The sequence below is a fragment of the Neoarius graeffei genome, chromosome 26 (genome assembly GCF_027579695.1).
Source record: "Neoarius graeffei isolate fNeoGra1 chromosome 26, fNeoGra1.pri, whole genome shotgun sequence".
In the NCBI taxonomy this organism is placed as follows: domain Eukaryota; kingdom Metazoa; phylum Chordata; class Actinopteri; order Siluriformes; family Ariidae; genus Neoarius; species Neoarius graeffei.
In genome coordinates, this window is record NC_083594.1 from 44,831,177 (window position 1) to 44,975,355 (window position 144,179).

Sequence of the window (144,179 nt, forward strand, 5' to 3'; positions counted from 1 at the left end):
GAGGACTAGACCCCCACTGTAACCTTAGCTACGTAATGGGTGAGAGGCCGAGGGCTACGGAGATCGGTGCTGCCCTATGCGCCACATGGGGTGGGAAGGACTTTGATTGATTTAATAGAAATTCTTTAAAATGCAACAGTTTCTACAATTTCTGTTTATCCCCTGACAAATCTGTGAACTTTTTATAGTAAACAAGTTTTTGGATGGTACAGTTTCATGAGCGGCTTCATGAACTTCAACTTTGGTGAACTCCACATCACATTCACTGCTGATTACTGACAAACAGATTTAACAGCACTCTTGTCCAGGATTTCCTCATTCTCACCACAGTATTGCTAGCCACAGCAAAAATGCTATGTCATGGCTAAATTGCTAACTGCATTGAAATTGGGGTCTTTTTTCCGTAACCAATTTTCCGGTCCTGCCTATTTCTCAAGGAGAATTGAATTGCAAATTTCAAGCATGACTACAGCTTTATACTGATTCACACATCTGTGGCTTGTTACTCATCATGAAAATTTGATATTATGCATATTTCATTTAGGCACAGCATTTTAAAACCCAAGCTCTATTCATCATAAAGCTGTTCTATACATTTAACATGTCTGTGTGTTTGAGAAAGACAGCTATAATCACTAACTACAAAGTGACCAATAGTGCAGTGTCTTGAATAAGTATTCACCCCTTTGAACTTTTTCATATATCCTCTTGGTTGCTTCTCTGACTATTCCCTCTCCACCCAGTCACTGATTTTTGGTATGCAATCTTTTATATTAAAGTATTATGTTTTTTGTGTCACTCAGTGACACATAATATAAATTACGTTCATTTCCGTTTCAGGTTGTAGCACTATAAAAAGTTCAAGGGGGTGAATACTTATGCATGGTAACTGTGGACAGAGATATGTTGCTCTACAGATGTATAAGGAAGCAGAAAGCAAGGGGAATGTGTCTATTTCTGCAAAGGATGCATTCCTTTGCTGGGAGAGTGCACAGGGTTCACAGACAGGATGCATCCTAACCATCTGACCCAATCCCTCTGTACATGATCTACATATGTACAAGACATGACCACAAGACTATCCTCAAACTCTGCAGAAGACAATGTTTAACCTATATTCCTTGGTGTTTTCTCTACCAAGATGACCCCTCCTCCATCCACAGGCAAACACAAGGTGAATGGCTTTCATGAGGATAAAAATGATGTATATTATATACCATAGCCGTCAGACGCAGAAGATCTCAATCCAACTGAGCACGTATGGGAAAGATTGGATTGCATTGCATTAGACAGTGCAATCCACCGTCATCATCAAAACACCAACTGAGGGAATATCTGTTAGAAGAACAGCGTTCATCACGCCAGTCAAAGCTCCAGGGACTTTAAGAATCAGTGCCAAGCTGTTCTGGCACCTCATGATGGCCCAACACCTGCCACGTTAGTGTTACCGCTGTAGTGAGAATCATCCACCACACTAACAATATCTGTGGTCCAGTGGTGGTCCACAGAGCCACAGATGGGCTACAGTCAGTAAACATATACCTCCAAAGTGGCCTCCATGTACATAGTTATGCCTATGTAATAAAAAGGTAAGTGTGCTTAATAAACTGCTAACTGGATGTATATAAAACTGAATATAAACATTAACCCATTTCAACCCAGTAAAAATAATGTGTATTCTTATAAACCTGTGTTCACACCAGCATCTTCTAAAACCACCTCGATTCATGAAGCTGGTCCTGACAGCGCAAGGCAGCACTCCTGGAGGTTTCACATGGGTGGAATAGATTACAAACCTCACTTGTAATAGGGTTAAAGCTTTAGGCTAAACACCTGTGCACTGTGTGTGTGTGTGTGTGTGTGCGTGTGCGTTTGTGGGTGGGTGTGGTAGCAAGGGAACAGCACAACCGCACCTGACACAGGTGGGGCCCTGCTGCCTGTCCACAAGCCTGTTTCATAGCTAACGTAGTTTCAGTAAAGGAAGGAAGGATGGCAGTGAGTCAACACCAAACTATTCTGATCTGAAGACTGTGGAATCCTCCGTTGCCAAATTTTTATCGTGTTGATCTTGAAACTTGTGCAATCATGTTGGACAAACATGATATTGATGTTTCACATTCAATACAAAGAAGATAATACAACCCATTACTATTATTATTATTATTATTACAACCCCAATTCCAAAAAAGTTGGGACAAAGTACAAATTGTAAATAAAAATGGAATGCAATAATTTACAAATCTCAAAAACTGATATTGTATTCACAATAGAACATAGAGAACATATCAAATGTCGAAAGTGAGACATTTTGAAATTTCATGCCAAATATTGGCTCATTTGAAATTTCATGACAGCAACACATCTCAAAAAAGTTGGGACGGGGCAATAAGAGGCTGGAAAAGTTAAAGGTACAAAAAAGGAACAGCTGGAGGAACAAATTACAATTCATTAGGTCAATTGGCAATAGGTCATTAACATGACTGGGTATAAAAAGAGCATCTTGGAGTGGCAGCGGCTCTGAGAAGTAAAGATGGGAAGAGGATCACCAATCCCCCTAATTCTGTGCCGACAAATAGTGGAGCAATATCAGAAAGGAGTTCGACAGTGTAAAATTGCAAAGAGTTTGAACATATCATCATCTACAGTGCATAATATCATCAAAAGATTCAGAGAATCTGGAAGAATCTCTGTGCGTAAGGGTCAAGGCCGGAAAACCATACTGGGTGCCTGTGATCTTCGAGCCCATGCTTCTGTATTGGAAATCACAAAATGGGCTCAGGAATATTTCCAGAGAACATTATCTGTGAACACAATTCACCGTGCCATCCACCATTGCCAGCTAAAACTCTATAGTTCAAAGAAGAAGCCGTATCTAAACATGATCCAGAAGTGCAGACGTTTTCTCTGGGCCAAGGTTCATTTAAAATGGACTGTGGCAAAGTGGAAAACTGTTCTGTGGTCAGACGAATCAAAATTTGAAGTTCTTTATGGAAATCAGGAACGCCGTGTCATTCGGACTAAAGAGGAGAAGGACGACCCAAGTTGTTATCAGCGCTCAGTTCAGAAGCCTGCATCTCTGATGGTATGGGGTTGCATTAGTGCGTGTGGCATGGGCAGCTTACACATCTGGAAAGACACCATCAATGCTGAAAGGTATATCCAGGTTCTAGAGGAACATATGCTCCCGTCCAGACGACGTCTCTTTCAGGGAAGACCTTGCATTTTCCAACATGACAATACCAAACCACATACTGTATCAATTACAGCATCATGGCTGCGTAGAAGAAGGGTCCGGGTACTGAACTGGCCAGCCTGCAGTCCAGGTCTTTCACCCATAGAAAACATTTGGCGCATCATAAAACAGAAGATACAACAAAAAAGACCTAAGACAGTTGAGCAACTAGAATCCTACATTAGACAAGAATGGGTTAACGTTCCTATCCTTAAACTTGAGCAACTTGTCTCCTCAGTCCCCAGATGTTTACAGACTGTTGTAAAGAGAAAAGGGGATCTCTCACAGTGGTAAACATGGCCTTGTCCCAACTTTTTTGAGATGTGTTGTTGTCATGAAATTTAAAATCACCTAATTTTTCTCTTTAAATTATACATTTTCTCAGTTTAAACATTTGATATGTCATCTATGTTCTGTTCTGAATAAAATATGGAATTTTGAAACTTCCACATCATTGCATTCCGTTTTTATTTACAATTTGTACTTTGTCCCAACTTTTTTGGAATCGGGGTTGTAATTATCTCAGGTCACCCATCCTTTATCTGTAGCCACTTATCCTGCACAGGGTTGCAGGCAAGCTGGAGCCTATCCCAGCTTACTATGGGTGAGAGGCGGAGTACACCCTGGACAAGTCACCAGGTCATCACAGGGCTGACACATACAGACAAACAACCATTCACGCTCACTTTAGAGCCGCCAATTAATCTAACCTGCATGTCTTTGGACTGTGGGGGAAACCAGAGCACCTGGAGGAAACTCACCCAGATACGGGGAGAACATGCAAACTCCACACAGAAAGGCTCTCGTCGGCCGCTGGGCTCGAACCCAGGACTTTCTTGCTGTGAGGTGACAGCGCTAACCACTACACCACCGTGCCACCTATCTCAGGTCATTTTCTTATTAATTTTTTTGCTTTATTGTCATCCCCATCACCCCACACCACACACACAAACACACACACATTCCACTTTTTGCCACTTAGGTATTAATGTAATATTAGGCTATTAGGCTAATATAATGCAATAATATAACATATTAAACATATTATAATGATTAAATAAAAACAGTGAAAACTAAAAGGGCACTTGGTAGAGTGCATACCTCTGCCAAGGTATGCACTAAATTTGGATTTGCATCAAAATTTAATCAAGTGTTCCTTGGTGCATGGGACACCTTTCCTCAAAATTTGATCAAAATCCATTCACTACTTTCTGAGTTACGTTGGGAACAAACAAATCAACTAACTAACGGAAACATACCATCCTCCAACAAAGTTGGTGGAGGTAATAAACTTTTAAAAAAGTTAACAAAAATGTTTTGATTGTTCCACCAGTGATATCCTGGGATGAAGATAACTTCTGGGTATATATAATAAAACAAACAAACAAACAAACAAACAAACAAACAAACCCAAATGAGTCTTGAGCAATCCAAGCATAACTAAAAACCCTTAAGGCTACCTAACTGTCTGAAGTGAGAATGTCTTAAAATCCAAAATAATCCAGATTATATATGTGCAATAATTGGGACAAAAGCATTGAGAAGGCCTGCGACGTGTCCACTTGTCAATGGCATCTATAGGCTTCTCTCTCTGGCAACCAGCACAATGCGTGCTAGAGAACACAAGGCCTTTCTATCCTGGGAGCCCGCCACTGGGATAAGAACAGATTTGAGGAATTAATCTTAGTGCGGGACCAAGGAGGACGCAGGCATTGTCCTCTTCCAGCACTCCTCACACTGAATAGAGCTCTGTGAAGGGAAAACAGCTGCTATCACTATGCTCATCTTTAGCTTCAGGGCTGTTCAGAGTACAGGCCATGGGTCAGCTATATGTTTTTGCCCTCAGTAAGTGAGAACTGTGTTAACAAGCAGAGAGCTGGAGTTCATGCTGGTTCATGAGAACTAGCACAAATTCCAATACACTATAAACACTAATGCTATGCAGAAAAACTCTGGGAAAAAAACTAGTAGCAAGGCTCATCCTGAAAATCTTACCATTTTAAACCATGGCTGTAGCTAACTATGAAGACAATAAGGTCTGGAAAAGTTTTGAAAGTTTAGAAAAGTTTTGTTGTTCTTACTTTTACCTCCCATGTAGCATTTCCAGTTGTCAAAACAACAACATCCTGATAATGTAGTGTCTTTTGAATGTAGCATACTATGCTTAAAAATTCAAGACTACGTTCTGTTTGCATGATCATATGTGCACAATTTTTTTACTGTGTACTGTCAATTGTAATATTTATAAACCAAAAAAAGATTTTTCAAGACTACCCAATATATCAATGAAGATTGACCCTCTGCAATGATGTGCAGCTTCAACGAGATGCTATGCAACCAGACATTATTATACATACGAGCCACTTTTTCCATGGAATAAAAACATGTATTCTCTTCCCTTCTAGCGGATTTATTGATGGCATGCAATATTGTGATCATATCGCTTATCCTCCATTATTACGTCACTCTCCTCAATGGAGAATGAGCATGCAATATTGTTACAATATTGCACGTTGTCAAGACAACACGATGTCACACAGCTCATGTGGAGATCCAATGACAAAACTTTTCTGCTGCACATGTGCACAATCATTGCTTTGTCGGCTGGGAGAGAAAGAAGACGGGGTTAATTCAGTCCTTGGTTTAAGCACTAAATAAATAAACAAACTGAAAACTGAAAGACACGCAGAACACCTGAAAAGCTACTAAAACTTCATTATATATTCTTTACACATATTTACAAGAGAAAAAACATACCAACAGACATCAAAAAACTGGAAAAGAGACACGTCAGAGACGTAAAACTTCCGCGCTAGCGAGTGACTGTGACAATTTGTACACAAACATGGCCGTGAGGTTTGCTTCATTAAAAGCAGAAGATTTAAAGAGACAGACGTGGTGAACACCCGAAAGGCTACGAAAACTTCGCTGGATATTCTTCACGCATATTTACAAGAGAAAAACATACCAACGGACATCGAAAAACTGGAAAAGAGAGCAATAGTGGAAATATTGCCAAAGTTCTACTTGGAGGTGAGGAAAAGTGACAGAGACTTTTACAAGAAGACTTCACTCGTGGACTTCACTCAGCAAAGCCCTTTTGTTTTAAACAACTGCTATGTAACAATTGACTACGACCAAAAGTAACTGTGAACTTGAACTGTCAACCTGGATGTTGCTTGTATATAAGTTGGGTTGTTGTTCAGGCTTTTTGGACTTGTACCATTTTTATTATTCGGACTTTGACTTTGTACAGTACATTGGATTGACAGAACATTGAATTACATTCGATCAGAATCAGCATTCAATATTGGTAAGTTACCCCCATGTTCTTAACTTTTTGTAAAATCTATAATTGTTCCATTGAATGTCTATGTATTATAATAATAATAATAATAATAATAATAATAATAATATTGGCTGTTTTTTCATGGTCTATCAGATATATTCCATTCAGCTACTCGTCTTCAACTCATTCAATATCATGCTAGCTGAATGGAATATATCTGATATACCACTCAAAGCCAGCCAATATTATTTAAATATCTTATTGAGAGATGCAATGCACATCTGACACAGTATAGAGTTCATGAGGATAATTGTTAGCTGACAGTATGTAAAATGAACTCCTGCTAGCGAAATCAGTTTGCTAGTTGCAGTAATGTTAATTTTGTGGTACACGGTATTTTTAATGAATGCTTTTTCATCATCAGTGAAAAAAAGATTGGACTGGGATTTAAGATATGATTGACTATACTACATGGTAACATCTCTCTGGTTTCCTGTCATCCTGTCATCCTACCTAGCTGGCGAATCAACTGCGAGTAAACTAGCCTCCATTATCACAGGTAAACAGAAGTTGCATTTTAGCATGTGAGTGGATTCGAATTGTTCTTTTACTCAAGAAATTAAGCAATTTCTTTGTCAAACTTGTCAAAATATATCCAACCCACCACAGTTTTCTTCATAACTCGCATTAGTTGCATTTGCTAGCTAGCCAGCTAGCTTAGCATGATAAGTCCTCTGGTTAAAAGCTCATCTCATCTCATCTCATTATCTCTAGCCGCTTTATCCTTCTACAGGGTCGCAGGCAAGCTGGAGCCTATCCCAGCTGACTATGGGCGAAAGGCGGGGTACACCCTGGACAAGTCGCCAGGTCATCACAGGGCTGACACATAGACACAGACAACCATTCACACTCACACCTACGGTCAATTTAGAGTCACCAGTTAACCTAACCTGCATGTCTTTGGACTGTGGGGGAAACCGGAGCACCCGGAGGAAACCCACGCGGACACGGGGAGAACATGCAAACTCCGCACAGAAAGGCCCTCGCCGGCCATGGGGCTCGAACCCAGGACCTTCTTGCTGTGAGGCGACAGCGCTAACCACTACACCACCGTGCCGCCCTGGTTAAAAGCTTACAAATTTAATAATTTGCATATCAGACTGTGGGTCAAAGCCATATTTCATGACCTCAAAAACTGAACTCTTTTGTAATTTGTTTTATGGAAATAATTTAGCACTGGGAAGATGACGTGAGTGCTGTATTAACAAAAAAATAGCTGTAAGGATAAGACTATCTACTGAGTTCAAGGGTTTCTAGTGTGTAATGTTATTCGTTGTCTAACTGCACTTTGTTGTATATACAATAATGTGACACATTAAAGGAAAATACAGTGGTTGTGTGTAGAGGAGAAGGAGGAGGAGAAAGTCATTTTTCTGGCATGGTTTGACTCAATAAAAAGTTCTTATGACTGGTAATTTCGAGGGCTATTTCTGTCATTATATGAGTGGTCTCTTCCAGGATGACTCTTCCCCATCTTCAGCACACAAAGGCTCACTAAATGGTTTGATGAGCATGAAAATTACGTGAATAATATCTTATGGTTGCCAGATCTCAACCCGATTGATCACTTCATTCCTTTCAGTACTACAGTATCCAGCTTGTGGTTACTAAGACCTGATGAGGAACCGGTGTTGTTTTTTCCTTTAACTTTTCTGTAAGTATGTGTTGTGTGTTGAATCCTAGCCTGCACCTGACCTGTGTGAGCCGTGTTTTGTCATCCTGTACACCTGAGTAAACTGGAAACCGAAGCTGCACTCAACTGAACTTGCAGGTGCAACACAAATTCGCCTCCCTCTTAAAGATACAGGTCACCGTGAAACAAGTCGTGTAACAATTTGTCAGCAAGACTGGGGACATTTGCAGTACCACTTAATATCTTATTACATAACACGATAATAAAATCAAATAAGAATAAAATATATATGCTGTTTAGGCTACCTCCCCCAGTCAAGGAACTGGGAAAGCAGAAAGCTGCATGGGGAGTTTAGCCTCTGTATCCTTCCCCACTGGTGGTGACAGCTGCCTGGTAGCAGAGGTCTTTCCCTCCAAAACTTATCCATTATGCCCCAGCTGTGAGCAGCTGGTCCCCCCCCCCCCACACACACACACACACACACAGAGCAAGCCCTGTCCTCTGTTCATTCACTCATACAATGGCAATGTGATGTAAATTAGGGAGAAACAAAGGATTCATGTTATTCACTTTTTTTTATTAAAAAATAAGTAAACAGTTTACGTAAACAAATTAAACGACTTATGCACAAGTGCACAATTATTCCACCATCTGCAATGCTCAATAGATATTCATCCCAGTGCAATAAGTGAGTTTTGAAAAATACGCCGCCTTATTTTTTCCTGACAACATTTCTCACATCTGCTCCTCTTAATATAGATATGAAAACATTTCATTCATTGGCATAACCTCGCGAAAAAAAAAAAAAGCTAATGAGTAATTTTGTCGCTCCTCTCCAACCAGCTGTGAGGGTGTAAACACAGCCCTCTGTGTGATAGTGTTTATGACCTTTGCTCACACACTAATTACACACTCCAAACAGACCGTTCCCAGAGAATGATGCAGTCGCAGATTAACTATTAACTTCAAGAGGAAGAAAACTTGCCAGTGGGCCTGAGAAAGAACTAACGGATGAGTGCAGGGTTGGGTGGGTGGGTGGGTGGGGATGAGAGGGGCAGAAAAGACTCCCACATTATTAGATTTGCAACAAGCTGCAACACTGTCTCTCATTCATGTCCCCCGTCCACCCCACCCTATCTGTCCTCTTCCCTCCAAACGGTTTCTCTCCAGCCGAGTGGAAACTATCTGGCCGCACAATGGCCGCTCTCTGAATGGAGCTCTGGCGTGCCACTGGTGCTCTGTCACCAGCAGATTGGGAGCTAATTAGAAGCCATTAAGACCCTTTGATAGTACGTGGGAGCCGGGCAAGAGGGGCTTGGAGAGTTATCTGTTTGTGTGAGTGTGTGTGTGTGGGAAGCTGGCCTAGGGAAAGGCTACCGCTAGCAAGCTGTTGCTTATGTGAGAGCTCAGAGAAGGGTCAGGTGGTTTGCTTTGGATGTTCCAGTGAAGCTTTATGCACTCAAAGTACAGAGCCTTTGAGTGTCTTCTAGTGTCTGTGTTGTGTGAATGAAATGCTCTGAAAATGTTGGATCCAACCTTTGGATGACAGTGAAAAAAAAGAGGACGCTGGATGTGAGACGAGAATCGCACTGAGCACTTATTGGAAAAATAAATGAGGTTCATATGTAGTCCTAATCATTCCGTTCTATTAAAATGACTGCTTCCAGTAACTATGAAGCGAAAAGATCCAGTTATCCATGTGGATCCATTTTTACTAACATCCATCCATCCATTATCTGTAGCCACTTATCCTGTCCTACAGAGTCGTAGGCAAGCTGGAGCCTATCCTAGCTGACTTGTCCAGGGGTATGCCCTAGACAAGTCGCCAGGTTATCGCAGGGCTGAGACATAGGCCCTGTCCACATGGCAACGGATTCAGGTGAATCCGATACAATTGTTTATCGTTTCGGCCTGGCGTCCACACGGCACCGGCGTTTTGGGTGCCCCAAAACACAATCTTTTGAGAACGGGTTCCAGAGTGGAAAGATCTGGCAACGTTGCCGTTGCGAAGTCGTCTGGATGAGTAGAACAGATTTGTTTACGATGATGTCACAACCACATGACTGTGAGTGCTTCACGCCGGGTAGAAGTGTAACGAACTCGATGCGAGTTGTCAACAAATCCTATAACTTGGTTCATGAAACGCACTTACAATATATTTTCACTGTGAATATTTATTGTGTAATGGTGCAAAGTGAGAGAGAGAGAGAGAGAGAGAGAGAGAGAGAGAAAATAGCCCTTAGGGCAGAGTCAATCCCGCCAGCAAAAATAGGGAAAAAAAGGAGCGATCTCACCTCTTCAGATGTTGGTTTAAGTCCTACAATACATTCCTCAAAAAGGGCGTAGAAGAACAAATTAATCCATCAACATGTAGCATTCAATTTATTCCGGACCATTAAAGACGCCGCCTTCCGCATAGAATCATAAGTCATCCTCGCCGCCATATTGGATGGGTCAAAGCGGAGAATAAAGATGCCTCATTCATGTGCTGCGTTTAACTGTACCAACAGGTTTGCCGTCCAAACGAGATCACATGGGATTACCTTTCACAGGTGAGACTGGAAAAATACTTTTCATTGTATTTGGTCATTATAACGTAATTTTACGAACAGATTTTTCTGACTTTGTGGCTAATATGAAGTCTCGCGCATAATAGTTTATGCGCATGCGTCCTTACTTCTTCTATTGCTCTGGTGTCTCCGAAGGGACCGTCTTACAGCGCTCCTAGAGGTGTGGCATGTGTATTGCATCGTTTTCAGCAAGCGTTGCGTTGCCATATGGACCTGATATTTTACTGATCGTTGCCCATTTGGACGCGATATTTTTTTAAATAACATCTCGTTGCCGTTGTCATGTGGATGTAGCCTTAGAGACAAACAACCTTCATACTCACATTCACACCTACGGTCAATTTAGAGCCACCAATTAACTTAACAGCATGTCTTTGGACTGTGGGGGAAACCGGAGCATTCGGAGGAAACCCACGCAGACACGGGGCAAACATGCAAACTCTACACAGAAAGGTCCTCATCGGCCACTGGGCTCGAACCCAGGACCTTCTTGCTGTGAGGTGACAGTGCTAACCACTACACCACAGCAAGAAGGTTCCGGGTTCGAGCCCAGCGGCCGACGAGGGCCTTTCTGTGTGCAGTTTGCATGTTCTCCCCGTGTCTGTGTGGGTTTCCTCCCACAGTCCAAATATATGCAGGTTAGGTTAATTGGTTGCTCTAAATTGACCGTGAGTGTGAATGGTTGTTTGCGTCTCTATGTGTGTGTCAGCCCTGCGATGACCTGGCGACTTGTCCAGGGTGTACCCTGCCTCTCGCCCATAGTCAGCTGGGATAGGCTCCAGCTTGCCTGCGACCCTGTAGGACAGGATTAGCGGCTACAGATAATGGATGGATGGATGGATGGATGGATGGATGGATGGAGATGACACAGATCTGAACACTGTTACGTCTCACACCCAAGGGAGGAACAGAGATGTCACTTTCCTGAACCAGTCAAAGAAGCACTGTGAGATGTGGATTGCAAGGGCTTGGCAAAACAAATGCTATTTCACACTACTGATGTCTGTCATTCTCAATGTGGTGAAGACGGAAGATGTTTGAAAGGAACGTGACATTATGAATGATGCTTGAAGCCTAATGACTGAATTGTATCTCATTCCCATTGTAGGTTTACTGTTAATATATGATGTAGCTATGTATTTTGGGTCATTGCGCAAGATATAATCAAATATTTCTTCAATCAAAACATAGATGCATGGACGAAATCGTAAACGAGACCATTAAACTATGATGTACTCAAAGGGAAAAATTAAAACTTGCTGGGTTTTGTTTTTCTTTCTGAAAATGTCTCGTGTGATCACTTTTTACAGGGTTCATATGTGCGAGGGGCGTCAGCACTTCCATGCAATATGTTTCACTTTTTCTTTCTCCCCTCCTCTTGCCTTGATGTGGGGTAAACAGGCTCTGCACAGTTCAGGCCAGCTGTGAAGGCTTATTGTTGGCTGTCGGTAGGAAGTGCTGATAGCTTGTGCAGCTGAACAAAAGGCTGACTGAGCGAGTGGAGGAGTGCTCCAGACTTGCCGGCTCCAGCCCAGATTTCTCAAGCTGTGGTTCATCCTGTGTACTTGTGCTCTAACTAGAGTGCTCAGGCTGGAACTGGTCACATCCCAAACCATTAGCATGCCTGTGACAAAAAAAAAAAAGTAATTTGTTGCATACATGTAAGATGGCAAGATACTCATGTAACCATACACACATGGCTGAATTTTTCCTTTCCACAGAATTTCATGACTTAGACTATATAAGGAAGTAACACCCAGTGCTATTTACAATTCCAATGAATGTCTTTTATGTAATGTTTATGTGCATGTTATAGCTTCTTTAATTAGCTACCAACACATCCATTGCATGTAAGAGTTAAGTGAAAGAAAACCAACATGAGTGATTGCCAGATGTGTAATCTGTTGGGTGTTTGCATGCTGATAGGTTAATACACGTTCCCCAGTCCACATGCCATATATAATAATTGTTGTTGTTGTTGTTTCACTTTGGCTTCATAGGGAGTAGGGCATAGGCATGATCACTTCTGAATGGAACACTCTCATTTCTATTGTGGTGCGCCTCCTCCCTGTGACCTAGCCTGCGACTCCTTCTGAGGGCTGCCAAAAAAAAAAAGTTTTTCAAGAATTCATTTGGTGTTCTGCAAAAGCCAAACATTCATGCATACACAATAATTACTTTTAGTTTCGCTTTTTTCCTAATAAACTCATTTCCATCATTTTTTATGAAAAACGATGCATTAAAAAAACAATGCATAACAACATCAACAATGATAATAAAGAAAAAACAAACTTTTAAAAAGCACTGGTTATTTCGATTGCAAATTTATTTCAAAGCGTTTCTTGCTAAAAGTACTGTCGAAAGTACTTAGCGTGCAGGTTTATTTAAAAGTTCATTTAAAAAGCAGAAAAGTTTTATCCTCAGCTTGTACAGTACTTTGTACAACCTTGTGTGATGGACTGGATAGAGATCTACTTAGCAAAGCATCTAAGCAATCACAAAAACAGTTGTAAGTAAGAAAGAAAGAATGAAAATTTCTGAACTGCAATGCTTAGCTTCCAGACTGAATTAAAAGTTATTTTTACAAGCAAATATTTTGCACCGAGCTTGCAGAGAACGCAGCCTTGTGTGATGGAATGCAAAGAGATCTACTTCACAAAGCACCTGAACAATCCATGCATGCTAACTTTAAAATACAAATATAAATATCATGTATAATTTTGCATAAAAGACAACGCATTATACTTGTCCCAGAAATGTTTTCATTAACTTTTAAATCTGCTAAAAGTGGAGATTTGTTTAAAGATTTGAAGATGTATTTAAGTGTTATACATACATCGTACTGTTCAAAAGTCTTAGGCACCCTATTTTATATATATATTTTTTATTATAGATTTCTATTTTATGACTTCTACATTATCGAGTCAGTACAAAAACATTTTACAGTTCCAAAAATTCGTTTTCCAGCATAAAATTAAATGTTACAAAGAAAAAAAACTGTATCTGAGCAGCATATTACACAAGAGAGCACTTTTTAGATGAAAAAAGAAAACATAATGAAGGCTACTGGGCTTTGGGGCAAAATTAAGAAGTGAGTATGACAGTCAAAGTGTCCAGAAGAACTGTGTCTGGTTCTGTAAGATGCTCAGTAAAACCGACAGCTCATTAACTTATAAAACTGCACTCATTGTTATTTCTTTAAGGCAAAGTGTCGTCTCACACCAAATATTGACTTTGTTTAATTTATTATGGCTTACTGCTTACTGTTTATTGAGGTATTTCACCTGACGTCACAGGGTCACGTGACGCCCCGGTGTCCGCCATTTTGAACGTCAAGCTAGCTAATGTCAACAACAGTAGCTGGTATGTTACTGTAGCAATGTTTACATTCAGTCATTTGGATGACTGTTAAAACCTTTCAGTCTCAAGTTTTTCCTTTACTGGATTTACTAGTTTACTGAGCTAGCGGCGGCCGGCTAGCGCGCTCGGGCAAGCCGGCGGCTGGCTAGCGCGCGCTAGCTCCCAGCTTGCCCGAGCGCGCTAGCTCAGTAAACTAGTAAATCCAGTAAAGGAAAAACTTGAGACTGAAAGGTTTTAACAGTCATCCAAATGACTGAACGTAAACATTGCTACAGTAACATACCAGCTACTATGTTGTTGACATTAGCTAGTGCTAACAGCTAGCTGCTAATACACTGCTACAACTACACCGACCCTAATAAAATAGTTCTTGGTCATTGTCTGGTAACAGCAAATTTATAACCCCCCGTCTCAACAGACTAAGAAGTTATTTCAATGACATTTAATAACATTTTGTTTATCCTGAGGACCGAAAGTAAATGAAAATGTGAACAAACCTTAGCTGTAATCAGATGGCGACCACCGGCTCCAGGGACGACCCGCTGATGTAGGCATGTTACCCAGCCTGACACAAAATATTTGTAGGCATCCAAACTCTTATACGCTTTCAGATCAATACCTGTGTATGGCGATGGATTTTTAACGACAGGTATACAGATCATGTGGGCCGAAGTCAGGTAAAGACGAGGGCTTCGTGTACTTCCGTACGTCAGTGAACAATCCTGGTGAAAGCAGGTAAACGTCGTTCTCTAAGCCTGCTAACCTCAATTTTTGCAAATACCTCTCCCTCTGCTCACCCTGTAAATGCCCTACGTCGCTGGATAGTGAAGGTGTTTTCTGCATCTCGCTCCTTTTTCTTTTATGTTTTTCGTTTGTCCCTTCCTCGCATTCAAACGGATTCGAGCCATGCCGTCCAAAATGGCAGCCTAACGATGCATCACATGACTTGGTCACGTGGGTGAAATACCTCAATTGTATTTTTTAATGTTGAAACATAAACAGCATTTCTTTATATGTACCTAAGACTTTTGCACAGTAGGCTACTGTATATAATAACGAGAAGAAGAAGAAACCTTTATGTGTCACATGCACATTTCAAACATAGTGAGATTCATCCTCTGCATTTAACCCGTCTGAAGCAGTGAACACACACACACACACACCCAGAGCAGTGGGCAGCATACTACAGCACCCGGGGAGCAGTCAGGGGTTAAGTACCTTGCATTCTCAAGCCCATGTTAACTTAACAGCATGTCTTTGAACTGTGGAGGAAACCAGAGCACCCGGAGGAAACCCACGCAGAGACAGGGAGAACATGCAAACTCCAAACAGAAAGGACCTTCTTGCTGTGAGGCGACAGTGCTAACCACTACACCACCCTGCATACTTTCATGCATGCATTTTAAAAAGCAAACAACTTTATTTATACTAAGCTCGTGCACAATGCAGCATGGTGTGATGGAATGCAAGTAGTTCTCCATCCATCCAGCCATCAACTGTAGTCGCTTATCCTGTCCTACAGGGTCGCAGGCAAGCTGGAGCCTATCCCAGTGGACTATGGGCAAGAGACGGGGTACACCCTCGACAAGTCGCCAGGTTATTGCAGGGCTAACACACAGAGACAAACAACCATTCACACTCATGGTCAATTTAGAGCCACCTGCATGTCTCTGGAGGAAACCCACGCAGACACAGGGAGAACATGCAAGCTCTGCTCAGAAAGGCCCTCGTCGATTGCTGGGCTCGAACCCAGGACCTTCTTGCTGTGAGGCGACAGTGCTGACCACCACACCACCCTGCATACTTTCATGCATGCATTTTAAAAAGCAAACAGCTTTATTGATACTAAGCTCGTGCACAATGCAGCATGGTGTGATGGAATGCAAGGAGATCTCCAGCCATCCAATATCTGTAGTCGCTTATCCTGTCCTACAGGGACAGGATAGGCAAGCTGGAGCCTATCCCAGCGAACTATGGGCGAGAGACGGGGTACACCCTGGACAAGTCGCCAGGTTATTGCAGCGCTAACACACAGAGACAAACAACCATTCACACTCACGGTCAATTTAGAGCCACTTGCATGTCTCTGGAGGAAACCCATGCAGACACAGGGAGAACATGCAACCTCTGCACAGAAAGGCCCTCGTCGGTCGCTGGGCTCGAACCCAGGACCTTCTTGCTGTGAGGTGACAGTGCTAACCACCACACCACCCTGCAAACTTTCATTTTAAAAAGCAAACAGCTTTATTGTGCACAGTGCAGCATGGTGTGATGGAATGCAAGGAGATCTCATCTCATCTCATCTCATCTCATCTCATTATCTCTAGCCGCTTTATCCTGTTCTACAGGGTCGCAGGCAAGCTGGAGCCTATCCCAGCTGACTACAGGCGAAAGGCGGGGTACACCCTGGACAAGTCGCCAGGTCATCACAGGGCTGACACATAGACACAGACAACCATTCACGCTCACATTCACACCTACGGTCAATTTAGAGTCACCAGTTAACCTAACCTGCATGTCTTTGGACTGTGGGGGAAACCGGAGCACCCGGAGGAAACCCACGCCGACACGGGGAGAACATGCAAACTCTGCACAGAAAGGCCCTCGCCGGCCCCGGGGCTCGAACCCGGACCTTCTTGCTGTGAGGTGACAGTGCTAACCACCACACCACCCTGCAAACTTTCATTTTAAAAAGCAAACAGCTTTATTGTGCACAATGCAGCATGGTGTGATGGAATGCAAGGAGATCTCTTAAAAAAAAAAAAACACCACACACATGAGGGAAAACTTTTGCTGCATTTGTTTCAGAGGTGCACTTCAGTGCTCTTTTTAGTCTCGACACTCTGCCTGTCTTCTTTTTTTCCGCGCTGAAAGAAGCTCTTGAAGCGCTCAGGCCACAATGGCCGTTTTGCAGGTGCGCTGCGCGGTAATCGCATCAGAGGCTTTGGGTGATAAATGCTCCCAGCCGGGCGGTTCTCAGGCTCGGCGCAGTGCAGGTGAATGGAGCGCGGCGGAGGGGGGCGCGCCCCCGGTGTTTAGAGTCACTATGGAGACCGCCCGCGCGGCGCCAGCCTGACAGGCGTCAGCGAGAGAATGAATGGATGACGTCACGGCGCTGGCGCCCGGCAGTCTGCGGTGGCTTGTTTGGACAATCTGAGGAGGGAGAGAGAGAAACACACACACACACACACACACACAGCCGGGCGCTCAAGGCGAAGCACATGCAGGAACAGCTTGTGAAGGAATTTCGAGAGGATTTTGGAACTTTGTGTACAGAGACAAAAAAAACCCCAAACAAACTAGATATTTTTAAAATCCCTGCAGATTTAAATCCATGCAACCATACAGTAACTGTACAAATAAACTTAAGACAGGATGCATTATGTGCATAATAATAATGTAGTGGTTAGCACTGTCGCCTCACAGCAAGAAGGTCCTGGGTTCGAGCCCAGCAACCGACAAGGGCCTTTCTATATGGAGTTCTCCACGTCTGTCCGGGTTTGCTTTGGATTCCCCCAAAGACATGCAGGTTTGGCTTAATTAGTGGCTCTAAATTGCCCGTGAGTGTGAGCGCGAATGGTTGTTTGTCTCTATATGCCAGCCCTGCGATAACCTGGCGACTTGTCCAGGGTGTACCCCTCCTCTTGCCCATAGTCAGCTGGGATAGGCTCCGGCTTGCCTGCGACCCTGTAGAACAGGATAATGGATGGATGATTTTTTTTCATCTTGAAACATGATTTTAATGTATATGATTGCATTGCTATCCATCCATCCATTATGTGTAGCTGCTTATAATGCTCTACAGGCAAGCTGGAGCCTTTCCCAGCTGACTATGGGTGAGAGGCGGGGTACACCCTGGACAAGTCGCCAGGTTATCGCAGGGCTGGCACATAGAGACAAACAACCATTCACACTAATGGGCAATTTAGAGCCACCAATTAGCCTCACCTGCATGTCTTTGGGGGAAACCAGAGCACCTGGAGGAAACCCATGCAGACACAGGGAGAACATGCAAACTCCACACAGAAAGGCCCTCGCCAGCCACTGGGCTCGAACCCAGAATCTTCTTGCTGTGAGGCGACAGTGCTAACCACTACAGCCCATATATATCTCATCTCATCTCATTATCTCTAGCCGCTTTATCCTTCTACAGGGTCGCAGGCAAGCTGGAGCCTATCCCAGCTGACTACGGGCGAAAGGCGGGGTACACCCTGGACAAGTCGCCAGGTCATCACAGGGCTGACACATAGACACAGACAACCATTCACACTCACATTCACACCTACAGTCAATTTAGAGTCACCAGTTAACCTAACCTGCATGTCTTTGGACTGTGGGGGAAACTGGAGCACCCGGAGGAAACCCACGCGGACATGGGGAGAACATGCAAACTCCGCACAGAAAGGCCCTCGCCGGCCACGGGGCTCGAACCCAGGACCTTCTTGCTGTGAGGCGACAGCGCTAACCACTACACCACCGTGCCGCCCGATATATATATATATATATATATATATATATATATATATATATATATATTCAGTGTGTCCTTTTTGCATGTCTGATTACTTACTTGCTGCTGGAACATAATTTCCTTGGGATCAATATCAAATCTATCTATCTATCTATCTATCTATCTATCTATCTATCTATCTATCTATCTATCTATCTATCTATCTATAAAGAAACACCACATCATGCACCTTTCCCAGGTAAAAGATACCAAACAGAATAGGCTCCTAAAAATCTCCAGAAAATGCACCCTTGATGGCACCAGAAGAAAAAGTACAGTTTATTTCTAAGAGCGTATGAGCAATAGGTTTCTCAGACATATCAGAGATCTGGGTTCAAGGATCTGTGCTACCAAGGCCTGTTTCTAGACTGGCAGCTGTTTTTACGTTATTGTATTTACACACGTGTGTAACTGTAAATGCTCCAACTTTAGAATGATTGCACTAAAGCAAAAAAAAAAAGATGGAAAGAAATCAAGAACTCTATCAGCATGCATCATAGCACATCAATGTTATTTGAGATTAGTGCATATCCATAATCTCTCTCTCTCTCTCTCCCTCCACCTGCAGAGTCTTGGGGCCACGGACAGCTGGATTTCCACACATCATCAGTAAAAGACACACATTTGTTTCCATTTGTAAACCCCCCAAATACAGATTGTAAACTCGATAACCATACCTGCTGTGTGATTGGTCAGAGGAGCTGTAACACCGCCTTTCTACTGGCCCACTGCTCAAAACATGCGCGTACTGGCCACACCCCCAACTCGCTGGAACTAGATAAAAAGCAGGCTGTCTGGTGCAAAGCTCCATGTGACGATCTGTCATCTCAGAAGAGACTCTTCCTGACTGAAAGGACTTACACAACAGCGAGGATGAAAGTCGTGGGATCTACATGCGCTCTGAAGAGCAAGGTCGGTGGAGACGATGTGGTCCGCTGCCTGTCGGATCAGAGCCTGAGCATCTCCAAGTGCAAGCTGCCGTTGCTGGATGAGCACATGAGCGTCTTCCTGCAGGACATGAACAGCTGCTACAGCAAGCTCAAGGAGCTGGTGCCCACACTGCCTGCCAACAAGAAGGCAAGCAAGGTGGAGATCCTGCAGCATGTCATTGACTACATCTGGGATCTTCAGGTGGAGCTCAACGAGCCTGGCAAGAAGATCTCCTCCACTCCACGCAGTCCTCTCACTACTCTTAACGCAGAGCTCGGCAGCATCTCTGTCGAGGTAAATAGACTAGATATATAGACTTGCAGTGTGGCTCGTTTTAAGGATCCCAGTGTGTCTAATCTTGAATGTGTTCTCCTTGCAGAATGGCTGCTCTGATGACAGAATTGCGTGCCGTTAAGGAAGAAGATACACCAGGACAACTCCACTGGTCCCATTGGTGCAACTTAAGAGCATCTCTGACCAACCAAGAAAGACCAAGAGTGCTGCTTCCCTCCACACGCCTTGAAGTGTGTGTGTGTGTGTGGTGGGGTCTGGTGATTTCCATCCGGTGTACAGCAGACTGTGGTCAAATCTATGAGGACATTCCTCGGGTCAAATCTCTGAAATATGTGATGATCATCCATCCCTAGATTGGTCATATTTCACATGGGCTGCACAGATGGCTGTCTGCTGTGGAATCCACGGCACCGTTAACAACACACAGCCAGCCAGCCCACTAATCTGTTTTTCTTTTTTTGTATACTTTGCTTTATTCCCAATGCTTTTATATGGTCACATCTTTAGAAAGATTTGATATTGTGTTCTTATATAAAGCCTTGATTTCTCAGATTGCTGAGCAAAACAGAATGTATTGTATATTACAATGGATGTCTTATTGTGTTTTTACAATGTGTACATATCTATGTGGTTTTTTTTATTAAAACAAGACCAAAAAACCCCCCCTTTATTTCTGACTCATGCCTGATTTTGTTGTGTGTATGTGCGCATTTGAAAGTGTGGTGTGGTAGATAATGTGCATGGATGGATTTCTTCCTTCATGCATTATAAATCAGTTCTCACATGCCGTCTGTACATTCACAAAGCAAAAAAGAAAAAAAAGATATAATGAAAAGAAATTACTGTAGTCTACATTCCAATAAACAAGCATTCAGGAATCTTTGGTGAAAACTAGTTTGTAGAGACGTGTGTGTGTGTGTGTGTGTGTGTGTGTGTGTATGGGGCGTTCATTGAAGCATGCATTTACAGTATTATTACTTCAAAGTCAAATTCCCTGTAAGTGTGACCTGACTTGGGCACTTAATCTGATTCATAATGAAAAATGACAGCAATAAAGGGAAAGTCCTTTTCATGCTGATCAAACACCATTTTGGAAACTTCTTTGCCATTCTGGTACATGGATTAAAAGCTATTTTCACACATGATAGTGATCATGTCAGTGTTACATGGTTTAATCCTGTTGCTTACACTTATTGAAGGGTTTTATCCTGTTGCTTTCACTTATCGGAGGAGGTTCTGGAGTCCGGGAGCGCACGGGTTAAATGTGTTTCAGAGCGCAAAAGCCGATCGCTCTAAGATTTATTCGGTCTCCTCGGTGCAGTGTTTTCCCTCATTTCCCTGCGCAGCTGCACGCCTCACCAGTGTGTGTGTGTGTGATTGTGTGATAGCTGTGTGCCAAGCGCAGGAAGGGAGGAGGGGAGCGCGCAGACTGAGCGGCGCCGCGGCGCACCTGGGGAGCTTCAGGTTAAAGCGCGCCGCATTCCAGCGCACACAGCTGATTGAAACATTAACAAACAGTAAAATCCACAAGAGCCCCGCGGCCGCAGATGCGCCAGGAAGACGGCCAAAAGGAGCTCTCAATCCCCTCTGGACACTTTCTCACACACGACTAAAACAGGATCTTTGTATTAAAATATATATATTTTTAAAATCGACTTTAATTTAACAGCAAAACCAAAACAAAGCTGAAATGTCTGCATCTTCCTTATTGCCTGCCTAGAAGTCCTATACATATCCTATAATTGTTTTACTGTATTCATTGCACCAGATGCACAGAGAAGCTAAATGCCACATTTGATCTCATCAAGAAAGCACGTGCCTCCCTTCTTCTCCTCTCATCTCATCTCATCTCATCTCCTGAATGCAAATGTATTCCATGCACATAGAATTCTTTAAAGTTTCTTAGCTCAGAACTAAGTCTGATTGGGAAACACAATGTTTTAGAGACAAACCAAAGTTTCAACTTTTCCTCTGTGTCCACAGACAACCAAAATAAAAATGGGTTCAAGAGTTCTACATAGAACCTTTAATGGTTCCAGCAGAAGAAAGTACCCTTTAAAAAAAAAGAAGACGACACTTGAATTGATTGTTCATGCTTAGTGAAAAATCCTTTAAAATGTTCACTGGAAAATTCTACTTAAACCGGTTTCTGAGTAGGCTTTAAGGGAACGAGAACCTTTAAGGCGTCTGCTATATACAAGGCCCTATCAGAAAGAGTTTGATGTAGAACTTGGAAATTAAAATTGAAAGAATATTTTCTTCCAACACTGAACAAACCATTAAAATGTCTTCTTTTAAAGGGTCTTTAAATGTTTATTGGATAATTCAGGGTTCTATTTAGAACTCTAAGAAACACATTTGTAGGCCCTACGTACGGTAGGACTTGTATGGGTTCCTCTACAGGGACTACTTTGGTCTAAGTTTTCTAAGAGTGCTGGCTTATTTCTTAGGAAACCCTAAAAGGTTCTGGGTAGAAAACTATGACAGACAGTTTCCTATCAAAGAGAGTTCCAAGAAAAGAAAAGAAAAAAAATAAAATCACTTCCAGAAGTTAAGAATGCTTAAACATCCAAATAAATAGTTGTAATCATGTCCAAGACTAAGTTCTAAATTATCCCAGCCCATCATAGCAATTTTACCCACAATAACAAAATAATAATCCTTTTAATACGTACATGTAAACATACATTGCATCCATGTACAGTATAGAAATTATGCTTTTTGTTTGTTTTTGGCGCCACCATGCGGCCAGAAACAAGAATCGACACCCGTACTTCAAACACCGCATTCGACAAATCATGTTTAAATATAAATTTTATTTACAACAATATCAACATCGAAGAAAAGAATAAATTGTATTGCGATTTACATCTGGTAAAACATCAGCTTATTCGCTCCCTTGTCCACATAAATTAATCAGACTCTTGCCCAGGACTCAAACCAAACATCGTGATTTCTCATCTCCAAATATATTCATCATGAGCCAACATATTCGACTTGAAAATAAAAGACAAAAGAAATCAAAGATTTTCTGCTGAAAGATTTTAAGAATGTTTGGAGAGAAAAGAGTGATATGTTACCTGTTTGCTATATCTTGTTAAAAAAAAAAATCTACAAACTGGCCTTGAAATAAAAGAATTACATTGGTTGGGTACAGCATGTAGTACAAAATCATAATGATAAGCTTATATGATATGTACCTTGCACTCTGTTCATTCACACAAAAAGACTACTGGTAAGGTTAAAATTTCAACAAAGCAATGAAATATCTGTATCTTTGGATTGTGCAGTTTTTTTAAAGGTAGATTTATGAAGACCCAGCGCTTAAAAGTGAAGCCATTAACGATAGTAACCGCGAGCTCACAGAGAAAGGCCGAGCAAATAACCATCTTAATCAAATCCACCGCCATAAAATGTACAGACAAAAACCACAAACAAACTAATGTAACTGCTTGATCAGATCGGATTTCTCAGTTTCATTTCCACAGAAAAAAAAGTGCCCTCCAAGAACAAATGGCTGTCATCACTGCAATACTGTAAAGAAAACGAGGCTAGATCAGAAAAGATAAAAATCTTTTAAAAATATTTTCCCTTTGAGAAAGTTAAAATAGAATTAACACCCAAAGCAATATTGACCTAAAATATAATATGCCAGACCTCACATGGGCCAAATCTGTGCAAAAATGTACAGTATATAATAAGGGCACATATGATACATTTGGAGCGTACAGCATGTACAAGTCTGTTCTTATTCACATATAAAACACAAAGCCCATTTAATACTGCAGTACCTTTTGCTTTGTTGTTTTAATGGTGCACCATTTTAACATATATGGCATAGAGAAGAGGATTATTGCTCATAGCTGCATATAGTGTGGAATCGGAGCAGTGTGTCCTGAAAGCAAGGTTTCTGCTAAAACATCTCATCACCAAGGTTTTTTCCGAACATATAGAAAGTCTTTAAATAAGGCTAGATCGAGCAAGAAATATTGCAGATATTCTTTTCCTTATTAGCCTTGTGATAAAGTGCAGTTCCACAGCGAGAGAAAAACACCACCATCTGGTGGTAAAGTATGGCATTACACTCCACACAGCTTCGTATAAGAGCACGAGATTGGATGCAGATCGACGGAGCGCTGTGCTCAAACTCTATTCTGGGGGCACACGCAAACGCTTCAGAGAGTACTAAAACACAGTGAAACAGTGACATGGATGAGTCCTCTTCTCACGTCCAGCAGTAGCTGGGCAGTGCTGTGTGTCTGCTCTCGGGGTTCGCTCAGACTGAGACATGACTCTGCTCCGCTTTGCTCTCTCGCTGAAACGGTGCTCTGCTTCAGTACTTCTACAAAGCAACCAATACAAAATCCAAGTTTGGTTAAGAATATGATTAAATGTTCTACATTTGTATTTTTGCTGAATACTGTATTAGCTTATAGATTCTACGACCATGGGCTATCGAGAAAAATAAACCGGTCAAACTCTCTCAACTAAAAGACTCTGAATGCACACTGTTACTACTGTGTACCTGATCAGGACCCAATGGCATGCGACCCATGCCCATGGGGTTCATTCCCATCTGCCCTTGCATCGGCATCATCTGTCCTGGCCCGTTCACTCCTCCCTGCATAGCTCCATTCATCATCATGCCCCCATACTGCGCTGGTGCGCCCTGCTGGGAGAACTGCTGCTGCTGCTGAGGGTAAGAACTAATTAAAAAAAAAAAAAAAAAAAAAATCAGGCAGGGGATTGATTTTAAGAGCTATATAGCTGTACCATCATATCAAATAATAAATAATACTTAGCAGTAGTAGTAAATAATACAAAGAGAAAATAATTGGAGATAAAAGCTAAGCAAAAGTACCAAAGTTTTGAAAAGAAAAAAAAAACCCCAAAGAATATCAATTATGTAATCGATTAACAATATAACACTAGATAATAACATTAGAAAATAACATAAGCATAAGAGTTAATACATATAGTATACTGTAAAAGAAAACTTTTAACCAATATTAAAATAAAAAGTAACCTAAAATACTATAATATCAGAAAAGATTTGATAATAAAAGATTAAAATGCAATTCTAAGGTTGCTGTTATTACTTTATTATTACTACAACAGTATCAGCATCAACAGAAAAACAGAAAGGGGGGAAAATAAAAGGAGAGAGAACACCACACACCAATATGGCTATTTTGATATACTTTGCTACTCACTTATTTATAGGCATGTTGCCCTGCCCCCATCCCTTCATATCTGCTGACTGGTACATGGGCCCGCTCTGAGGGTGCTGTTGCATCATGGGATTCTGTGGGCCCCCCATACGTCCAGCCATCATATTAGGTGGACTGTTGCCGGTGGTCATGAACGAGGGGTCACCCTGCTGGCCCATAGCTGTAATCACACCACAGAGGCATGACTCATTTTACACCGTATGAAAGCATATTAACATTATATGGTCTTTCCAAAAATTCAGTTTTGCCGCTTTTCCACTACCAACGCGGCTGAGTTGGGCTGAGCCGTGCCGTGCTGAGTTGGGCTGAGTCGAGCTGAGTGGGGCTGTTGGAGTTGCATTTCGACTACAACCGCGCTGAACCGTGCTGGCTGGAAGTGGGTGGACACATTGGGTGGAGTTAGCGAAAGTGGGTGGACGTCACGTGATGTTGTTAGGCGGCGCAAACAGTGACATCAGTGATCTTTTAAGCGGTAGTCTCACGACCCGGATAGTAAACAATAAACATGGAGTCGTTAGTGTTGCTGGTCTTGGTGCTGCGGCTTGTTGTCACCGACAACGCCAACAGATACTGGCAAGAGCGTATAAATGAGGCGAGGCGCATAAGGCTTCAGAAATTCTCGTAATTCGTAATTCTCCTTCTTCTGGGTTTACGGTGTTTACAGATCCCAGCGTGCTCGCGGGGCGTGTGTGGGCATGTGAGGACACTCCTCCTCACCAATCAGTGCACAGGGGAGTGTCTGCTCATGCCCCCAGCCCCACTCAGCTTGGTTTGGCTCGCTTCAGCCCTACTCCAAAACCGTGCGAGTTTTGGGTGCTAAGCAGGGCTGAAGCGAGCCGAGTCGTGCTGCTCTAAGGTAGTCGAAACGCGAGCCGTGTCGGGCTGAAGTGAGCTGAAGCGAGCTGAAAAAGGGTAGTGGAAAAGGGCCATATGTTGTACTGTATAACTATCGCAGACAACATGTTATGAATCCTTTTTTTAAAATTGCTCTAAAGATGCTGGATAGCCACCATAACCCACCATAGTTTCCTCCATAGTTAAATGGCTGTTGGCCAGGCTGGTTCATGGCTGTTCCTCCCATGGGGTTGTCCATGCCAGTGGGAGCAGTGACATTAGGAGGGGGGCTGAAGCCTCCAGCTGCGGCCTGCTGTTGCTGTTGCATCATAATCATCATCCGCTGTCTTCTCATCTGCGTCATCATCTCTCGATTACGCTGAGCCAACATCTGAGCATTCAGAAAACTAGGCTGAGAGAGAGAGAGAGAATCAGTCAAGTCAGTCTGTCAAACTTCAAGTCCATGTAAATGGCCATAAAGGAACTTAACTTTTTTTTTTTTTTGGTATGAAATCTGAATATTTTTGCCTTGATGTGAAATCATTTGGTGTGCGAGCAGTGAGATACCTGTCCTCCCATGCCAGGTTGCATGCCAGGCTGCATCCCAGGCTGCATGCCAGGCTGCATGCCAGGCTGCATGCCAGGCCTCACTCCAGGGTTTGCACCTGGTGCGTTCTCCATTTTCATCGCCATACCCTGTCTGCTCTGGTTCATAAACTGTAAAATGATAATTCAGGCATAACCCAACCTGACTCAGGCCACCAGTTTGGAACAAGTGTTTATAAGTTTGAGCAACCTGTCAGAACTAACTCTGGGATTGTGTTTCAGGTGATTGTCATGGCAGTATACAATGCTGATACCAGCATGGGCTTGGCTGTGTTATAAACATATGTTATGGCTCTAATCATTATTGCTAATAAATAATAATAATAATAATAATAATAATGATAATTACAAGACAGCGGTTTCTTGTTAGAGTCATTCAGAAAGCACTCACAAAAAGCATATGCACGATATCGTGAACTCTCACCTGCTGTCCCTGAAGCCTCTGCTGAATGTGCAGTCTGAGTGGCTGCTTAGCGTTCATCATACGTGGACGCATCATGGCAGCACGAGGGTTCATGCTCACCATCCCACTCATCTGCTGCATCATTGGGTTAAATCCCGGTCCCGGATGGCCCTGCATGGGGCCTGGGCCAGGACCAGGACCAGAATTAGGACCAGGATTAGGACCAGGACCAGGATTAGGACCAGGACCGGGTCCAGGCCCATAGCCCCCCTGCATGCCCATAGGTGGTGGACCAGGATAACCTGCTCCATACATGACCTTAGGATCCATATTCATTGATGAATCAGGAGATGGGCCAGGGAAAGCGTCTGTAGGAGTTGCTGGTTGCTCTGGGCTTTGGCCCTGAAAGAAAATTAAGCTTATATTTAAAATGCATCATAAAAAAAGGTAAACAGAACAGTATCAGAGTTCATCAAATTTAGTTAAATCAAAAGAAATATCTCCTGGTACATTCTCAACACAGTGCAGGAGTGTAAACTAGAGGTGTGTGTTTGGTTTTGTGTCTTAGGCTAACAGGTCATGTGTTACGTGGTGAGACTGCCTATGAACCAATAGGAATGTGTCACTGATTTAAAAAAACAACAACAACCCAATAGTATCCATATAAAATGCATCTCTTATGCTGGAACACAACAGATACACATGGTCATTGCAATATCCCTCATTTCCTGTTAATAAAATCATAAGATCTGCTCAGTAAATGGTATTCTTCTCAGACCTGGCCAACAAGGTCTGGGATCCCAAGTGCTCGGTCAATCTCCTCCAGGCCCAGGTTGTCTGGGTTGCTGAGGAGAGAGTCGAGTTGGTCAAGCAGAGCTCGCTCGTCACTCTGCCCTTCAGTGGTGGATGGAGGAACAAGCAGATCATCCAGTGGGTTGCCGAACGGCAAACTGAACACACACACACACACACACACACAAAAAAAAGAATATAAGCAACATGCACATGTACTAATTTCAGGTATTGTGCTTAGTGGTTTGTCATTTGCAATTTCAGGTCATGCTGAGTGTTGAGGATGACCAGACCAGTGTTCAAGACTAATGCGGTAACTAACCCATAACGCTGGATAACTGATAAAAAGCTTCACCTGCTTGCATTAGGAGCGCCCTCCATGCCCATGCCACATTCTGGCCATGATGGAGACTGAGGAGGATGTGGCGGCCCTCTGAATGCGTTCATCCCGATATCATTTTGACCTGCACACACACGTGTACACATTCGATATACAGGACAACTCTCTCCAAACACGTAGCACACATAAGGTCTTCGGCAAGTAATAAATAAACAGACAATTCACTCAAATGTTACAATAAATCACAGACACATGATGCACACGTACAGTATATAAGCACATCATCATACCCATATCCATTAATTGCTGATGGAGTATGGATCTGGGTGTCGGTACACTGTTTGACCTGTTGATCATAGGTCCTCCTCCCATCATTCCCTTGGGACTTGGATCCATGCCTGGACAACCCATACCGGGGTGCCCGTTAGAGCCTCCTGGACTACCCCCAGAACCTGGCATCCTCCAATCACCTGGTCCCATCATCGGTGGCATCTGATTCATGCCCATTTGCCTGTTAGGACCTCCTGTGGAAAGATCAGATCAGGAGATGATGAGAAAAGGCTTTCATTAAGCAAAATATTCGATACTGTCAACATCAAATCTTCGGAACCCTCTACTGATGTGGAATATTTCTCCTCACCCATGCCTATGTGGCTGTCCAAGCTCTCCTGTTTAATGAGAGAGGACGGGGCACTTCTCCTGCCCGTCCCTCTTGCCCCACTAAATGGTTTACTGTCCACAGACATTGCTCTCTGGAAGGGCACTCGAGGCCCAGGACCCATCCCTACACCCTCACGATCTACACCGGGAAAGAAATTTAGCCAAGTTAGTTGAGCCAAATTGGGTACTGTTGAATAATATAAGCTTATTCAGGTCTTCCAGTTTTATTCACATTTCTTGCATTTATCTGCTGTACGCAGTGCTATTGCAGAACAGAGATCAGATCTTACCATGTGCAGCATTGTTGGAGCCATTCCCTTTCTTATTTTCTCCATCTGTGCTCCCAGAATCAAACATCGCAGAACCAGGTTTCAAGCCTCCTAGAATGCTCTCCAGGCTTTGCAACTGGAAGTACAGAAACATTCGATTTATCTATAAATATCATCAATGAATCAGCAATTGCACTAAATATTAATATTATTAATAATATTAATATTTAATAATTTAATAATTAATAATAATATTTATTAATATTATTAATATTAATAAATATTAATAGAGCAATATTAATTAATTAGAGGCATGTATTGGGACTGGGATCACGTGGAACCCAACAAAAAACAACAACAAAAAAAAAACAACTGGGTAGATATGAAGCTGTACTCCCCCTCCCCCTCATACAGTTATTGATCTTCAGTAACTGCTGTATCCTGGCCAGGGTTGCGGTTTTAAATGACTTATTTCTTCATATTTAAAAAAAATGGAACCACCCAGGTTCATGAGAAACATTGAGCTGTGTGAGAATCGTAATGGGAACAGGGATCAATTCGAATTAAAATACAGAATAGTGCGTCATCTGAAAAACTCAAAGCCATCACTGCATTTTCACATACCTCATCAGGAGGCTCGATCTTGACCTTACTATCCTGGCTGCTGGAGTCCGTGGTTGTGACTCCTACTGCGCCAACCCCATGACTCTCCAGCTCATCCAGTCCTGGTTTGCCCTCAATGCCAGATTCCTTGGTATCATCCTTGTTCAGGAGATAGTGGAGCAGAGCGTTCGGCTTCTTTGGACTATGCTGTTCCTGCTTGACCTCCAACCCTACGCCTTCTGAGCCCTGGTGCTCGGAACCAAGGCTTACCTTCCCCGTGGCCTCGGCTGTGATGCGTGCCACCTCGTCAGGCGTGTTGCCGTTCTGCAGGAGCTTGTGGAGGATCTTGTGTTTCTCCTGCAGCGAATGAGACGAGAGATGGCCACCCATGCAGCCTGTAGATGATGCGCATCCTGAACCATGCTGCACTGTTGCACCTCCTGATGAAGCAGATGATGATGAGGATACACCAGTGGAAGATGGGCTTGTCATGCAACCTGCACCATCTTTTGAGTCAGCACCAATGGGAGTGGAAGCACGTCCAGGAGGGGGCACGCCACTTCCTGAGCCCAGGGCAAGCTCTTCTGTTGGAGATGTAAGCAGCTGGAGTAGCTTCTTATGGCCCTTTCCTTCTGGAACCTTCCGCTGCACATCAGCTCCACTCTGGCCATCTTTGTTACACTGACTGTCTGGCTTATCTGTCAAGGTTTCTGATGCGTTTGCATATTGCTGGTCCGTCCCTGTGCTAGGAGTGCTAGCAGGGCTCTTCGTTTCACCCGTGTTAGGCCCTTTATTGGCTCCAGACTGGATTGCTTGTCCAGGTTGAGTCGAGTTGATACTGGGAGAGCTGTCTGATTTGTGAGAAGGGGAGGTGAGAGTAGAGGGGAGGGAGGAGCCTACTCCCTCACTGATGGCTTGTAGGGCATTGAGGGAGCTGCTTGAGAAAGTGCTGCCACCAGAGGAGCCACCACTGCCAGTTATTCCAACAGGCCCCATAGGAGAGTGCATACCTGCCATAGATACATAATGCAAACGCATAAGAAAATAGAATACTCGGTGTAATTCTCTTATTTAGTGGCAGCTGTAGCTTCATGATAAATACAACAGACAAATGTATACGTAAATATCATACCTCCTGGAGAGAAGGGGCTGGCTCCCATCTTGGGGCTTCCACGTATCCGTGGAGATCCCATGATGCTCTGCTGAGCCGGGTTGATAACTGGGCTTCCATGGGATGGACTTGTCATGCCCAGGCCAAACCCTCCACTATGGAAGTGCTGTGGGTGCTGATTCATTCCAGGATGCCCCATCTGGTTCATCTGACTCATATGGTTAAGCTGATTCATCTGATTCATCTGGTTCATCTGATTCATTGAACCCATTTGATTCATCTGGTTCATTGCATTCATCTGGTTCATTGCATGCATCTGGTTCATTTGATTCATCTGGTGCATTGAGTTCATATGATTCAGTCTGTTCCCAGGGCCATACATGGGGCCTCCTCTGGGTCCCATATGCCCTGAGTCATTCATGCCATAGCCTCTGGCATTGCCCATGCCCATCTGCCCACCAGCAGTCATGTTCATTTGTGAATTATGGTTGGCACCACCCATTCCTTGGGAACGCATTACACCTCCCTGGTTTGGCCTGTAACCATTATGTTCCCTAAAAGAGAAGGGGGGAGAAAAAAAAAAAGAGAGAGTTCTAAAGCAGGGTCTTAGTGTGAGAAGAATTTAACATAACAGCTATAAACCATTCTGAATACATTTGGACACAATCTAATATGTCCAGTGAGTTAAGTGTATATTCAAGACATACCCTACAGAATGGAATCAATGAACAATACGCTAATGGAGTTACTAATAAAATTGCTGGCAAATAAATGGGCACATGAGATATTAACAGCAATCTTGTAAGAGGAAAGTGGATAATAAAAGGCATGAGCTTCCCTAACACGGGAATAAAAGTTAAGTACAGTAACGTCTATACTAAAGGAATACGGGGGGGTGGAGCAATGATGTTCTTGAAGTACTCAAATTGTTTTAAATAATAAAAGAAAGAGGCAACGCCATTGCTCTGACAATTTGTGCACTTGAAATAATTCCTCTAAACTACCGTAAAATACCAAATAATAGCCGAGTTCCAATTAACCGCCGAGTTCCCTTTAACGGCCGGGTGTACGCGTGTGTTGTGACAAATAAAGGCCGGTTCCGAATACTCGCCGGGGTCTAAAAAAAAAAAAAAGCGTCCGAACGTTCTATCTAGAATCTTGAGGCCCAGCACTTTTCTGGTTTTCTGGTGTTTAAACGATTTTGCATTGCATAGTTTTCTACCGAAACAATATGAATGAATGAAATTATTTCTATAATACTGTTTACAACATTTTGTTACGTGATAATAAACATGCCATTTCAATGTTATAATCTTGGTCTACCGTAATATTTCTTGAGGAATGCAACTCCGTAACTTTTGACAGATGTCTTAGCCACCCCTTTGGGTATACCCAACGAAAGCCAGCATGTGTGGTGACATTGAGGACTGCGGGTTTCCAAGGTTGGACTGCTGCTTCTGTTAAACGACCTAAATTGCCGAATGCATGCGTCAAAGCGCACACTGAGTTTTATTAAAGACCTTATACCATTTCACTTGCCCTTACCCATTCGGATCTGGAAGACGCTTTACAAAAAAGGTGAGAGCGTTCTAACATGCATTTCAGTCTGCTCGCGGCCAATCTAATCCAAGGGGCCTTTTCAACAAGTAATCTGTCGTGCAAGTTGGGCAGAAGCACGCGTCAGGCAGGCAACATGTAGGCCTACAAGTCAGTAACCTATTCAACTAACTTTCATCCGAACTTTAAGTTTTCTACGGGGTCGAGCCACCGTACCAACTCACTCGGGGAATAGGCTCATATCGGCCAAATAGGGAGACGTCTTGGAGAGAAACGTGATGCAAGATGACAGTATGTAGCCACTGCAGGTCACTTATTTTTCAGCATAAGAAAAAACCCTTTGGTTTGACACTTCGCACCCTAATTATGTTGCTTCAACGTCGCGCCCTCCATGCAATTTCAGATTGACAGACATCGCGAAGCGCAAAGGGTGGAGGCTGCATGGGTGAGGGTGATAGCAAGTGACCATAACTTTGCAGAGTAATTAAATCACAGTGCTGCGCACAGACAATGGTGTGGTTTCTTGATTATTTTGTAAAGCATGCGCTTAACTAGTCATTAACAGGAAAAGGTGTGTGATTTATCCTTTATCCACCCCGACTGTGCCATGCGAAGATGCATTCTGCGTCTTCAAAATTCCCCGAAGTCGGCACCGTGCTATCTGTAATCTAACTCTAAACAAACTGTAAGTTATACTGGTTAAAAGTAGGCCTATCTGAGAATGATTTTTTTCCCCGTTTTGAGGTAGATTTTGGGGAAGGTGTTTGTGAAGAAGGAATTAATCGCCTGTTCCAAATAGCCGCCTAGTCTCTAATACGCGCCGGGTCTCTTACGTGATTGAGACAAATAATCGCCCGGGCTATTATTTGGTATTTTACGGTAAAACCATTTTATAATTTTAAGGTGAGATCAGTAGACGTGTACAAAAAAAAAAAATCTATACGAAAATTACAATTATAGAGCACATACATTCATATTAAGGAGGACAGGAATAAAGAGTGCAAACCTCTGCAGTAGGTGAGTGGAGAGGTAGCTGTGAGGATCGTTGGTATTTGGGTTTCGGCAGAGCTCGCTGCGTGTCTGCGCAGTCACCGGAGTTCCATCAGAAAGGGAAAAGTGGTACAGTGGAGTCTCTGCTCGACCACGTATGCAAGCTAGAGAGAGAAATTGAGAGAATTATTCATGAGTTCAAACCAGATAGGTTTTATACTTTCTACAAGGAATGCCAAGATGGTTCCTGTGCGATGTATCATAAATATCCAACAATGCTTTACTAACTAACTGAACAAGAGTGCTCCGAGAGCATAATATCCCCCACTGGCAACTATGCCATAACTCTGGTAAAATGTGACTGAATTGAACGACATTACAATATGCGTATTACCAACATATAACAAAGAAGCCTACCGAGTTTCATGAAATTCCTCCAAAAATCGTGAGAGGAGCTGATTTCATAATGTGAGTACCCTTCGTGGGACAGACCATCGCCACGACATAATCCCCCTTCGGGCCTTTCGGCCAGCGGGGGATAAAAACTTTTTGCCAAATTACATGACATTCCTCCAAAAATTGTGAGGGAAGTTGATTTCAGAAAGCAAGCACACTTTGATGAAATTGCCAAAGTACAAGTTAGTTAATAATCAAGGGCATTACACTGGTAAAATTTGCCCAAATTAAACAACATTTCGATATGCGTAGAACTGTCATATAGCAAAGCCTTTTGCCAAGTTTGATGAAATTCCTTCAAAAATTGTGAGAGGCGTTGATTTCAGAAGAATGTACACCCTCATGAAATTGTCAAAATACAACTTATTTAATCAAGGGTCAAAACTCTGGTAAAATTTTCACAAATGAAATTAAATCGCAATATGCGTATTAAGGCCAATTTATGCTGACAACGCAGTCTTCGCAGATGGCGTCGCAGATGGTGTCTGCGTAGCCCCCCCATTCGCAGACGCTCTGCGCACACCTCCCAAAAATTGTGACCACCGCAGACAGCGTCGCAGACAAGAGGGCTCCGATTGGTCCACTCTACATCCGCTGTACACGCACTTCCGCTTCCCTACTTTCCCGGTTTGTTTTGTTTTCACTACTGCCATTTTTAAAAACACGAGCGAAGATGGAACAGCACGAAGAGCGGTTGATCGAGGAAGTACGTACATCTATACGACTCCAGTTCTAGTCATTATAAGTAACCGGAGGATAAACACTCCACTAACCACACCCACCAACTACTCCTAGCGATTTCACGACTTCGCGCCCCCTTGCGTTGTGGCGGTGAATAACATCGCGCACGCCTATTACTCCCCGCTCAACGATAAATTACAACTGTCTGCGAAAAGCTATCTGCGAAAGCCTTGTCGCAAGAGGATGCAGAGGCCCTTACCGTCATATAACAAGGCCTTCTGCCAAGCTTCGAGAAATTCGTCCAAAAATTGTGAGAGGAGTTGATGTCAGAAGGCGAGCACACCTTTATGAAATTGTCAAAGTACAAGGTTGTTAATCAAGGGCTGTAACTCTGGGAAAATGCGATAGAATTGAACACAATAACAATATGTGTACTACCAACATACAACAATGCCTTTTACCAAGTTTCGTGAAATTCCTCCAAAAACTGTGAGAGGAGTTAGTCTGGTTAACACCAGACCATATCACAAGTGAAATATGGTCTGGAATCCGCCTATTGAATTTCTCGTAGGGGAGGTGTGGTTTACGATTGTCAACGGCCGTTTATTGGACGTTGCGAATGTCTATCATTTGGCGTATACGTAGCCCATGGCCAATCATGGCAGTTGTACCCGGTGACGTAGTTAGAGCGACGAAGAAGACGCTGTTCTTTTTTTAAAACAGAAAGAAGAAAGACGCTGTTCTTTTTTTAAAACAAACTTTCGCTCTAAACTATTCAGAACAGTGTCTAAAGCTTGATCGAAAGTTTGGTTCGTATCGCTCGCCGCCATGTTAAATGTGATCCGTAAACAGTCCCAAATAAACTACAAACTTCCGTTTGTCGAGTAGTACGCGTCACTGTCATTCCACCCCTCCCCACTCTCTGATTGGCTCCCTAACTCAGGCGAGCCTTTAGACCATAGTTTCCATGCTGTCTTTTCAGATCGGAACGATTGTGCAAAGCAGCATGGGATTTCCCAGGCTAGAGAGGAGTTGATTTCAGAAGGAAAACACACTCATGAAATTGGCAAATTCTAATTTTGTTAATCAAGGGCGGTAACTCTGGTAAAATTTAACCCAATTTAACGAAATTACAATATGTGCATCACCGACATATAACAAAGAATCCTGCCAAGTTTTGTGCAATTCCTCCAAAAATTGTGAGAGGAGTCTGTCCGGGACTGACGGAAATCGCCACGACATGATCCCCCTTTGGGCCTTTCAGCCAGCGAGAGATAATAATAGTTACATCTTTAACTACACTTGTGCCTTACAAAAACATATGCAAGTTAATTATGTAAAATGTCAACTGAATGTCCTTATACAATTTCCTGCTTCTTAATTTTTGCTTAAATGCAGCTGTTGCACTAGAAAGGACAGAGTTCCTCACAGATTTGCACTTACCCTCCTGGTAGTGTCGTTTGCAGGACCAGGGCTGGCCTTCACTGTGATGCAGGAACATCTGCAAACACCTGCGCACCAGATCCTCCCAGCCAGGACGCATAGTGGTGTGTAAGGAGCTTTGTTGCTCGATTTCGATCAGTTTTCCTGTTATTAAAAATACACACGTTTTACAAGCAAAGCCATAACGTGACCCACATGCCAACAACCACAACGATCTTCAAGAATCCATGAGGATTATGCAGCACCTTAAATTATAAATTAATTGCAGTACAAGACCAGACACGCTCACCTGAGAGCTCGTGCCTGGTGCTGAATCTCTCCGTACGCTCCACTGCGGTGACTCTCCGTGCCACGCAGATCATACAAGACTGCAGATCTGCACACACGACATGAACACTTAAAATCACTTTCCTGGACTGCGAGAAACCGAACACAGTCTCTTAAGTAAACGGTAATGCTACACGACCAGAACAGGCTCTCTGTCCCTTTTCATGAATCTTGGAAACACTGGGAGTGTGAACATTTCCTGGATGAGACATTAGGCCATTACAGCGCCCCATCCACACACACCGTTTCTCTGTATTGTATTAGCAGAAATGATATTCAACATCATATGTGGTCAACTGTAGTGTCGTCGTGATTTTGTGCGAGTCATGAGGTGCGTGTGTGTTGAGAAGAAATGTACCTTCGCCCTCCTCCATCATGGCTTTAGGCTGGGTAAGCGCAAAACATTGCATGGTCTCATAACGCGGCCTTCCTGTGCCATCCTCCACTCCAGGGCCTACGTGGCCAAACTTCACCAGCATCCGACAGTTAAAGGTGTGGCTTTTCTGACGCGAGGAATCTCCAGTCCATGAAACACCATTCGCGCCTACACACACACACACACACGCGAAACAGATCTGAGCATGGACGTTTCAAAGCTAAATGTATATCAGGAGGTAAATAGACAGGCATGTACCACTGGCTTTGGGCAGGTTTTTCTGCAGCTCCTCACGGTCCTCCTGATGCAGGATGTTATAGACACTGGTGTTGATCAGCTCCTCCTGCTTGTACTGCAGATACTGAGTCACGTTATCAGACACAAACACGATGTTTCCCTCTCGGTTCACGACAAACAAGAAGCCATCCAACGCCTGAAAGAGAAAGAAATGGACAGAGAGAGAGAGAGAGATAGAGAGACAGAGACTGAGCCAACAAGGACACAAAAATCCGAAAAGGATCGAACGTGCTTGGGAAATCTTGTAGTGATTTTCCTAACCTGCAACAGCAGAGGGCCCAGATGATCCTTGTCGATGACCCCTTGACCCGTAGAGGACACGTCTGCCTTTTGGACATCGTCATCGCCACATGAACCCTTTCCTTTAAAAGCCAGTACAAATAAAAGGAGCATGTTCAAGCAGCTGGTCACATTAAAACAAGATGAAAAGACAATCGATAATTAAATAAATCTGACATCTTTATCATCAACCCCAATATAATTAGACACACTGAGCTGACTTGTTGGTGCTCGGTTTTTTCAAAGGTTATCAAAATCAATACCATGTTATTTTATTTCTTTTCTCAATATTTGCCCAAGTGTTTAATTTTACATTCTTTAAAAAAAAATAAAAATCTTCTTGCACAATGACTTGTACAGGACAAACGTCAGCTGGATCAGCTTCTTTTTCTGGTTCTGCCAACTTCACAAATGGTTGTAGTGTTTAAAATCAAGTCTTTACAATTACTGTATTTCGTCATACAGTCATCAGGACTGATCTGAATCGAATACGAGTTTTCGTCCATTTTCGACTAACTCGTGCTTGCCATTTTAATGTTAAAATTCATTCATGTTCGAATACTTTAAACACCCCCCCCCCCCCCCAAAAAAAAAAAAGTCGTCGCTGATTTGGTGTCATCATTGTGCCTGCTTTGATCATCTCTCAGCTAAAAATAAAATAATTTTTTTTTAAAAAGTACAAAATAAAAAAAAGACAAAATTGCCATGCATCTGTTGCATCAAATTGGTGCTGTACAACCACCACAAGGTGGCAGCATTTTACAAAAACACCCACTAGCTTTCAGGCTTTTTTTTCCAGGAATTTTCATGAAAAAACAAACAAAATTAATTAGTAACAAAAAGCACGGTGTTCTAAAGCTGCAGCACTGTTGCCCTACCTTGCTCTTTAATCTGTCGTATCTGGCGTACTGTCTCTTTAAGGATGGCGCATTTGTCTGGTTTGACGTTGAAGTTATCGATGTCGCTGAGGTTAGCTGAGATCAGCTCAGCGAGCTCCTCGATGTATTTACACTCCTGCTCTCTCCGACGCTTATCACACCTGGATAAAGACATGCATGTGCATTCGAACACTGATAAGACACAGGTGTGATATTTCAGCGCATCTCCACACACTCCCATTCACACACTTACCCTAATCCTGGTGTGTCACAAGTGGAGAGTTTACGTTTCCGGTCGTAGCCCAATTGCTCCAGAGAGTTCTCCACTGGTCCACTCATCTTCAACGCATATCAGCACCTATACACACGTGCAAACACACACTGAATTGTGCGTATGGAATGTAAACACTCAACAGACTTCGCTCAGAATGAAGGAATCTAAGAGATGATCGGAGTGCATGCCTAGTGTGTGGATGTTTGTGAATCGGGCAGCTTATTTCAAAGTCTTCCCACATTTAGTTGAAAGTAAGGAATGTTCCAGCTGAGGGAGACAGCGAGCGAGCGTGTGTGTATACACTGATGATGACTGAGTGAAGCAGGGCCCCAGGAGAAATGGGTCATCCCTCGTTCAGTGTGTGTGTGTGTGTGTGTGTGTGTGTGTGTGTGTGTTGCTCTGCAGTACTGACTCACAGAGGGTCAATACTCTCCCTCCGGAAGCTGGAGCACACACAGTGTGGATTCTCATAATGAGGTAAAGTCGAAGGGATCGATAGCATTTAAAAGGCAGTTTCATGGAAAAATAATAAATAAAATAAATAAAATATTCAGGAGCAAAAAGGTTCAATTTTTCCACTCTCGGGAACTCATACAGAGTAAAGCTTTTATTGTTTATCAGCTCAAAAAAGGACTGCAAGATCACCGTACCGTCTCATATTACACATACACGCTTGCCCGATTGTTGTTTACTACCATTCTTATCACACACCTCTTTCTCCCTCCCTCCCTCCCTCCCTCTCACTACTGCGCACAATTCTCCCTCTCCCTCTCCTCTCTTTCTCTCACCTGCACATCTTCATTTCCCACTGCAGAATCTTTCTGACAGCAGCTCATTGTCTATCTCCTCTTTGTATTAAGGCCACCAGAACAAATTTTATTACTCGACATAATTATTTTAAAGCACGCCCAAGTTTAAGATTTCACATTCTACATTTAGTCACCTAATATGAGACCATTATTATACAGCGGTTTCCGAAACGTTTTAGCTCGATGACTTAAACTGTTTGCCGTGGAAAATCGACTTCCCCTAACTGTTATGTATAATTAAATCCACTTTCTATTGTTGAAGCTAAAATAGTGCTTTACTTGGCATATACTGTACACTACGCAGGATCTACATACCGTTATGTTACACTCTATGGAGCTGGCACATACAGGAAATGAGAATTCAGTTTGTGTTAGACAGAGATGGCAGATTGTTCCTGGATCCTTGAGGTGCAAAAGAAATATTGGTGAAGGTAAAGAAATAAAATAAATCTGAAGCATTTTTTATTAATCATAAAATTATGATTTTGCGTATGTGACAAATTTCTTGCTTAAGAAAGCAACTTTCACCTTTAGCTACTTTTATTATTATTATTATTATTATTATTATTATGGCCGGGTTCCCTGCCTGAACTGATAACCGTATCATCAGTTTTTCTTTGGCTAATCAGACACAAGAAACACCACCACTCTTGCCAGAGCAGCTGGGGGTTAGGTGCCTTGCTCAAGGGCACTTCAGCCAATCCTGCTGGTCCAGGGAATCGAACCAGCAACCTTTTGGTCCCAAAGCTGTTTCGAAACCATTAGGCCATGGCTTCCCCATGCTTCATTAATATTCAAATACTAAACATTGGAAGTAATTTCTGAAAGAAATCTGACAGCCCAAGTCGATATCCGTCTATTGTTCTTTCGCTATCTAGTTTGTCATTTGTGAGAAGAGAGGACATTTTGGCTGGTCCTCACTTTTTCCAAAGGCTCGTTTGAGGGTTAAGGCTTAGTTTTAGGGTTCAGGATAGAATTAGGTTAGGCATTTAGTGGTGATGGTTAAGGTTAGAGTAAGGGGCTAGGGAATGCATGTCGTCAGTGAGGGTCCCCACAAAGATAAAAAGTACTAGAGTGGTGTGTGTGTTCTCATGCTTTTACATTCTGATGTTGACCAAATGTCTCTACAAGGATAGGGATGTGGGGACAATTTGGCTGGTCTCCACAAGAAAAACTTTTTTTTTTTAAGCAAAAACTTTAGCTATTGTTCAGTAAACTGTTTGCTTATTAAAATAAATAAATAACCAACCAATAAGAGCCAAAAGATTTGGTTACTGACCAAGTATAAGGAAGGGTCCGATCTAGGTATAGCATTAACAAGCTGCATTGATGTCAACAGAAGGTCCTCACAATGATAGTAAGAGAAAAGTGTGTGTGTGTGTGTGTGTGTTAGCGTGTGTGTGTTAGCAAAGCCTTTCTTCATGAATGACCCCTATCAGAGTTCAGCGGAAACCTCTGAGAACAGGCCATCAGGTCACACACTCTTCCCCTTGGCCTCGTACACATACACACAGACGCACACCCACCCTTCCCCTTCCCTTCCACACAAAACACAGCCACGCATTCCTCTATGAACTCATCATTCCAGAGTCGAACTGCGGGACGAAACGGCGACTTTATTCAACTCGCTGCAGTACCTGCCCAGACATGTGCAACACAGCAACACACACTTTATATCACACAGCAAACTCTCAGTCGCCCCCCCATCCCCCTCTCTTTCTCTATCTTTCCCTGCATTCTGCCTCCCGATCCATCCGTTTTCATCCCGTTCCCCGCCCCCTCCTCCTTTTCCCTCACCTTTGCAGCAGTGGAGAATGATGACATCCACTCCGTTCCACCTCACATCCTGCAAAACACACGCCGAGAGTCACTGGATGGGTACAATTTCAGCAAGAAAGCCAGGATAAAGTCTTTTCGACACAATTACAAGTGCAGCTCAGTGCTTCTTTTAGATCCTGTGATCAATAAAGAATTAAGACAGTGTTATATAACCTGTTTCTAGAGAAGCTTTGCTCCGACTGACATCAGCACATTCAAGCACAAAGCCTGATCCCAGATCAGCTTTATCGACATTTCAGGGATGACTGATCTTAGAAGCAGCATCACATTTTCACTTACCTCTGAGTGGCAATGTGGCAGCTCTGATTAAAGACCCAGACACGGAGGGCATCTACGGCTTCAGCAAGGCCACCTCTGCTCCAGCGAGAAAGAGAAACATACAGTATTACACCACTATATCAATGACTACTAAAAGCATTTCTTGCATGGTTTAGAAGTCAGTTTTTTTTTTTTAAACAAAATCAATGGAATTTCACTTTTTCTTAATCCCTTCAATGCCCTTGTCCGAGTCACGTACGTCACGAAATCTTTTACCGCTGTGCCTTATGACGTACGCTACTCGTCATAAACACCTCCATTTATGTACCTTACACGGCACATTACTTTTACTTCACAGTGGCACATATGAATTACAGTCAGGGCTTTGAACCAGAATTTTTTTCCTATTGGTTCGTTCCGAACAGAAACAGAATTTTAAAGTTTCCGGTTTTGGGTTCCACCATTAAATAGACGTTCCCGAACCGGTTAGAACAAAAAAAATTTCGTTCCCGGAACGGTTAATTGCGTTCCCTGTCAGCTGTTTAACAAATGGCTATAAAATTATGTCTCTGTCTCATCCAGCTTAAGCCAAATGTAGGCTAATTCTATTACAACCTTCATTAAATAAGACAAGAAATAATTCAAAACAATTATTATTTCAAATGTTGGCGATTTGGATTCTCAGTATGTCTTCCCATCTACGCAAACAGAAAAAGTGCCAAAAATGAAAGATAATTCGTTTAGTGTGTTACCAAAGGCTAGTCAGGCCCTATGCATTGATAGGCTAACAGAGGTTAACGTTATTTAATGTTCGCGAGCCTCTCATTAACGTGGACAAATATATTGATATCGTGTTTGAAATTGACGTTTTTGAATAACAATAGACTGCAATATTTACCTCTTATTTAAGATGTGGAGACGTGATAGTAGTCCACCCTCCCGCTCTCTACATTCAGTCAGTGAACATCACACAGGAAGTGAACCCCAGCGGGTCATAGAAACTTGCGCAGGAGAAGAATGACTCTTTTTTTTAATTTGTAGGCTACGGAAACTTTGAGGAACGAAATAAAAACCGGTATTAACCGGTTACCATTATTTTTAATAAGCGTTTCTGTTCCGGAGCATAAAAAATAATAAAGTTTCTGGTTTTGTTTCTGTTCCATGTGAAATAGAAAAAGTTCCCAGTTTTCGTTCCTTGAACCGGTTCAAAGCCCTGATTACAGTCAATGCCTAAAACATTCTTCCGTCATAAGGCACAGCGGTAAAAGATTTCATGACGTACGTGACTCGTCCAAGGGCATTGAAATAAATGGAGACTTTCCCCGTGTTTTTACTCTGCTCCAACATAATTATTGAATAATATTTGTATGTACCAGTCAAAAGCGTGAACACACCTCCTAATTCAGTGTTTTTAATTTTTATTCATTAAGAGACACTTCATGTCTTACAGTAACGATGGATGTCGATTCTCTTTACTTAGTTGAGCAGTTCTTGGCATAATATGGATTACTACAGATGTCGAATAGGGCCGTTTACAGTATTTTTATGATTTACTATTTAATGCTCTCAAATGCATCAAAAAGGCAAACTTGTCCAGTAATTAACTTTTAATTAATTAACTGAGCTAAATGGTGGCTATATTGAAGATAAAATATGAAACATTTTGTATATGTTATTTCATAGTTTTGATGTCAAAATACAGAGAAAACCTATGAACAGGTAGGTGTGTCCAAACTTTTTTACTGGTAATGTATATATAAACATAGCATATTTATTTTTGGAAGTTTTGGGTGCCTTTAGAGATACCCAATAATATGCAAATTTTTTTAATAAATTTAAAAAAGTATCCTACATAAAAACACAAGACTGTTTAAAATGTGGTTTGTTTTTCCTCAATAATTTTTATTTCTTTAAAGCCTAAGGATGTGTCTGCATTCATCCCAGCCAGTGCACAAACTAACCCAATGTTAGCTTGGTCTGGCGCATTTGCAAATTTAATAATTCATCTGTATTGCCTAAGCCCTGGCATGCATTTGTCACACGTAGACACAAGCGAGTTTCAGTAGTGGTCTTGGATTTGCAAAAACCATCAAGAGTTTATTAGTTAGTGAGAAAGATGTTTAGTCATTCTTTAATAAAATCAAACTTGTTCGTGTTGGCAAATTGTTGGACTAGGACATGCTGTTATTGGAAAAGAACAAACAGCAGGGTTGTGTGGTAAGGAGAAAAAAAGAAAGAGAATTTTAGAGACAATATTCCATGCCTGTGCGAACTGAGACGCTTCCTGATCCATTGCGTACAACAGCTTGATCAGTCAGTTTGCTTTAAAGGGGAACTGAAGTCATTTTTAAACTTGCTTTATTTCTTAATTAACGTGATATTCAATTACGTTCTCGGTTTGATTAACCTTATATCGTGACTCGTATTGGCATATTATATTACACTTATCGGCCTTTAGCCATGTTGAACGTGGCTCGTTTGGTCCACGGCAGGCGTCGCTTATCCGCACGATCTTCACGAGACTTGTGCGAGACTTCAAACGTGAAGTGTCAGCGCCGCCATTTTGAAAACTGTTTACACAGCGGCCGGCCAGATCGCCATATCATTCCAATTTAGATTAATTTCGAGGTTTGCCAGCTTCATCAATGATGGGGATTATTCCATACGACTTCGAACCAACGTGGAGTAGAGAAGAGCTGGAAAGACGACAGGATAAAGACTAGACCGTTGCGCTGGTATTTACATCATTACTGTCGCACAATTAAAACATGCCAGATCAGGCGGCTGGTGGGTTTTCAAAATAATAAATACATGCATGTATTTTTGTGATAAACACATATTACACTGAGCGCATTTCCCACATAATCCTCACTAAGGTTTCGGATAGCACTACAAAATGGCGTCCACACTATATAGTGCCCCGTGTAGTGAGTAGGGAGCGATTTCGGACACAGGGGAAACTTCTGGCTTGATTACGTCAGCATTCAAAAGAGGGCGCGCACGTCTTTTGATAACGTTGCCAGATGTTGGTCACTTTGATTTCCGCTGTACGTTTTACTTCCGTCCTACGATGTCTCGCACAGGTCTCAGCGAATCTCGTTCACGACCATTGCTTTGACATATGGACTGATGTATTACATAGCATATTTCAAACACTCATAACTTGCTATAGCAGCGACAAAATCTCGTTCTCGTTATCTCTAGCCGCTTTATCCTTCTACAGGGTCGCAGGCAAGCTGGAGCCTATCCCAGCTGACTACGGGCGAAAGGCGGGGTACACCCTGGACAAGTCGCCAGGTCATCACAGGGCTGACACATAGACACAGACAACCATTCACACTCACATTCACACCTACGGTCAATTTAGAGTCACCAGTTAACCTAACCTGCATGTCTTTGGACTGTGGGGGAAACCGGAGCACCCGGAGGAAACCCACGCGGACACGGGGAGAACATGCAATCTCCACATAGAAAGGCCCTCGCCGGCCATGGGGCTCGAACCCAGGACCTTTTTGCTGTGAGGTGACAGCGCTAACCACTACACCACCGTGCCGCCCAGCGACAAAATGGCGATCAAAAATGCATTCCTACATTTTATAAAATGAGAAATAGAATTTTGATTTAAAAAAATAATAATTGCCTTCAGTTCCCCTTTAACTTTCAGTCAACTAATTATGAGTATGATAAGGAGAGAGATAGAATACCTAGTTAAACATGCCTTAAGTTCACTCACCAATTTGCAAGCATGTTGTGAAATTAAATTAGGATTAAGGCAAGGCAAGTTTATTTATATAGCACATTTCATACACAGTGGCAGTTCAATGTGCTTTACAGAAGTAAAAGCAGAACAGTAAACAATAGAAAATAAAATTACATAAAATAATTGGGGAAGAAAAATAAGAATTAAACAATAGTAGAAATAAAATAATAAAATGAAATAAAAGTTCAAAAAAGGAATCAGCCTCGAGATTAATTATTATTATGGGTTTAACTCAAAGCGCGCTCTTCCCGTGGCTCTTCCACGAGGATCACCAAAAATCGTCCCGCAGACAAAATCTACGAGGATCACCAAATAAAATCGTCCCGCAGACAAAATCTACGAGGATCACATAAAGCGCGCTCTTCCCGTGGCTCTTCCACGAGGATCACCAAAAATCATCCCGCATTAAGACTGGGATCTGACAGGGTGTCCAAGGTGTAAAGGGTCTAAAGTGTCACTTTATACACCTTTGTACACTGCAGCAGCTCATGGCTTAATGTTCTGTGTCATTTAGCATGCAAGTTCAAATATTAGCACAGTACACAAATAAGGTTTTGAAACGTAGAGTAATTCTGCCTGAAATACACAACTCTTATACAACGATACTACAGGAAAGCATGTCCAACCTGTCAAGATACACTTAATAATGAAGAATTCATTTATTAGGAGCATTAGCAAAGTTACCTAGCAGCTCCACTAACCTAGCATAAAAGCTCTGGGGCTTAAATTTACATGTTTCCACATCATCCTCTTATCTCTGATGTGTTTAGTTCAAAGCCGTGTAAAGATTACTTTGTGTTGTCACGAACTGAACTGAAACTCCTGCTCACCAAACCTGTTCACAGCAGTACTGAGAAAACCTGTTATAAATGTCATAATATGAATACCTCAAATAAATAGCATGTCAACAAATTCGACCCATGCTTATTTCTTTAAAAAAAAAAAGTTAGACATTCTACAAAATGTATTATTGAGCTTTTTTTTAATGAACTAGATTTATATGCAACACCACAATACACGTTGACAATGCCCCATGCTCATGTTAATTAACGTGTGATGGATATTTTTAAAAAAATATAATATACAGCTTTTAATTGTAGAATGCAAAACAGTTTCACTTTTTCAATTCAAGCTTCATATAAAAGTGCAGCTGCCTTTGTAGGAGAATTATCTATAACGTCCGAAACAGGAAGAAGTAAAAGCAGACATCCTGTTTGTGTCCTCTTCACACTCGCAGCTCTCTCTCTCTCTCTCTCTCTCTCTCACACGCCTTCACGTCATCACTTCCTTCTTCTATTAAAAGCCTGTGAGCTGCGCAGACAGCCGTGTTAACATACTGAGCTGCACGACTGTCTGATGCCTTCATTCCATTTCTGGTTCATGTTTCTTTTCTGTCAGTCTGTCTGTAGGCTACATATTCACAAATTGCTAGCTGTAGAGTTATGAAATTTGTGTCGCTTCATTTCGGCGGTGATCAGACCGTGACATGCCTGGGGTACGGTTCGAGTTGCCTCGGTTTACGTCTTCATTTCCCATCATTCCCCTGTCCCATACGGCGCGTACCTGCATTATTTATGGAGCTGCTTCCTGTCATTATGCTAACACACGCAGCTCTATGCCTCAGGGAGCTTCCGTGAGCAGATTGCTGCTGCACTCCAACAGGCCACGCGCAGTCAGAACAGCGAGCTAAAGGCTAAGCTGCGTTACTGACGAGAGCGGAAACACACTCACCTGAGTAATAGACTGAATATGTATGCAAATATGGACGAAATATGCAAATATGTGTGTGTATGTGGCTCGAGTATGCAGTAAGTCACTCGTCTCAGAAATACTTTGGGAGGGAAATAAAAAAAATCTCACATTCCTTTGACAAAAAAAAAAAAAAAGTTGTGAAAGCGTTAGTACTGATACTTAAATATAAACAGGAAATAGGAGAAAGAAATGTTGATAACCTTTTTGTTTAGCATGAATGTAATAATGCATTGTTTAGCCTAAAATGGAAGTTTTTAAAAAAAAAAACATTTGATTAAGATTAAAAAAAAAGCCCAGATATAAACAAATATCCATATTTGAAGTTAATCAAAACCACCACCATGTTCTCATCCTGTCACAAATAGCTAGCTGGCTAGTTAGCACCTTATAACCTACTTCCCATTTGTTACAAGTGGGATTTTAGCACCAGAGACTTAAGTCATTTTTTTCGCGGTGTGGTTTCCATCAAATCCTGCGCTCTGATTGGCTGGCGAGCAGGTCCGTATCCTACGGTACGGACCCCGGTTACGGACCTCTGGCGACTCGCTCGTTTACAACAACAACAAACATAGTAGCATTTTTTGTCAACAATTATCTTTTTTTTTTTAAATAAGATTTATTTACAAGATTATCAAACATCTTATAAATTTTTGCCAGCATTTCTCAGGAGAATAGCATTAATTTTACAGCATGGATCACAATAACGACAGTCTTCACAGCGAAAGCGAGTTTTACTACCCTGAGGAAGAAGAAATAAAATAAAACATTTCAGGAGAAAGCTAAAAAACCTCTAACTTGCTAACACCGAGCAAAAACATGGCTGAATCCTGAATGACTCAATTTTATATAAATAGGGGACTACATAGGCGGCAAAATGTAGTTTTTTTTCTGCCATGGAAGTGCACTCGTATACCGAGGAGGAAGCAATTTGCATTACAGCCGTGAATGAGGATTCAAAATGGCGGCTCGGCTCGGTTTTCCCTTTCGGGCGCTCTCGTTTTCTGTTAGAATTTCTCATCTATTCTCATTATCTCTAGCCGCTTTATCCTTCTACAGGGTCGCAGGCAAGCTGGAGCCTATCCCAGCTGACTACGGGCGAAAGGTGGGATACACCCTGGACAAGTCGCCAGGTCATCACAGGGCTGGCACATAGACACAGACAACCATTCACACTCACATTCACACCTACGGTCAATTTAGAGTCACCAGTTAACCTAACCTGCATGTCTTTGGACTGTGGGGGAAACTGGAGCACCCGGAGGAAACCCGCACGGACACGGGGAGAACATGCAAACTCCGCACAGAAAAGCCCTCGCCGGCCATGGGGCTCGAACCCAGGACCTTCTTGCTGTGAGGCGACAGCGCTAACCACTACACCACCGTGCCGCCCTGTTAGAATTTGGTAAAGAAAAAAATAAATATATTATTTACCAGCTTAAGGTTGGTCCGTATGGTGAAATACCGTGACCTTGGCCTTGAATACTGACCTCGGCCCAGAGGGCTTCAGTCAGTACTTTCAAGACCTCGGTCACGGTATTTCACGATACGGACCTCCCAGCTGGAAAATAACATTTATTATTCTCAGTGACTTATCACGATGGTAGCAAAAACTGTCAAAATTGTTCTATTAAAAACAAACAAAAAAAAAAAACAAAAAACACAATTTTGTTCCACACTGACCACAGGCAAGTTTGCTAACTGTCTAGATTATTTACATTAGCTAAGGTTACAGTCTTAGCCAGCTAGCTAATCAGCCAAGTGTTCAATGTTTATTAGCTGATTTTCCACACTTAGCCAGGTAGCTAAGGACCTGGATATCATGAGTGGTTAACATAATCATGGTTTTTATGAAGAATTTTGAAGTGTGTTAGATAAATAATTCATATGTAAGAAGGTCCCCCCCGATAGAACATGAGAAAATAATGTCACAATTACATTTTTTTCTTTGTGTCACTGTGTGTTAGTCTGTGGTGTAGGTCATGTTGATTAATCATGAAAGGAAAACTGTGTGAAAGGAACTTGGACTAGTACTGAATTTGCCTTCTGACAGATTAAGTGTGTAGAAATCGAATGAATTTCATAAAAACTGCCATGCTGGGGTGCTGTCCTACAACACTGACTGCTTTAAAATGGCGCAGCAGACTCTTGGATAGCTGAATGCAACCAAATGACGTTGTCTAGCCGTTATGTTGTCGGGACGCAAGAGCGATGGTGATGGGATTTTAATTTGCATCCGACAGTGACCCAGAAGCGCAAAACCCACTAACAAAAACGCAAAAAGAACACATTCAGAAACACGAAAGTAAAACCAAAAACGTGACTGCATTACTCCGTATGTCAAGCGCAAGTCCAGGCTTGTAGTACTCGAGTCCAGGACTCGTGCCCGAATTTTAAGGACTCGTGACTTAACTCGGACATTAACTGCATTCGGACTCGTAAATTGGAGACCAGGACTCTGATTTTTTCTTTACTTTTTTTGCAACAGGACATAATTTGGCATAATATATTTATACCTACATTAATTTTTCTACTAATTTTGTGCAAGAGTGTCACACCTGCGCCTTGGCGCGTGCATCAGATAGACTCTCGGGCGTGCTCCGGACAGTGCATGCGCCAAGCAGACTCTTGAGCGTGCGCCGTAAACAATTCGTACTTGCACAGGATTAAGGCACGATCAACACACCTTTATAAAAACTGTGAAAACACACTTGCTTTGCGAAGTATTGAGTTGCGTTGCTGACACATTACCGAGCCTTATTTCCTTGTTTGGTTTCCTGATCCCTGATTTCCTGTTTCTCATCTTTGATTCTGCCGAGTCTACGATAGCCTGTTTATGCCTCACTCGACCTATTGCCTGTTTCACCGTTTTATGATTTTGCCTGGCCTTCTGGATTGTCTTCACTTGTATTAATAAACACACCTTCTGCACTTGCATCCGTCTCCCAACCATCTCTGACAGAACACTTCACACTCCCTGACAAAGAGAATACACATTCACCTGTTCATACGTCATGGTCAGGAACAAACTAATGTTAATGGCGCTGAAACAACCACCGTCAAATGGCGCGGTTGGAGTCTTGTTCTCGGACTCGAAAAATTTTTTTTAATGGCTTGGACTTGACTCAGACTTAAACACTGGGGACTCAAGACTGGACTCGGACTCGAGGTTTAGTGACTCGACTACAACACTAGGTAAAGTCCTTATTGACCATCACATGTCCACTGCTTATTGGACACAGCCTGTCAGATTGACATGTGCTGTAGCCAATCAGCAGCAAGCGTGTTATGTTCGATGACAACCTACCATTTGTGTTTCGAGTTTAAACTATTGTGGTTTTTGGTTCTGTTGTTGCAATTTTGATTTGTTTGTGAAGGAAACATACAGGTCACATCATAACATCATAAATTCCCTAACTGCGACGACATTACAACAGTTTACAGTGGTGTAATGCTGTTTGGCCACTTTCAGTAATAAGTGAATATAATGTGTCATTTAAACCAATCGCGTTTCTAAATTTGGGATTGCGTTTTGGTTTTGTTGTGGTTTTTTAGGAGCCACTGTAGCATCCTCACAATCACACAAAAATATACCATAACGCCACCGTTTTGTCCAATAACATTACCCAAGCTAACTAACTAGTGGCTCTTTTTTCGGATATATTGTCCTGGAATAATTTACTGTATATATCAGACGTGATATGTTCACTGTTGTAATTGTGGGGGGAGAGCAAGTTTAAGGAACCAATCTTAACCCAGCACCAATTGATATAATCAGAATCAGGACATCCAAAAACCACATTCTTAAGTTTAGGGTCATTTTTACTAATTGCATGTTTGGAGCACGTGCTAAACATACATTCTTTTAAAACTAAATCATAAAATGGAGAACAAATGAGTACCAGAAACTGCAGCGCGTCATAAATTTATTTTATACCTTTTTTATTTTTTTTAAATGGATGAACGTTAGCACGCCGCATGCATGCATGCATGCATGCATGCATGCAGCGTACAAAGGTTGTAAGTACGGTATGCTACTCATGTCTACTCTATATGACCCCATGAGAGTAATGCACCATTACAAGCCATCGTCTTATAAGGCTTAGTATTACTGTCGTATGGCGTAAGTCATCCATCAAATATACCAAAAGTTAACATGAGCAGCACATGCTTACCACATGTGAGGGATCGTTCTTGTAAAGAGACATCAACAGTGAATAATTCAAAGTGAGAGGAATCAGATGGAGAAGAAAGGAGCAAATGTTTGTGGCGCTCTGTGTGTGTATATATGTGTGTGTCCTGCTGTGGTGTAGAGTAATGGCCCAGAATAACTGGGACATTCTGGCAGAGCCTGAAATACTGCATGAAATGTGAGCTGAGGCACACTTTCCGAACAACAAACATCTCGCACACTTACAAAAACACACACAAACACACAAAACTGCCATCCTCGGGCAAAACCTCTGGAAACAATGCTCTTTCTTTTTCCGTCTTGAACAAAACGAAGATCACGATAAACAAGTGGCTGAAAAAATAAGAACCGAGTTTGGCACGGACACCGGACACCTATTCAAATTTCACTCAATATGCCCTGTCATCACTCGTCCCCATCAAAAAGAAGGGAAAATGGAAGGAGGAAGGGGGAAAATATGATTATGATGGGTAATGAAAAAGACAACCGACTGTACTCCTGACAAGCCGACATGTGCCAAGCATGTGTGTACATGAGCAGTGCGCACGCGCGCACACACACAACTAGAAATAAAAAGTGCAGGAAAGGTTCAAATTCATTGAAATGATTCAAAAACGTCAAATACTGTAAGTCCAATCATTTATTTATTTATTTATTTATTTTGTGCTTTGGTCTTTTCTGAAAGATTTTGACACAAAGGAGACCAAATGTACAAAATACCATAGGACCATCAAAAAAATGTCAAAATATCATTACTTATGCCGCTTTTCCACTACAAACGCGGCTGAGTCGGGCTGAGCCGTGCCGTGCTGAGTCGAGCTGAGCGGGGCTGTTGGAGTTGCATTTCGACTACAACCGCGCTGAACCGTGCTGGCTGGAAGTGGGTGGACACATTGGGTGGAGTTAGTGAAAGTGGGTGGACGTCACGTGATGTCCTTAAGCGGCGCAAACAGTGACATCAGTGAGCTTTTAAGCGGTAGTCTCACGACCCGGATAGTAAACAATAAACATGGAGGACATGGAGTCGTTAGTGTTGCTGGTCTTGGTGCTGTGGCTTGTTGTCACCGACAACGCCAACAGATACTGGCAAGAGCGTATAGATGAGGCGAGGCGCATAAGGCTTCAGAAATTCTCGTAATTATTCTTCTTCCGGGTTTACAGATCCCAGCGTGCTCGCGGGGCGTGTGTGGGCGTGTGAGGACACTCCTCCTCACCAATCAGTGCACAGGGGAGTGTCTGCTCACGCCCACAGCCTCACTCGGCTCGGTTTGGCTCGCTTCAGCCCCACTCCAAAACGGTGCGAGTTTTAGGGGCTAAGCAGGGCTGAAGCGAGCTGAGTCGTGCCGTTCTTTGGTAGTCGAAACGCGAGCCGTGTCGGGCTGAAGTGAGCTGAAGCGAGCTGAAAAAGGGTAGTGGAAAAGGGCCATTAGACATACTAGGATTTTGAAAAAGTACTGCTTCACAATGCTTGAAAGATTTATCTATAAACATGTCAATCAGGCTTTGCATATCAAATGAACTCATTCTAACATGTTATTGTTTTTACAAAGCCACAAGTTGCACAAAGGCTTGTGTTGCAGATACGCCGCAAAGGTGTTTTTTTTTTAATTTAAACTTTAACTTCAAAAGAGAGGTCAGTGAGGGAACCACTGTTTATAGCTGCTATAACACAAGGCCATTATTACAAAAATGTTCTGTTTCCGGTCCACCGGCCGGGTGAGTGCCGTTTGTGCGGTTGAAATTTTTTAACGCCGGTTTTTCGACATTTTTTTCGGGTTCGTAAATCTAAAATCGAACTTGACATTTACGCATTCCCAGGGCTTTCCACTAAGGCTCATACTAGCCAGCCATGACAAATAAGTAGCCAGCCTGGAGGGGGGTAAACACAAAAACTCCTGTGCACGCAGTTCCCAGGATTAAATGTATTTTCCACAGACTATTTATTTATTCACTTTACTCAAATACAAAGTAAAATGGCAGTAAATCTTTTCTTGCGTATTGCATCATGAGGCGTTCCTGGCTTGTAAATCTCTTATTTTCGGTGCATGACACATTCACGCAGCTGAGCATGCTATGAATTAACAACGACAACGGTCTGCAGTGGGGCTACACAATTACACACTCAGAGAACATTTCTCCATTTGTGTATGAAAATACACTCCAACCACTCAGTTTGGGTTCATTTACAACCAACGGTGTCTTTTGATGCCGGCACGTAATTGAACGAGAGAAGACTGGTTTACCGGAGACAAAATAAGCGTCATCTCTGCTTCTGTTCCCTCCCCGACACACTACTGCCTCCGCCGAGTGCACGCGCACTCTGAATCGAATCAGCTCTGCGCATGCGCCGTGCGGCACAAAAAAACGGCAGCCACCATGAAGGAAGGAGATCCGGAGTTTTCAAACATTTGCTTAAGTGTGAAATCGCAAAATGGTATTCTAGCGAACAACAAAATGGTAAAGATTCAGAAAAACAAATCATTCAGTGATCATTTTAATAGTGTAATTTCATCCGAACTAGGCCTAACGCTCGATTTAGAACTACAAAAAGTCCGTGTGTCGGACATTTTAAGTACCTTTGTAAAAGTTTTGCAAATGTTGCAGTCAGCATTTAAAATGCTAACTTAAAGTTTTTGTACAAGTTTCAGTTGATTAAACTGTCATTTTATTAAATGTGTCTGCTTTTGTAATAAAAAAGTACTGAAAGAAAAAGCAAAACACAGCATTGCGATTTCTTATCCATCCATTAAAAAAAAAAAATCCCTCCCTCCCGACTGAAATTTTTTTTGCTCACCCGGTGGACAGGAAACGGATTTTTTTTTAAGGATGGCCCCAAGTGGTAACAGGAAGTAACTTGTTTCACGGATGCTCGATAACATTAAACGTAACTATGAAGAAATAAAAGGTATGACGTGTTACCTATTCTGCTAGCTTTCTGTGCAGCAAAACCACTGTTCCTGATCCCTTCGAAACCCATCCCAAACTTGTACTTCATCTACGTGTGATACGTAGAAGTTTTGTATAGAATATGCCGGATATTTTCTTTCCTCTTTCCTTCACAGCTGCCTGCGAGACAGCCGATGCTGGTTCTGGTCCATTACAACGGAATAACCATACGAAAATGGAATGGCTCAGTCGAAAGAATTAAAAATATAACTAATTTGACAAAATATCTTGAATCGTACATTACAATTTATGATCTATGGCTCTGGATGTCAGCGGATTGTTTTTCAAACAGTGGAAATGAATTGACGGACACAAAAACGGCAACTTGGTGCAGAGGATTCTGGGAAGGGTGAGTCAGCCCCTTTAACAAATAATAAAGTGTTAGCATTGCCAATTTGCTGTGGTATAAGGTGATATAATACAACATGCTGTTTTTGGAAAAGAATTTGTGTTTCGCGCCACTGATTATTATATTGACATCACTGATTATTATACATGTTTTACTCCTTACTGAACAGCATCAAACATTTCTGATGGAAAGAATTACATGGTTGAGGCCACGGCTGACATTCTTTTAACAATTTTAATGCCTTATTTACAAATTACTCCTTGAACACATCTTAAATATTATTCTATCCACATTCACTGGAGATGAGCAATCATGCGCTTTGACTGGCTACTCCACTACTAGGCTATCAGCTCATATACCGTGAGTAGAGAAAAACAAAATGGCGGAGCGTGTTGATGAACCAACTGAGGACGAAATAAAAACTCCAGTCGAAAATGAAACCCCAAAAATGATCAAGTATTTAAAAGAAACAGAAATAGCTGAAACAATATATTCGTCATCCCCCCCCCCCAAAATATCTCCTGTTCCACACTCCAGCCCAGTCGGTGGCGGTAATGCACCTTTAAGTTGGTTTGCCAACCGCCAAAAAACCCTAAAGAAAGAAGAAAACCCCACTCCAAAAAAGTAAAAAATAAAAAAATAAATAAAAATAAATTTAAAAAAGCAACAAAACATAGAATGGAAGTATTTGATGGCAAGAACACATCTTTTTTTATTTTTCAAGAATTATTATAGCATTTTTCACAAACTGCTACTGTCATTTCGCCGGTTTGTTTACATTCTAAGCGGAAATGATTTTATCCAAAACGTCTGACAAAAAGTTTTTATTTAAGGAATTTGTAAAAAGTAAAAATAAAAATGCTCCGTTTCTCAAAATCCACTGAATGTGGATAGAATAAAACAGTTATTCCACTCAATCTTGTCATACATGGCTTACAGCCAACTTGGTGCTACGTGCCTCATCAGCTCATGTACAACTCGATTTCGTGGAATAACTGTTAATTATACATATTGTACTACCACTACTTTTTGAATACATACGAAAACATGGCAAAGACGGAACAAACATTAGCACTAGTTACACTCGGTTCTTGTCTCAAGCCACAGATAACGACTGATCATAAAGTTCTAATAACAATCAGTCATCTTATAACCGGATGCGAGTTCAGAATCTACTTACTTCATTATAGCTCAACAGAAATTCAGAACAATGGTGACATTGAGCGCACGGAGTCTCTCTCATGATGGATGGGAATGATGATGCGTTTTAAAAGCAGCAAGCGGCGATACTGAAAAAAATAACACAGATTCTAGAAATACTAAATAAATAAATAAATAAATATGCAGACAAAAGAATCATGAAAACTGAATCAAGCTGTGGGCTGCCTCGGGAATCTCAGCCCTACTTTCTATACATCAAAAACACAGCGGTGAATCCCTGATGTGACAGGGTTCCAGAATGGCCTGCGTTTGACCGTAAACTTACTTCCAGTTGTTGGATTACGTTTACGCGGCGATTCGTCAAAACCTATAAAACACTCACGTGGAGGGTCTGAGCCTGGTCAGGATTCTCAGAGCAAACAATAAACCCATTTAATTACAGGGTTAATTTGCATACTGCAACCTTCTGTGATACGAGTCCTGCAATTACGTGATAACGATTAAGTACGAAATAAAGCCCTTGGGGGTGTGCTGCTATAAGAAAATAATCAACGACTGGGTGGAGTGATGCGGTCGATCATGATGTAGAGATGTGAAGTGTTTTATTGCTGGGTTTCGGTCACGTGACTTTTCTTAGTGGTTTTACCGGAAGTGAAATAGCTGGTGGTCTAAACGGCTGCCGTAGTGCAAACAACTAGCGATAAGTTATCAGAGTGCGCTCGTAATCTAGAAGCCACTGCTCACTTTAGATATATTCAAAAGATTGCTATGTGCAGTAGAATCGACCCGTACAGTCTGGGAAAGAAGGATTTGTCATACAACCTCGAAAACTACCCTGCAGGCGAGTTCCCCGACATCTCGAACTATCTGGTGTTGCAGACGTCCTTCTACACCGCAACACAGATGAAAGTGTGGAAGAGTATGGAGGCTTACAACTTTTTTGTATGTGGCTGGGTAAAGGACCTCGCTATCAAGTCGCTGCCGAATGAATCCTGGATTGTTTTTGCCCGTGTAAGTATGTTTTTTTTTTTTTAAGCTTTTCGTTCATGTCTTTATAACAAAGCACTGCAAGTTGAAGTGTAAACAAACAGTTCGCTTGATTCTCACTTGTGTTGGCGCTTATCTCTCAGGTAAATCATTCACAAAGATCATCAGAAACCCCTTTAAAGACCTGGAGCTTAGTTACGGAGAAGTGATCACGGCGCATTGTAACTGTACGGCTGGGGAAGAATTTTGTCGTGACCTTCATGCATATGGACTGAGTGAGGAGTAAACAAAGAAACCGCTGGGGACTTTAGCGCTTCGTGACTTAAAAAAAGAAAAAAAAGACCGTACAATAACGACACATAGCAAGAAAAGTACTTGGAAAACGCTAAGGCCATAGCCGAGAGGGAAATACAAACCTTTCACCAAGTGATCACTGCAAACTCGAGCACGCTTCGACTCGGCTGCCTTTGATTTCAGCGAGAGGTTCAAAAGCCGCCTTTCTCGACGTCTTTTTGTGAAATCCTGTGTTCGTTCACCTTTTTTTTTTTAATTAGTTCACGGGAAACCCAGAAGAAACTTATCAGTTCCATGGTTTGATTGATTCAAACAACCTAAAAACGCAAGCGTAAGGCGTTTTTCATGCAAGCAATGCACCTTCTCCGTACAAACGCTTTGTCAACTGAGCTTTGGTAGACCACCAGCTAAAAGTTTTGAATAACTAATGAGGCGGATGTGACGTCACGTGAAACCCAGCAATACCACAGTCAGTGCGTTTACATGCACATAGAGAAAATCGAATTTCTGCCGTTGCTCGACTGAAATCGAAGTTCAAAATGCCATGTATACACCTTAGCTCGGCTGAAATTGAACCGAACTTGATTTCTCGGAATCGAGCTACACGACCTAGATTATGCGATTTCTGCCGAGCTACTTAGTGCATGTAAACCCTATTGAGCTACGTATTCGAGCTACTTACTTCAGCACTGCCCCTTCCGGAAGTGACGAGACCACAAGCGGGAAACACAACAGCCTCGGTCGGCATGACAACGGCATGAATCTTTTTCTTTTTGTGGCATTGTTTGCACTGTTAAAATTTAGCTCACTTACTGTATCACCAAATACATCTGTACAGCTGTTGCATAGCTGTGAATTGTGTACATAAACAAGTCACTGTATTTGTGTGTGTGTGTGTGTGTGTGTGTGTGTAGATGTCCAACATCTGAAGAATGTCAATAAAAACAAAACAATTTAACTTTGTGTGTTTATTAAGACATAAGTTAAATTGTAAGCAAAAAAAATATTTTTTGTAAGCAAAAAATGGACTTTAGAAAAATATACAATTGTGCAAAATAAGTTGTCTTACAAAACAGTGGTCTGCGCCGGACAGTTTGTAGCCATACAGTCTGTTAGAGCAAGCCTAACAGCTTGAGCACGGAACTGCCAATGTTGCCAGATTGGGGGTTTTAAGTGCTTTTTGGCGGATTTGAACATGTTTTGGGCTGGAATACGTCAGCAGTATCTGGCAACAGTATAGCTCTTCTTCATGACGACAACCGGAAGTGTACCAACACGATGGGGCGTGTAGCGCCGCGTGTGGCTCGGGTGCACAATGCACCTTGCACAATAGCCCGATTTCACTTGTGCATGTAGGATTGGATTTCTCTGGCACCCCTGCTGGGACCCTTTGCTCGATTACCGACAGTAGCTCGATTTGGATGTGCATGTAAACGTAGTGATTGATTTCCAAACGCTAACAATTTTTTAGTATTTAAATGTACGACATATGCGTTTTGTCCGTTTCTTGTTGCATTTCATGCAAAATAAAAAACAAAAACACCCTCAACACCTTATGACCAATCAGATTTCAGTATTCAACAGCAATGTGGTATGACAAAGGACATGGCGCATAGCCTATTGAACAAACCCGCATTTGCGTCTGCAATTTAGTGTGCAAAGACGTAGAAAATGCGCATCTTAATGGCCAGAGGTCTGCATCTGGAGAGGAAGGACGAGGTAAATATTTCACATCCATATTTTCCCCTGTACTGATTGGTTCTGCATAAAAAGCAAGTTAAAACACAATCCCCCTTCTCTCTCTCTCTCTCTCTCTCTCTCTCCCTCCCCCCTTCCCTCCCTGTTGAAAAGCCACATGCTGGCCTCTCCTCCCTCCGTCTCCTAGCCAAGCTAAAACTGCAGACTGCAAGTAAGAAAAAAAAAAAGAAGCAGACAGAGAGAAACCCTGGTATAATCACCTCTGCATGAGAGAGGGAGAAATAGACAGATAAAGAGATGGAGGGAGAGGCAAAAGGCAAGAGTCTATTTTATGCAGATTCATTCATTAATCTATGACAGAGGCTGCTTTCATCAGGCTGACAGGAGAAAGAAGCAAAGGAGGGAAAAGGAGAGAGAGAGCGCGCGAGAGAGAGAGGGGGAATGGGAAAAGGCAGAAGAGAAAAGGGCAGAGAGCCGAAAAAAGAAAAAGCGGAAAGGAAAGAAGGGAGGGGGGGAAAAAAAGAAGCAGGCTTACTGCCTTACTTCAGTTTTACCCAGTGAGCTAATGTAGCATTACCTCTTTTACTTACTTACTTGTGCGCGCACGCGCACACACACACACGTTGGCAAGCAAATGGAAAAGGCAGAGGGTGGGCCTCATTTTCCTCATAAAAAACCCATTTTAAGAGCTTTGCTTCACTCGGAAAAACATCCATGGCTTTTTGAACCCGAAGGGGGGGGTGGGTGGGAGTGAGAACAGTACAGAGAGTATAGTATGAATTAAAAACACTGCATTTCTCCCCTCTCTTGCTCTCTTTTCCCCCCATCGAGTCAATGTTGACGGCTCCGGTGCTGAAAGGTTCTTATTCATTTCAGAATGTAGTTGTGGCGATTCCTCGCTCTCCTCCTCCCCTACTGCGCTCTCTCTCACACTCTCTCTCTCTCTGTCCTGGCCTCGGCTCCTCGCTGGCGCTGGGCGTTCCTGCATGCCTCCTGTAGGGTCAAAAGTTTACCATGGTTTTAATTTCACCTTTCCTCAGCCAATAGCACTGAGGCGACCAACCTTTGACCCTTGCAAAAGAATTCGACTGGCAGGAAGAGTGCACGCGCTCTCTCTCTCTCTCTCTCCCCCAACTGCTGTCTTTACCTTTCCTTTTAACACTATGTTTCTCTTGCTCAAGGTCATATTTGTTTTGAAGCAACCGAAAAAGAGGAACTAGAAACAAAATGTAGGTTTCACCACATGACCATGACTTAAAAAAAAAAAAAAATTGACAAGTTTATATTTGTTTGCATTATGACGCCATGACACGATGATTTATTATTGAGTCCAGTGACTACACACTGTATGATTACTTGTCAACTTATAATACTGATGGCATCACTTTTAACTTTCTTTTTTACCACGTTTGCAAAATGCAAACCTACAGCACCAAGATCATATTCATCTTGTTCCCCATTGGGGTTGTTTTCTTATCTCATTCAGCAGCTGCTCCAACGTGGGCTCCGACCGACTGCTTTCAACCTCTTTATCTTCCCTATTCACAAATCGAATTATATAGTTTTCATAGCGAAGTGAGCCGAATGCCCTTCGCTGACCCTGTGGGAGTGACCTCAGCCCGTACCTCCCCCCCCCTTCTGTTCTTGAGCACGAATGCAGGCTAACACTATTAAAAGCGTGTTTAAATGACTTATGAACGCTGAACGAACAGAAGGGTCGCAAGGAGCAGGAGCCCTCGGGAACGCGAGTGACAGATCCACAGCTTCTGAACACACACATATGGTAACTAATAATCAACCAAATCGAGTTTACACCACCAATATGGTCAGAAACGTTTTAAACGGTTTCTTTGAACCTTTTAAGGGTGCATTTAGTTCTTGCTTGGAAATTAATTGAGCCATGAGGACGCAGTCAGCTGGCACAAAGCTACGCAAAGTGCACCTCCAGGAACCAGTTGGGAATTTGTAATTCTCTTATCGATGTGTTCGAGTGGAGGGGGGGTTAAGTAAAGGTTAACACGCTGCAGTGATCACGTGTGCGCGCGCACAAACTACTCTTGTGCAACTCCGTGTACTATTCAAAAACAGCAGACACCAAGTTTCATTCACGATAACACAAATGGCTGGAAGTGTAAAGGCTTGGACGCACCTGAAAAATGCTCAAGATTCACTTGACGAGTACAGTGGGTGTACATGAAACTTCTTCCCATCATGTAATATTAGCAAGTGAGCATTTCAGCAACATGGAAATAACAAACATCAGATTAAGAAATATATTAGAAACTCTATAATCTAATCTGTGAGCCTCGTGTATTACTACTAATGGCTCAAATCAACAAGTTTTACATATTTGTGTTTTAGGCTAATTGAGTATTATTTTTAAATAATACAAATATTACAATATCGCCATATTACGAAATGTACAGATTATGATACAACACTACACAGCACTTTTTACACAACAGACTAAACCAGGGATTCACGACAGTCTTCTTCATCTTGAGGCAGTGAAAATCAATGGCTCCTTTCATTAAACATGAAAAAATATATATATATAACACTATCCACATTCAATGGATATGAGCAATCGCATGCTCTGGTTGGCTACTCTACTACTAGGATATCAGCTCATATACCGTGAGTAGAGAAAAACAAAATGGCAGAGCGCATCAAGTCAGACACATCACTTTGTCATCAAGTATTTAAAAGAAACAGAAACAGATAAATAAAAGAATATAGTTTTTTTTCCCCCTCTAGTATCTCCTGTTCCACACTCCAGCCCAGTCAGTGGTGGTAACGCACCTTTAAGTTGGTTTCCCAACCGCCAAAAAAACAAGAAAAGAAAATGGCGGGCCGTGTTACTGAACCAACTGAGGATGAATTTGATGGTAAGAATGCATATTTTTTAATTTTTAAGAATTATTATTATTCATATTTTTCACAAATTGCATCTGTCATTTTGCTGGTTTGTTTACATTCTAAGCGGAAATGATTTTGTTGGACGTTTTGTATAAAAGTTTTCATTTATCAAATTTGCAAAAAAATAAAAATGTTCCATTTCTCAAAATCCAGTGAATATGAATAGAATAAAATCGTTATTCCACTCAATACCTGGCTTATAGCCAACTCAGAGCTACGCACCTCGTCAGCTATCAGCTCATATACAATTCAATTTCGTAGAATAACTTTTTATATATCAAAATTTTCCAAGCAAAACATTCTCAATACAGAATATCTACTTTCTCATTATGAAATTATTATAAAACTGTAAGAAGCTGATTCAACCTATTTCTAGAGGTTTTTTTAAAACTAATTTACTAATATTCACTAATCATTTATAACTATTAAAAACAGCTGAAAACGAAGCTTTACCCCTCAATCACTGAAATCCTGTGCTGTGACTGAGCCCTTTCCTATCCACCCATCTTGCTAGTTGCATAACTGCATGATTTATTTGAGTTTGCTGAAGATCGGCGGAGCTTTCTGGATCTAACAGAAGCTGTGATGTGACAGCCACCACTCAGCACAATCTGCCAAGATAACGAGGCAGGTTAAAGGGCGAGTGGTTTTGTTGGGCTTTTTTCGTCTCTTCTTCAAGATAACCCCTGACCCGTGCTGGAGACACAGGCTGCTGACGGTGCAGGGTTGGACACTCGCTGAAGTGAGCTTTGGCACCGTTTGGTTAGATGGCCGATCGAGACAAGCCCAGGTGAAAGGTCAGGAGGTCAGATGGCACGGTCGCTGACATCACTTTTGTTCCGATTTTAAACGGATCACCTTCGTAACAAAGACACGGTCCCGAGATGATGAGTGAAGAGGAACCTTATTGAGAATGTAAACACAAATCAGGCACCGCTAATCTGTGATATGATGTATGACAATAATGTCAGTCTATAGGTGATAAGGGATGGGTATTTTAACTTTTTTCCGATTCGAATATTTTTATCTGAATAATATTTGGCTACTGGCTAACAAGGGAATATATCTGATGAATAAAACAGATTTATACTTACCTGTGTGTATAGATCTTTAACTAAAGACGCTTATAGTAATATAAAATGGCAAGTAGCCTAAATACGACTTCCGTTGTGTCTGTAAGGTCTCGAATAGCCAAAATAAAAGACTTCTTATGAGAAAGTATACAAACAAAAAAGTAGCCTCAACTTTTCCATCTAACAAAAGTGTCCTATTAATCCAACCTTCGTTTAACCCTTTCATCACAGCAGACCGCTATTCTGGTCTCGCTGCTGTAAGGAAAACCCTGTGCGTTTTATATGCCGACTGGTTGAGAAGTCGGATTCCCCGGGATTTCTTCCGATGTAATTTACACTACCGTTCAAAAGTTTGGGGTCACTTTGAAATGTCCTTATTTTTGAAAGAAAAGCACCGTTCTTTTTAATGAAGATCACTTTAAACTAATCAGAAATCCACTCTATACATTGCTAATGTGCTAAATGACTATTCTAGCTGCAAATGTCTGGTTTTTGGTGCAATATCTCCATAGGTGTATAGAGGCCCATTTCCAGCAACTATCACTCCAGTGTTCTAATGGTACAATATGTTTGCTCATTGCCTCAGAAGGCTAATGGATGATTAGAAAACCCTTGTACAATCATGTTAGCACAGCTGAAAACAGTTTAGCTCTTTAGAGAAGCTATAAAACTGACCTTCCTTTGAGCAGATTGAGGCTACATCCACACGACAACGGCAACGAGATGTTATTAAAAAAAATATCGCGTCCACATGGGCAACGGATCAGTAAAATATCAGGTACATATGGCAACGCAACGCTTGCTGAAAACGATGCAATACACATGCCACACCTCTAGGGGTGCTGTAAGACGGTCCCTTCGGAGACACCAGAACAATAGAAGTAAGGACGCATGCGCATAAACTATTATGCGCGAGACTTCATATTAGCCACAAAGTCAGAAAAATCTGTTCGTAAAATTACGTTATAATGACCAAATACAATGAAAAGTATTTTTCCAGTCTCACCTGTGAAAGGTAATCCCATGTGATCTCGTTTGGATGGCAAACCTGTTGGTACAGTTAAACGCAGCACATGAATGAGGCATCTTTATTCTCGGCTTTGACCTATCCAATATGGCGGTGAGGATGTCGTATGATTCTACGCGGAAGGCGGCGTCTTTAATGGTCCGGAATAAATTGAATGCTACACGTTGATGGATTAATTTGTTCTTCTACGCCCTTTTTGAGGAATGTATTGTAGGACTTAAACCAACATCTGAAGAGGTGAGATCGCTCCTTTTTTTTCCACTATTTTTGCTGGCGGGATTGACTCTGCCCTAACTCTCTCTCTCTCTCTCTCTCTCTCTCTCTCTCTCACTTTGCACCATTACACAATAAATATTCACAGTGAAAATATTTTGTAAGCACGTTTCATGAACCAAGTTATAGGATTTGTTGACAACTCGCATCGAGTTCGTTACACTTCTACCCGGCGTGAAGCACTGACAGTCATGTGGTTGTGACGTCATCGTAAACAAATCCGTTCTACTCATCCAGACGACTTCGCAACGGCGCCGTTGCCAGATCTTTCCACTCTGGAACCCGTTCTCAAAAGATTTCGTTTTGGGGCACCCAAAACGCCGGTGCCGTGTGGACGCCAGGCCGAAACGATAAGCAATTTTATCGGAGTCACCTGAATCCGTTGCCGTGTGGACAGGGCCTGAGTTTCTGGAGCATCACATTTGTGGGGTCGATTAAATGCTCAAAATGGCCAGAAAAATGTCTTGACTATATTTTCTATTCATTTTACAACTTATGGTGGTAAATAAAAGTGTGACTTTTCATGGAGAACACAAAATTGTCTGGGTGACCCCAAACTTTTGAACGGTAGTGTAGATAAGCACAATGTTATTTTATGTTAACTAGGGTTACGCAGCTTTCTTTCAGGAAATATTACTGGATAAAACACAAATTTACCTGTGTTGAGTTTGTCATAAGTGTTACACACATTCTCGAAGCAGAATTCCTTCGACTTTCCAATGGTACCAAATATATCACCATGGCGCGCGCGCACACACTCACTACATTTTCTTTTAAAATTGTGTACTGGTTGATATTGAATTTATCACAAAGTTACTTCGTGTTAATGGTATTTCTTATATAAATTTATATAGTATATAATTGTATATGAAGTTATGCAGCAGTGAAAGGCTTAAGAATACAAGAACGTTCAAGTTTAAAAGCAAATATACTATTAAATTAGTCAGGCAATGGGGGGGAAAAATCCCTCCAATGGACTGAGACAGTGAATATTTTGAGCATTTTTATCTCAAATTCCATTCAGAAGTCGTCGCCGCTTTGATTGAGACAATATTAGTTGCTCGTTTTCTGAAATTCTTGATTCTACATCGTTACCCTGTCAAAAATCTTGACAATTAGATTCTAACAATAATTAGGAATAATAAATAAATACTGTCAAAAATAATTACGACAACAGAATTTTTCATTTTCATTCTACATACAAGTAAATAACGAGTTTGGATATGGATATTTCAATAACTACACCCATCTTGGAGCTAGTTTTTTTTCTTAGTATTTTAAACATGGAGAGAAAAAAAAAAAAAAAAAAAAAAAACAAGCTGTCTTCTTATCTAAGCCGAAAAGCTGATGAGTAACAGAGGACAGAAATGTCACATACGCAGCATACCAGCCATGATGTGCAACAACGTACGATTACAGAACCCCTGATGCTGCGTCCTCTTTGGTTGAACTGCTGCTTAGCAAGAAAATGTTCAGTCAAATCAATATACTGTATTTATTATTTTTTTAAATACAGTATCCTAAAACTATAATAACTTTTTGCTTGGGAGTCACCAATCAATCATGTTTAACACGATTATCAATCAAGACCAATAATTTTGCACAATTTGAGTGATTTAACAACAAATGCAGCATTTCAAACCAACAACTAATGATATTATGAATAATAGGCCTTGTTTATCAATTCCCTCCCCCCAAAAAACACCCAAATTTATTTTCTGCTTAATTTATTCTTGTCCAATTCCCATCCACCAGTCAGGTCTCACCGATCAGACGACAGTGACCAACCAGGGTGGGCAAAACCGTCCTCCATTCATGTTGCACCCATGATTACAAACGGTTCTGCTAAAAATTGGTGAAAATGGGGGCTGGTTCGCTAGCTGGCACCACGGTTCAAAGAATCCTGAATGAAACCGGTTCAAGAACCCGGTCCCTGTTGGTCAAAAAGCAGTATCGGGGACAGCGCTATTCGGACCTTTCTGCATGCATGAATTCACAGTTGCCCATGATTAGCCAGGGTTCCCTCTGGGTTCTGGAAAATATTCTCTACTTTTTTCCTTGAAAAATCAACTCAAAGAAATATTCTTCACTTAGTCTGCATTTTTTCTTAGTTACTGACTTATCAAAGTGGACTTAATACAGGTTTATCCCAACCAAACTGGCACAATTCAAATATTTGTACAGATACAGCTAGGTATCTCCATTACATATAACATCTGCGCTCCACTCTAGCTTCTAATAAGAAAGACTTGATTTTGGGTAGCCTGGGCACCATCAAACTAAAATAAACCTCTTTAGTTTGACCTTACTGAAGGTTATTTTAACATGGAATTATTCAAAAGAGGTATTAGGACTCCCTTTAGCCTTTACTTCAACAGAAAACTTGATTTACAATTGAACAAAGTCGAAAAGAATCTTGGAACAACCAACAGTGAAGGAATCCAAATTTGACATCGACTTACGAACCGAACACAAAATGACACCGTGTTTTACATCATACATTCGCTGGAGGAACTGAACATGCCACCCGAAACAGAGCGCTTCAGTCACTTGCCAGCTGACAGCACTTTCACTTTGGCAGGGGTTTTTTTTTTTTATTACACCGACCCCTCTATTACTGACACTGTCCGATGTGCTTGGGACAGTAGGGGCCCTGAGTGTGCCTCCCCAGTGACTGTTTCGGCCCTTAAATCATCTTCAGTGCTTGAAGAAGCCCGCCCAAAAAACTTCATCAGTTTAGTCTGCGCCATTGTTCAGTTCACGCAGAGATAAGTAACACCACCACACCCGGCCGATTAAGACGCACTGCGATTGGTCAAAAGCTTGGCGCTCATTTGGTCATTACGTGTAGTCGATTTTTTATTGGTTACAAGTGCGTGCTCATTGTTTACACTCTGACTTCCTGCTGTCTCTTCACTGGGGTTGGATTTCGGCAAACGGAGAGATTTCTATAAAAGATGACTTTGATAAATATGACAAATACGTTTGTCACTGCTAGTAATTTTCTTTGTCACTGATGGATTATATTCTGCAATGATGAGCGTGACGAGCGTCAGCGGGAACCCTGATTAATTTACGAGAGAGAGTATGCCACATCCCCGACCAGAAAGTATGGCCAATTTTGGTTATGGAATCATCAGGATTCAAACATGCAAAAACATTTTTGTAAGTGTGGGGGGGATGATTTGTCAAATTTACCAACAAAAAAAAGTTTCCGTACCACTGATTTTTTTTTTTTATACTCATGCACGTATATAAATAAATCACCCATAAATGACCAAGCATGTTCATGGCACAACTACTTCACCTTTAGTGATTCTGACAAAACTCCACTGGAGCCAAAACTCACAGAAAGCTGAAAACATGACAACTAAACGGTCAAAGAGCTCGTCCTGAGCACAGCATATGCCAGATCTTCTAGTAAATATATAATCTTGTGTAAAAGCTCCTGTGAATGACTTACGGATAAATTTATTCGTATCTGGTTTGATAAATGAGGACCAATTTCGTTTTAGTCGTTTTGTTTCAAAGAAAAGATGGTGTTAACTAGCTTTTTAATGTTCACATAGTACTGATTTGAACAAAAATCCAAAACCTGGCAATGAAGTTAGAGCATATATCAATAGATTTTGCAATGTTAGGCAACAGGCTGCCAGGAAATCTGACAGTAAGGCTTCCTTATGTGTTTAAACACTCGCTGTGCTCGGTATCATGACTGTACCTTACTGTTATTACAGTAACATGTAACTATGTATATCGAGGTGATTTAGAGTACACCATGCTATGTTATCTTTTGCAAAACAAGCCTGATAATTACTCTCAGTACGAGATGCTTGAAAAGCTGCAAGACTGTCTACTGTCTGGCTGTTAATTATACTGAAGAACCTCTTCAATGGTTTTTTTCAACAAAAACGCCCCACCCAATTTTTTAATAACCCTTTTCAAAGTACACAGGCATTCCATTTAGATCGGCACCTTGGTTTTTTTTTTTTAAAGTTGCACTTCTCAGACAACGACCAGCACTCCTCCTTTACACGAAGGAGGGTAAAAATCACAGAATTCTGTCAACCTGGACAATTTTTAATCATCTGTAAATGAAGGCTTGGTAATGGTTATAAAAAGTTTGTTGACATTTTAGTTTGTGTCACGGCGTTTCGATTAGACAGGAATTCAGAACGAGGAGGCTGATCGGTGCACTTCCTTTCTTTTAATTAAGATCACAGAGCGCAGTGTACCGTCTGCTTCGCTGCCTTGACAACAGACCACAAACACGAGTGACATCATGGAGCCATGTCGACGTCACAGAGACATTAGACCAGGAAGAAGTCTCGTTTACCACAGAGCAACCTGGCAGATGGGCGACATGGGTTATTCTTAGCAGCAACGCTCATAATGATGGCTTAGCGGAATCATAATCAGACCTTGATATGTATTGTCGTTACTTGCAGACAACGCTCAGATACTGTTAAACAACACTGAAGATATTGAGTCATTTTGTTACAAACAGAAGTAAAAGCCAAGATCAATGATGACATTTAAGCCAAATCGAATGCTGATACTGTTTCTGAAATTCTCAGACCGGGGCATAACCTGCACCAGTCTATAAATAACAAGTGACTAATTATTCATGGAAATTTCAAGGTAACTCCTAATTTAGCCTTGCTTTAACCTTTAATAACAGCTAAATAAACCCATTTCAATTTGACAAAGTTTCAATCAGACTAATTCAGAATGAGAAGGAGGACTGTTGTACTTCCGATCTTTTAATTTTCAGACAAAACAAATGTTTTTGAAGTTGACAGAACACTCAGACGGGAACATAACATGCGCCTGTCTATAAATAAAAAGTGCCATTAAATATCCATGGAAATTTCTAGACACTCCAAGAGCAAGGCTTGTAATAGTCGGTGAGGTCACAAAGGACCCCAGGGTAACTTCTAAGCAACTGAAGGCCTCTCTCACATTGGCTAATGTTAATGTTCATGAGTTCACCATCAGGAGAACACTGAACAACAATGGCGTGCACGGCAGGGTTGCAAGGAGAAAGCCACTGCTCCCCAAAAGAACATTGCTGCTCGTCTGCAATTTGCTAAAGATCGTGTGGACAAGCCAGAAGGCTATTGGAAAAATGTTTTGTGGACAGATGAGACCAAATATAATTTTTGGTTTAAATAAGCAGCATTATGTTTGGAGAAAGTAATTTGGCCTTACTTTAACCTTTAAAGGAGAACGGAAGTCATTTTTAAACTTGCTTTATTTCTGAATTAACGTGTTATTCAATTATGTTTTTGGTTTTAGTAACCTTATATTGTGACTCGCATTGGCAATTAAATATTATACTCATCAGCCTATTCGGTTTTTAGCCATGCTGAATTTAGTTCGTTTGGTCTACAGCAGGCGTAGCTTATCTGCGCAATCTTCACGAGACTTGTGCGAGACTTCGAAACGTGAAGTGTCAGCCAGGTGTCAGTGCCGCCATTTTGAAAACTGTTTTCCAAACAAAATATTGCACAAAAACGAGTTTAAATGACGATTACTGCCTACTTTTTTCAAACTTTCCTGATTGCTATCAAAACAAATAAAACTTCCAGCTTGATTATGTTGGCGTTCAAAAGAGGGCGCGTGCGTCTTTTGACAACGTTGGCAGATGTCGGTCACTTTGATTTCCGCCGTACGTTTTACTTCCGTCCTACGATGTCTCGCACAGGTCTCAGCGAATCTCGTTTACGGCCATTGCTTCGATGTATGGACTGATATTACATAGCATCTTTCAAAACACTCATAACTTGCGATAGTAGCGACAAAATAGTGATCAAAAATGCATTTCTATATTTAATAAAATGAGAAATAGAATTTTGATAATAAAAAGCTTGCCTTAAGTTCGCCTTGAATAATGGCTAAATAAACCCATTTCTATTTGACAAAGTTTCAATTAGATAGTCATTCAGAAATGAGGAAGAGGACTGTTGGACTTCCGATCTTTTAATTTTCAGACAAAAATAAATGTTTTTGAAGTTGACAAAACACTCAGACTGGGACATAACATGCGCCCGTCTATAAATAACACGTGCCATTAAATATTCACGGAAATTTCTTGAGCACTCTTAATTCAGTTAAACCTTTAATAATGGTGACCGAAAGCCATAGAACGGTAGCTGCACTTCTGTATGTATGATAATGAAGAACTGAAAGTTTCATCATGAGGAAAGTTTTTCAGACTGGTAAAACTTGCGATTGCATACCCAGCACTACCTGGAACAACGCAAGCACATTCCGCACTACATCACTCAATATTGACCCAATGACACGGCACCATACGATCAGTTTGAGAATGAGCTCTGATGTCCAGACACCAGTCTGATTTCATGAAAAAGCCAATAGTTTTCCATGCGAATGAAAAAAATAATAATCTCTGGTACAAAAGGAATTACAGAGGAAGAAACGATACGTCCTGGGAATTTCAGAAACAAGAGATGGAAGAGGAAATATGAAAATGGTCTCAAACGTGTTTAAGAGGATGACAATGACCACCTTTAACACTGCAGAAACAGAGCAAGAAGAAAAGAAAAGAAAAATCGCTCCTAGATATCTAGTAGTTTAGATAAAGTACAAAATTGTTTGGTTTGTATTTTGCCTGCTGTGTTTACACCTTAAATATAGTCTTGGAGCAGATTTTAGATAAGGCAAAAAAAAAAAAAAGTGTGTTTCCGGTAACATGAAATACTAAAATAAGGTCGGTAGGTAGGAAAGTTTTTTTTTTTTCTTAATTTTTTTATTTTGTTCGAAAAAATTAACACAAGTAAACATCTTACAAAATAGTATTTTGGCACAGAATCCTTTATACCACACATCATAATAAAATAAGTGTTTTAAATCTTTAAACGAATAAAAAAAAATATCGCGAGAGTTCGAGTTATGATCTACGGAAGCGATATTTCATGATATTTTCATGTAATAACGTGAAAACACCTTATCAAGAAATAACGTGAAAATAACGTCCTAGGCTAGGCTACTTCCATTAAAAGCAGACGGCCTAGCCTAGCCTACTGTAGAACTTGGGTCGAGCAAAAACACCGAGCAAAAACATGGCTGAATCCTGAATGACTCCTATCTGTATAAATAGGAGTCTACATAGGTGGCAAAATGTAGTGTTTTTCCCTGCCATGGAAGTGCACTTGTATACTGAAAAGGAAGCAATTTGCATTACAGCCTTGAATGAGGATTCAAAATGGCGGCTCGGCTCAGTTTTCCCTTCCTCCTTCAGTATGAGGGCTGATAGAAGTGGCGAAACATTTCACTTTTTATCGTTTCTTTCACAACTTGAAAGCGTTGAAACAAAAAATTATGACAAACTAACGCCGCTTACACTAAAATATCGAGGGAAATTTGTAATAAAAACTTTACGGTCGGCAATTTCGACGCGGAAATTCTCGATCGGTCGGGTTACCGGAAACACACTATTTTTTTTATTTGGCCTAAGAATATAACCTGATCAGGAGTGTTTGAGGTGATCATGATTAAATCATTAGATTCCACAATTATATGCTTCCATATAAATATAGAAAACTGTATGCAAATCACAAAACAACATTCATTAATTAGCTTCTTGATATAATCAAATTCCTAGCCTACTGTATTTTAATCACTCTTTGCTCTATGAAATATTTACAGCTACGCTACTTTGGTCATTGATCAGCAATATTTAGTGCAGTTATAGCATTTCGGCCTTCTTTAAAACGCGTTCTAGGTTTCGTATACTCCGTGTCGAACATTATATGACTAGTTCGTTATTTCAGGAATTGGTTTTAAACACTTTTTAGTTGTAGCTCGTTTTTATATTTGATGTTATTATGGTATATACGTGCAACGTCTTTTTTTGTTCTAGTCTGTGAAAAGGAAACAGAAAATTAACGAAGTTAAACGCTCAGCATTGGTAATTACCGTTATGATTAAACTGCTACCTGCGATAAAATATACGACTATTCAAAGATACTAACACTGCTAACATGAACACCAGTGTAGGTCATTGAACGAGAAAGCTCGTGAACGAGCCAGGTTTCCATTAACCTGCTTTATGCACAATTTGAAACCGTGAAAGTCAAAACTGAGTAATGGATACACGTGAAACTTATAAATATTGCAAAAAAGAAGAAGAAGTGTATACGCTCACACCAGCTAGTTTTTCCAGACAATCCAACAAAGCAATATTTCACAAAATTGAAACGGGAACATTTTCGGCATCAAAGTCACACGGATGCAATCGAAATCACCGTGTCGGCATTTATCAGGAGCTCCGTCAGCGTGTTTAACTGGAATGACTATCGCAACAGGACAAAACCGAACCTATAAATTGCATTACATCGCTCAACGGAAACACAGCCCATTCGCAACTGTTTTGTCGCTTCTAGTTTGCGCAAAACTGCAACAGAAATCCACCTACAGAACCAAAAATCTGGTGTAACTGCTACATACTAATTAGCATCTCCTCCATTTTTTTTTTTTTACAGACCAAATGAAATCGTGATGCAGTCTTGGTTCTTATGGGTCTCAAGACCAAGAATTGTGAAATCAAAAAGTTCACCTAGGTTTAAAAAAAAAAAAAAGTCAGCACGAAACATAAGTAACTGCTCCCAGGAGCAAATTACGTGCATCATGTCCTTCGTCCTTTCCCCTTCAGTGGACTGGCATTTCTGCCGAGTGTTCGTGTTTGGTTTAGATGAAAACGCGAAGTGGATTTTTCAGGTGTGCACTCGATCAATGTTTTTAAAAAAAGGGGGAGGGAATGTTTTTTAAAAAAAATAAAAATAAATAAAATAAAATATTTGAACCGGTCCAGCGAAATCATCGAAGTTTGTCGCTCTGACTATTACTTGCCAGAGAACATTCCTTAAGTGTGAAATTGTGCAAAACTATTTCCAAGAACTATAATACATTCCTTACATCTTGTCCTTGTCACTTATCGTAACACTCTTATGATAAGCTGAAGACTTTTAAACCAACTTGCACACTATTGAAAAATTCTTCAACTTTCCAGCATGGATTAGAAGAATGGAGGTTTTTACAGAGTGAAATTCAGAGCCTGCCGGAGCACCAGGAAGGGGGTGGGGAGGCTGGCAGAATGAAAACAAGGTGGCTACTAAGCAGTTCAGAAGTTCACCCAGAGTTGACGCGCTCTCTCTCTCTCTCTCTCTCTCTCTCTCTCTTTCCATGCACGCTGATTGACAAAGAAAGCATCTGGTAACGTTTAGGCCCCTACTCCAAGCTGTTCTCTCCTTTTATACTAGGGGGCCCGTAACATAACACAAACACACAGCTACCTTATTACAGCAGTAACAGGAGCGGACCCCTCCTAGGGACTCATTCAGGTAAACTCAGTTTACGAGCATTCTTCAGCAGAGCAAGAGAAAGCAGAAAATGAGAGCGAGAGAGAGAATGGGGGATTGTTCACGTCGCACTCCACTTTTCCAGTGTATAACACGACATGGTTTAGAACAAACAACAAACGGTTGTGCTTGATATTTACAAAGACTTTTTTTTTAAAAAAAAGCCTCAATCTTGAGAAACTCGTTGGCTCCATCACGGGTTGTGTTTGCGGTTTGTGTCTGCACTAAACAACACGGCACATGCAGAATACATCAAGGCTTAATTTACAACAGCTGAACCTGACAATGACTGAAGACACTTCCAAAAAAAAAAATTTTTTAAAAAGGCACAATCTCTCTACATGAAGATACGTGGGTTTTTCCCCCCCCTTCTGTGTTAACCAGCAACCCTGTTTACACAAATGACCGCAATAATATTTCTAACCATGACTGTACATGAATGTACATATTCCATCTCTGGATGATGGGCGTGTGGGCAAGTTTTTATATTATATCTTACTGGAGACTCCACAAGGCAAGGAATATCGGACAGATTTGAACATCTGGCCGCTCCCTCACAAGGAAAACGACTTTTCAAATCAACTCTAGGTTTGTTGCATCAATTAGCTGCATTAAGAATGATACCAATGAAGCATGGAACACGTGGTTGTATGTGTGCGCGAGATGCGTCATCATCAAGCCTATCTGGTTCATCGTCACGAACCTATGACCTTGAGTTGTGCAGGCAGGAGTATTGTCATGGCAACGGGGCTTTACACAAGCAACCGCAGCTGGACGCAACGTACACATTCCTCTTAAATTTGAGCTTGCGTTGTTGTGCGCTGAGGAGAGCCGTAAACTTTCGCGCGCACGCGCACACACACAATCCGTGTCTCATAAATTTCCAAGCAATTTTGAGCAGTGTTTTTATTTTATATATATATATATATATATATATATATATATATATATATATATATATATATTTTTTTTTTACATAATGAAGTGTAAACTTTTGCCCTGTCACAAATGCTAGAAGTAGTCACGCCTCATTAACGTTTTTACTAAAACGTTCGTCACTTTATGAGGCGCTCTAAAGGCCAGACCTCAGAATCGGTTCGAATAGACCCAATAATATTTTTTTCTCTGCAGGCTCAGTGATCCAAGGGCCCTTTGTTCTACCCATAATCAAGCACGTTAGTTATCACTTTGAATACAACCCCAATTCCAAAAAAGTTGGGACAAAGCACAAATTGTAAATAAAAACGGAATGCAATGATGTGGAAGTTTCAAAATTCCATATTTTATTCAGAACAGAACATAGATGACATATCAAATGTTTAAACTGAGAAAATGCATCATTTAAAGAAAAAAATTAGGTGATTTTAAATTTCATGACAACAACACATCTCAAAAAAGTTGAGACAAGGCCATGTTTACCACTGTGAGACATCCCCTTTGCTCTTTACAACAGTCTGTAAACGTCTGGGGACTGAGGAGACAAATTGCTCAAGTTTAGGGATAGGAATGTTAACCCATTCTTGTCTAATGTAGGATTCTAGTTGCTCAACTGTCTTAGGTCTTTTTTGTCGTATCTTCCGTTTTATGATGCACCAAATGTCTTCTATGGATGAAAGATCTGGACTGCAGGCTGGCCAGTTCAGTACCCGGACCCTTCTTCTACGCAGCCATGATGCTGTAATTGATGCACTATGTGTTTTGGCATTGTCATGTTGGAAAATGCAAGGGCTTCCTTGAAAGAGACGTCGTCTGGATGGGAGCATATGTTGCTCTAGAACCTGGATATACCTTTCAGCATTGATGGTGTCTTTCCAGATGTGTAAGCTGCCCATGCCACACGCACTAATGCAACCCCATACCATCAGAGATGCAGGCTTCTGAACTGAGCGATGATAACGACTTGGGTCGTCCTTCTCCTCTTTAGTCCGAATGACACGGTGTCCCTGATTTCCATAAAGAACTTCAAATTTTGATCCGTCTGACCACAGAACAGTTTTCCACTTTGCCACAGTCCATTTTAAATGAGCCTTGGCCCAGAGAAGACGTCTGCGCTTCTGGATCATGTTTAGATACGGCTTCTTCTTTGAACTATAGAGTTTTAGCTGGCAACGGCGGATGGCACGGTGAATTGTGTTCACAGATAATGTTCTCTGGAAATATTCCTGAGCCCATTTTGTGATTTCCAATACAGAAGCATGCCTGTATGTGATGCAGTGCCGTCTAAGGGCCCGAAGATCACGGGCACCCGGTATGGTTTTCCGGCCTTGACCCTTACGCACAGAGATTCTTCCAGATTCTCTGAATCTTTTGATGATATTATGCACTGTAGATGATGATATGTTCAAACTCTTTGCAATTTTACACTTCTCGAACTCCTTTCTGATATTGCTCCACTATTTGTCGGCGCAGAATTAGGGGGATTGGTGATCCTCTTCCCATCTTTACTTCTGACAGCCGCTGCCACTCCAAGATGCTCTTTTTATACCCAGTCATGTTAATGACCTATTGCCAATTGACCTAATGAGTTGCAATTTGGTCCTCCAGCTGTTTCTTTATTTTGTACCTTTAACTTTTCCAGCCTCTTATTGCCCCTGTTCCAACTGAGATGTGTTGCTGTCATGAAATTTCAAATGAGCCAATATTTGGCATGAAATTTCAAAATGCCTCCCTTTCGACATTTGATATGTTGTCTATGTTCTATTGTGAATACAATATCAGTTTCTGAGATTTGTAAATTATTGCATTCCGTTTTTATTTACAATTTGTACTTTGTCCCAACTTTTTTGGAATCGGGGTTGTAGAATCAATTAAAAAACTAAGATTTAATAATTTCCAATTGCGTCATGAAACTACAGTGGGGCAAAAAAGTATTTAGTCAGTCACCAATTGTACAAGTTCTCCCACTTAAAAAGATGAGAGAGGCCTGTAATTTTCATCATAGGGACACTTCAACTATGAGAGACAGAAGGGGGGGGGGGATCCAGGAAATCACATTGTAGGATTTTTAATGAATTAATTGGTAAATTCCTTGGTAAAATAAGTATTTGGTCACCTACAAACAAGCAAGATTTCTGGCTCTCACAGACCTGTAACTACTTCTTTAAGAGGCTCCTCTGTCCTCCACTCGTTACCTGTATTAATGGCACCTGTTTGAACTCGTTATCAGTATAAAAGACACCTGTCCACAACCTCAAACAGTCACACTCCAAACTCCACTATGGCCAAGACCAAAGAGCTGTCAAAGGACACCAGAAACAAAATTGTAGACCTGCACCAGGCTGGGAAGACTGAATCTGCAATAGGTAAGCAGCTTGGTGTGAATAAATCAACTGTGGGAGCAATTATTAGAAAATGGAAGACATACAAGACCACTGATAATCTCCCTCGATCTGGGGCTCCACGCAAGATCTCACCCCGTGGGGTCAAAATGATCACAAGAACGGTGAGCAAAAATCCCAGAACCACACGGGGGGACCTAGTGAATGACCTGCAGAGAGCTGGGACCAAAGTAACAAAGGCTACCATCAGTAACACACTACGCCGCCAGGGACTCAAATCCTGCAGTGCCAGACGTGTCCCCCGGCTTAAGCCAGTACATGTCCAGGCCCGTCTGAAGTTTGCTAGAGAGCATTTGGATGATCCAGAAGAGGATTGGGAGAATGTCAGATGAAACCAAAATAGAACTTTTTGGTAAAAACTCAACTTGTCGTGTTTGGAGGAGAAAGAATGCTGAGTTGCATCCAAAGAACACCATACCTACTGTGAAGCATGGGGGTGGAAACATCATGCTTTGGGGCTGTTTTTCTGCAAAGGGACCAGGACGACTGATCCGTGTAAAGGAAAGAATGAATGGGGCCATGTATCGTGAGATTGAGTGAAAACCTCCTTCCATCAGCAAGGGCATTGAAGATGAAACGTGGCTGGGTCTTTCAGCATGACAATGATCCCAAACACACTGCCCGGGCAACGAAGGAGTGGCTTCGTAAGAAGCATTTCAAGGTCCTGGAGTGGCCTAGCCAGTCTCCAGATCTCAACCCCAAAGAAAATCTTTGGAGGGAGTTGAAAGTCCGTGTTGCCCAGCGACAGCCCCAAAACATCACTGCTTTAGAGGAGATCTGCATGGAGGAATGGGCCAAAATACCAGCAACAGTGTGTGAAAACCTTGTGAAGACTTACAGAAAACGTTTGACCTCTGTCATTGCCAACAAAGGGTATATAACAAAGTATTGAGATGAACTTTTGTTATTGACCAAATACTTATTTTCCACCATAATTTGCAAATAAATTCTTTAAAAATCAGACAATGTGATTTTCTGGATTTTTTTTTCTCATTCTGTCTCTCATAGTTGAGGTATACCTATGATGAAAATTACAGGCCTCTCATCTTTTTAAGTGGGAGAACTTGCACAATTGGTGACTGACTAAATACTTTTTTGCCCCACTGTAAATAGCTATGCTGTCTGTAACCTAGCTAGAGGCTGTTTCTTGGCTGTGTCCCTGTTCTTTTCAGTCAGCTTTCAGCTGAACATTTGTTTATGCAAAGTTGATTTTGTTTTCTTGCACACTAACCAGTAATTATCCTGTTAACTGCACCCTGTTCCTTCTACACCTTTGTGCTGAAGCTAGCAAGACAAGGGTGAAATTAGGACACCGTGCAACAAGAATTGCGTCAAAGAAACTGACATCTAAGATTCAACTAACGCTACGTTCACACTGCAAGGCTTAATGCTCAATTCCGATTTTTTTGTGAAATCCGATTTTTTTGTGAGGTCGTTCACATTAACAAATATATGCGACTTGTATGTGATCCTCAGTATGAACGAAAAGCGACCTAAAAGTGTTCCGCATGCGCACTGCAGGATACGACGACGTCACACGCAGTGAGCATGGCCAGTGTTTACGGAAGTAAAACCGCCCGGTTGCGGTATGACTCATCCAATCTAGCTTGAATAGCTGCATCCCCCCAAATGGAAATCAGCTCCCCAACCTCTGCGTCCTTCCATTGAGAAGATTCAGAACCTTCACAGCCCGAAGCGTCTCTCGCATTGATGTCATGCGCAGGGGCGCAGATACGTTTTTTGAACTGGGGGGGGACAAAGCTGCCAGCAAACCAACCCCAACCCCGATATGCCTGTCAAACTTGTTGTTAGTAACCATAGCAACCAAGCTCGAGCTCGCAACCTGTGCAGTCTGCGCAGCTCAACCAACCGAATATCAGTCTTTGTTTTGTTTTATGTGAGTTGTTGCAACTATATGTATACACTGCTGTGCACCTCAATAAACCGAATGGTAATTAGTCTTTTGATTTTTCCGTGAGGTTTGCCTTATGCAAAGAAAGACAGCATAGACGTTTTTTTCCTCCCTATAAGTGGGGGGGACCGAACGAGGTGAATTTAAATATGACTCGTCCCACCCTCTATCTGCGCCCGTGATTATGCGCCATGTTGTTGTAACTTTTTTGAGAGACCCGCCGCCTACTTCAGCGCAGAATAGTGACGTTTGTGGCTTGTTGATGACGTGAAAGTCGGATGAATGCGACCTGGCGGTTCAGACTGAAGTCGCATATGAAAAGAGCGGATAGGAATCGGAATTAGCACCACATATCCAAACGGCCTGGGTCGGATTTGAAAAAATCGGATCTGTGTCGTTCATATTGTCAATAAAAGATCGGATACAGGTCACATATGGGCGAAAAGATCGGATTTGAGTCACTTCAGCCTGCAGTGTGAACGTAGCCTTTGTCAACTGTAGACTTGTACTGAAGAACTGCTGCTGTAATCATACAAACGCTGACAACAATACTTGGATTCTAAGTATTTCAGTATCCCACTATTTGGTGTCACACAGAAGAAGACGAGTTCCCTTTGGAGGCTTGTTCCTCTCAAGGTTTTGTCCTCATGTCCTTTCCTTGCCATTGTTTTCCTCTGGGCTGTTCATTAAGGATCTAAATCTACATCCGGAAGTATGAAAGGATTAAGATTTACCCATTTGACCCTCAAGCCTTCACTTGCATGCAACATTCAAAATGCTATGTAAAAGAGAATGACGGTACACATGTTGATTATAGGTAACCAATAATAAATATGCTAATTAATTTACTCTTATATTAGCCATCTTGATCAGATTGGTTTACGGAGTATAATAAACGCAACAGTCTGCGCAGACGAACGTGAAGACGGCCACTGCGACAGCTAAGCACCAACAAGGAAACCATGGTAACCACTAGACGAATCAAAGCAGAAATGTCTACTATTCATGGACGCTGATCATTTTGGATGATATGGCATGAAAAAATTTTAAATCTCCACTCGGTGAACAGGTTTCGCTATGCTTGGTGCTTCCTTACCTCGAGCCAAGTGTAGACCATGAAAAGTCGCCATGTCTAATGGCTATCACATCTCCTGTAACTGAATATTTCTACACGCTCTTAAACAATTTTCAAAAGTTGTAATTACTTTGATAGCCAGCGTTATAGCTATACAAGCTTTAGGTGTCTTCAGTTTGCTCCTCCCATCAGAAAGCGTGGCACAGAAGGGAAAATGACTTCAATCCAGAACTTTCCGGATTCCGGTGTTCATTTCCAGTTGCATAACTGTACCTGTGAATGTGGGTGGAGTTTTCTGCAGGCTGTTTCTCACACAATGCGAGGGTTAAGACTAAACGATGATAATAGCAGCAACAATGGAGGAGCTTCACAGTCTGGATTTAAGTTTTTCCAGAGCATTTGGTGCTTCATATATCGAGAACCAAGCAAATAGAACTTCAGGATCCCCCCCATTGTATTTAATAGGAATGTTATCAAACTCCAACTACTGAAGATTGCCATGTCTGGCAAAAAAGTGATCCTAGCTAGCTATAATTTAATTGTCAAATCGCGGCTTTATACGTCTGATTTTTGTCCCAGCCTTCTGTTTGAGAATTTAAAGAATTTAAATTTCTTGGTGGCGGGTTAAAATCAGGGGTCTTAAGTTGCTTAAGTGTTCACCAGCGCTTGATTTACAGTCTTTGCGATCAAACAAGTTCTGGCGATGTCACAAATTTCAGAACGTGAACACTGCTAGAACCCGTGTCTAAAAGAAGGGCTATCAACTGATCGACTCTGTCCAGATGTAGATCCAGCAAGGTATTTCATCGGCTCGAACCGAGCACACAAAAACAACACAAGAGAACAAATCAGCATATGAAAACGAGTGCTCTGAGAGCACAATATCTCCCTCTGGCAACTAGGCCATAACTCTGGTAAAATGCGACTGAATTGAACGAAATTGCAATATGCGTATTAGTGACATGTAAAAAAAGAATCCTGCCAAGTTTTGTGAAGTTCTTCCAAAAACTGAGAGAGGAGTCGCTTTCAGAAGGTTTCAGTAGGTTTCAATGACAAAGACCCTTCCTGGGACGGACAGCCAACGCCACGACATAATCCCCCTTCAGGCCTTTCGGCCAGCAGGGGACAAAAATAAACCGGATTGTAGTTCGGTGACTTTAGAAAACTAAAGTTTTCTTGTCTTCTTTCACAGCAAATCACGTGCATTTAGGTAAAAATCAGATTCATGAAGGGACAACATGGCTTGCAAAGAGTCAGCGATGGAAACAAAATGTTGAAAGACGATTAGACAAAAGTACGCATATATTATGCACTTCAAAGAATGTGTATCTGTTCAGAATCTATGGCTCTAGTTTAAAAAGGAAACGTGTCTTATTTATAGCTATGAACTAATCACTAACAGTTAAACTTTAGAAAGTAACTTTCATCGCCATTCAGTCATGTTACTTTCTTTGTAAGGAAGGAAACGTACCTAACGGGACCTTAACACATTGACCCCTCCTGGTCTAAAATGTCAACGTTAGCAATATTGTATTGCAGGAGCATCTTAAAATGGAAAAAAAGGACAGCGCAACATTTCTAAAACGTGATAACAGGTCTAGCGCCCCCTGCTGGTAGGTTTCAATGACAAAACAGCCGATTTTCCAGGTCAATTTTCTTGTCAAAACCATTGCTTCTCTTTCCATTTGCATTGTCCAGTTCAAATGGTTAGTTTTCCCTATGCTGATATCTGCACAAAACATTTTACCCCAGAAATCATTTTTAAAACATTATTCTCCTATATCATAAGAAGCAGCACGGTGGTGTAGTGATTAGCACTGTCACCTCACAGATACCCCTTTTCCACCAAATCAGTTCCAGGGCTGGTTCAGGGCCAGTGCTGGTTCACAACTCGTTCAACTTGCAAGCCAGCTGAGAACCAGTTTGCTTTTCTATAGCTCGCGGTGCTAAGCGAAGCCACGTCATTACGTCGCTGTATACGTCAGTTACGTCGCTGTATACGTCAGTTACGTCGCTACGTTTGCATAAACCTTGGCGTGAATATCGAAACAAAAACAACACGGAGGAAGCAGCAGCAGCAACAACAACAATAATAATAAATGACTTCGCGTTTGTACAGCTGCTGCTTCTCGTCGCTTAAAAATGGCGATCTTTCGCGGTCTTGTTATTGTTGTTGGTCTTAACAACTCCGCCCTCCCGCTGACGTAAGCGGTTCTTTCCTCTGGCCCAGCAGAGAGTTGGTGCTAGCCTGGAACCGGTTTTTCTGGTCCCAGAGCCAGTTCTTTGTCAGTGGAAACAGAAAACCCGGTTCCAAACTAAGCACTGGCCCTGAACCAGCCCTGGAACTGCTTTGGTGGAAAAGGGGCAAGAAGGAAGGTTCTGGGTTCAAGCCCAGCGGCTGATGGGGGCCTTTCTGCGTGGAGTTTGCATGTTCTCACCGTGTCTGCGTGGGTTTCCTTCGGGTGCTCCGGTTTCCCTCAGACGGTTAAGCTGAAGTGCCCTTGAGCAAGGCACCTAACCCCCAACTGCTCCCCGGGCGCTGTAGCATAGCTGCCCACTGCTCTGGGTATATGTGTGTGTGTTCACTGCTTCAAATGCAGGGGACAAATTTCACTGTGCATGTGACAAAGGCTTCTTCTTCTCTTCAAATTTGACAACATGGCAGAAGAATGTTGGCTTCATTTCCATACCGTCCATGCGTTTTTTTGTTGGGCTTTTTTTTTTTTGCTGCTAAAACCTAACTGACTACACAGTGTAGCACCATATATGACCAAGATTTAACCGGCATCGTCTTATACAATGTAACCTTTGATCCAGCATTCATTCATCTATCTATCTATCTATCTATCTATCTATCTATCTATCTATCTATCTATCTATCTATCTATTCATACAACCTACGATTTCTGTGCAATTGTCTTTGACGAAGCAGAAGTCCATACAAATTCATGCTTCACCCACACGTCCTTATTTGGTGTCTAGGCAGGAAGTGGAACCAAATTCAGAACGGGAACTTAGTTACAGTAAGAGTCACTTAGCAATGGAAAAAAAAAAAAAAGGCTGGATTTATAAGCATACCTGGCCATACTGCATTGTGTGGCGGAAAAACGCTCTATAAAAGGAAGCAGTTGTGGTTTCATATGGATGTGTGGAATATAGATATTTCAAATAACATTCAAATAAGTGCAGGCTGGGAAGATTGTTCCAACCAAGTTATATCTGAGCCTGACATGAATATAATAATAAGTTTTGGAGAAGATTGCGCTAATGCATTCGTGCTGCAGTAAAGTTTCCAAAATGTAATTATGCTGTCCATGCAACGTAGAAGAGTAGGAGAGATTTTTATTATTTTGAAATTCAGTAGAAGCATGCACCAAATCTGTTTTTTGAAGCAAAAAAAAAATGCTGGAATATAGCTTTTTTAAAAAAATAAAAGGCCTAAGCGGTTGAGATCACAAGAGTGAAAGAGTTCTAAGAGCCCCAGCGCTCTGCAACACCTTTAACTAGCCTGAGGCGAAAAGCCACCACCAAGGCCAAGGTATCAGATTTCAATTGGGGCAACAATCAAGCTGTTGTTTTAGCACACTGTCATCAGCAACCCTTCCATAGCCACACTGCACACCCTAATTTTAACACGCACACACAAACATGCACCCAATATGCCCTCCTCTTTCGAAGCAATTGTCTTGCATGCACACTATTTTCTCTCTTTCTCACTCACTCACCCTCTGACTCACACACACACACACACACACACAAACAAGCTCTGACTCCACACTGAAAGAATGCCACCAATTCAAGCTCTCGAACAGCACTGGTGGAAAAAGCGTACGTCGACAAAAGACAGTGTGCCAAACAGAGGTGATGAGACATCCACTTTTCACACTGCACTCTTTTAGTCTCGACCACAATCACGATCACGATCAGGCCTTAAACTCCAGACCAGAACATATCATCCCGAGAGCACCTAAACACACAAAATTAGCAGCACCGTTACACGAAAGCACAGAACCCCGTGCACCCTCCATGCTACGTTTCGATCGGGTGTGTTCCTACCGTGTTGACGCAACACCAAAAAACTGGTCTATCTGCTGCAAGCTGAAACTAACACAGAAACCTACTCTGTCCCTAGAGAGAAGAGTAGCGTTAATGAGTGACAGAATGCACGGTAAGCGCACGGAGGTGGAGGAGGACGCCGCATCGACGAACGCCCTCAGCCACCGACCCCCAGCTACAGTCAAAGAGTCGGACACAAGATTGATTCATAGTTAATGCAGCCTGACACCCCTGCGAGTGTGAGAGGGACAGAGAGAAAAGACGAGATAAAGGCGAGAGAAGGAGGGAGGAGGGGGACTCTGCTTGCGGTCAGTGCGAGGAAGAGTTCAGAGGGTCTTTTCCCACACACCGAGAGAAGCACATGGTTCACTCTGTGTGTGCGTGCATGCATGCATATATGGACAATCCCTTTTTATCTCATCCTTCAGACGTGATCGCAATAACAATAGAAAAATTGCGAACACACATTTGTGGCTTATCACTTATTGAAAACTTCTAACGCGAGATGCTAAATATGTCAACGAAGCAGACTGGAAAAGCAACTGCAAGGGCAAGCGTGACTTGGTTGTTTTTTTTTTCTCCCCTTATAAGTGACAAATCTAATCAGCCATATTAGTCAAACGTCTATTTGAGTCCATTCTTCATGATCCTGAAAACCAAAGTGAATCACCGATATCTATAAAGGATGGTGTGTACAAAAAAACTGCCAGTCCTGTACATCTTCCTGACAGTGCTTCCTTCAGGACAGCAGCAAGGCGTCATCTATCTGCACCTCCATGTGTCACTGATAAGACAGGCAATCACAGGGAGAGGGAGGAAAAGAGAGAAAAAAAAAAAAAAACACACACACACAAAGAGAAAGAAAGACAGCCTGATGCATCAGCAATGCATTGTGTGTTACGTACTAGTATGTTTATTAGTAACTACATGTTACAGCTTATTAATTACTGAATCTCAGTGCTACCGCTAGTGTGAATGACCGTCATATAAAACGAGGAAGAGAACAAGGACGTCAACAGAAACTCATAACACATACGAAGAATGTTAGTGTGCGAACGAATCTCAGTTGTGATTCTGGTCCATTTTTTGTTTTAATTTTAAATAAATAAAAACAGTATTTTACAGAGTCAGGTTTTGAAAGCCCCCCCCACACACACACACTTCATACCCATCTGTCACATTCCTTTCTGTTCACCTAAACCAACAATAATCTAAAAACAAAAACTACAGCTCTAGTGTCACAATCAATGATCTATTAAAGACTGTTGACCAGTTTTCTTGCGCACACACACACACTCTTACAGGTTTATACCGGAAGTCATATTCAATCCAGGTTTATTTAAAACACTTGAGAATTTTTTCAAAGGTCTAATAAAATATGAATCTTAATAAAAGTCTGTTTTGTTTATTAAAAAGGACAAGTCATGTTGAAGAAGCCTGATCTCTCACGCAGGCTTTTTAAATCTGCTGCTATAGATTAAAAAATATATAAAAATTATATATGAGAGAAACACACTGTGTTTCGCTCTCTCTATTTTTATATATATATATATATATATATATATATATATATATATATATATATATATATATATATATATATAGAGAGAGAGAGAGAGAGAGAGAGACTGCGTGTGTGTATGTAGTGTATGTATGTATATTATAGATAGGTAGGTAGATAGATAGATAGATAGATAGATAGATAGATAGATAGATAGATAGATAGAGTGTGTATATATAAAAATATATATAGAGAGAAAAACACTTATATATATATATATATATAAACCACACACTGTATATATTATAGAGAGAGCGAAACAGTGTGTGTATACACACATATATATATATATATATATATATATATATATATATATATATATATATATATATATATACACACACACTGTTTCGCTCTCTCTATAATATATACAGTGTGTGGTTTATATATATATATATATATATATATATATATATATAGAGAGAGAGAGAGAGAGAGAGAGAGAGAGAGAGAGAGAGAGACACTGCATGTGTGTATGTATGTATATTATAGATAGATAGATAGATAGATAGATAGATAGATAGATAGATAGATAGATTGTGTGTATATATAAAAAATAGAGAGAGCAAAACACACTATATATATATATATATATATGAGAGAGAGAGAAACACACTGTGTGTATATATAAAAAAATAGAGAGCAAAACACACACACTAATACACACTATATATACACACACACACACACATATACATACATACACATACATACATACACATACACACATACACACATATATATATATATACACACACATATACATACAGGTTTATACCGGAAGTCATATTCAATCCAGGTTTATTTAAACACTTGAGAATTTTTTCAAAGGTCTAATAAAATATGAATCTTAATAAAAGTCTGTTTTGTTTATTAAAAAGGACAAGTCATGTTGAAGAAGCCTGATCTCACACACAGGCTTTATAAACCTGCTGCCCACAACTTCATGCTGATTTTTTTTTTTTTTTGGTGTGTGTGTGTGTGTTTGTGTTTAAATCGCTTTGAAACAACTTCCTGGTCGAGATATTGTAGAAATCTAAGATCAGGGATGAATGATCAGGACGAGCCCCAGGGAATGGTGTATAAAAAGAAAGAAAGTGTGTGAGGGTTGTGATAGTGTTTAATAGGGAATAAAGAGATGTGCACTAAAGAAGAGTGAAAGAAGTTTGTTTTGTAAAGCGCCGTTTTTCAGTGCTTTCACTTTCACTGAAGACGGAAAGATCGGATGGAAGAAAAAAAAAAGCACAATAATAATAATTTTTAAAAATCATAATAATCCAGTGCATGTGAGAGCAACACGCAGCAGTGTGGAGAGGAAGAAGCAGCGCATTGTGTTCGGTTTAGTGCTCGTGAGTGAGTGAGTGAGTGAAGAGCTCGCGCGCGGATGGCAAGCAAGCGACGTAAAATTATCATAATAATAAAAATAATAATTTTAAAAAATTACATGCAACTTCACACAAAGGGCAAGATGGAAATCTGAAATGTTTCCGGGTTTTTTTTAAACATCATATCGCGATCACTTACCGGGTTTAAACGCGTCCAGTTCCAAAACACACAGCGATTTCCTTTAAGCCACTTCGAGGCGCTCCGCCATCTTCCGCACGAGCTGTGTTTGTTTTAAATGGGAAACACTCCCAGAGCGCACAGAGAAGCCTTTGCTCCGAGTGGAGTCGGGTGCATTCTGGGTAATGTAGTTCTCTACCTCATAGATTCTCCACACAGCACCTGCAGGCTGAACTACAAGTTCACGAGCGCCACTCATATTATCGAAAAGAGGCACGAGGAGATGGGAAGTTGTAGCGATATTACAAGAAAAAAATATAGTACGTTTATTTTTAGCACACCCGGAGGAGCACGTAGGCCCAGTGTTCTCTCAGCGTGTGTGTGTGTGTGATGAACTTGTTGAACTATGTGCTGAATTTTAATTATGTATTTCATCGGTGTTTTTTTTGTCTTGTACATGCTTTTGGAAAACTAAGTAATAAAAATCATACAAGCTTACATAATAAATCTTTGATAAGGCCTCTGTTCATGTTCATGTGCAACCACGTGACAAAACACTGTGACGTAATGCGGATCATCTCATCTCATTATCTGTAGCCGCTTTATCCTGTTCTACAGGGTCGCAGGCAAGCTGGAGCCTATCCCAGCTGACTACGGGCGAAAGGCGGGGTACACCCTGGACAAGTCACCAGGTCATCACAGGGCTGACACATAGACACAGACAACCATTCACACTCACATTCACACCTACGCTCAATTTAGGCCAAGTTTACATTAGACCGTATCTGTCTCGTTTTCTTCGCGGATGCACTGTCCGTTTACATTAAAACGCCAGGAAACGGGAATCCGCCAGGGTCCACGTATTCAATCCAGATCGTGTCTGGTCCGGTGCTGTGTAAACATTGAGAATACGCAGATACGCTGTGCTGAGCTCTAGCTGGCGTCGTCATTGGACAACGTCACTGTGACATCCACCTTCCTGATTCACTGGCATTGGTCATGTGACGCGACTGCTGAAAAACGGTGCGGACTTCCGCCTTGTATCACCTTTCATTAAAGAGTATAAAAGTATGAAAATACTGCAAATACTGATGCAAATACTGCCCATTGTGTAGTTATGATTGTCTTTAGGCTTGCCATCCTTCCACTTGCAAGTGCTAAGTGATATGGAGCGCAGGTGGCCAAGTGGTTAGAGCGCTTGACCGCTAAGCGAACGGTCCCTGGTTCGAGCCTCGGCTCGACGGGGATCTGGGGCTCGCTCCCTGTCCACCCAGCAGTGAATGGGGACCTGGTGGAAACACTGGGGAAGTTAAAAGGCGGTGAGGAAAGGAACTGGCCACCCTACCTCACTATGCCGATGGCCCAGGACAAGTGCGCTCTCTAACAGGCACTCCCCCAATGTACGAATCGTATATGGGACTCCCCTTTTGGTAAGTGATATGCACTGAGATCACACACACAGCGGCTCAGTCCCAAATCACTGTTCATGCGCTATACTCGCGCGCTCTGTGAGCTGCGCAGGGCCGGAGTGCGCACCCTCCAGAGGGTACTCGCTGTTCAGGGCGGAGTGATTTGGAGCGCAGGATGCCTGCGGAGCCGAGCGTATCCGTGTATTGGTGTTGCTGTGTGCACGCGAATCGTGTATTGGTGTTGCTGTGTGCACGCTAATCGTTTTAAAAACGTTAATCTGATGATCCGCTGATACGGTCTAATGTAAACCCCACCCTAGAGTCACCAGTTAACCTAACCTGCATGTCTTTTGACTGTGGGGGAAACCAGAGCACCCGGAGGAAACCCATGCGGACAACATGCAAACTCCACACAGAAAGGCCCTCGCCGGCCACGGGGCTCGAACCCGGACCTTCTTGCCGTGAGGCGACAGCTCTAACCACTACACCACCGTGCCGCCTGTTGGATGAACTATGTGCTGAATTTTAATTACCTCTGCCAAGGAGGTTATGTTTTCGGTAGCGTTTGTTTGTTTGTTTGTTTGTTAGCAACATTACGGAAAAAGTTATGAACGGATTGCTCTGAAATTTTTTCCAGAGGTGTGACTGGGCACAAGTAACAATCCATTAAATTTTTGCGGTGATCCGGATCACCTTCTGGATCCCGGATTTTTTTAAAGGATTCTTGGTGGAGGTCTGTGCTCTCAGAGTGATTTTCTAGTTTTTTTTTTGTTGCTGTCTTGTAGATGCTTTTGGAAAAGTAAATAATAAAACGCATACAAGCTTACATAATAAATCTTTGATAAGGCCTTTGATAGGGGTGGCACGGTGGTGTAGTGGTTAGCACTGTCGCCTCGCAGCAAGAAGGTTCTGGGTTTGAGCCCTATGGCCGACAGGGGCCTTTCTGTGTGGAGTTTGCATGTTCTCGTCATGTCTGCGTGGGTTCCCCCCACAGTTCAAAGACATGCGGTTAGGTTAACATGGGGCAGCCTTGGGCTGAAGTGTCCTTGAGAAAGGTACCTGACCCCTAACTGCTCCCCGGGCGCTGTAGTATGGCTGCCCACTGCTCTGTGTGTGTGTGTGTGTGTGTGCGTGCGTGTGTTCACTGCTTCAGATGGGTTAAATGCAGAGGATGAATCTCACTGTGTGCTTGAGTGTGCATGTGACAAATAAAGGCTTCTTCTTCTTCTCTTTGAATACAGTAAAGCTTATACGTTCATTTTCGTGTGCAACCACATGACAAAACACTGTGATGTAATGCACCCGCCACCATGTTGGATGATATCCATCCATCCATCCATCCATCCATCCATCCATCCATCCATCTATTACCCGTAGCCGCTTATCCTGTTCTACAGGGTCACAGGCAAGCTGGAGCCTATCCCAGCTGACTAAGGACGAGAGGCGGGGTACGCCCTGGACAAGTCACCAGGTCATTGCAGGGCTGACACATATGGCCCTTTTCCATTACCCTTTTTCAGCTCACTTCAGCCCGACACGGCTCACGTTTCGACTACCTCAGAGCAGCACGACTCAGCTCGCTTCAGCTCTACTCAGCACCCAAAACTCGCACGGTTTTGGAGTGGGACTGATGCGAGCCGAGTGGGGCTAGGGGCATGAGGAGACACTCCCCTATGCACTGATTGGTGAGGAGGAGTGTCCTCACATGCCCACACACGCCCCGCAAGCATGCTGGGATCTGTAAACACTGTAAACCCGGAAAAAGAAGAATTACGAGAATTTCTGAAGCCTTATGCGCCTCGCCTCATCTATACGCTCTTGCCAGTATCTGTTGGCGTTGTCGGTGACAAGCCACAGCACCAAGACCAGCAACACTAACGACTCCATGTCCTCCATGTTTATTGTTTACTATCCGGGTCGTGAGACTACCGCTTAAAAGGTCACTGATGTCACTGTTTGCGCTGCCTAACGACATCACGTGGCGTCCACCCACTTTCGCTAACTCCACCCAATGTGTCCACCCACTTCCAGCCAGCACGGTTCAGCGCGGTTGTAGTCGAAATGCAACTCCAACAGCCCCGCTCAGCCCGACTCAGCCCAACTCAGCACGGCACGGCTCAGCCCAACTCAGCCGCGTTGGTAGTGGAAAAGCGGCATTAGACACAGACAACCGTTCACACTCACATTCACACCTACAATTTAGAGCCACTAATTAGCCTAACCTGCATGCCTTTGGACTGTGGGGGAAACCAGAGCACCTGGAGGAAACCCACACAGACACAGGGAGAACATGCAAATTCTACACAGAAAGGCCCTCGTTGGCCACTGGGCTTGAACCCAGGACCTTCTTGCTGTGAGGCGACAGTGCTAACCACTACACCACCGTAACGCCCTCCAGACATCCCAACCTGACAAAATTCATTTGAGGGAGGTTCCCCCCCCGATGTAAAATGTGTCTTATGCCGCTTTTCCACTACAAACGCGGCTGAGTCGGGCTGAGCCGTGCCGTGCTGAGTTGTGAGTTGGGCTGAGTCGAGCTGAGTGGGGCTGTTGGAGTTGCATTTCGACTACAACCGCGCTGAACCGTGCTGGCTGGAAGTGGGTGGACACATTGGGTGGAGTTAGCAAAAGTGGGTGGACGTCACGTGATGTCGTTAAGCAGCGCAAACAGTGACATCAGTGAGCTTTTAAGCAGTAGTCTCACGACCCGAATAGTAAACAATAAACATGGAGTCGTTAGTGTTGCTGATCTTGGTGCTGTGGCTTGTTGTCACCGACAACGCCAACAGATACTGGCAAGAGCGTATAGATGAGGCGAGGCGCATAAGGCTTCAGAAATTCTCGTAATTCGTAATTATTCTTCTTCCGGGTTTACGGTGTTTACAGATCCCAGCGTGCTCGCGGGGCGTGTGTGGGCATGTGAGGACACTCCTCCTCACCAATCAGTGCACAGGGGAGTGTCTCCTCACGCCCCCAGCCTCACTCGTCTCGCTTTGGCTCGCTTCAGCCCCACTCCAAAACGGTGCGAGTTTTAGCGGCTAAGCAGGGCTGAAGTGAGCCGAGTCGTGTTGTTCTTTGGTAGTCGAAACGCGAGCCGTGTCGGGCTGAAGCGAGCTGAAGTGAGCTGAAAAAGGGTAGTGGAAAAGGGCCATTATATTTTAGTTTCTTGGGCCACTCTGCCTCTGCCATGACGCTCCTGCTCCTATGCACTGACTGACTGAATCATTGTGAGAAGGAGAAGCGCATGGAAGATGGCGGCCGGTTCATCTCTTCTCCTCTCCACTGCTTTGGCCCAACAGCGCACGCAGAGGCGGGAGAAAACGTGCTTCACGTGCCGTTGCCGCCACATTGTAAGCGCGTATACACACATATGAACCAGAAGAGGGCACGCGCGTACACTTGTTTTTTGTTCTTTTTTTCTTAAGCCGGAAATACGCGTTGTGAAATTGACCGCATCCCAAACTGCACTCTACCCTACTCGATAGTGTGCCACCACACCACAGGCTGCATGGGCCTGTTATTGTGACGTACGCAAGTTTGCATCTGGTCGGTTCGGGATGAAGCTTGCTCGCTTGCTCTAGATTCCGTGAGATTGTATGTAATTTGCGGGCATCAGGGAGCTGCTATCAATATGTGGGAGACTCCCGGAACTTCCGGGAGACTTGGGATGTCTGCTGTTCTACAGGGTCGCAGGCAAGCTGGAGCCTATCCCAGCTCACTATGGGCGAGAGGTGGGGTACATCCTGGACAAGTCGCCAGGTCATCACAGTGCTGACACAGAGACAAACAACCATTCGCGCTCACATCTACGGTCAATTTAGAGCCACCAATTAGCCTAACCTGCATGTCTTTGGACTGTGGAGGAAACTGGAGCACCCGGAGGAAACCCATGCAGACACGGGGAGAACATGCAAACTCCACACAGAAAGGCCCTCGCCGGCCACTGGGCTCAAACCCAGGACCTTCTTGCTATGAGGCGACAGCGCTAACCACTACACCACCGTGCTGCCTTGTTGGATGATATACAAATCCAAAATGCTGTCTCATGCGAACAATAACTGTGATGCATATCTGACTTTCTAGAAATATTATGATTCTCTGGAGTCCTCTGCCAAGTCAAGATTCAGAGAAAAAGTTGAAATTTGTGGCTTTGACCAGTATATGTTAAAGCCGTCCGATTATCCAGAGGATTTTGCATCATTACCACCGATTGAATACCCTGATACTGTGAACTATCTCATTCTACAAACCTCGTGGACAACCAACGCACAAATGAAGGCGTATAAGAGCTGTGATGCCGACAATTTCTTTGTGTCTGGCCGGGTTGGTAGTCTTCTCACCAAACAATTAAAGTTAGACGGCCTTTCGATTTCATAAAATCGGTGAAATTTAGTTCCCTCTGAAATTTGGACATTGTGATATATGTTTATTTCTGTGATATCTCAAAAATATCAGGCTATTCTGTGGCTGGGAAGTTATTTCATTTGAGGGGATTCCTGCTTCAAGCAGACAGAGGACGTCCGTATGTGTATGCATGCGCAGGTTTACCTTGACCCTGCACTGACAGTTCCATCATTCTGTCGCTAAACAAACAGCTGATCACACCGAGGTGCTCGCTGACCACCGATATTTATTAGTTTGGTCCTGCGTTTCCTTTCCTTCGTATATAACATAACGTCTTTCCTTCTCACTTTCCGTTACTGTAGTCGGTCTTTCATGTTTCATTCACACACTCACATCCTCCATTTTTCTCTCCTGTTTCAAATTTGTATCCCACAATGCCTTGCGCGAACGGTGAAAGCCCACCATGTGACGCATGACATAATAGCTTGAATCGGGTCATGGTGAAGCAGGAAAAAATAGCGGAGAATTTAGGGCCATGTGGCTCTAAATTCATTAATTGTTATATTTTTTTAAAATCTAAAATAAAATTGGAAGTCTGTGATTCAAATTCAGTACCTTTCGGTCCACTAAACAAAAAATAATTGGTGTCAGAAAAATTCTTTTTTTGACTTACGTTTGAAAAATCTGAAAGGCAGTCTACCTTTAAAAGATGACAGGGTGCTTGTTCACGCTCATGTAAACCTTTCTCAACGATCTCAAGAAACACTGCTCAAAAGTTAATTTAATCAGCAGAAAACATTGCTTCTTTAATTAGCAAGAAACTGTTACCAGATATAGTGGTCACCATGCATGTGGGTGTAATTAGCTTTTTTGTTCAGTTAAGTCCTTACGATGTATGTTTTTGATCCACAGCACACAGCGTTCTCTGGACGGCTCTTCGTCTGTTTTGTCGCTGTTTTTAATTATTTTGGGAATTCCGAAGAACCGTTTCTCTTTGTCACGAGTAGCATTATTACCGCAATTATATCCCGTACACAAAGTAGGCATTGTCTTTCTTCAAAGGCAAAGAAAATCACAAAGCGTTGCAGCAGCTCACATGTGAAGCGTCACTATCTTGGTTGTTGTTATCATCCAACATGGCCGACTTCCGGTTTTGGAAAATAAACGTGACGTCACGTGCACACTAAGAATAGTGCTTATGTATTGTGGGTTGCAGGTGAGAGGCTGGGGTACACCCTGGACAGGTCACTGATATATCATAGGGTGAACACTGATATACAGACAACCATTCACACCTGTGGGTAACTTTAGACGAGCCCTAATCTGCACCCAACCCACAGAGGCACAAGGACAACATCCATAAAGAAAGGCCAGGTTCGAACTCAGAACCGGCTTGCTGTGAGGTGACAGTGCCAACCACGGCACCTTAAGCTTATATATTAATTAAAAAGTCAAGAATCAACACACACGTGGTGTGTAAGTGGAGGAGTGAAAGCAGTCTAGGGCCCTATGGATGCTGTAGGTGCTGTCTGAAGACCAGAGACGAAAGATAGCAGTGGCCTCGTCTCCATGGTGACCTCGCAGGCATACCAGTGTAGGGTTTCAACTGTTGGAGAAGGAGACAGTGCTAAAGAGGGAGGAAGGGAGAGAGAGAGAGAGAGGACGGAGGACACAGAAGGGGGGGAAGGGAAAGAATGGAGTGAGATGGAGAAAAAGAATGAGGTGTGTGTGTGTTTGCAATTAGCTCATTGCTTGCTGTTTCCTGTCATGACTGCAACACCGGTCTCTAATCACATCCCAACAAGGATGTGTGGACATGCAAATGGCACACTGATGTGAATTGAAATTCTGTCAAATGCCATAGTCAGGGCGTTCATTTGCTTTTTAAGGAGTCTGAGTGGTAAAAGGGAAAAAAAAAAAAGATGCCACCAAGAGTGATCCCCAAACACATGAAGACTTCTGATCAATATTGTTGATATAATGCTGATAGTGTTTTAAAAAATAATAATAAAATAAGTAATTTGTACTTGTGTCAAATCATAGAAAATCTGACGTTCTAGGTCAAATCTCGAACCATAGAATTGTGTCCTAGGTAGAAGTCTGTAACAGTATTTCCTTATCAGAAAGGATTCCAAAGTATGTAGATTTATACCCTTTTGAGAAGCTGAGAACCTTTAAATATAAATGATTTATTCTATCCACATTCACTCGATATGAGCAATCGTGTGCTCTGATTGGCTACTCTACTACTAGGATGTCAGCTCATATACCATGAGTAGAGAAAAACAAAATGGTGGAGCGTGTTGCTGAACCAACCAAGGACGAAATAAAAACTCTACTTGAAAACAAAATCCAAAAAAATACAAATATATATATATATATATATATATATATATATATATATATATGGAATAAAAATATTTGATTATAAGAACATGTCTGTTTTATTTTCAAGAATGATTATTAGAGCATTTTTCACAAATTGCTCCTGTCATTTCGCCGGTTTGTTTACATTCTAAGCGGAAATGATTTTGTCGGGCGTTTTGTATAAAGTTTTTATTGATCGAATTTGCAAAAAATAAAAATGCTCTGTTTATCAAAATCCAGTGAATGCGGATAGAATGAAACAGTTATTCCACTCAATCTCATCCTACATGGCTTATAGCCAACTCGGTGTTGTGTGCCTCATCAGCTATCAGCTCATATACGACTCATTTTCGTGGAATAACCGTTAAATACCAAGGAATCTTTGAAGAACCCTTTTTTCGAAGAGGATATAACGTTCTGCAAAAAATGGGTATGAGAGGCTTGCCTCTCATACCCATTTTTAAGACATACGAAATCAACTACATGATGTGAGGCATGAGTATGTGTGTGTATTTGAGTGTATGAGAATAAGAACATCTCAGTAACATTCCTCAGACACCCAACAGAGGCCCAGAGACCTGTTTGTACCCTTCCCCCACATTTCAGCAAAAAAGAGCCTTAGCAACCCCCCCCCCCCCCCCCAGTGAGAGATGCGTTCCACGTCCACACCCCCCACTTCTTTCTGCAGCCTTTGAAAAGGACAAGAGATTGGGGTTTGAAAGGACAGGAGATAGCCCCTAATCATCTGTGTGCCTATAGATCATCTACCTGCAAGCATCCAATCATCCGGCTCTCTTCTTCATCTCACCCTCCTCCTCTCCAGGTTCGAGAGGCTCACATTGAACCCTGATAGATACATAGTTTGTGCATCAAGTGGGTAAAGGATTATTATGGGAGATAAAAGTTCACTGCCTGTGTGTGTGTGTGTGTGTGTGTGTGTGTGTGTGTGTGTGTGTGCGAATGAAATATTGCAGTCATTATCCTGTGTATATTTTTATGAGAGCCATGCCAAAACCTTTGCCCCGGGGATATTTATTATATAGGGTGTAACAGAATTTGTTCTTCTTTTTAAATGGCAAGGACTTTAAAAAATTATATCGAGAACAACGATTCCTCCGGACAACATGTTCACAATGTCAGTATTAACGTAAAGGTAGGCAAAAGGAATATTTCTCTCTGTATCCCTGGTATAGAGTCCTCCTGTATATATGTGGGGGGGGGGGGGGGGGGGGGGGTTTGATTTATTAATGCAGCAGGGAGTCTCACAGACAGCTGTCCTCTGCAAACACCACACTGACAAAACAGACAAAGTGAACAGCTTCCTCTAGTGGTCAGCTTATAATATTAGAAGTCACTCAAGCACAAATCTAGTCAAATTGGATCAGATTTTTTGGTGAAACATGTATATAAACATGCTCATCCTGATCAGAATATGGGTACAATGAGAAATATAGCTTTATGCGGAACAAACAGCAACTGCCAGTGGTTGTAAAATCCGTGAGATCGGATCACACGACTTATATGGATGTTTCCTTGTGTTGCGCATTTTGACAGACACAGCATCAGGTCAAAGTTTTATTCTCATATTGCTAAAAATTGTTTTACAAATCTTTACGAAAATAACATTTGATCTAATTCAGGATATAACATCTCAATAACCATAATATCCATTATTTTGTACAAACCATGGTTATACCTTGGTTATGAATTATGTTGCAGTTATGGTGTAAATATCTTGTGTTGCAATCCAAAAAGGAAATATGATTACAGTTGATAAGAGGAGTGTTAACTGTGTTATGTATGAATAGTGCATATCATAAGTCAGATTCTGTCAATTTATCAATTGTGAAATCTTTCATTTCTTGGAACACACCATCCATTACACTTGCATCGACTTACCAATGGAACATATTTTAAAACAGAACAGAGTTTTGAGCACGTTGACCAAACATATCTTAAATACTGACTGTATTGCGAAAAACATTGTAAAAATGTTTTCATGTTTCTTGTGTCTACATTAAATAGTAACTCAATATCTAACAATGTCTTTCAATAGCAGCCTCAGGTAATGTCGTTGTAATAATAATAGTAACAACACTAACAGTTAGCATAGGAATCACAGTAAAGCATGCCAATGTCATGGTCAAGAATATTGCTATGATATGAAATTATATTACTGCACTAGGATTATTGCTAAAGATATAATAAACAGCTGCCCAGAAGCAGTGGTTCTCAAAGTGTTTTGTTACAGTGGTGGAAATCACAACCTACCATGAATAAATCTGACGTGTTCATGACTGGGTGTGTAAAGATACAGTATTCATGTATTTGACTGGTAACTTGAATTTAATGCATACTTCAATAACTCTTAAATGAGTCGACTGGTAAATAACATAAATGTGGGCCTAACGTATTCTGTTGGTGGAAAGAATCAAAGGCTATAAGGAAAAAAGATTATTTAGATTCATATAATTAGTCTAATATTTGGAGAGTTGGATTAAGTTCATGGCATAAATCTGTGTCAACAGGGAACGGTGAAATTTATTTTATACAACCCCGATTCCAAAAAAGTTGGGACAAAGTACAAATTGTAAATAAAAACGGAATGCAATAATTTACAAATCTCAAAAACTGATATTGTATTCACAATAGAACATAGACAACATATCAAATGTCGAAAGTGAGACATTTTGAAATTTCATGCCAAATATTGGCTCATTTGAAATTTCATGACAGCAACACATCTCAAAAAAGTTGGGACAGGGGCAATAAGAGGCTGGAAAAGTTAAAGGTACAAAATAAAAACAGCTGGAGGACCAAGTTGCAACTCATTAGGTCAATTGGCAATAGGTCATTAACATGACTGGGTATAAAAAGAGCATCTTGGAGTGGCAGCAGCTCTCAGAAGTAAAGATGGGAAGAGGATCACCAATCCCCCTAATTCTGCGCCGACAAATAGTGGAGCAACATCAGAAAGGAGTTTGAGAAGTGTAAAATTGCAAAGAGTTTGAACATATCATCATCTACAGTGCATAATATCATCAAAAGATTCAGAGAATCTGGAAGAATCTCTGTGCGTAAGGGTCAAGGCCGGAAAACCATACTGGGTGTCCGTGATCTTCGGGCCCTTAGACGGCACTGCATCACATACAGGCATGCTTCTGTATTGGAAATCACAAAATGGGCTCAGGAATAGTTCCAGAGAACATTATCTGTGAACACAATTCACCGTGCCATCCGCCATTGCCAGCTAAAACTCTATAGTTCAAAGAAGAAGCCGTATCTAAACATGATCCAGAAGCGCAGACGTCTTCTCTGGGCCAAGGCTCATTTAAAATGGACTGTGGCAAAGTGGAAAACTGTTCTGTGGTCAGACGAGTCAAAATTTGAAGTTCTTTATGGAAATCAGGGACGCCGTGTCATTCGGACTAAAGAGGAGAAGGACGACCCGAGTTGTTATCAGCGCTCAGTTCAGAAGCCTGCATCTCTGATGGTATGGATGTGTGTGGCATGGGCAGCTTACACATCTGGAAAAACGCCATCAATGCTGAAAGGTATATCCAGGTTCTAGAGCAACATATGCTCCCATCCAGATGACGTCTCTTTCAGGGAAGATCTTGGATTTTCCAACATGACAATGCCAAACCACATACTGCATCAATTACAGCATCATGGCTGTGTAGAAGAAGGGTCCGGGTACTGATGCAGTCCAGATCTTTCACCCATAGAAAACATTTGGCGCATCATAAAATGGAAGATATGACAAAAAAGACCTAAGACAGTTGAGCAACTAGAATCCTACATTAGACAAGAATGGGTTAACATTCCTATTCCTAAACTTGAGCAACTTGTCTCCTCAGTCCCCAGACGTTTACAGACTGTTGTAAAGAGAAAAGGGGATGTCTCACAGTGGGAAACATGGCCTTGTCCCAACTTTTTTGAGATGTGTTGTTGTCATGAAATTTAAAATCACCTAATTTTTCTCTTTAAATGATACATTTTCTCAGTTTAAACATTTGATATGTCATCTACCGTATGTTCTATTCTGAATAAAATATGGAATTTTGAAGCTTCCACATCATTGCATTCCGTTTTTATTTACAATTTGTACTTTGTCCCAACTTTTTTGGAATCAGGGTTGTAGTTAAAGGTGTCTCTTACTGCAAAACATTATTAATCTCCAACATAAAACTGTAAAAGCTTAGCAATATCATAGTTAAATGTGTCGTAAACATTAAGCACCATATAAACCATGGTGGTATTATGATAGAAGAAGAAGAAGTCTTTATTTGTCACATATACACTCAAGCACAGTGAAGTTCCTCCTCTGCATTAACCTATCTGAAGCAGTGAACACATGCATATATACACACACGTGAGCAATGAACACACACACACACACACACACACACACACACACACACACACACACACACACACACACACACTCAGAGCAGTAGGCAGCTATGCTACAGCGCCTGGGGAGCAGTTGGGGGTTCGGTGCCTTGCTCAAGGGCACTTCAGCCATGATACAGAGGGAGGGGAAAGTGCTGTTCACTCACTCAACTCCCCTCACATTTTTCCTGCCGGTCCTGGGAATCGAACCGACGACTTTTTGGGCCCAAGGCTGCTTCTCTGACCTGTAGTAACCGTAAAATACCACAGATTGTAGTAGTATGATTCAGTTTGATATAAAGTTCCAAACATATACCATATAGGACCATAGGAAACTGTAAAATTCTGCTCAACTCTATACCATGATTTTGGTCACTGAGCACTAAGGTTCTCAATTTTTGGCAGCCAGGAACCCTTTTAACTCTGAAATAAATTCCACATTTCCTCTCGATAGAGTTTTATGAAAAATAATTTAACTATCATAATATTAGGGTTTATAATAATGTTCTGGGTATTTATTATGGTCATAGAACAGTTTATTCTTGAACTTGGCACTGACATAAGACATTAGATCCAAGCTGAATTTATTCACAGGCCAACATGCTTTTGAGTTATGAGGTCTGGATTAAACCCATTCACTTCCAGTAAGAAGTCAAAGAGAGGGATAAATCAATCATAAATGGAACAAATTTCATAACAATGGGTTGCAATTTCCACAAACCCTGACCATGCTTCAAGGACCCTAACTTTGCAAACCACTGTTTAGCTTGTTAACCGCTTTAACACAAAACACGTTGTGCTTTTTATCCGTTTATGGTTGCATTTAATGTTAGTGGCTTGGTGAGCTGATCACTTGGGTTAGGTGTGTCAGGTATCAGGACAGGAGCATGAGATAAGATAATTAGCGCAGTGCATGAGGACTAGACGACAGGGAAACACAACATTACATACACTGCAGGTTTGTATCTAAGAGAAAGAGAGAGAGAGAGAGAGAGAGAGAGAGATTAATTGTGTTGAGGGTTTATTTTGTCAGTGTGCACGTGGAGAGCACGCTTGGCTGTTTATCACGTGCATGCTAGTTTGGAGTTCAGGAACCAAACAGCAGCAACGGCACGTGCGAGGCTGTTGCTGCTGCTGCTGCTTGGTTCTGAAAGAAGAAGAAGAAGAAGAAGAAGAAGAAGAAGAAACCTTTATTTGTCACATGCACCCTTCAAGCACAGTGAAATTCATCCTCTGCATTTAACCCATCTGAAGCAGTGGACACACGCACACACAACCAGAGTAGTGGGGAGCCATACTAGAGCACTCGGGAAGCAGTCAGGGGTTCGGTACCTTGCTCAGGGGCACTTCAGACCAAGGCCGCCCCACGTTAACCTAACTGCATGTCTTTGGACTGCGGGGGAAACCGGAGCACCCGGAGGAAACCCACGCAGACACAGGGAGAACATGCAAACTCCACACAGAAAGGCCCCCGCCGACCACTGGGCTCGAACCCAGAACCTTCTTGCTGTGAGGCAACAGTGCTAACCACTACACCACCATGCTGCCCAAACTCAAAGCTAGCTTTATGCTAATAAGTTTGACCAGTAATTATCTATAAAAACGTCAAACAAACAAGACGAACAGAATTATCTGAATTATAATATGTGTAACTTGTTATTTAGTGTGAAGAAAAAAATATTTACATTTACAACTTCACAAGTACCTGGCTTTCACGAACAACCAACAGCAAATAATAGATAACCTTATTCTTAGCTAGTATGCTAGGTGAGTTCCCTCAGTGGTTTCCTAAACATTTTCCTGCTGAGAGGGGGAAAAAAAACCCCACATCCCATAGCATATTATTTTAGTGAATATAATATACCAGTTGAAATACTGGCATACAATAAATATACACAATTTTATTTATTTACTGGAAGCATTAGAGCTGAACTTTCCCACCAGAACCCAAATCACTAACACTGAAATTTTTAAAAAATCATATTTACTTGACCTTTTCTAATTTTACATTGAATTCAAATCAATTACATGAAAATTTACACAATTTATGCTTGTTTTTACATTATCAAGATTTAACAATAAAGCAAACAGCTCTCTATGACAGTACGATTGGCCTAATTAGATTGTTTCACATGAATTAGGGTTTAAACCAATAAACTACTGGGGGACATGAATATATGAGCAAATGGGACACTTTACTGACCTGACACGTAGCAATTCACATCCATCTTTCCATTTCTGACTAGGTGCAAGTGTTACAGGTTGAATAGACACCAGAAATAAGACCTCAGTTCGGCCCGATACTGGACCTGTGACTATTGGTGTTGTCTGATTATTCTAAAGGAGTGACTTTATACCTACTTGTGATGTTTATTATATTTTTGGTAATGAACAGATACATAACTGACCAGTTACTTTTATCCATCCATCCATTATCTGTAGCCTCTTATCCTGTTCTACAGGGTCACAGGCAAGCTGGAGCCTATCCCAGCTGATTATGGGCAAGAGGCAGGGTACACTTTGGACAAGTTGCCAGGTTATCGCAGGGCTGACACAGAGACAAACAACCATTCACACCTACGGTCAATTTAGAGCCACCAATTAACTTAACTTGTATATTTTTGGACTGTGGGGAAACCGGAGCACCCGAAGGAAACTCATGCAGACACGGGGAGAACATGCAAACTCCACACGGAAAGGCCCTCGCCGGCCGCTGGGCTCGAACCCAGGACCTTCTTGCTGTGAGGCGACAGTGCTAACCACTACACCACCATGCCGCCCCAGTTACTTTTACTGCTAAGTAAATGTTCTTGACACAACAAGATAAAAACAATCTTGTTCCGGTCTTGTTCATAAATTAGCCCGAAGCAATCGGTTAACGACTGTGATTTCTCTATGGAGTCGTAGCAGGTCTTACAAAATCGTTCTTCACTGATTATAACAACTTTGAGAGTAGTTCACAGTGATCAGCATCATCAATTAAAATATCTGGCAATTTAAAAACTATGTTAAAACCACCGATCACCCTGTCATGGACCACAAGGAGTCACTGACCACTAAAGGTGTAAACGTCATGCTTCCACATGGTAGGATACAATTTCAGTTAATCAGGCAACAATTTGATATTCAATGATGCAGCTGAATCTCCAACAGTATGATAAGATTCGATTTAGTAGCCTCAGATCAATATATGACCAAATTAATTTTGAATGCAATGGCCGACTGTTAATTTTCGAATGAGGAAGTAGATTATGCCTATTTTGAAAGTGTCAGAGCTATGGGAAAATCAACTTGCTAGCCTATTAAATTATTTACATCAGTTTTAAAATGGGGCGGCACGGTGGTGTAGTGGTTAGCGCTGTCGCCTCACAGCAAGAAGGTCCGGGTTCGAGCTCCGTGGCCGGCAAGGGCCTTTCTGTGCGGAGTTTGCATGTTCTCCCCGTGTCCGCTTGGGTTTCCTCCGGGTGCTCCAGTTTCCCCCACAGTCCAAAGACATGCAGGTTAGGTTAACTGGTGACTCTAAATTGACCGTAGGTGTGAATGTGAATGGTTGTCTGTGTCTATGTGTCAGCCCTGTGATGACCTGGTGACTTGTCCAGGGTGTACCCCGCCTTTCGCCCGTAGTCAGCTGGGATAGGCTCCAGCTTGCCTGCGACCCTGTAGAAGGATGAAGCGGCTAGAGATAATGAGATGAGATGAGTTTTAAAATGGGGTGGCACGGTGGTGTAGTGGTTAGCGCTGTCGCCTCACAGCAAGAAGGTCCAGGTTCGAGCCCCGTGGCCGGCGAGGGCCTTTCTGTGCGGAGTTTGCATGTTCTCCCCGTGTCCACGTGGGTTTCCTCCGGGTGCTCCGGTTTCCCCCACAGTCCAAAGACATGCAGGTTAGGTTAACTGGTGACTCTAAATTGACCGTAGGTGTGAATGTGAGTGTGAATGGTTGTCTGTGTCTATGTGTCAACCCTGTGATGACCTGGTGACTTGTCCAGGGTGTACCCCGCCTTTCGCCCGTAGTCAGCTGGGATAGGCTCCAGCTTGCCTGCGACCCTGTAGAAGGATGAAGCGGCTAGAGATAATGAGATGAGATGAGATTGTTGCATTGAGTTGCCTTTTAAATGCCTTTAAATTTCCTCAGAACGTTAAACCTCTAATCACCACGTAGCTAGCTAGTTCAACATCCCACTCGCTGGCTAGTTTAGTATAATAGACTGTGAAACATATATACACGTCATTGCCAAGTTTAAATGTTTTCACTTCTTAAGTTGTGTCCAGTAGCAAGCCAGTTCCTTCTCTTGGCTTGCACAGGGTTTCTATAAAGCCATTGCTGATCACAGAAATTTCTGGTTATCATGTCATATGTAAATAAGGTATGACATAATGAGAGAGCTTTATTTCAATTCAAAATGCATCGTTTTTTTGTTTTAGTTTTATAGAGAGTAGATTGTTTGGTTGCACAACCATGACATAACGATATCAGTCAATAATTAGGCCTGATTTTAGACCTTGTTTAATCCATGGCCTACAGTATTCACATATAGTACCAGTCAACATTTTGGGCACACCTTCTAATTCAATTATTTTTTCTTTATTTTTATTAATTAAAAGACACTTCATGTCTTAAAGTAATGATGGATGTAGTTTCTCTTTACTTAGTTGAGTGGTTCTTGATATAATATGGATTAGTACAGTTGTGGAATAGGGCTATTTACTGTATTTTTATTATTTACTATTTACTGTTTGATCTCAAACGCATTAAGAAGGCAAGAAACTCGTCCACGAATTAACTTTTGATGAGGCATACCTGCTAAATGAAAAGCATTCCAGGTGACTACCTCATGAAGCTGGTTAAGATAATGCCAGTAGTGTGCAAAGCACCATCAAGGTAAATACTGGCTACTTTTGAAGAATCTAAAATATGAAACATGTTTTGTTTTTACCACATAATTCCATATATGTTCCATATGTTATTTAATAGTCTTAATGTCTTCAGTATTGTTCTATAATGTAGAACATAATTAAAATATAGACAAAAATATGAATGAGTAGGGGTGTACAAACTTTTGACTCATACTGTACATTTTTGCTTATAACTTTTGGACCGTTTGTCCAAAGGGTTGTGAACTTTTTCCCCTGAATCATTGGGTTACCTCAATTCAAATGCATCCATTGCTGTTCAAGTATGCCAAATTGGATTTTCCACCATTTTGAATTTTTTGAAAATCCTACTTTTGCGAACTAGTCCTAAACTGTTGAGCCTATCACCACCAAACTTGGTATGTATCCTCTAAATAGAGTTCTGACCAAAAGTTATTCAAATAATTTTGCTAGCGCAAACAGTATGGCCTCTGTCGTACTGCTGCTGTGTTTGTCTATAATTTATTCATTACTGCCTATGGTTTATCAAAACACCCTGAACCTGTTCTCAGGTACATCTCATTGTGCTTTAATGTTTTTAAATAGCAATTGAGTCGCACTTTGCAAACTAATTAGAGATACATTAGAGATGCAGATATAGTTAGATTGGATATCATTTCAGATAGGGCAGCACAATGGTGTAGTGGTTAGCGCTGTCGCCTCACAGCAAGAAGGTCCGGGTTCGAGCCCCGTGGCCGGCGAGGGCCTTTCTGTGCGGAGTTTGCATGTTCTCCCCGTGTCCGCGTGGGTTTCCTCCGGGTGCTCCGGTTTCCCCCACAGTCCAAAGACATGCAGGTTAGGTTAACTGGTGACTCTAAATTGACCGTAGGTGCGAATGTGAGTGTGAATGGTTGTCTGTGTCTATGTGTCAGCCCTGTGATGACCTGGCGACTTGTCCAGGGTGTACCCCGCCCTTCGCCCGTAGTCAGCTGGGATAGGCTCCAACTTGCCTGCGACCCTGTAGAACAGGATAAAGCGGCTAGAGATAATGAGATGAGATCATTTTAGATACATTAATGGCCAATGTGGTGGCAACAATAATAAAGAAAAATTTAAAGTGCACTTTTTTGATTAACAATCATTTGAAATATAATCCACTTATCTATTATAGTCTGCTCTGTTCCCACAGGATAGTGGACATGCTTTTGTACTATACTTTTGGAATCATTGTCAGTAACACCATATAATATACTGTACTGAGCTTATATTTCTGAAATATATTTCTGATATTAGTTCTGGATGTAGATAATATAGGCTATAGACATTGACAACATTGTCAATTCTACTTCCTGATGCACATATGATGCTTGATGGCCTACTATAAAGTGTTTTTGGACTCTTTATTGTATATGTCTAAAATTCATTAGGGTCTCGTTTATATTGGTCTCCTTGATTTTCTCTCGACATTAGTAATTACACACAAACATTTTGATTTTTATTCATGGTGTGTCATGGGCTATATTACAGTGAATACACCTGATTTATGAAGATTTATAAAGATGATGAGAATTTACCTAATACAAGATACCAACATTTTTGTTTAGAAAATGTCATGATAATGTCGCAGTGTGAAAACAATTTATGACCACTGTTTGTCAGCATAACAGTTTTGTTTGTTTTTTTTTCATTTCGGAATGAATAAATTGTTTAGAAAATGAAAAGGTTGAGGAATAATAGAGATTTGTGAGCCTAAGTGTAAAAAAAAAAAAAAAAAGGCAAAGTAGAGGGGGTGGAATTAGGCCATAGGCTACTGTAGATATGAGGTCGACATTTAGAGGGTTAAAGACCTGTCTAGTTCTGTCACCCAAGGGCTGTGGGCTGTGAAGTGCTGAAAGTCCTAAAAAAACAAACAAACAAAAAAAACCCAAAACATTATGGTGTAATGAAATTATTCTAGGTGATTAACACAACAATATGTGATGTTTTCTTGGTGCCTCATTTAACCTGGAACTGTGAAAACAATGGCCTTTTTTGAGTGGGTCCCTTTGAGCTTGTGTCAGGGATCCTTTTTTTGTTTTACTGTTTTTTTTTTTTAAACTTAGAATAAATTATGGTCCAAAAATTTCCTCGTAGTTCACATGTTGGAGACGATCTTGTTCCTAGCCCAGTTTTAGTTTGTTCAATATGGATTCCTTGGTCAAGGCCTAGCTCTTCTTGCCGTGACCATAACCCAGCTTTGGCTGAACAAAAGGCACTTAGCCAGGAAGCATTTCGCCCAATCAGCTTGCACCTTTCAGCTTGCCAGCAAGCATTGTCCAATCACAGCACGCTTTTGGCTCGGCTGCCTCGGAGTGCCGAGGCTGTGCTTATGCAGTGAGAGAGGGCTGAGGGCTGTCCTCCATGTTTTAATAAGCACTGACATTACACACAAGTCTTTTCTAAGCCATGCATCCACAGAGGTAAGTTTGCTTTCTATACTTTCACTTTCTGTTTAGCAAATCTGCTCATGATGTATAAGAAATCTAATGTTTTTATTCTGAGGGGGAGGAGGTGGGAAAATCCTATTCCAACAACACAGAGCTGGATCCTGACAGGAACAGGACTCAACAGCAATGTGTGTCTCTGCTGTTTTTATAACCCCTTGTTAAACTGTGAGTGTACCCAGGACAAGAATGGACTTCTGTACTTTCTTTCAGCTATAACATCGATCAAACAAGGAGACAGTGGTGTAGGCCAAGACTCTCAAAATGGAAGGCCCTGTGTGTGTAAGGGGAAACCCAGGCTGCAGAATGGCTTGCATTATAAGCATTGCTGCAAGCAAACTACAGTTTATTGCTGATCTTGTCTTTTGTTCTAGTAATACAAAAAGAAAAGCAGAGTGGTTTGCTTTGGAGGTGTTAATCATGTGCCAGCAAAAACTGAAAACAGCCTATACAGTATTCTACACACATAACAGTATCCAGTCCATGGACCTGGCTTTCTGTACTGTGCATTGATGGCACAGTGACACGGTTTTTGTTAAAGCATGGGTAGGAGTTGGCAGCCATTTGAGGTAGCTTCCCTTTTTCACCCATGTAGTGTAAAGGCCTGACTGATCCTGTATACTTCACACACTCAGTGTGGAAACGAAGCTGGATTATAATTGCATAGAAACTCGATTAGTAGCTGAGTTAGAGTGGTCTTTATGAAATGTGTCATAAATTAAAGATATAGCACATTCAAAATGGATCTCAATATATTGTGTCTGGACTATGGAATCAGCTAAGGTTGCAAAATATGTAAACTGATCATCAATATTGGACGTTTTAGTTCTGACATCCTAGGACGCAACGTACCATGAAATTGTTCATGGTTTGTTGTGTGCTGAGGGCATCTTGACCAGTTGAACATAACAGCATGTTTCAATGAATCATGGCATTCATACAATGTTGGTTGGATGGATGGATAAATAAATAAATAAATAAATATCTATAGCTGAATCTGTGTCACATCAGCACTGTGTTTTAATATGCTGCTAGGAATATTGCAACATGTCGAGATAATATTGGATTTTGTCCACGTTGTGGAGCACCGCTTTCAACCACACATTGTAATATATTAAATGTTTGGATGAAAACCGTGATTTAAGCCGTTCTTGTCAGAGCTCATGGTAAGAGGAAGCAGATATGATTTGGCTGTGTATAGTACTCTGCTGAAGAAATGTGAGCCTGGATGCATGTTCTTCAAGACCAAAATCCTGGCTTGAGCTTTTGCATTCAACCCACAGATGGCTAAGCTCGTCAAAATCATTTCAGTTGTTTGACAACGGCCTCCATTGCCATAACTGATGAAAGCCGTCTGATTAATTCGGACTAATCGTCTGACCCTTCCTGATTATTTGTGTTTGTTTAGATTTCGGATCCTCCCAAATGTAAGCAAGTCGTTGATTAATTACTTGACTATTTGAGGTTGTAAACCGTTGCCAGGATTTTGTTAGTGGTCTATTTAACAGCACAATACGTAGAAGGTACTGTGTACTATACTATGTACAGTATTACTATATAGAGTACAGTTTGGGCTGCGTTGTTTTTCGACAAACTCAGCGATGAAATTATGAAATATTTGTTGTATGTTGATTGTTGATGCCTTGTTGACTTAAACAACTCAAATGCTCAGTAATTCGAGACTGAATTATTTTTCTGATGCTTTTGAGAAAATCGGATGAAATGCCATGTCAGTTAGGACTGATATTGCTAATTCTGCCTGGATTCTTTTCAGAAGTTAGGCCATGTATGAAGAAATTTTTTTTTAGATATTTTTTGGGCTTTTTTCACCTTTATTGGATAGGACAGTGTAGAGACAGGAAATGAGCAGGAGAGATCAGAAAATGACCTCGGGTTGGAATCTAACCCGGGTCCCCGGATTTATGGTATGGCACCTTATCCACCTGAGCCCCACATATGAAGAATTTAGTGCTAATTTAGCACAACAGTCACCCTGCCTTAGACCGTCTAGTTTTGAGTGTAAAAAGGAAGTGGTTTCACAGTATTTTGGCTCATTTGAAGTCCCTGGTAGTAACACAGTTTCAAACTATTTGTTATACTAAAGATCTCTCTCTCATCTCATCATCTCTAGCCGCTTTATCCTGTTCTACAGGGTCGCAGGCAAGCTGGAGCCTATCCCAGCTGACTACGGGCGAAAGGCGGGGTACACCCTGGACAAGTCGCCAGGTCATCACAGGGCTGACACATAGACACAGACAACCATTCACACTCACATTCACACCTACGGTCAATTTAGAGTCACCAGTTAACCTAACCTGCATGTCTTTGGACTGTGGGGGAAACCGGAGCACCCGGAGGAAACCCATGCGGACACGGGGAGAACATGCAAACACCGCACAGAAAGGCCCTCGCTGGCCACAGGGCTCGAACCCGGACCTTCTTGCTGTGAGGCGACAGCGCTAACCACTACACCACCATGCTGCCCATATATATATTTTTTGAGATAGAGGATGTTACATGGTTGTGCGAAGATATGAAGTTTATCTTTGAGTGGTGAATGTATATTTCATGAGTGAGGCGAACGAGTGAAAATATTTTCAACACGAGAGGATAAACTTCATATCTTCACACCACCGTGTAATGTTCTTCATATTATATGGACACATCCACAAAAAATACGCAAGTTAATCAAATGAATTTTAATTTTGAACCGGTTCGCCATTTTGACAACGCATGCCTAGTCAGTGGGAAAACACTGGGAGTGACGTCATCGGAGTAAAATATTGGGAATTATTATGCATACAGGACACTTTTTTTGATGGAATAAAAACGTATTCTATTCCCTTCTAGCGGGTTCCATTCACTTGGTTTGATAGCATGCAATATTGTTATCCTATCGCTTATCCTACGTGTATTACGTCACTCTATCCAATGGAGAATGGGTGTTGAATATGGTTTACGATATTGCATGGCTGTCAAGACAACATGACATCACACATCAGAGCTGATGTTATCCATCGAAAAAGTTTTCTGCTGCGCATGTGCAGAAGAATATCTTTGTTCACCCGGAAAGAGAAAGACGCGTTGAACACCCGAAAGGCTACTAAAACTTCATTAGATATTCTTCACGCATATTTACAAGCAGTGGCGAACTGTTACTATTAGAGCTCGCAGCTCAGTCAAAACTTAGCCAGACACCAAAAAGGCAACAGGGCAAAGGATTGGCAAGGGATTAGTGGCAGGCTGCCAGGTTGCTCCATTGTGTGTAGCTGTCGATGTTGATTTTAAAAGTAACTCGGTAAATTACAGAGGGAAATGAATACTTAAGTCCGAATGAAAAATACTGTAGCGAGCGTGCAGAGTGGAAGAAGAGTCTGGGGACAGAAATATTAGTTTCTTGGTCGTTAGCCTGTGCTACTTGCTCTTGATAGCACTGGCTTGACTGCTTTATTAGCATTCGCTACCACTACTGATGAATGCTGCACCGGCTGGAAAGTGACTTCACTACTCTGCTGGCTTGTGGTTAAGCTCGCGCTAGCCTTTCAGTAGGCCTAGGGTGATACATTTTTCGTCCCTTCCACTATAAATCAAAATCTGATTGGTTAATTCATCTGTCACTTCCTACATAAACATACACTGCCATGGCCGTCTGTCCCGGCAATGAAGTCCTAACCAGTGAGTGAGCCAGCTCTAAACTCTGCCTAGACACAACAAACAAAAAAAATCTCATTGGATAACTCGATTTTAATGTTTTCATAACAGTAACCCTTTCATTTCTGAAGCAAATATGATACAAAATGAGGCCAAATTACAGTTAGAAGAGAATAATTATAATGAAATTTAAAAAATGAAAGAAATTAAATATAACATTTCAAATGCTGATATGTTTGGGCCTTCTCTGAAGATCTAGAAGGCCCTGATGATTCTCCTCTGTTTACAAGAGAAAAACATACCAACAGACATCGAAAAACTGCATAAGAGATTGCATATGTATAACAATAATAATATTGGCTGGCTTTTTTTCGTGGTCTATCAGATATTTTCCATTCAGCTAGCATGATCTTGAACTTATCTTTGACTGGTTCAATATCATGCGAGCTGAATGGAATATATCTGATATACCACTCAACGCCAGCCAATATTATTTAAATATGTCACTCAGATCCGCGGTGTATTTCGTATGAAAAATGCAAGTTTTTCAACACGAGAAGATAAACTTCACATCTTCAAGCCAACATGTAGTTTTCTTTTTATTATATTGACACATTCACAAATTAATCAATACACAAATTTATCAAAACAATTCATTGATTTCCTCATGAGTGACATATAGAGATTTATGTCACAGTTTTGGATCTCCATGTCCCAGATGTACGAGTGGTATATTTCCCAGTAAAACACTTGTGTCCATATATTATATATAATGCATGTGTGTGTACTGGAAAATATACACTGGGAAAGTGTGTAGGAAAGACTGAGTAGAGTTTCCACAATGTATTATTATTATTACCGGTGGCACGGTGGTGTAGTGGTTAGCACTATCGCCTCACAGCAAGAAGGTCCAGGTTCGAGCCCCGTGGCCGACGAGGGCCTTTCTGTGCGGAGTTTGCATGTTCTCCCCATGTCCACGTGGGTTTCCTCCGGGTGCTCCGGTTTCCCCCACAGTCCAAAGACATGCAGGTTAGGTTAACTGGTGACTCTAAATTGACCGTAGGTGTGAATGTGAGTGTGAATGGTTGTCTGTGTCTATGTGTCAGCCCTGTGATGACCTGGCGACTTGTCCAGGGTGTACCCCGCCTTTCGCCCGTAGTCAGCTGCGACCTGTAGAACAGGATAAAGCGGCTAGAGATAATGAGATGAGATGAGATATTACGGGAAAACGGCTGGATCAATCCTCATGAAGCTTTCAGGATAGATGGGCCTTGGTCTCAAATAGAACCTCTGACATTTTGGGGGTCATCCAGTTAAGGTCATATAGAGGCGGTAGCCACTATGTCATCGTGCTGTAAGAATGTAAGAGTGTAACAATCGCGCAGTACGGTGTATTCTGATTGGTTGAGAGCAGTACGGTGTGTTCTGATTGACTGAGAGCAGTAAGCAGTACAGCGTGTTCTGATTGGCTGAGAGCAGCAGAGAATCAGAATCAGAACCATGTTTATTCGCCAAGTATGTTCACACACAAGGTCGAAGTCAAGGTCAAGGTCACCAAAAAGGTCAAAATCGTTTTTTTTTTTTTGCGATGTCTTCCTTCATATTCATCATAAGTGCTACCGGGTGAGGTTTGTTTTACCTGGCAACACTTGTCAGTTTTTAAAATGCTTGTTTATGTTATCAACATTGCATGGGGTGTTGATGTATTTTCTACATGTATATAACCTTAAAAAAGGTTATTGCTCGCACAAAACTCACAAATATATCAAATTTGCAGTCAATTGTAAATTCACCGCAGAGGCTACAGCGAACTATAATAATGATGCAAAATGCAAGTAAGTCGACAAGGGCTTGAAGTTGGAACATGACTTCCTTCCTTCAGGGCTTCTTTTACACTCTGAGTATTATACAGTCCCACTTTTTATTTTCATGGAAGCCTTGTAATTTTCTCGTGAGGTCCATGGTAAAATAAATAAATAAATAAATAAATAAATGGGACTATTGCGTACGTTTCAAATGATGGGCTTTGTTTCATTTGGTTAAATGTATTATTTGGAAATCGTTTGTAATTTGCTCATTTTAGCATTGTTATTGAAACAGGAAAATAATAACATTCGTTGATTAATTGAAAATTAGGTGTATTTTATATTACATGTAATGATAGTGAGAAAATGTATCTCGGTGAATAAAGTGATATTAGTGTATTTACATATAGATGTACATCTGAACGGATAATAATGCTGGGTATTTTCCAAAAACAGCTGTTTCCTGTAAGGCAAGGTTACAGTTTCCTTTCAATTCTTTGTCTCTACGCTCTGTGTGTATGTGTGTGTGTGTTTGGAAGGCCCTCACTGCATTCTTGCGGGCTGCTCTGCTGGCAAAACTTGCGTTCTCACAGTTGCCACAGAAAGCTCTAGAAAATGGATGCCTGTCACTGCTCTGAGCAATTAGACAAGGCAGAGGGAAAGCAGGCAATCTGAAGCATTTGTCCTCGCTCTACAGAGAACATATACATGCTGCATAGTGAGTGAAGGCTTAAAGAAGAAGTGGAGTGTGATTCGGAGTGTGTTTTCGATGGCGGATGGCAGCAGCAGCCCTCCCTGCATTGCAGCAGTGGATCAGAGCAGAGCGGAGAGAGCAGGGAGAGCCAGCGTGCCACACAGCACCGAGCGCCCAATCACGCGCCTCCGTGTGGCTCTCAAACCAATCGGCAGCCCACAGCTGAGGTTAAAGATTGACAATTGCACCGAGAGCGGCAGGGAGAGAGAGCAAGGCCCTTCTGGAAAATTCTGCACCCATCTTTGTCTCATCCCTTACCAGCTATTATAATTGAAGGGAAAAAAAAACAATATTAAAAAAAAAAAAAACAAGGCCCTGCCTGAAGAACCTGTTCATTGTGCACGTAAAGAAAAATAAGGTATGCTGTTATTATGCATCGATATTTCAACTTAATGCGACGGTTAGTGCGATGTCAGGGTTTTTTGTTTGTTTTTTTTTGACGAGAAAGATGATTACATGTGTGTCATGCTGCCTTGTTGTGTGAAGGTTTTGTGCCAGGTGAAGTGGTGCTATTGATTGTGCGAGGAGAAATAAATGGCTGCTGCTGACGATGGATGGTGCATGCAGGGTGGATGAGAGAAGGAGGCCAAGATGGCAAGTGCACAGCCTCTGCAAATGTTGTCCTGTGTGTGTGCTTTCATTTTTCTCCCCCAGAAATAAATGCACTGGGGGGGGGGGGGGGGGGGGGGGGGATGGAGGAAGAATCAAGCCAGCATGAGAAGGCTGCCTCAAGAGGAAGATGATTATCCCGGAACTGGAATTCTGTAGCTTAATTGGATCGAAAAGCTCCTTCTAATACAGTTATTAACTGTAATCAAATGACATTTTTTAAATTTGTGAGTCCTAGGGTTTCTGCAAAGCATGCAGAAAGAGCCACTGCATTTTTTTTCTCCTCTTATGTTGAGACTGGATGAGCGCACGGGCTCAGCTGATAGCGGATGGTTGTTTTGTTTTGTTTTGTAGATGGAACGATAAAGGCATGGTGTGGAGAGAGGAAAACAGCACAACACCAGTGGCTGATTTTATAACCAGTGGAATTGAAGAAACCGCACAATTATTATTATGCTTCGATCCATTATAGTGTATAGGTCTGGGAATTGGATCCTCGCTATACTAATAATACAGCCTGCTACAAGCCTTCATGTATTAGGCCTTCCTTCACTTTGCATGTCATCCAAAAATATTTTTACGCAAACGTACATGATTTTTCCAGGAGACCAGTTCAGTGTTATATAAACTAGCTTTGCTTTTCTCCAGCTGTCCTTGGGATTAGGCTGTGTGTTGGTGGGGTTCTGGAGTAAGGGAAGACAAGATCATCCCCACCCTCTGGAGACATTATTCATTTTTGCAGAGGCAATCATTTCTTCCATTGTCCACTGTCTGTTTATCTCCTACACTGATTGTATTTTTATGGTGTTTCGTTGAATTTGTTCAAGTCCACATGAAAACGTACAAACGTGGATCCCGGATACAGATTTTACACTACAGCGTCTGAGGCACGGCCTGTCTGATCTACTTCTTGCTCTTGTTTTGGTGTGGCATTGGACTAAGATTGGGCTCAGACGTTTACCTTTATTTAACCACAGACAAATTAAATATGTTTACTGTCGTCTGTGTGAACGTTTATTCCATGGATTGCAGTCGTCTCTTGTTTCGAAAAGCCTCCTGCAGTGACACTGAGGGACACCCTGGGCTTCTGTCAAAGAAGCTCTTTCTCTTCCTTTCTGTCTCTCTCTCTCTTTCCCACTCAAAGAAGTGGAAATAATAAACCGGAAAAGACGGAATTCAATGAGACCACTTGATTGCATCAAAGCTTCTGCTAGCTGTCCAGCCACCCCCCAGTTTTACACAACCTGTTCAACCAGTCGAATGAAAGTTTTCTGTGAAACGACTAGCAGTGAGGACTGTTTCTCTTCATGCTTCATGCATATTTTGGGTACTTGGTGAAACTGATACTATTACCAAAATGAGTAACTGACTGCATTTAGGGGCATCATGGAACATTTTACCGTATTTAGGTCTGTTTATTTTGGTGGTTCCAATGTGCTGTTAGCAATGAACGCTTTGCATTCAGTTATCCCAACATATGAGTTTGATATTTAAGATATCACGAGTGAACAGTATCTTTTATGGCGAGCACTAATGTGCTGACTTTACAACACTATCAGCAAGCACGGTCATTAAAATTGTGTGCAAGGTGCCATGAGTCAAGGTGCACGTTGACTCACAAGCAAATTATAGACCTTGGGGAAAGTAACTATTCATGTCTCGCAGAAATGAAGTGACATTTTCTCTGGACGCCAATACCCAGCATCTTTAAATATAATCATACCAATTTCCAAACCTCACTGTTGCTGCTGTTTCTTATAAATACAATGGCACACATGAGAACACGCTGAGAGGAGAATGGCCGAGCACTCAAGTCTTATATGACAAAATACATCGGCGTTCAAGAAATACTGTATTTCATAGCAGTGTGGGAAACTAGCATTCCCAAGAACAGACTCACCTTGAAAAACGGCATGACCGTGACTTTGCTAATTCCTGACATTCTGATCAGTAGGAATTTTTCAAAACATTTAAATAAACCTTCTTCTTATATGGCAGTTTAGCAGAAGAGGAGGTGAAGACAGAGTCAGATGTGATTGAAGGAATGGAGATTGCCACACGATCCAAAGGTATGAAGACATTTTGGAATGATTACACCTGTGTATATATGATACTCACGGCACACCAGTAGACCAAAGTTTTGCTTTATGTAGTGTCTGATCCAGGGTCAGTGGAGCGCACTGCCCCAAAGCGCAAAGCACCAAGCCCACCACATTCGTCCAATGGACACTCTCCGTCAGAAGCTTCTCCTAGCCCAGTCAAAAAGAAGAAGAAACCAGGAGCCGTCAACAGCAGCAAAGATCAGGTTCAGTGCTTTCTTAATCACTTCACAAACCGTAACAATAGAGTTACTTATCTTTGCTTTTCACAGGGTTTTTGTAATCCAACTTCAAGTCATATTGATTATCATTACATATCACCTATTCTATCCAGATTAACTGGATATGAGCAGTCACACACTCTGATTGGCTACTCTACTACTAGGATATCAGCTCATATACCATGAGTAGAGAAAAACAAAATGGTGGAGCATGTTGCTAAACCAACCGAGTATGAAAAAAAATACTTGAAAACAAAACTCCAAAAAGTACAAAAAAACCCCAACCAAACAAAAAAACAAAACAAAATATGGAGTAAAAGTTTTTGATGAGGGGTGGCACGGTGGTGTAGTGGTTAGCGCTGTCGCCTCACAGCAAGAAGGTCCGGGTTCGAGCCCCGTGGCCGGCGAGGGCCTTTCTGTGCGGAGTTTGCATGTTCTCCCCGTGTCCGCGTGGGTTTCCTCCGGGTGCTCCGGTTTCCCCCAGAGTCCAAAGACATGCAGGTTAGGTTAACTGGTGACTCTAAATTGACCGTAGGTGTGAATGTGAGTGAATGGTTGTCTGTGTCTATGTGTCGGCCCTGTGATGACCTGGCGACTTGTCCAGGGTGTACCCCGCCTTTCGCCTGTAGTCAGCTGGGATAGGCTCCAGCTTGCCTGCGACCCTGTAGAAGGATAAAGTGGCTACAGATAATGAGATGAGAAGTTTTTGATGGTAAGAACGTATCTTTTTTATTTTTCAAGAATTAATATTATCACATTTTTCACAAATTGCTCCTGTCATTTCGCCGGTTTGTTTACATTCTAAGTGGAAATGATTTTGTCGGACGTTTTGTATAAAGTTTTTATTGATTGAATTTGCAAAAAATAAAAATGGTCTGTTTCTCAAAATCCAGTGAATGTGGATAGAATAAAACAATTATTCCACTCAATCTCATTGTACATGGCTTATGTTCGACTCAATTTCGTGGAATAACTGTTAAATATATCCCTTATCAAAAAAATTGCTGTGCAGGGATTGGCCAAGGATGGCTCACATGACATAAAATACTTCCATCACTGATTAAGCAATGTATCTCGTAACGTCAAAAATAAAAATAATTTTAAAAAGGATATGATGTCAGTCATGGTATATTCTGGATATACCATGAACTGATGTCACAGTTTCAAGCTATACAGCCAACTCGAGTTACAGCTGTGGCTCCATGAGCATTTCTGTGTGTGAAGATGTACGTATCATGATCATGCCTAGCGAGGCAGGCGATAGCATGGTACATTACACATGCACAGGTCGAAGGTCACGCCGAAGTAAACAACAAACATGTCTGCCTCCAGTGAGTTTGTGCTGAAATTCAATAACACTTTTAGTTTGGAATATTTTGATGAGGGATATTTGACAGTTATTCTACAAAATCGAGTCGTACATGAGCTGCTAGCTGATGAAGCGCATAGCTATAACCGAGTTGGCTATAAAGAAAGAAAAAAAGCACAACTTTATTCATCACACACTTGTGAAATTCCTCTCTACATTTAAACTATCTGAAGAAGTCAACACACATATGCACACACACATGAGCAATGAGCACACACACATACCCAGAGCAGTGGGCAGCCATGCTAACAGAGCCCGGGGAGCAGTTGGGAGTTAGGTGCCTTGCTCAAGGGCACCTCAGCTCAAGGCCGCCCCATATTAACCTAGCCGCATGTCTTTGGACTGTGGGGGAAACTGGAGCACCAGGAGGAAACCCACGCAGACATGGGGAGAACATGCAAACTCCACACAGAAAGGCCCCCGCCAGCCACTGGGCTCAAACCCAGAACCTTCTTGCTGTGAAGCGACCGTGCTAACCACTACACCACCGTACCGCCCACTACATCACCATAAGCCATGTATGACGAGATTGAATGGAATAATTTTTTTATTCTATCCACATTCACTGGATTTTGAGAAACAGAGCATTTCTGTTTTTATTTTTTGCAAATTCGATCAATAATAACTTTATACAAAACGTCTGACAAAATCATTTCCGCTTAGAATGTAAACAAACCGGCAAAATGACAGGAGCAATTTATGAAAAATGCAATAATAATAATTCTTGGAAAAAAAAGAAAGATACGTTCTTACCATCAAATACTTTTCATTCCATAGTTTTTTGCTTTTTTTTGTATTTTCTGGGGTTTTGTTTTCTAGTAGAGTTTTTATTTCGTCCTCGGTTGGTTCAGCAACACGCTCCACTGTTTTGTTTTTCTCTACTCATGGTATATGAGCTGATATCCTAGTAGTAGAGTAGCCAATCAGAGTGGGCGATTGCTCATATCCAGTGAATGTGGGTAGAATATAAATCAAATATACCATGAGCTGAGAGGCACCGGTAATTACGGATTCTCTTCAGTGACTGGCATAGTACTGTTTTCTTCGGGGCTGTGCCCTTCACAACAAAATAGTGCTCTGCCAGTCACTGAAGAGAATCTATAATTTCAACCAGAGCCTCTCAGTGCATGGTATATTTGATTATTATTATGATTATTATTATTATTATTATTATCCGAATATATCACCATGTCAGACCTTTGTGTCTTGATTTTCAGCCTACAAATTCAAACTGCAAAAATAATAATAATTTAAAAATAAAAAATCATCAGAGAGTTCCGGAAAATCATTACATATTGAACAGCGTTGCTCTTCAGTTGATCTATTTTGCTTCATAGATGGAGCATCATGGTTGAACGAGATTTGTATTTTGAAATGGCAGGTAAATTCTTTAGCCCACTCGAATAAGATAACGCAATATGCCTGCTCTTGATTTATTTTATCCGACTGAAGAGTATAGTTATGCTTTCTTTCATACTGACCAAGTGAAGCACTCAAGTAAGGTCAGCTGTTCCTTTACTTTTGCTGCTCACCTTCTCATTTTTTAAAATCTAAATCCTTCAGTTATAAGAGAAACTAATGTTAGGTTAAGCTTGTACTATTCAGCATTCGTCGAAAAATTATTTGTGCTGCAAACATTAGAGGTTAGCTTGGGAATTCGATTAAGTTCAGGTTGCTGTTGCAGCTACAAATTCACAAGCGTATAAGAAAGTATAGAACAAGAGTACATACAGTGGATATAAAAAGTGTACACACCCCGTTAAAATGATAGGTTGTTTTGTTGTTAAAAAAAATGAAACCATGATAAATAATTTCAAAACTTTTCCCACCTTTAATGTGACCTATAACCTGTACAATTCAATTGAAAAACAAACAAATTTGTTGGGGGGGGGGAACATAAAAAATAAAAAACGTACAATAAGCTGGTTGCATAAGTGTGCACACCCTTAAACTAATACTTTCTTGAAGCACCTTTCGATTTAATTACAACATTCAGTCTTTTTGGGTCGGAGTCTGTCCGCCTGCCACATCTAGACTTGGCAATATTTGCCCACTCTTCCTTGCAAAAGCGCTCCAAATCTGTCAGATTGCGAGGGCGTCTCTTGTGCACAGCCCTCTTCAGGTCACCCCACAGATTTTCAATTGGATTTAGGTCTGGGCTCTGGCTGGGCCGTTCCAAAACTTTAATTTTCTTCTGGTGAAGCCATTCTTTTGTTGATTTCGATGCATGCTTCGGGTCACTGTCATGCTAAAAGATGAAATTCTTCATCTTCATCTTTCTAGCAGACACCTGAAGGTTTTGGGCCAAAATTGACTGGTATTTAGAACTGTTCATAATTCCCTCCACCTTGACTAAAGCCCCTGTTCCAGCTGAAGAAAAAGAACCACAAAACATGATGCTGCCACCACCATGCTTCACCGTGGGTACGGTGGTCTTTTGGTGATGTGGAGTGTTGTTTTTGTGCCAAACATACCTTTTGGAATTGTGGCCAGAAAGTTCAACCTTGGTTTCATCAGACCATAACACATTTTCCCACATGCTTTTGGGAGAGTTGATGTGTTTGGGGTTTTTTTACAAAATTTAGCCAGGCTTGGATGTTTATCTTTGACCCTACCCCATAGTCCAGACATATTGAGAATACGGGAGATTGTTGTCACATGTAGTACACAACCAGTACTTGCCAGAAATTCCTGCAGCTCCTTCAGTGTTACTGTAGGCCTCTTGGCAGCCTCCCTGACCAGTTTTCGTCTTGTCTTTTCATCAATTTTGGAGGGACGTCCAGTACTCAGTCATGTCACTGTTGTCCCATATTTTCTCCACTTCTTGATGACTCTTTTCGCTGTGCTCCATGGTATATCTAATGCAGTGGAAATGTTTTTGTACCCTTCTCCTGACTGATACCTTTCAACAATGAGATCCCTTTGATGCTTTGTAAGCTCTCTGTGAACCCTGGCTTTTGCTGGAGGATGCAACTGAGTAAATGTCTGAACTTTATTTGGGTTGATCAGAGTCGTTTTACTTGATGGCAGGTGTGAACCCAAACAGACTGAATGCTGTAATTAAATCAAAAGGTGCTTCAACAAAGTATTAGTTTAAGGGTGTGCACACTTATGCAACCAGCTTATTGTATGTTTATTTTTTATGTTTTTCCCCCCTAACAGATTTGTTTGTTTTTCAATTGAATTGTACAGGTTATAGGTCACATTAAAGGTGGGAAAAGTTTTGAAATTATTTATCGTGGTCTCATTTTTTTTTTACATCGGAAAACCCTATCATTTTAACGGGGCGTGTACACTTTTTATATCCACTGTAGATGATAAGAATTTGGGCTTTTAAGATGAAAAATTAAATAAAGCATTCAACAATCGCTCATTTTTAGAGTGTCATGCCTTCAGTTATGTGGCCTCTGTGATCTCTCGAGGTCTCTAATATGTACATCTGCGGTGTTACCTCTGTGTGTCATGAGCTGCAGTGCCTTTCTTTTGAAACCCCCACTCTCTTGTTTTTCTCGCCTGCATTCCAGTCCGAACTAAGACATGGTCCCTTTTACTATGTGAAGCAGCCCGCACTCACCACAGACCCTGTTGATGTTGTACCGCAGGACGGCAGGAACGACTTCTATTGCTGGGTGTGCCACCGCGAGGGCCAGGTGCTCTGCTGTGAGCTCTGCCCACGCGTCTACCATGCCAAGTGTCTCAAACTAGCTGCTGAGCCTGAAGGCGACTGGTTCTGTCCTGAGTGTGAGGTACTGGCACACACTAACACTGCCACCAGAATGCGAGAAACTCTATTGTTATGTCTTACAGGTTTCAACACGGTTTCAGATGTTAAAACAATCGTAGAAGAACGATATCTTTGGTAATTATGATTTCGTTAAAAATAAACGTCCGGTTTTCTGCCGGATCAGAAGCGTGTCGAGACGTCAGATGGCACGTGATTGACAGTGATGTTTCCTCAACGCTTCCACTGCTAGAAAAGGGTGTAGGAAGGACAGAGTGGCACTTCTACAGTGGGTTTGTTTGCACACATGTCATGAGTTATTGCGTGGTATAGTTGTGCATTTTGTACACATTTCTGGAAAGCAGCAAAATAAGGTAAGATTGCGATTTGTGTGCACTGCACTGCTACTTCCTGTCTTCCACCAAGTTTTAAAAGCTATACCGAACTCAAAAGGGACACAACAGGAAAGCATTCGCCATATCGTCAGGAGATCGTAAAGTTGAGCCATGATGATGTCACAGCCAGGTCAAATTTGGGAGGGATGCACTCGAATTACTCTCTCTCTCCTGTCAATCAGAACTTGCCAATGATAGGCTTCTGTGAGTATGTGGAAGAGGGTAGATAGCGATATCTTTGGGGTGTGTTTTGAACATTTTTAAAAGGTTGACTGTGATTAATGTGATAAGGGGTGGAAAGGGGTGGATGGGAGCAAATTGGCAAATGACGAGTTTGAAGGAATGCATGGGAGAACTACTCAGCATTACGACACTATAAAACACTACAAATCGCAATGTACGCTGTGTAGTACTATGTAATACCAGAGCGTCAGCAGCGCAGTAGCTCACATGGCCATACCATGAGAAACCAGACTCGTTTATAATTAGCCAAGGTGCTCTTCATGAGAACAATTTGATCTTCAAAACAATACAATCAGAATCAAAATCCAGTGAAAACTCAGGGAGGAGGAGCGATTTTCCTGAAAGTTCGTTAATCGGCCTAATTAGCAGCTTGTTCATGAGAAATCACAAAACCAGGGAGTAACTTTTGTGCAGACTGATTAGATCTTCCAAACACAACAATCAGAATCAAAATCCAGTGAAAACTCAGACAGGAGTTTCGATTTTTGTGAATTGTGGATGGATGACGGATGGATAGATGGACGACGGACGCCGCGTGATGGCAATAACAGGTGGAAGTCAGTTTCTGTGGTTGGGGTAAATTAGAGACCTGATGGAACCTCGATGAAATATTGTCCCTCTGATCTGAAGAAGGAAAAACAAAACCCAAATTGTTCTCATCTTTGCATTGGATGGTAAATTCAGAAGCTATCTATAGCTGACAGAAAGAAGAGTATTATGACAGCATCTTGACAGGGGTTTTAATAAAACATTGTTAGTGTGTATATCTGATATTATGATCCACTTAAACAATGCATCTCCTTTTTCAGAAAATAACTGTTGCAGAGTGCATCGAGACCCAGAGCAAGGCGATGACCATGCTCACACTTGACCAGCTGTCTTACCTTCTCAAGTTTGCCCTCCAGAAGATGAAACAGCCGGGTGTAAGTGCTCACAGCCCGGTTCTCACTTACCCATGTTCCACCAAGGGAGTTCCAGGGCTGGTTCGGAGCCGGGGCCTTATTTTGGACCAGTTCTTTGCGTTTTGACTGCCAAGGAACTGACTCTCAGCCAGGAAGTGGCACCAGCAGTTTGCTCATATAGAACCAAGAATTTCTCATGTCAGAAGCTAGGGGCGGGATTATTGTGAACAACAAAATCAGCTAAAACTTTGTGACCGCCATTTAAAAAAAAATAGAAGTGGTGTAGCGTCTAGTCTGACTCATCCAGAGAAGTAGAAGAAAACCAGACGGACAAGTGTGTCAGTGTTTTTGTGTTTGGCACTAGCGGGGCTGGCTAATGGCCAGTCGAGTGTTGTAGTCGAGTCACTAAGCCTCGAGTTCGAGTCCAGTCTCGAGTCCCCAGTGTTCAAGTCCAAGTCATTAAAGAAGATTCCGAGTCAAGTCCGAGAACAAGACTCCAGTCGCACCATTTGACGGTGGCTGTCGCTGCCTTTATGTGAAACCGTCTCTGCTACTGTGTTGGATTAACATTACTGCTCGACTGCCTCATTTTAGTTAATAGGCTACAGATAAAAAGCTTGTTCATCACTCAGCAAGCCCCGCCCACTATCAACAGGGCAAATAACATGAGAGAGGGTTAACACTAGCTAGTTCATCGCTCAGCAAGCAAGCGCTGCTATCAACAGAGCAATGAACATAGCGTGTCACTTCCTTCTCTGGGTGGAGTCTCGCCAAATGATGATTGAAGTTCGAGGTTGTCCCCGTCGTCTCCTCGATCATTCTTCTACGTATGGAACACATAGCAGTGCATTTTTTCCCACTGCAGGAGAAGTCTGTATAAGCAAAGCGAACAATCCTAGGGGCGTTCTCTTCCTAGCACCATTAACGTTAGTTTGTTCCTGAATATGACGTATGAACAGATGAATGTGCATTCTCTTGCACAAAATTAGTATAAAAATTAATGTAGGTATAAATATCTCATCTCATTTCATTATCTCTAGCGGCTTTATCCTTCTACAGGGTCGCAGGCAAGCTGGAGCCTATCCCAGCTGACTACGGGCGAAAGGCGGGGTACACCCTGGACAAGTCGCCAGGTCATCACAGGGCTGACACATAGACACAGACAACCATTCACACTCACATTCACACCTACGCTCAATTTAGAGTCACCAGTTAGCCTAACCTGCATGTCTTTGGACTGTGGGGGAAACCGGAGCACCCGGAGGAAACCCACGCGGACACGGGGAGAACATGCAAACTCCACACAGAAAGGCCCTCGCCGGCCCCGGGGCTCGAACCCAGGACCTTCTTGCTGTGAGGCGACAGCACTAACCACTACACCACCGTGCCGCCCAGGTATAAATATTTTATGCTAAATTATTATGCCACGTTACAAAAAAAAAAAAGAAAAAATCAGTCCTTATCTCCAATTTACGAGTCCGAATGCAGTTAATGCACGAGTCCGAGTCCAAGTCATCAATGCTGCAGTCCAAGTCAAGTCATGAGTCCTTAAAATTAGGGCACGAGTCGGACTCGAGTACTACAAGCCTGCTAGTGGCTGGGGTAGTGGCTGCAAAAGTGGAAACGTATAGACCCCTTTCACTGACGTCACCCGAAACTGGAAGTAAACAGACCCTGCGCCATTTTGGAAGACCAACAAACTCGTGATTAGGGGGAAATAACGGCAGCGGTATGTGAACCCACGAGAATAAAGTGGAGTGGCAAACGACTTAAACAAACAAATCTGAGCTGTTTTATTTATGATTTATTGGCCCAACAGTAGACTTGAAAGAAACCTGTGTGAGACTTGGCAAAAAACTGTGGATATAATGGATAAGTCTGTGCATGATCTGCGGACACTTTGAGGTAAGCAAATGCAAGAAATTCAGATTTAAAACATGCTAAATTGGCCCCAAGTTGATAACTGTATGAGGAGCAAGCCTCCCAGACTTCTACAATTTAATAATAATAATAATTTATGATGGTTTGGGGCTTGCTCGCTGCTGCCAGGTTGGTTGTTGAGTAGCCTGACTGTTTTTTTTTTCTTGCGTGTGGTATCATTGTTGACGCAAGGTTGTTTTTTGAACATGCCAATGTGGACACGATTTCCCCTGATGAGTTATGACTTCAGACGCGATGCGTGTGTGGAGGTGTGGAGTCCGCGTGATATGTGCGTAAGATAGGCTTCTCATGTGTTTGGAGAGCCGCACTCCGAGACAAGCGCAAGCGCCCCCCAAGGGAAAAAAAGGGACCCCCCGAAAATATCGGCATAGTTCGAACACTGAGTGTAGGTACTGGGTGTAAATAACAAATAGTTTACAATGTCTGGGTAGCAAACAGATGGCAGAATTGGTGTCCGGTCCTCCTTATGTTTCCATTCTCCCTTGCCGCGAGTCTTATCATATGGGTCAAACCCATCAATCACAGCCAGTTTCTCCACATACTGTGCCCTTTCTGCAGCTGGTAATGTACTCACATAACCAGAATTATCAGCCATCGTGTCACTTTACTCTCGCTCGTACTTTGTTTTATATTGTGAGTGCATGTACTTGGTCTTCCAATATGGCGCCTAACAAAATCTCGCGGCTCGGTGACGTCATGTGAAAGGGGTCTATACAGTGATGTAATGATGTGGCTTTATGGTGGTTCTCCAGCTCATGGAAAAGCAAACCGGTTCTTCAAAGGTTCACAAGTTGAACCATCTCCGAGTCCAGCACTAGCACCAAAGGGAGTATCTGTGGAAATTTACTAATGCCAGGTCTTTTCCTGAACATAAATTTCATCATTGAACATATATACGGTAGTGTTTTCTACACGAGGAGCTAATCGTAAATACATAATTTGTTCCACACGAGCTAATATATATATCATTGAGGAAATGAAATATTTTACTCTGTCTCTCTTTCTCTGCCTCTGTTTGATTTCTTTCTTGCTCGCTGTCTCCAGACAGAACCGTTTCAGAAGCCAGTGTGTCTTGAGCAGCATCCTGATTACGCAGAGTATATTTTCCATCCCATGGATCTCTGTACATTAGAAAAGGTGAACAAGAAGTTTTCAAAATCACGTCTTGCACTACCACGACGTTTGCATTGCACTGGAGATGTTTGACGATTTCTTTTCCATTCCTGTTTAGAACATCAAAAAGAAGATGTACGGCTCTACCGAAGCGTTCCTGGCTGACGTGAAGTGGATTTTGCACAACTGCATCATTTACAACGGAGGTTGGAGCCAACACTGATACTGATGTTATTTTGCTGTTGTTGTTGATTTGCATGAGAAATGGGTTTTTTTTTCATATTTTCTAGGAAACCATAAGCTCACCACAACAGCGAAAGTTATCATAAAAATCTGCGAACATGAAGTGAGTAAAGCAGGGTTTAAAAGTTTTCGATAAACACAAAAGTTAAAAACGAAAACGCAAAGTTTGTCGCCAGGTTTTTTCAGACGTTTTCTGTCTTTCAGATGAATGAAATTGAGGTCTGTCCAGAGTGCTATCTTTCAGCCTGCCAGAAGAGAGACAACTGGTTTTGTGAGCCGTGTGTAAGTAATTATTAATATATACAACATACAGGTCACGTTACTGAAACTAGATAGAGACTGTGACTAAAGTCACAGTAATTTGCGCTCGCTGTTACAAACTGGGACGTCTGGTCACAGTACCCTAGAGAGCCGGAACGGTAAGAGATAGGGGATGGCGCTTAGTGAGGAAAAGTTGCGCCCGGCCGCCCTGAACCTCTTCTTCTTCTTTTGGTTGCTCCCGATTAGGGGTTGCCACAGCGGATCTTTTGTCTCCATTGCTCCTTGTCTTCCGCATCCTTCTCTACCACACCTGCCACTTTCATGTCCTCTCTCACCACATCCATGTATCTCCTCTTTGGCCTTTGTCGTTTTCGTGTGCCTGGCAGCTCCATCCTCAACATTCTCCTTCCAACATGCTCTGCATCTCTTCTCAGGATGTGCCCGTACCACCTCAGTCTCATCTCTCTTAGCGTAATTCCCAAGCTCTCCACATGTGCTGTCCCTCTGATGTGCTCGTTCCTTATCCTGTCCAACCTTGTCACTCCCATCGCAAACCTAAATATCCTCAACTCCGCCACCTCCAACTTTGCCTCCTGTCTCTTCGTTAAGGGTACGGTCTCCAATCCATACATCACAGCTGGTCTTACTACTGTCTTATACAGCTTACCTTTCACTTTTGCTGGGACTTTCCTATCACAAATGACTCCCGAAATCCTTCTCCGACTGCTCCACCCTGCCTGCACTCTCTTTCTCACTTCACTATCGCAGCCCCCATTTTCCTGCACAGTTGACCCCAGGTACTTGAATTCACCAACTTTCTTTACGTCTACTCCTTGCATCTTCACTACACTCTCATCCCCATTCTCATTGATGCACATGTATTCTGTTTTGCTACTGCTCACCTTCATTCCTCTTCGTTCCAATCCATACCTCCATCTCTCCAAACCCAACTCAACCTCCTTTCTACTTTCACCACATATCACAATATCATCCGCAAACATCATGTTCCATGGTGACTCTTGCCTCACTTCGTCCGTCAAGCTATCCATCACTATGGCAAACAAGAAAGGACTCAAAGGAGATCCTTGATGGAGTCCCACCTTCACCTTGAACCATTCAGTTGTTCCAACTGCACACCTCACTGCTGTTTCACTGTTCTCATACATGTCTTGCACCACTCTGATATACTTCTCATTCACACCACACTTTCTCATACAATACCATAACTCATCTCTCGGCACTCTATCATATGCCTTCTCCCTGCCGCCCTGAACAAAATTTTAAAAAACAAACAAAACAAAAAAAAAGATTGACAAAATTACGAAAATTGAGAGTTATAAGTGATTGAAAAAATCCCGATCATTCTGGATCAGTGATCCAGATCAGCACCAAAAGTCATATCCACTTATTTCAGCCCAAAGGTATTCTTCACGTGAAATTTGGTGATGATTGGTTGAAAACTGAGGGAGAAACAGTGTCCTAAATGTGTTAGGATAATAATAATAATAATAATAATAATAAAAGTAGAAATATCCTGAGTGAGAGGAATAATTTGCGCCAGCACTGTTTGCGCAAATGAATCATGTGAATTAATCATATCACTTTGTTTGACTTGCTATTTATTTTAGAGTAACCCTCATCCCCTAGTGTGGGCCAAACTTAAGGGCTTTCCATTCTGGCCTGCCAAAGCTCTACGAGACAAAGATGGACAAGTAGACGCACGATTCTTTGGACAGCATGATAGGTATCTGAGGTTCTGCCCTCAAACTTCTTATCATCTGTACTGCCTTCTATTCCTTTATCCTATATCCCTTTTTTCTTTTTTTCAGGGCCTGGGTCCCAATCAATAACTGCTACCTCATGTCTAAAGAGATTCCTTTCTCCGTAAAGAAGACCAAAAGCATCTTCAACAGTGCCATGCAGGAGATGGAGGTCTACGTGGAGAACATACGGAAAAAATTCGGCATCTTCAATTACGCCCCGTTCCGCACACCGTACACGCCCGACAACCAGTTCCAAATGCTCCTCGACCCAGCAAACCCTGGCGCTGGCTCAGTCAAACCTGAAAAACAGGAGAAGATCAAGTTTAGCTTTGATATGACAGCATCACACGTAGGCAAGGGCATGGTGTCGGCCGGGATGGGTGGCGGAGGGACTACGGGTAGGCGGATCGCTATGCCGGACATCCCGCGATCACCAATGAGCACTAACTCTTCTGCCCATACCGGATCTGATGGCGAGCAGGAGGGTGGAGAAAAGAGCCAGACCAGGGCACTTCTGCAACACCACAGCACAGGAGAAGAGTCTCTCGATAGCACAGGTAGTAGCGTAATGTGACAGCGCCGCTGTACACGATTTTTTCAGGAAACTGTAAATTCTTTCCTAGAAACTTTGATGGCTGAAGCCGTCAGAGCAGACCTGCCATCAGACAGAACACTAAAGAAGGACAGAATATTTAGATTTTAATTGAGAAATAATTTAAAGCGTGAGTTTCATCTTTATCTTCAGTGTACGTTTGCAGTCTATGATTCCTCTGAATGAAAATCTGGAAGAAAATCTACACAGACTGCCTTATGATTGCGGGAATCATTTATATTTATTGGACACATTAGAGCTTATTATTCCTCAAATTTTCAGAACTGAAACAAATAAAAAAAATGTTTTTAATGTAGATCTAATTTTTATACCATATTAAAGTTGGAGTATGTAGAATTTTGTAGAGATTTAGGATTTTGTCTGTTCCCAATATAACTCAAAAAGTAGTGAATGGGTTTTGATGGAATTGTGAGGAAAGGTGACTCATGGGCCAAGGAACAATTGATTAGATTTTGACGGCAATCTAGATATGTATGCGGATCCAGGATTGTTTTGTCTGTTCCCAGTGTAACTCAAAAAGTCGTGAATGGGTTTTGATGGAATTGTGAGGAAAGGTGACTCATGGGCCAAGGAACAATTGATTAGGCTTTGACGCAAATCCGGACGCAAATCGTTTTGTTGATTTCCAACATAACTCAAAAAGTAGTGAACGGGTTTGGATGACAGCTTGGTGTACAGCTTTAGTGTTATCCTAGATTCAAATGATTTGATTTTGATGTTGATAATACAGTATGTGGCTTGGCGGACGGAAATATGGACTCTACCGTGCTCCCTTCTCATTTATGCTTGTTTTGATGTTAGTGAGATTTAGATTTAGCTCATTCAGTTCATATAACCTGTTAATTAGGCTGTAAATAGCTGTAATGCTGTATAACCAAAACAGGGATGATTGTTGATGGTGATCACTACTGTACTTCCATTAAAACCCACTGGCCACATGTCACTCTGAGAACCAAACTCAAAATAGTTAGTTATGTCCAGGTTCCCTGCCCAAACTGATAAATCGCATCATCAGTTTTTCTTTGGCTAATCAGACACAAGGTACGCCACCACTCTTGCCGGAGCAGTTGGGGGTTAGGTGCCTGGCTCAAGCGCACTTGAGCCAGTCCTGCTGGTTCAGGGACTCGAACCGGTGACCTTTTGGTCCCAAAGCTGTTTCTCCAACTATTTGGCCATGGTAAATAATCCAAAAAATAAATTATAGCTAAAAAAACCCCGTAATATGAGTTGATAAATGATATGCTATTAGATCGAGCAAATTGAAATGCTTATATTTAACAGTTATTCCACAAAATCGAGTTGTACACGAGCTAATAGCCGACGAGGCGCATAGCACTGAGTTGGCTATAAGCCATGTACGACGAGATTGAGTGGAATAACTGTTTTATTCTACCCACATTCACTGGATTTTGAGAAACAGAGCATTTTTGGCTCAGCCTTTGGCGGAAGCCTATAGAGGCGTCTGACTGTGTGTGTATGTTTAACCGAGTTCGAGCATGTTTAAGAATGTAACTGGCGTGCCAGCCTCAGGTAGCGATTACACAGTCGTGGTGTGACGCCACTGTGTATTGACTATGTAAGTGCCATGTTATATAACCTCAGTTTGCGACGTAATCTCCCGTGGCCGAGCAGTCTACAGCGCTGTCCAGGAAAGGAACGGATTTTGAATCCTGGCGTTGACGTATAAGGCTGAGCTCAGATCTGCACAGGTCTCGAATTATTTTTATTTTTTGCAAATTTGATAAATAAAAACTTTATACAAAACGTCTGACAAAATCATTTCCGCTTATAATGTAAACAAACCGGTGAAATGACAGGAGCAATTTGTGAAAAATGCTACAGTATAATAATAATAATTCTGGAAAAAAAAAAAAAAAGATATGTTCTTACCATCAAAGACTTTTATTCCATATTTTGTTCCTTTTTTATTTTTATTTTTTGGGTTTTGTTTTCAGACAGAGTTTTTATTTCATCCTCGGTTGGTTCAGCAACACGCTCCGCCATTTTGTTTTTCTCTACTCATGGTATATGAGCTGATATCCTAGTTGTAGAGTAGCCAATCAGAGTGCATGATTGCTCATATCCAGTGAATGCAGATATACTGTAATAGTACTTGATATCTGGTTGGGAGTAGCTAGCACAGAAATTCTCGATTTTTGTTCTGAGTATTTTTTCTCCTGTCTATTTGAGTTGAATCGGCCGTAAAAGCACCACAGTAGATTTTCACATGCTTTTGTTTATCGTTAGATATGTTAATGTGTTTAAGTCAAGCAGTCCTTTTATTAGCGCATCCAAATTAAGTCGACCATTGGTGTCCACAGCGTCCCCTGCTGCTCCGCGAGCCGGTCCTGCAGGCAGTGCCATGGACAGCCCTAAACCATTTCACTCTACAAACACACCCATTAAACAGGAGAAGACCCCCGCTACAGGCAGCATCTTAAACCTTAACCTCGGTAAGCTCTTTCTCCTCTAATTACCTCGCCTGGGACGGAGTCCACCAGGGGGTGAGGTATTGCTTTCAGTTGGGTTTCTTTGTTTTTTTGTTAATGATGTTATGGGAAAATGGCTGGACCAATCTTTATGAAACTTTCAAGATAGATGGGCACTGGTCTCAAATAGAACCTCCAACATTTTGGGGGTCATCCAGAAGTGGACAAAGTACCCAACTTCATTACTTAAGTCAAAGTACAGATCCCACTGGTCAAATGTTACTCCGATACAAGTGAAAGTTGTCCAGTCAAATTTTTACTGAAGTTAAAGTACTGAAGTACTTGCTTTTAAAAATAGTTAAGTATTAAAAGTACATTTTCTGTCAGTGCATCATTGTATTATTGCCACAGCACTTACAAAACCTAATGCCATTACCAAAGACAGAAATGTGAATTCACAAAATAAACGCATGCTGTGCCATCATGGAGGTTTAATGTTAAGCTAGCTAGTTAGTGACGCGCCACCTGACATGCTAGCAAACTCTTTTCAAACTCAAAATCATATTGGGTAGCTAATGCTACTGGAAAAGAAAGATTTCTACATTCTGTTTATTTGGCAAAATCATGCTAAAACATATTTCTGAAAGGACTTCAGATAAGTTAACGTTATTCATGTTAGCATAACTCCATTTTTACATGCTAACTAACAGTGTCTAAGATAACTAGCTATATGTTAATGTTAGCTGTGGACAAGGCGATGGCAACTTGGCGGGCAAATCCATAGAAAATCATTTGACTAACCGGACTGCATAGCTATTGCAATGTTATCGCTAGCTCTAAAAGCACAGACAACTTCGTTGCAAGCTTTCTCTTGGAATAAAATGTTTATATACCTCAATATGCTTCCGCAGGTTGGACAGCAAGTTTTTGTAGGCTGTGATGTGGCTTGTTTTCGGCAAACAAAACAAACATTTAAAACGAAATGACTCTTTCATCCTTTCAGAAAACTGAAACATGGGTTCATGAGCCATGAGTGTGTGCGTTCTCCAGAAGAACCGCCTCCTTCCATTCTACCATCAACTGATTGTATTACAACCCCGATTCCAAAAAAGTTGGGACAAAGTACAAATTGTAAATAAAAACGGAATGCAATAATTTACAAATCTCAAAAACTGATATTGTATTCACAATAGAACATAGACAACATATAAAATGTCGAAAGTGAGACATTTTGAAATTTCATGCCAGATATTGGCTCATTTGAAATTTCATGACAGCAACACATCTCAAAAAAGTTGGGACGGGGCAATAAGAGACTGGAAAAGTTAAAGGTACAAAAAAGGAACAGCTGGAGGACCAAATTGCAACTCATTAGGTCAATTGGCAATAGGTCATTAACATGACTGGGTATAAAAAGAGCATCTTGGAGTGGCAGCGGCTCTCAGAAGTAAAGATGGGAAGAGGATCACCAATCCCCCTAATTCTGCGCCGACAAATAGTGGAGCAATATCAGAAAGGAGTTCGACAGTGTAAAATTGCAAAGAGTTTGAACATATCATCATCTACAGTGCATAATATCATCAAAAGATTCAGAGAATCTGGAAGAATCTCTGTGCGTAAGGGTCAAGGCCGGAAAACCATACTGGGTGCCCGTGATCTTCGGGCCCTTAGACTGCACTGCATCACATACAGGCATGCTTCTGTATTGGAAATCACAAAATGGGCTCAGGAATATTTCCAGAGAACATTATCTGTGAACACAATTCACCGTGCCATCCGCCATTGCCAGCTAAAACTCTATAGTTCAAAGAAGAAGCCGTATCTAAACATGATCCAGAAGCGCAGACGTCTTCTCTGGGCCAAGGCTCATTTAAAATGGACTGTGGCAAAGTGGAAAACTGTTCTGTGGTCAGATGAATCAAAATTTGAAGTTCTTTATGGAAATCAGGGACGCCGTGTCATTCGGACTAAAGAGGAGAAGGACGACCCAAGTTGTTATTAGCGCTCAGTTCAGAAGCCTGCATCTCTGATGGTATGGGGTTGCATTAGTGCGTGTGGCATGGGCAGCTTACACATCTGGAAAGACACCATCAATGCTGAAAGGTATATCCAGGTTCTAGAGCAACATATGCTCCCATCCAGACGATGTCTCTTTCAGGGAAGACCTTGCATTTTCCAACATGACAATGCCAAACCACATACTGCATCAATTACAGCATCATGGCTGCGTAGAAGAAGGGTCCGGGTACTGAACTGGCCAGCCTGCAGTCCAGATCTTTCACCCAGAGAAAACATTTGGCGCATCATAAAACGGAAGATACGACAAAAAAGACCTAAGACAGTTGAGCAACTAGAATCCTACATTAGACAAGAATGGGTTAACATTCCTATCTCTAAACTTGAGCAACTTGTCTCCTCAGTCCCCAGATGTTTACAGACTGTTGTAAAGAGAAAAGGGGATGTCTCACAGTGGTAAACATGGCCTTGTCCCAACTTTTTTGAGATGTGTTGTTGTCATGAAATTTAAAATCACCTAATTTTTCTCTTTAAATGATACATTTTCTCAGTTTAAACATTTGATATGTCATCTATGTTCTATTCTGAATAAAATATGGAATTTTGAAACTTCCACATCATTGCATTCCGTTTTTATTTACAATTTGTACTTTGTCCCAACTTTTTTGGAATCGGGGTTGTAAAATAATGCTGTTGAGAAATAATTGAGCTTGATTTTATACAGTCTATGGACGTGACTTGACCCTAGTGATTACTGATCGGCTGTCTCGGTGTCACCTGCGAAAAAACCAATCACGTTTTCGAAAAGAAAAGAAAAAATATCCACTTTCAAAGCTGTTTCATAGTAACGAGGACCTTGATAGAAATGTAGTAGAGTAAAAAGTACGATATTTGTCTTTCAAATGTAGTGAAGTTAAAGTCATAAGTTTCCAAAAAAAAATACTCGAGTACAGATACTCAAAAAGTGTACTTAAGTACAGCACTCAAGTAAATATACTTCGTTACTGTCCACCTCTGGGGTCATCTGGTCAAGGTCAAGCTTTTTGTGGCTACTGTTTCATATCGAGGCGCTAGCTACTATGTCATCGTGCTGTAAGAATGTATGAGTGTAACAGTCGTACATTACAGTGTGTTATGATTGGCTGAGAGCAGCAGAGAATCAGAATCAGACCCATGTTTATTGGCCAAGTATGTTCACACACAAGGTCAAAATCAAGGTCAAGGTCACCAAAAAGGTCAAAATCGTTTTTTTCGTGATATCTTCCTTCATATTCGTCATAAGTGCTACCGGGCGAGGTTTGTTTTGCCTGGCAACACTTGTTAAAGTTGTATTTGAGTTAACAGTTCCAGTCGAAATTAAATCAGAGTAACAGTTCCAGTAATCAAAGTCGCCCATGTCATGCTTTATAAATCCTGTGCCAGTCCCCACATGGCGTATCTGTAACTCGTTTCAGACCGTAGTAAGGCCGAGATGGACCTAAAGGAGCTGAGCGAGACTGTACAGCAGCAGCAGGGCGCTCAGGCCTCACTCACGTCCCCTAAAAGACAAATCAAGAGCCGCTTCCAGCTCAACCTTGACAAGACCATTGAGAGCTGCAAAGCACAGCTGGGTGAGTTCATAGACATCAGATAAATCTGCTTTTCTGGGGTCGTCTCTATTTTGTATTTCTTTCACCAAGGAAACTAAAGCTAAACTTTTTTTTTTTTAGCTAGCATGATGACTCTGATTATACAAACTGGCCTACATGCTGTGAGCTTTCATAATAACTGTCACAATGGTTAGATAAATTATATATACAAAAAATGTAGCAGGTCAGAATTTTATATTTGAGAGAAAGTTTAAACATAACTTTTTGTTTGCTTTTTTTTTTTTGCTCATTGTTTTTGGACGGGCAAGTTAAGTCACCTTGTGACCTCCAGGAAAAGACAGATTTTTATAGTAACCAGTCTGTTTTCTGTGTTGAAGGTATTTTTTTCCTTTCAGAATGACACTGAAGAAAGAAACTATAGATGACTTGCAACCACGTGATCAAAATGTGCGTCATGAGTGTCTGCCATGATGGTGGATATACACCCTTGCAGAAAAACCACATGAACTTCACATGTGATTTTTCACATGTGAAATATGTGGAAAATGTGTTTTGCACATGGGAAATGTGGTTTTGGCCCAATTTTATGTGAATCACATACAGGAATGTTTTACACATGTGCTCTACATGGTAACACATGTTACAAAAATCTGATACCATGTATTCCTCATGTTACCACATGTGGTAACGTGATCACATGTGAAACACATGGGAAATTCATGTGTTTCTTCTGTAAGGGCAAAGCAGCTAGGATGGCAGCCACTGAAAGCACGTCTGTAAACAATGCTGAATTTTCTCAGTATTACCATGGTTTGAACGGTCGAGCGAAGCTTTGATACAAAGAGAAGATAGATATGTGTGGTTTTGACCCATATTATTTTAAAAAGTCAGACTTTTCTGAAGATAAGACGCTTCTACCGACCATCGAGTACTCAGATATCGTGTTCTATCTGGTTTGGCTGCCAAAGAATCAAGTCCGACCTTGGACGAAACAGCCCATTTTCTGAGTGGGTGCCCAGTCTGGATTGTTTCTATCATATAATTTTGCTGGCGCTCCAAGAAGTGAAATGGTAATACACGTGTTAAAATTATAACAATGACTGAGTGATCCACGACAACATTCTAGCAACACGAAATAAAATTCTTCCGTGATACGATTGAGAAAGCTTTTGAATCTCACCTGAGATAAAACGATTACTGCAAATGCAAGCTAGTTTGGTTTTAGCCTGTTAGATCAGCCCTGCCGATGTTGTTCAGCCGTGATCGTCTCCTCTCCGTACTAAGCCTCAGAGTTTCCTCGCCCTCTTTCCGAATCACGGATGGAATTCTAAAAAATCAGAACTTCCCACGGTTACGAGTACTGTTGTGACCACAACCATATACAGCACAAAGATATCTCATCTCATCTCATTATCTCTAGCCGCTTTATCCTGTCCTACAGGGTCGCAGGCAAGCTGGAGCCTATCCCAGCTGACTACGGGCGAAAGGCGGGGTACACCCTGGACAAGTCGCCAGGTCATCACAGGGCTGACACATAGACACAGACAACCATTCATACTCACATTCACACCTACGGTCAATTTAGAGTCACCAGTTAACCTAACCTGCATGTCTGCACAAAGATACAGTATGTCATAGCTAAAAGAACACTTAAAGTAGTGGAAAAACAAAGAGAGTTGCGCACGCGTGACTATGTTTTGTATGGAACGTTGCTTGACCCCGCATTTGTATATCCACCAACATGGCAGACATCCGTGTTTCTATTTTGCTTCGACGTCACTTGCAAGTCAAGGATACCTAAGAAAACTTGCTACTTGTAATGTTTGGTCTAAACAGGTATAGACGAGATATCAGAGGATGTGTACAAAGATGAGGAGCACAGCGACTCGGACGACTCCGACAAGTCTGACTCCAGTGACAGCGAGTACGCCAGCGACAACGATCAAAAACCAAAGAGCATCAAGGACTCTGCTGCTGATGACAAAACAGAGAAAGAACTCTCAAAAAAGAAGCCCAAACCGCCATCCCCTGCTGGCGAAGACAAGGACAGCAGCACAGAATCCTCTGGTACATCGAGCTCACTGACCAAAGGCGAGATTGTGCAGAAAGTAGGAAGTGGTGTCTCTCAAGCAAAAGAGAAGCCAGCGGTTGAGCTGGACAAAGAAGTGCCTAAAGCAGCACCGGCATCTCCCAGTACAAGAGATAAGATCAAGGTAACAGAAGAAGCCAGGCAGCCTGTGTCTGTCGATGTCGACATGGACTCAGATTCAGAGCGAGAGCTGGTGATTGATTTGGGAGAAGAACCTGGAGGAAGGGAGAGGAAAAGGCGTAGGAAAGACTCAGCCGCTGTCACCGCACTCAAAGAACCTGCAGCCTCCAAGACAGAGGGTGAGTTACTCCCTGAACTGACACTGATGTAGGTATGTTTATTTATAAAGTTTGCTTTTTGTTTACACTTACAAAAAGGTCTATGTTGAGTACCAGTCTTCAGAATATTCTCGATTAGTAATAAAATTAATTAATCCACAATAAGAATTGATACGAGGGGCGGCACGGTGGTGTAGTGGTTAGCGCCGTCGTCTCACAGCAAGAAGGTCCTGGGTTCGAGCCCAGCAGCCAACGAGGGCCTTTCTGTGTGGAGTTTGCATGTTCTCCCCGTGTCTGCGTGGGTTTCCTCCGTGTGCTCCGGTTTCCCCCACAGTCCAAAGACATGCAGGTTAGGTTAACTGGTGACTCTAAATTGCCCGTAGGTGTGAATGTGAGTGTGAATGGTTGTTTGTCTCTGTGTGTTAGCCCTGCGATGACCTGGCGACTTGCCCGCCTCTTGCCCATAGTCAGCTGGGATAGGCTCCAGCTTGCCTGCAACCCTGTACAACAGGATAAGCGGCTACAGATAATGGATGGATGGATGATAAAAATAATAATAACAGGGCGGCATGGTGGTGTAGTGGTTAGCACTGTCACCTCACAGCAAGAAGGTCCTGGGTTCGAGCCCCGTGGCCGGCGAGGGCCTTTCTGTGTGGAGTTTGCATGTTCTCCCCGTGTCTGCGTGGGTTTCCTCCGGGTGCTCCAGTTTCCATCACAGTCCAAAGACATGCAGGTTAGGTTAATTGGTGGCTCTAAATTGATTGTAGGTGTGAATGTGAGTGTGAATGGTTGTTTATATCAGCCCTGCGATGACTTGGCGACTTGTCCAGGGTCTACCCCGCCTCTCGCCCATAGTCATCTGGGATAGGCTCCAGCTTGCCTGCGACCCTGTAGAACAGGATAAGCGGCTACAGATAATGGATGGATGGATGGAAAAATTGATACGAGATGAAGATCATGACAACAATCACAAAAACAGCAGAAAGTTTTCCTGAGAAACAGGGATCATCTCATCTCATCTCATCTCATCTCATCTCATTATCTCTAGCCGCTTTATCCTGTTCTACAGGGTTGCAGGCAAGCTGGAGCCTATCCCAGCTGACTACGGGCGAAAGGCGGGGTACACCCTGGACAAGTCGCCAGGTCATCACAGGGCTGACACATAGACACAGACGACCATTCACACTCACATTCACGGTCAATTTAGAGTCACCAGTTAACCTAACCTGCATGTCTTTGGACTGTGGGGGAAACCGGAGCACCCGGAGGAAACCCACACGGACATGGGGAGAACATGCAAACTCCGCACAGAAAGGCCCTCGCCGGCCACGGGGCTTGAACCCGGACCTTCTTGCTGTGAGGTGACAGCGCTAACCACTACACCACCGTGCCACCCCGAAACAGAGATCATCGGTGTGAAAATGCAAAACATTACAGCTCGACAGATGATGATAGATTTTTCGGCTCTGCCGTTCCAGCTGGCGGACACTGCTTTTAATCCTTCAGATAGACAAACATACACAAGTGAGGATGTGAATAGTGCCTCTTACGTAGCAGCTGCATGCACTCACGTGTGGTGAAAGTGCAATATATTTAAAAAAAAAAACCCACAGAATGTGAAGGATATGCATTTGCTTCTGGTAGTGCTTACTTTCTCTTCACACTTGGGTGAACTTTGACCTGTGAATTCACAAGCCTCTCGTCTTGTGAGCTAATACAAGCAGGTAGGACTGTGGTCAGTTGGTTGGTTAAAAAAAAAACAGGGCAGAGTTTTGCCTTTTAGTACAATGAGGATTTTTTTTTTTATAAAATTAGTATTTTCATGTCAACAGTGTAGGTGTCACTGAAAGATGTCAAATAAATTGAAGCAAAAAAAAAGGACAGAAGCTCAAACATTACATTCAAGGGAAATATAAAAAAAGAGAAAAAATTGCTAATACAATATTAAAAGAGCACACCATGTACAAGTATTTATACACTTTATACAGTATATTAATCAATGCAAATATAATAGCAAGTGCAAACAAATTTTATGGATGTATCGATCTCATCTCATCTCATTATCTCTAGCCGCTTTATCCTGTTCTACAGGGTCGCAGGCAAGCTGGAGCCTATCCCAGCTGACTACGGGCGAAAGGCGGGGTACACCCTGGACAAGTCGCCAGGTCATCACAGGGCCGACACATAGACACAGACAACCATTCACACTCACATTCACACCTACAGTCAATTTAGAGTCACCAGTTAACCTAACCTGCATGTCTTTGGACTGTGGGGGAAACCGGAGCACCCGGAGGAAACCCACGCGGACATGGGGAGAACATGCAAACTCCACACAGAAAGGCCCTCGCCGGCAACGGGGCTTGAATCCGGACCTTCTTGCTGTGAGGCGACAGCGCTAACCACTACACCACCGTGCCGCCCGGATGTATTGATATTTTCTAATAATTATATATTATTTAAATAATATTGGCTGACTGTTTTTCATGGTATATTAGATATAATCCATTCAGCTACTTGTTTTCAACTCATCCAGTATCATGCTAGCTGAATGGAATATATCTCATATACCATGAAAAAAAAAGTCAGCCATTATTATTATTATTATTATTATTATTATTATTATTATTATTATTATTATACATACACCAGAGGGGAACCATCAGGGTCCTCTAGGCCTTCAGAGACGGCCCAGACATATCAGCATTTCAAATGTTATATTTAATTTCTTTCATTCCTTCATAATTTCATTATAATTATTCTCTTCTAATTCGGCCTCATTTTGTATCAAATTTGCTTCAGAAATGAAAGGGTTACTGTTATGAAAACATTAAAATCGAGTTATCCAATGAGATTTTTTTTGTTTGTTGTGTCTAGGCTGAGAAGAGTTTAGAGCTGGCTCACTCATTGGTTAGGACTTCATTGCCGGGACAGAAGGCCATGGCAGTGTATGTTTATGTAGGAAGTGACAGATGAATTAACCAATCAGATTTTGATTTATAGTGGGAGGGACCAAGAATTTATTGCCCTAGGCCTACTCGAAGGCCAGCGTGAGCTTAACTGCAACTCGGCACCGTCAGCACAGCAGTGACGTCACCTTCCAGCCGGTGTAGCATTCATCAGTAGTGTTAGCGAATGCTAATAAAGCGGTCAAGCCAGTGCTATCTATCAAGAGCAAGTAGCACAGGCTAACGACCGAGAAACTAAGATTTCTGTCTCCAGACTCTTCTCCCACACCGCACACTCGCTACAGGATTTTTCACTGAGACTTAAGTATTCATTTCCCTCTGTAATTTACCGAATTACTTTTAAAATCAACATCGACAGCTACACACAACGGAGCAACCTGGCAGCCTGCCGCTAATCCCTTGCTAATTCTTTGCCCTGTTGCTTTTTTGGTGTGTCTGGCTAAGTTTTGACTGAGCTGAAGTCCCAGCTCTAATAGTAACGGTTCGCCAGTGCTTGTAAATATGCGTGAAGAATATCTAATGAAGTTTTTGTAGCCTTTCAGGTGTTCAACACGTCTTTCTCTTTCCTGGTGAACAAAGAAATGCTTCTGTGCATGCGCAGCAGAAACCTCTCATTGGATAGTCACATCAGCTCCGACGTATGACGTCATGTTGTCTTGACAACCATGCAATATCGTAAAGCATATTCAACACTCGTTCTCCATTGGATAGAGTGACGTAATACATGTAGGATAAGCGATATGATAACAATATTGCATGCTATCGAACCAAATGAATGAAACCCACTTGAAGGGAATAGAACACATTTTTATTCCATGGAAAAAGTGTCCTGTATGTATAATCATGTACATTGTTTGCATGATTTATTATAACGTATCTAATTTCTTTTTATATGCATATATATTTGTATCCTCTAGCTAAGGGCCCTCCCACAGGAAGCCTTGCTCCATCTCAAACCCCTTCAGCACCCTCTTCCACTCCAGGCCTCAAAGACCCATCGCAGTCTCCCATGGCAGTTCCTCTAAATGTAGTCACCATCCCCGCTGTCCCTAGCAGCACTGCGCTCGTCTCTTCTTCCCTGCCTAACTCTGCACCTCCTACAGCCCTGCCCTCCTCCACCCCCACCAGCACGGTGAAGAAACAGCGTCCCCTGCTGCCCCGTGAGAGCGTGCCGGTGGTGCAGCGGGCCGTTGTGTGGAACCCCGGTACCAAGTTTCAGACGTCCTCTCAGAAGTGGCACATGCAGAAAGTGCAGCGGCAGCAGCAGAGCAACACGCAGCCACAGACTCAGGCACAGACGTTATCACAAGCACAGCAGGCATCGTCTTCACCGTCTTCTTCTAGCACTCGATATCAGACACGACAGGCTGTTAAGGGTAGGCCACAGTTGAGTCTGATCATTGAATTATAGGGTTAAGATCTATCACATGTATTTACACAAACTATTCTGTGATTAGTATGAATATGCTTAAATCAGATTTGAAAGAAAGTGAATGAATATCCTTCGGTTGCAGACAGATACGGTCTTGAAAACTTTTAAAAGGTTACACATTAGACTCATTAATTTGAAAAGACTAAAATATGCTGGCAATTCTGTTGACTTCAAATTAATTTTGCTGGGATAATAAGTCATAGCTGTAAATAGGGTAATACATGAAAACTTTTTGCTACGTACCTTTTATTATACATTACAGGCATTTAGCAGATGCTCTTATCCAGAGTGACGTACAACATACCCAGAGCAGCTTGGGGAGCATTTGGGGGTCAGGTGTCTTGCTGAAGGGCACTTCATCCATTTCTGCTGGTCCAAGGAATCAAACCAGCGACCTTTTGGTCCTAAAGCTGCTCCTCGAACCATTAGGCCATGGTGTCTTTCTATGAGAAAGAACTAATTGTGTACAGGCTCTCTGAGCTGAGCAGCATTTCAAAAAGAGGAGTGATACTGATAAACTCCTGAGTCACATCCTTGGTCCTGAACATGTACGATACTGATAGCAGGGAGCGAATCTCCATACTTAAGAGGATATGGTAATGCATCAACCTGATTTTTGATGACTTTTGCGACCGTACGATGTCCGTCTCTACGTACGAACAACTTGCGTGTTCCACCACAGGGAAGCTGATCATAAGTGCAAGGCAATGTATCTCATAAACACTTGACCACTGGACAATACAATTTTTTATCTTTATTTACACAAGATAAATTAGTTTTTATCCAGCGCTTATTTTTAAAAATAACTTGGGATTATTTACTAACACATTTTACAGAAAATATTCACGACAGTTTCATATAAAACTAGCTAAAACAGTTTTATTAGTCCACTCACTTGTTGGACAATTGACATGTAACCAGACATCTGTTTGACGTGGCAAGTTTGAAATATCAAAATCGCAGCTCTAACCCTCAAAGCTCATACGCTGCATTCGGTCAAGGAAGATGTTTTCCAGTAGTTTTTTTTTTTCTGAAGGGTTTTATCCTACTGTTTTTTTTTTTCATAACAGGCAACATGTCTTTGCATTGTATGCTTTTTCCCCTGAACGATTTCTTACTCTGCACACTCGTGTAGACATAACTATTATATAATTCAATAGCAATTATGAGCATCTTTCCTTAGTTTTAGATAATCTAAAACTACCGCGGCTCGATATCGATTAGTTCTTACGTCCGATAATATTCGATCGTAACTATATAGTAATGATGTACAGTGAAAGCGCTGGTTCACTACTGTCCACCAGGCACCCAGCAGAGTCAAATCAAATCAAAGTCCTTCCCACGCCATGTGGCGCATAGGGTGGCGTCGATCTCTGTTTCCGTAGCCCTCGGCCTCTCGCCTATTACATAGCTGGGGGGGCTAGTCTTCTGGTAACCGCGAGAGTTTGACTCCCCACTCGCATCTGTATTGCAGCATGCCATGACAGATGGCAGTAGGTACCATTTTTATGATGGTCTTTGGTATGACCCGACCGTGAGTAGAACTCGTGCTCTCCAGATCGAGAGGCGGACATGCTAACCACTAGGCCAACTCGCGGTTACACCCAGCAGAGTCACACCATGATAAATGCCGTGGTGTTGTAACTGGTGCATGGCATGCGGTGTCAAATATGTATCCATAACTGTGATACGTATCGCGTTATTAGTCTCACTGTGACAAGACAAAGCAGCAATTTATTGACACAAAATACACTACATTACACAATTCGATGGTTCATATGCTGTAATATTATTATTCTATTCAGATTGATTTTGTGCCCTTGCAAATATTTTGCTCATACACTCATCAGGAGCTCCACTTTTGGGCAATGCTTAAATATATATACTGTATATTAGTGAACAGGAGATGCAAATGGACTTCAGGATACTGTGAAGATGTCTTTCTGCAGATTTCTGTCAATACTTAATACTTTTTTTGGTTAGAGTGACTATCCTTGTTCTCCTCGTCCTACTCGGAGCCTCAGATGTTCATCCAGTGGCATTTTGTCTTTAAATGTGATGAATGAGTTTTGGGTAAAGTGCTTAGTACTGAGTAAATGAGCTCATCTTGTGTGTTTATTGGCAGTCTACAAGCAAACACACCACTGTAAGTGGTTGGTCACCTCTGAGACCAATCAGATAACCTCTTTTTGTGGACGTAGGCAGTTCTTGGTCATATTTATTGTCCCAGACCCTCTTGCTAGACTATGTTATCTCATGCTCTAATGTCTTTCCCACTTGCACCTTGAAGCTTGGCAAATCATTCATGGTATGAATGTGCACAGTTAAGCTAAAACTGCTTTATTCCTCGTAGCTGTGCAACAGAAAGATTCCCCACACAGCACCTCAACCTCGGCTGTCACTCTAGTCACCAGCACCCCTGTGTCTGCAGCCATAATGGCAGGTGTCACAGTTAGCTCTTCCTCCTCCTCATCATCCTCCTCCTCCTCCATGACTGGAGATCTACAGATCCCCACCACCTCTGCTGATGTGGCAGCTGATATTGCAAAATACACCAATAAAGTAAGATGCCAGATTTCTTCCAGACTCTTTGGGGAAAAAGATTTATATAGTATATACAGTAAATCCAAATATACTTTGGTTGCCCATGACTGTGTTTGGGTTTTTAAGCATTATGTTATAATGTGTGTATGTGTTTTTTTTTAATGACTGACTGATTTAAGATTGAATGCTCAATCGATCCTTATAATAACGGTATGAAGTGTTATTAATGCATAATTGAGATGTCGCTGATTGGAGCAAATGATTATTTTGTGTATGGACAGATCATGGATGCAATCAAGGGGACAATGACTGAAATATACAATGACCTCTCCAAGAGCACCTCAGGAAACACGATAGCTGAAGTATGAAATCCTGAAAACGAAAACCGTGCTCATTATAAAATGGTAGCGATTTTTGCCAGTTTCAAGAACTGGTGACATACTCTTATTTTGCCTTTTAGATTCGGCGGTTACGGATCGAAATCGAAAAGCTGCAGTGGCTCCATCAACAGGAATTATCAGAGATGAAGCACAATTTAGGTTTGTCATTTCCAATTCCTAAAGCTCACATGGATGAAGTCTACATTAGTACCCATTTGCTGTTTGTGACGTTTCTCACATAGTGTGCTGTGAAAGTAAGGAAAAGCAAGTTACCTTGGAAAACATGGATTGATTTTTACATTTATCTGTGTTGCACTGGACACAGAGCTGACCATGGCGGAGATGCGGCAGAGTCTGGAGCAGGAGCGAGAACGGCTGGTTGCAGAAGTGAAGAAGCAAATGGAGATGGAGAAACAGCAGGCTGTCGATGAAACAAAGAAGAAGCAGTGGTGTGC

The 144,179-nt window shown here is 41.9% G+C and overlaps 3 protein-coding genes across 7 annotated transcripts in view; 2 read left to right on the top strand and 1 right to left on the bottom strand.

The window, feature by feature from the left end:
• Positions 1-19,452: 19,452 nt before the first annotated feature.
• On the top strand, positions 19,453-20,548 carry id1 (inhibitor of DNA binding 1, HLH protein). Its single transcript, XM_060910705.1, has 2 exons — positions 19,453-19,878; positions 19,964-20,548. Exons 1-2 carry the CDS (start codon positions 19,528-19,530, stop codon positions 19,997-19,999), a joined length of 387 nt encoding a protein of 128 aa, XP_060766688.1. The 5' UTR covers positions 19,453-19,527; the 3' UTR covers positions 20,000-20,548.
• Positions 20,549-22,674: 2,126 nt separating this feature from the next.
• On the bottom strand, positions 22,675-86,558 carry ncoa3 (nuclear receptor coactivator 3). Of its 2 annotated transcripts, XM_060910402.1 has the most exons (25): positions 86,469-86,555; positions 84,054-84,167; positions 41,213-41,287; positions 40,892-40,940; positions 38,265-38,369; positions 38,012-38,172; positions 37,116-37,216; positions 36,816-36,990; positions 36,540-36,725; positions 36,144-36,230; positions 35,855-35,998; positions 33,291-33,438; positions 30,749-31,281; positions 29,638-30,626; positions 29,035-29,149; positions 28,725-28,883; positions 28,375-28,608; positions 28,100-28,208; positions 27,731-27,902; positions 26,974-27,354; positions 26,511-26,660; positions 26,130-26,355; positions 25,092-25,269; positions 24,404-24,584; positions 22,675-24,220 (listed from the first exon to the last, which is right to left on the bottom strand). In XM_060910402.1, exons 5-25 carry the CDS (start codon positions 38,348-38,350, stop codon positions 24,212-24,214), a joined length of 4,524 nt encoding a protein of 1,507 aa, XP_060766385.1. In that variant the 5' UTR covers positions 38,351-38,369; positions 40,892-40,940; positions 41,213-41,287; positions 84,054-84,167; positions 86,469-86,555; the 3' UTR covers positions 22,675-24,211. The 2 variants fall into 2 exon arrangements, with proteins under 2 accessions (XP_060766385.1, XP_060766384.1); XM_060910401.1 differs by lacking the exon at positions 84,054-84,167 and having other exon boundaries at positions 86,469-86,558.
• Positions 86,559-106,182: 19,624 nt separating this feature from the next.
• The window catches only part of zmynd8 (zinc finger, MYND-type containing 8), a 44,455-nt gene continuing 6,458 nt past the window's right edge, over positions 106,183-144,179 (top strand). The window contains exons 1-19 of one of the 4 annotated variants that reach the window (XM_060910355.1): positions 106,183-106,271; positions 115,113-115,183; positions 115,268-115,419; positions 120,328-120,549; positions 121,972-122,085; positions 125,050-125,142; positions 125,237-125,324; positions 125,409-125,464; positions 125,566-125,643; positions 127,251-127,366; positions 127,452-127,942; positions 130,320-130,451; positions 133,898-134,053; positions 135,869-136,420; positions 140,286-140,744; positions 143,154-143,362; positions 143,626-143,706; positions 143,805-143,883; positions 144,050-144,179. The exon at positions 144,050-144,179 is cut by the window's right edge and continues 110 nt beyond it. In XM_060910355.1, the coding sequence (XP_060766338.1) occupies positions 106,258-106,271; positions 115,113-115,183; positions 115,268-115,419; positions 120,328-120,549; positions 121,972-122,085; positions 125,050-125,142; positions 125,237-125,324; positions 125,409-125,464; positions 125,566-125,643; positions 127,251-127,366; positions 127,452-127,942; positions 130,320-130,451; positions 133,898-134,053; positions 135,869-136,420; positions 140,286-140,744; positions 143,154-143,362; positions 143,626-143,706; positions 143,805-143,883; positions 144,050-144,179 (3,293 nt within the window). In that variant the 5' untranslated portion in view covers positions 106,183-106,257. Of the gene's footprint in view, positions 106,272-112,455; positions 112,864-115,112; positions 115,184-115,267; positions 115,420-120,327; positions 120,550-121,971; positions 122,086-125,049; positions 125,143-125,236; positions 125,325-125,408; positions 125,465-125,565; positions 125,644-127,250; positions 127,367-127,451; positions 127,943-130,319; positions 130,452-133,897; positions 134,054-135,868; positions 136,421-140,285; positions 140,745-143,153; positions 143,363-143,625; positions 143,707-143,804; positions 143,884-144,049 lie in introns of those variants that run through there. The other 3 variants (XM_060910358.1, XM_060910357.1, XM_060910356.1) reach the window with 3 other exon arrangements.

Bases quoted from the DNA above. Each gene is read 5' to 3' on its own strand.
- id1 (XM_060910705.1), top strand. From the start codon at position 19,528: ATGAAAGTCGTGGGATCTACATGCGCTCTGAAGAGCAAGGTCGGTGGA. The intron at 19,879-19,963 runs GTAAATAGACTA...TTCTCCTTGCAG, and splicing joins TCGGCAGCATCTCTGTCGAG to AATGGCTGCTCTGATGACAG.
- ncoa3 (XM_060910401.1), bottom strand. From the start codon at position 38,350: ATGAGTGGACCAGTGGAGAACTCTCTGGAGCAATTGGGCTACGACCGG. The intron at 29,150-29,637 runs GTATGTGAAAAT...CTGTACTTCCAG, and splicing joins AGATCGAGCCTCCTGATGAG to TTGCAAAGCCTGGAGAGCAT. The intron at 28,884-29,034 runs GTAAGATCTGAT...TTCCCGGTGTAG, and splicing joins CTCCAACAATGCTGCACATG to ATCGTGAGGGTGTAGGGATG.